This window comes from Miniopterus schreibersii (genome assembly GCF_964146895.1).
Source record: "Miniopterus schreibersii genome assembly, chromosome: 10".
NCBI classification, from domain to species: domain Eukaryota; kingdom Metazoa; phylum Chordata; class Mammalia; order Chiroptera; family Miniopteridae; genus Miniopterus; species Miniopterus schreibersii.
The window spans coordinates 17,444,483-17,578,485 of record NC_138110.1 but is presented as its reverse complement, the minus strand read 5'-3'; the positions used below and the strand labels follow the sequence as shown (position 1 = coordinate 17,578,485).

General features: G+C 38.5%; 4 protein-coding genes across 11 annotated transcripts in view; 3 read left to right on the top strand and 1 right to left on the bottom strand.

Annotated features, from left to right (window-relative positions):
* Positions 1-30,710: 30,710 nt before the first annotated feature.
* POLI (DNA polymerase iota) lies at positions 30,711-51,555 on the top strand. 6 transcript variants are annotated; one of them, XR_013999602.1, is made up of 11 exons: positions 30,711-30,836; positions 32,267-32,389; positions 34,564-34,728; positions 37,136-37,288; positions 39,460-39,696; positions 41,287-41,465; positions 42,245-42,336; positions 44,861-44,991; positions 47,159-47,364; positions 49,343-49,469; positions 49,669-50,758. XR_013999602.1 is itself a non-coding variant. In XM_081148260.1 (10 exons), exons 1-10 carry the CDS (start codon positions 30,797-30,799, stop codon positions 50,485-50,487), a joined length of 2,145 nt encoding a protein of 714 aa, XP_081004386.1. In that variant the 5' UTR covers positions 30,747-30,796; the 3' UTR covers positions 50,488-51,555. The 6 variants fall into 6 exon arrangements, 5 of the variants coding, with proteins under 5 accessions (XP_081004386.1, XP_081004385.1, XP_081004384.1 ...); XM_081148260.1 differs by lacking the exon at positions 49,343-49,469 and having other exon boundaries at positions 30,747-30,836; positions 49,669-51,555; XM_081148259.1 differs by lacking the exons at positions 30,711-30,836; positions 49,343-49,469 and adding an exon at positions 31,541-31,747 and having other exon boundaries at positions 49,669-51,555.
* Positions 51,556-60,883: 9,328 nt separating this feature from the next.
* STARD6 (StAR related lipid transfer domain containing 6) lies at positions 60,884-74,566 on the bottom strand. Its single transcript, XM_081148136.1, is given in 9 exon segments — positions 60,884-61,414; positions 65,089-65,182; positions 67,425-67,542; positions 70,815-70,941; positions 71,790-71,869; positions 71,871-71,873; positions 72,029-72,122; positions 72,772-72,871; positions 74,355-74,566. Coding segments are annotated over 7 exon segments (711 nt in total). The 5' UTR covers positions 72,119-72,122; positions 72,772-72,871; positions 74,355-74,566; the 3' UTR covers positions 60,884-61,215.
* A 460-nt stretch (positions 74,567-75,026) lies between these two features.
* Positions 75,027-96,950, top strand: LOC308563120 (lung adenoma susceptibility protein 2). Of its 3 annotated transcripts, none has more exons than XM_081149868.1 (9): positions 75,027-75,085; positions 75,883-75,973; positions 78,207-78,532; positions 79,578-80,357; positions 80,789-80,939; positions 83,825-83,927; positions 88,841-88,972; positions 90,508-90,578; positions 93,802-96,950. In XM_081149868.1, exons 3-9 carry the CDS (start codon positions 78,253-78,255, stop codon positions 93,872-93,874), a joined length of 1,590 nt encoding a protein of 529 aa, XP_081005994.1. In that variant the 5' UTR covers positions 75,027-75,085; positions 75,883-75,973; positions 78,207-78,252; the 3' UTR covers positions 93,875-96,950. The 3 variants fall into 3 exon arrangements, with proteins under 3 accessions (XP_081005994.1, XP_081005993.1, XP_081005995.1); XM_081149867.1 differs by having other exon boundaries at positions 75,059-75,245; XM_081149869.1 differs by lacking the exons at positions 75,027-75,085; positions 78,207-78,532 and having other exon boundaries at positions 75,773-75,973.
* Positions 96,951-126,311: 29,361 nt separating this feature from the next.
* LOC308562934 (oxalate decarboxylase OxdC-like) overlaps positions 126,312-134,003 on the top strand; it is a gene marked incomplete at both ends in the record, with an annotated part of 11,281 nt that continues 3,589 nt past the window's right edge. The window contains 5 exons of the mRNA XM_081149451.1: positions 126,312-126,395; positions 127,571-127,780; positions 128,267-128,473; positions 131,562-131,792; positions 132,674-132,827. Of these exons, the coding sequence (XP_081005577.1) occupies positions 126,312-126,395; positions 127,571-127,780; positions 128,267-128,473; positions 131,562-131,792; positions 132,674-132,827 (886 nt within the window). The remainder of the gene's footprint in view (positions 126,396-127,570; positions 127,781-128,266; positions 128,474-131,561; positions 131,793-132,673; positions 132,828-134,003) is intronic.

The following is a 134,003-nucleotide window of genomic DNA, read 5'->3' as shown; positions in this document are numbered from 1 at the left end:
GGTCTGCCCACTCGTCCTTCAGACGTGATTTTAAAGAACAAATGCCAAGTTGATTACGAAAACTGACCTAAGTTTTTAGAGAAGCACACTTTCTATTTGTTGTTTAGCATTTATAGAAGTGTGCTTATCGAGATCCAAGGTGATATATTAGGAATTGTTTGGAAGACTGAAACGTGTAAAATACATTTTGTCAGACTGATAATAGATTATCTTCAGTGTTTGGACACATACAACCTAAAAGTTGAGGGCCAAGTTAAATGTGTAGAAAAAAATGGATTAATATAAAATAATAAAAGAATTATTTGATTTGCTTTTGCAATTCGCGCATGCCCCAGCGCACCCACGCAGACTGGCCTGTCTCTGAGCCTGACCTTAGCTTCTTCTATGTCTGTGACCTGAAATACACTTCGGGAAATCTATCTAGAAATGTATCCAGCAAAGAGTCGAAAAGTCAAGTTATTCTCAGTCGTGGAGATGTGCACTTAGAAGTCACCCTGTGAAAGTGACAATTGAAGGAGAGAGAAAAAGACAGGAATAGGGAACCAATGACTGAATCTTAAAAAACGTCTACGTTTAAGGCTCAGGTGAAGTGTGAGAAATACAAGATCAAAGTCTGGATGACAAACACTCTGTAAGAGAAAGAGCTTCAATGATCACACCTAATTTGAACTAAAGGGTAAACATGAGTAAAAATCTCAGTAGAAATGGTAATTGAGACAAAAGATGGGAGAGAGACACTTTTGGAAATTTTTACCTTTCCATGCTATGTCTACCAAGGCCACATAGATCAAATGATACAGTGGATATAAAAGCATGTTTAAATAAATCGCTATCAATTTAAGGTAATTGCTTTGACTCCTACTACCAGATGCCATTTGCTAAGTCTCAGTAGAGCTGGTTCAACGTTCCCTCTGTTAAGAAAAATCTCATTTAGACATTTCAAAAGCTTTTTTTTTTGGTCACAGTTGAATTTTTCTGCTGTGATATCATAAAGCAACGTACCAAAAGGAAAAAACAACCACACTTATTTATTCTCCCGCTAAAGAAGAAAACAGATTAAATTCTTGCAGGTACTAGACAGACCCTGAAGGTACTGAATGAGAACAGATGCTAAATACAGGAGATAGATCCCTTTGTCTTCCTTAAAATACTGGACAGATAATAAACTTCTGTAATTCTGGACAGCTGCATTTTATATCAGTCCTCCAATAAGAATAGCAACACTGCTTGTCTCAGGCAGTAAAGTTGTGATGAGATTTTTCAGTTTTCTCTCTTTTACAATGAAAAAGTTCTTGCTGGCCTCACCTTATGGAAAAAGTGAAAGACAACAAGAGAAAATTATGTTTGAAATCTGGTCCATTAAACAAACAATAGAGATTTAACCACCTCTGATCTCTGCCTCCCAGGTGTAAAAGCAGGTGCTGAAACGCCAACTGTCACCAGTGGAAGACTATTGTTTGTAAAAAATATTGCTCTTTTTATTGTTTACCAAGTAAAGCTGAGGTTAAGCCATTGAAGAAAAAGTAGTTTTCAGAAATAATAAGTGTTAGTTTGAATTTTTATTGAGAAAAAATAGAACAAATTCAAGAACTGTTGGGAGATAATGGCTGGTTTTGAGATCTGTATATTTTGACAAATATATAACCTGCATTTGAGTTTTTGAGTGTGATAAGATACTAAATAAAGGAAGGATTTAAATGTTGGAAAAACTTACTTTTTCCAAACAGTATGGTCAGAATTTATCAAGACGTTACGTAAGAACGAAGGCATAGCCAAAACACTTCTCCAGCTCCAATTAGCAGATTTTATGACTCACTGAGTTGGCCCAACTACTGTTCACCTAATTCCCAACTGAAACGAAATGCTGCTGGTGTGGCATGTCAGGAGGCTGAATGACACTTTCAAGTACTTGCAGTATAAATAAAGATTGTTTTTAATTACCTTTCACTTGGAGTGACTACAGAGAATCTTACACTGCATAGTTCAAACTAAGAAGAGAAGAGTTAATTACGTGAAAGGCAAGAGAAAACAAGGAGAGTTACATTTTGAACCAAAGGAAATTGTTTCAGAAGATAGCGCCTGATATTTTTTGAATTTTCTGCAGGTTGTTTCAGTAGCCATAGACAAGTAGCTAGTACTAAGTGTTTAGGATTAAAGGATGGGAAGATGCTTACCTAACTTCCTAAAATAGGAAACACAGTACTACCAGTAGAAAGAAAATGATCTTTAGGTTTCAAAGCCCTAAGATACCATTTAACAGGATAAACAGTGGTTTTTAACCTTAATTGTGTCTGCAAAACACCAGAATTCTAGGACACATGATCCATGAGACATAAGGGCTGACTATGGCTGCTGTTCATAGAGGAGGAGGGGTAACTGAGTAAATTAGAAAAGAACCTTGTCTGGACACCTCGTGCTGTGACTTTCCCAGTGTCTCACATGCATCTCAGTTTAGAACTTGTCTGCGTAACTGCATTCAAACCGCCCTATTGTCTCAGGTTCCTTCACCCCTGTGTTTGCTGCTCTCTCTAAAAGGAAAAAGCTCCTTTGTTCCCACCTCCACCCCCACCCCAACACCTTTCTTTGGCTAATTCCTACTTATCCGTTAGGTCTCCCTTATGCTTTTTCCAAGGAGCCTTACCTGACCTCTCCCAGCCCCTCACTGCTGCACCCTCCTGGGCAGTGTCCCCTTGCACCATACTATCATTAGATATTTTCCCCATTCATCAATTATACTTTATTGTAATTAGTTGTTTAATCGTCTTTCTCTCCCTACCAGCCTAGAAGGTTATTCTTCATGATCACCATTCCATCCCCAGTGCCTATTACTGGGCTTGCCTGGAGCATGGGAGGGGTTATTAGATACTTGATGGATAAATTGAATTAATTCATTTTGTAAAAATTGTGTACTCTCAAAATGATGAGAAGCATATTTTCTTCTCAGTGGAAGTATATAATCACATGGATTATATAAAATCATAGCATTAACAGGTCCTCTAGTCTTAGAAAAAGTAGAAAGGTTTCTATGCCCCAAGAAATATTTAAAAATAAATTTGAGTTCATTAAAAATGAGGCTTAAACTCATTTTACAAATATGTTTGATTACAAGACAGTTATAATGTTTTCTTTAGAGTAGTCTCTTCTATATGAATTGAAAGTAACTTTAAGTTATGCTAAAAATTACCACAGATTAGGGGTAAATTAGAAATTATCAGAGCCAAAAAGAAAACACTATGAGAAAAACCTTGAAGATTCCAAAAGAAACAAAAAGACATTGAAATATATGTGTGTGTATACAATTTCATAGAATATCAGGAAGAGTCAAATTATCTGAAGTCAAAGAGCAGATACATAAATGCAGATAAATATACAAATTCAGAAATAATTGTCTAGAAATAGTCTCATTTTGTGATTAAGTTTTTCATGATATATATTCCACAAAATTTTTGAGGAACTGATGAATAGTTAAACTATCTGATTAGTGGCAATTTGTACCATAATCACTTTGGGATCAGCGATTTGGCTTCTGTGGGAGGGAGGAAATCATTCATAATAGTAAATTGATTCAATTTTATGACTTTTTATTTGATAATTTATTTGTTTTTAACTTATAAATTTGTTCAATTATTTAATTACATAAAAACCATAAGCATAATAAGGTTAAAACAAGTTTCGTATTTTCACGGTTAAGTAACATCAGAACAATAATTTAACTCAACATGGAGGGATGATGGGCCTTAATGATTTTTTCCCTTGTAAAAGGAGTATTTTCTCAAGTTTAAGAAAAAGTACCCTAATTTGCACTGTCATAATCATATTCTTTATTCCTATGCAATGAAATTAATATTCATCCCTGGCTACACCCCCCCCCCCCATACACACACTTCTTGAACTTCTTTCTTCCTTGGCTTAGAAGACATCAAACGCTTCTGATTCTCCTTCTATCTATTACTTTCCAATTCCTTTCATGTATATTCTTCCTTGGATAGTTCCTCAAATGATGGTGTTCGTCAAGGTTCTATCTTTTTTAAAAAAATATATCTTTTTTGACTTCAGAGAGAGGAAGGGAGAGGGAGAGAGAGAGAGAAACATCAATGATGAGAGAGTCATTGATCGGCTGCCTCCTGCACGCCCCCGACTGGGGATCGAGCCCGAAACCCAGGCATGTGCCCTGACCGGGAATCGAACCGCAATCTCCTGGACCCTAGGTCAATGCTCAACCCCCGAGCCACGCCTGGCAGGGCTTGAGTTTCTATTTTGAGGTGCCTTGTCTTCCATTCTACATACCTGCCTTTGGCGATGTCACCTACTTGCAAGATTTAGTGGCAGGAGCTAACTCCTGCCCTCCAATGCCAGCACAGCTTAGGCAGCATTGGCAAGATCAGCCTGCTGTAGACAGCCCAGAGCAATTCTCCAGACGAAAAAGAAAATCACATTCATTGGCTCCTTTTGAAGTCTTGAGGGGCCCAAAGCCTGGCACCCCTCTACCATTCTTGAGTCATGAATCCAGTTGAGAAACAAGAAAAGGAATAAGAAAGGTAATGTCTGCAGTAACTCCTTTATCAAAGAGAAAGTCTGGGCCAGAGGATATAATATAGTGTAAGAGTTTAATGGGCTTGTACTGAAGCCCAGAAGTGAATCGACTAACCTGCCTGATTAGGGTTTGATTACACAGAGTCTCTCCCTCAACACCGCCCCCCCCCCAGGCCTGGTTTCTACTCTTATCTTTATAATGTGGCCACGAATAATCAAGAATATATAGACTAGGTAGGCAGCAAACTGCCAAACAGGAAGAGAAGAGAGGAAGCTGCTACAACAGACAAACAAACAAAAAAAAACCCCTCTCTGTGTAAAAACAAGAGTAGAAAAGACACATTATCTTCTAACAGTAGTATCATGTAAGTGCTGAAAATTGTCCTATTACATGTTTCAAAATCATGTTAATGTTTGTGGGGGGGGTTTGCTGAGAAGTTGGAAACTATTCAAATGAGTTAATTCCAAACTTAAAATAATAACTAGATTATAAGAACTGAATGGCCTAATAAAATAGACGGATAAATTACTGATATTATTTTTCTATAAAGTAAACCAAGTTTTGGTTCACTGGGGTGTATATTACAGGGGTAGGGGGAACACAAGGAAAGTCAGTAATTTGATTGGAAAGAAATGTAATTTTATTCAGGTCTCATTTTTGCCTGACCTTTATCATGGCACAGATGAGATAAGGGAATAATCTACGAACATACTTTGAAATGTAAACCTCTTGTTATCATCATGGGAATGTGAATTTTCTTTGCCAGAGAAATATCATTTTAGAGCATGTGCTATTTAATCATTCAAGATTCACATGCTTGGGGAGGGGTTGTTGGTGCAGGTGGAATTTTTGCATGTCCCTGCTGAAATTATTGTTTTGTAGTAATAAGAGAGATGATCACACTGTCCAATTTTAATATTTCTTTTACTCACTGGTACTTCAGTATTGAACTTGTCTTCATAACCAGAGGCAGATCAAGCCCTATGTCATTTTCACCCCCACAGAAGCAGCACAGTACCCAGACTACTGGCTTCTCTTCATTGAACCACCATGATACAATCATCACTAGATTCTTCAGCACACAGCCTGTTCTTCACTCACTTCCAGGTGCTTTCGCTTGCTCACTATCATTTTGATCAGACAATCTCATCCTTGGGTTCTTATGGTGCCTTCTCACTGTATCTTACTCAGACAAAGCCCTTTGATTGGTTACAGGTCAAATGCTTCACCAAGTTGGCCTCACCATTTGGAAGCAAATTGCTAACCTGATGTCCTATAACCTCAAATGCTTTAATGTGTAATTGTTACAAACAAGGACATTCTCCCCCTTAACATCACAAACGACCATCAGGATCAAGAAATTGACATTGATACATAACCACAATCCTCAGACCCCCCTTCAAGTTCTGCCACTTCTCCCAACAACGTCCTTTATCACAAAAGGAGCTAGTCCAAAATCGTACGGTGCATTTGCCTATCATGTCTTCTTGGTCTCCTTCAGCGGTGGAACAGTTCTTCAGTGTTTTGTTGGCTTTCATGATCTTGAAGCTTCTGGAGACTATAGGTCGGTTTTATTTTGTAAAATGTCCTTCAGTTTGGATTTGTCTGATGTTTCCTCATAATTAAATTCAGGATGCTGTGTTCTTCTCATTACATCCTATTCCTTGATACAGGGTTTCAATTTGTCCCATTACTGGTGATGTTAGCTTTGGTCGCGTGATTAAGGTAGTGTCTGGCATGCTCCTCCAGTGTAAAGTTATACTTTTGCCTCGTAATTTATATATATTTAAGTAAATAGGCTAAAAGATTTTTAACAATAATAAAACACAGTCAAATACATTATAAATCAACTTTTAATTCATTGGAGGCCATTTTACTTTTTTCTGTGTTTTTTTAAATCTTTTTAAAAAATATTTTTATTGATTTCAGAGAGAAGAAGGGAGAGGGGGAGAGAGAGATAGAAACATCAATGATGAGAGGGTCATTGATCGGCTCCCTCCTGCACACCCCCTACTGGAGATCCAGCCCATAACCGGAGCATGTGCCCTGACCAGGAATCAAACCAAGATCTCCTGGATCATATAGGTCAATGCCCAACCGCTGAGCCACTCCTGTCAGGTCTCATGGAGGACATTTTAAGTTGGTGGCTTACCTCATATTTGCATGGAGCTTAGGATGTTACTACCTTCCTCCGATTCTTATAATTTTGAATGACTCTCGTATTTTTTTTCCTTTAGCTGACTTGAGTTTTCTGACCTGAGACTATTTTCAGCTATACCCCTGAGCTTAAAGAATTTTTAACACTAAATGCTAGCCCTGGGAATAAAACATATGCACTCATTTTTTATTGCTGGATAACAAATTATCACAAATTTACCATCTAAAGACAACACACATTTATTATCACCCAATTGCCATGGGACACAGCTTAGCTGGATCCTCTGCTCTTGGAGAATTCAAGGCATTGACTGGGGCCAGGGTCTCAGTCTGACCCTCAGGTCTTCTTCCAAGCTCACGTGGTTCTTAGCAGTACTCAGTCCCTGTAGCTGTAGAACTCACCATGGCTTATTTATTTAAGACCCACAGAAGAGTCTCTGGCTCTTGCTTCTGATCTCTAGACCTTCTTTTAAAGTGCTCACCTGTTTTAGTCAGGCCCACCAAGAAAAATCTCCATTTTGATGAACTCGAAGTCAACTAATCAGGGACATTAATTCCACTTACAAAACCCCTTCACCTTCATCCAGGTTCGATACCTGAACTTCTTGTCTTGCTTCACTGGCTATTGAGTTCGTTACTTGGTTCTGACTCAGCTTTTTCTCTATTCAGTTTTCATTTAGAGTTTCACATGTCTGAACACATAAAATCGTACAAGTAACGACAGTTACAACATGTGTTCACCATTGTGAAATATCAGGAGAGGCTCAGGTATGTCTGCTTTCTGTGTGCTTACCATGGAGTAAAAGTTGTGCAATAACAAGTGAATGCACAGCAGACTGAGTTGTGATACATTCATATGAAAACATTTTAACACTTACTGAATATTTTTGGTGCTTCTCGCCTGCCTTTTTTGGTAAGAAATGAAATCGTTATTTGATATCGTTAATGATTCCTCTTAAAGGCAAACATTTATTAACATTCTCTCAAGCTTCTGGGTCAGTTTAATTGAAGCGTATATTCAGTTTACAATGGATACTGATTTTTAAAAATATGCGAATTGAAGTTGCTTATCTGTATGAATGTGGAATTTCTGAAGACTCTGCAAACTAAACAAAGTACGGAAATGGATGCTGAAGTTGATGTATCAGCAAGCGTCATCCACACAACCTACATTCTCTAGTTACATTGCACTTATCAATAAGAATTAAAAACATAACCTTATAAAATACATATGTGGTCCCAAGCTTCATTTTTTATCTACATAAGGGGCAGTGACTAGGGTGAAGCTGTGAGTGGAATTTTGTTTGATTAAAGTGTCTATGACTTTTAAAGAGTTTGAAAGTCACAAAAGAGTTTGAACAAGATAGTATTGGGAAGGCTGGATCTACAACTAGTGAATGAATCTAGGAAATTCAGGAGCCTAATCAAGTAATAATCTAATTCACCTCTTTCTTTAACAGGACTTACGGAGCTGATATGTACTTTGACCATTTGTATATCCATCCAGTCTGACATCACCTCCTCCAGCTAAGGGTTTGTTGCACTTTATCAAGACCCTGTTCATGCTCTCCTTCAGAGATACACAATAGTACATCTTGTGTCACTGAGTAAGACTTATATCTGAATAATTAAGTCTCCTACCACCAAGATCTGATTATATGCATTTTACCAGACAAGGTCATTCTTTCAACTGTCAACTACAGTTTTCATTAACTGTAGGCTGCATAAAATCTATGGTACAATTTTTCAGACTCAGTACATTCCTTGGTATATGCTTCCTAAGTGACAAAAATTTCCTCTCCTGGAACGAGGCCAGGAAAGAACCTAAATCTAAATATCCTAAAGTGTTAGGTTTCTCAAGGTGTTCTCCTCCCATCTTGTTGAGGTATAATTAAAATGTACCAAACCACATACACCTAGCAAGTATAATTTGATCCATCTAAACACATGCACATACCACAATCAAAAGTTTTCTTTGCCTCTTTGTAATCCCTCTCTGCTTACACCCCCTTCCTCAGAGAACCAATGCTTTACTTTCTGTCATTATAGATTAATTAACATTTTCTGGAACTTTATGTAGGTGGTATCATCTAGTATGTGCCCTTTTTTTTTTTTTTTGCCTGGCTTCTTTCATCCATGTAGTGGTGAACATCAGTCATTCATTTCTTTTTATTGCTGAGTAGTATTCCACTATGTGGATGTATCACAATTTATTTATCCAGTCATTATTAATGGACATTTGTGTTGTTTCCAATTTTTTACTATTACAAATAAAACTGATAGGAGCTTTCACATACAAGTCTTTATGCTGTTGTGTTTTCATTTCTGTAGGATAAATATCTAGAAAGGAAACGACATATGGGTGTTATGTTTAACTTTTTAACAAACTGCCGAAGTCATCGCACAATTTTATATTCCCATAAACAATATAGGAGAGTTCCAGTCGCTCTTCATCTTCATCTACTCTTGATATAGTCAATTTTTAGGAGTTAAGTGTTTCTAATGGATATGTAGTGGTTTTAGGTTACATTTTCCCAGTGACCAATGATGTGAAGTGTCTTTTTTTGGTTAAGTATCTGTTCAAATTTTTTGCCCATCTTCTTCCCAGGTTGTCAATGTATTTTTAATGAATGTCTCTGGGAAAGATTTGACATTCAGATAACCCATGTCATCATGTTGAAAGTTTTGCCTCAGGAAATAAGTCTATCACCTTGATCCCCACCTAATTCTAGGGGACTGCTACTTTCCTCTCCATATAACAAGAATATCTTCTGGGTTAATCTGATTACCTAGGATATTATATGCCCTTTACTTCTGCATTTATATCTTTCTAGCCAGGGCATGCACTGCCTGTTAAAGTGTTCAGCTACATTTGGTGGCCTCTTTATTTTACATATCCTGTGACAGATATTATTGGAGATGTGAGCACAAAAATTGATGCATGGGGCTATTGTCAGCCTCCTTGCAACCAGTGTAGAATGGGAGCAGGTTTCTTGTGTTTTGTTTTATGGTTATCCTTCTAGGGAGAGCATGCCAACTTAAACAGAAAACTTTCCTCTAACTACATCAATACATAATAAGATATTGCCAATAGAAATCTAATGGAACCTTATATTCATCCCTAGACTTAGCATTATCATTTTAAAACCAGAGGTTAATTGAAAACAATTAAGCTTTCTTGGCTCACTACCATCGTCAGGGTAGATATTTTGGAATTTAATAGACAGCAAGGGTTATCTCTTTAAACTTGGCTAGCTGTCTGTCTCCAAGCTAAGTTGTGTGCAGCATTGGACTTCGAAATAAATACTGCCTGATAAAACAAAATACAGATAAAAATATAGACTCACATCAAAAACAATAGCAATTATCTACAGCATGTCCCCAAAAAATGTATACACACTTTAACAGCTGATAGCTCAGTTTTGAAAATGAATGTATTTTAATAAACACTGCCTTAATAATTACTCAAAGTGTGTGTATACAAGGTGTGTGTATACATTTTTTGGGACACCCTATATTTTTCCAATTATTGCAGGTTGGGGGGGAGAGGTGTTGAACATTTGTTCTTAATATTTTAATAATGAGGAGGTCTTCTGCTCTGCTGTCCCAGAGGCAATGTATTTATTTTCTTTCTCTCTTTCTTTCTTCATGCTCTCTTTGCTTTTCCCCAAGGCAAGAACATATATGTATTTAATTAGTGAGGAGAAGAGCCTAACAATCATCAGCCAGGTTGGGTTAGTGGTGCTGTGGCTCAGCCCTTAGAGTGCTCCCTGGACCCCTCCCCCGGGGCCTTGCGGGCTCCCTGGGCTCCCAGGTTCCAGCGGGGAAACCGGCGGGTGTGTTAGGCCTCCTGCAGGCCCCTGCAGGCCTCCGCTGGCCTCCGATCTTTCACAGCCAGCTTCTCACCCTGCTACTGGGTGCAAAAATCAGGTCGACTGTTTACATCGGGCTGTTTATCTTCTATCCAGGAAGGGTAGAGCAAAGCAGGGGGTAGGGGAGAGGCCTCGGGATAAAAGCTTTTCCTTCAACCCTAGTATAATCACTAATAACGCTGAGAATCAAAACATCTTCTGTCTCCTGGGTCTATTTGCGAGGTATAGAATCTGGGGGGAATTTGACCTATGGGCTTTGAGATTCAAAACAATTGAAAAGCTCCGTTGAGTTACGTGAATGTGTGTCTCCCTTCTGTTCCCCTCCAGGCAGCATCACCCAGTTCGGAGGGCATGCACGAAATGTGAATCCTGGGGAGCTCTGTGTTTTGCCCCACCCTCTCTGTTCATGCCTCCTCTCCCCTAATACTTGACTATTGAGATAGCAAAAGGCTGGCTGTTACACAAGCATTTGCAAAAAAAAAAAAAGGAAATCCTAAGTAAAAGAAACAGTCAATGTCAAGGTAGAAAGGCTGATTTGAAAGCATTAAATTGTTGCATTTACAGTCTGATAACATGATGTTACTACGAGAATCTATCTCAGCAGTTTTTTCTCAGCGATGAGTAAAGGTGACTCAGGAAAAGGGTGGCCTACCGGCCCAGGTGTTTAATGTCAGCAAATCCAGTTTGTTTCTAAAGCAGATGCCTTCTACTCTTGTTCACTGAGTTAAAAACACAATATTTTTTTCTGGCCTGCATTTTTCTCCTCGCACTGTTTATTGTTTGTGATAGGGATAGTAGCAATAGCGCTTTTACCAACCAGTGATTTTTAAGAATTTTACCTTTGTGACTGATAAAGGATTACCATGTTGCTTTTATATTGGGGGGAAATTTTTTATCAAATTAAAGAGAGGAAAATTAAATGACCTGGTTGAAAACCATGGGCATTCGAATTCTTTTATTTCTTAAAATTTACCTCAGATAGCGAAAGGCAGGTCAATAACAACCTAAAACTGATTTTATTCTTCTCATGTTTAAACTTGCAGGATTAGTGAGCTGGAGACACAAACTCAGATGAGGCTCCCTGAGAACTCAGGAATTTTCAGTTTTATTATAAACTTATTACCCGTAAATATGTGTGTAAAATCCTGGATCTGGCTGGTCACATCTCCACTGAGGAGAGTGGAATATCTCTGTTGTATGAGGTAACAGAAGCCCCAGCCCGGACAGAAATTTTGGTGGCTTTCTTGGCTCTAGTATCCTAGAACAACTGCCCTGGACTTTGTAATTAGTTTTTTTTTCTAACTAAAACCTAGTAATACTTCCTTGTATAATTCTCTTGAGAAAACAGTTTGAATTAAATAAACAGTGAAGACTTTTGCTATCAGAACAGTTTGAAAATCATCTTAGATATGTGAGCTTCCAGCTTTTGCCATCCTCTTACCTTTCTTAAATTCTACCAATGAGATTTTGTTTGAATGAACATAGAGTCGATTCAGCCCAATGTCCAAGAGGATATTCTTCCAAACCTCAACACTACAAGCCAATTAATTTGTTGCCTAGTTCATCTAAAAATTATGCTTTAATAATTGCAAGTCTAAATTCTTAGATAAATATTGAATTGAGCTTTAGGCAGGACTATTCCACTATGGACCTGTTACACTGTGTTAGTGTCTTTATAATGAAATCCATTGAAATATGATTATTGTTGACAGTTTATATTGGCTACTTATTGACCTTGAACTAAGGACCAATCTGTTCAAACTTAACATAGATACTAGTTGTTGACATGTTTACAAAACCTGTACCTCAGTGAGCAAGAATGGTTTTAAATAGATATTTCCAACAACGTCAAACAAATTCTAAGTCACCTATAATCCTTGTGTATTTTCTTTAAATTGTCTCAGCATTTCTAAGCTTGTCTATCTATTTATACTCTACACAATTGGCACTTCAAAAATATTTGACTCCTGGGATTGTGTTTTCACAACATCAAACCATGCTGTAGGGTGGATGAGTGAGAGCATCCTAAGAGATAGACTCTGTCTAGGAAGACAGTTTGCTGAGATTTAAAAAACACTGGTTTAGGAACCAGGAAGCCTGGTTCTGCCAAACAGCTCAAAAACAGTGGGCAAGTTTTTTAATCTTTCTGGTGTTTAGTTTCCTTATCTGTAAAATGATCCAGTTGGACTAGATAATCTCTATAACCCCTTCCAACTCTGAATACTTGAATATACACTGTTTTAAAATACTCTGATGTCTCTTATAAAGCCCTTTCACATATATATATGTATAAAATCATTTCATCTTCAAAAGAATCCCTGAAGTATACAAGGCAAGTCCTTACAGGATGGAGAAGCTAGGTATCATTTTAGATGTGGTTGCAGGAAATTAGGTAATTGGCAAAGATAACCTATCAGATACATAGCAGAACTGGAACATGAACTCAGGTCTTCTGACCTCAGCAAATTCCTGTGTAAACCACACAAAGACAGAAAAGAAAGCAAAACTGTTTGGAATCACTAAGCATATGCATGAATTACATCTACTACTGATATTTCCTTTACTCAAAGTGCTCTAAACTCAAACTAAAAGTAAATAACAGAAATAAAGTAACCAAGTGACCAGTGCTCTATTGTGTTATGAAAATAGGGGTAATTACGAGGGATTGAAAGATTACAACTGAGCTCTGAGTGGGTGAGTTTGAGACTGTAGTGAGTGTCGAGCAAAGTTATGATTCACATATGGCCACTCCTTACCAGAAATGTAGAGATAAGGTCAAAGGACAATAGCGGGAAAAGCCATGAGGACAAGGAATTGGGAAACTCTCACTACGTAAGTAGATAAAATGAGAGACTCATAGACTAAAAATATTTGAAAATCAATAGCATATAAAAGATACATAAATAATGTACTATGTTGGAAAGAATTAAGACTAGGAAAGTTTATAAATTTGATGGTTGGATTGCAATAAAAAAATGTTTGTAACTGAAAAATTATATGCCAAAAGGAATGATAAAATTTAGGAAATACACACTGAAATATTAAAGAGTAAAGGGCATGATTTATGGAACTTACTCCTAAATAGTTCAGAAAAAATGTGTGTGTGTGTATATGTATGTGGCAAAACGTTAAAAGTCAATGAATCCGGGTAAAGGATATATGAGAGTACTTTCTACGATACTCATGAGACTACTAGCTACTACTATTCTTACAACTTTTCTGTAGGCCTAACATTATTTCGCAATTAAAAGTTAATTAAAAGGGGGTAATAGGAGCATAGTCACTTAGCAATTAAGCGGGGTAGCAGGATTCTTAGTGGAGTTGAGAAAGACTTCATATTATATTTCATAAACAGATCAATCTACCTAAATTATATTCTCCGTTTGTCCTCTAAGTGGCTATGATATCTTGTACTACTCTTTGAAAAACTGTGCTTTTTGACTAAATTAGTGATTATAAGACTGTTGTGTGGATTCTGGAAAAGTATTTCAGACCCAAAAGAGCAAAGCAAGAGTTGCTCTCAGAATGCCTTCCATCCTGTTCCAATTCAACCAGAGTAGCTTCCCTGTTTTTGGATGTACCGCATAGTTTTATTTGAAGAAAGGTCCCCACTGCTTCAAAATAATTTTCCCCCAAAGCCATCAAACTAGATGACCTTTAAGGATGATTTAAAATATGAATTTATGGCCTGGCCAGTGTGGCTTAGTGGTTGAGCGTAGACCTGTGAACTAGGAGGTCACAGTTCAATTCCTGGTGGCGCACATGCCTGGGTTGAGGGCTCAGTCCCCAGAAGGGGGCATGCAGGAGGCAGCCGATTGATGATTCTCATCATTGATGTTTTTATCTCTCTTTTCTTCTCTGTGAAATTAATAAAAAAAAAAATTTTAAGTGAATTCATGAGCTTCGGTTGTTTAGTGGAAAACTACATTATATCAGAGGTTGGCAGAGAAGGACCCACTGGCCAAATTCACCCTACAGGTTGTTTTATAGCACCCACAAGCTTAGAATGATTTTTACATTTTTAAATGGTTGAGGGGGGGGATAATATTTTTTGGCCCATAAAAGTTACATGAAATTTAAATTTCAGTATCTATTATAAAGTTTGACTGGAACACAGCCACAGCCATGTTTATGTCATGTCTATAACTGCTTTCACTTACAACAGCAAACCCGAATAGTTGTGACAGACACCAAGAGACTTTCTGTCCGGAAACCTCAATGTTTATCATCTGGCCCTTAGAGAAAATGTTTGCCAGCTCCTGTGTTATATAAAAGCAAGTATAAATTATACATTTCAGAAAACTCAGTGCCTTCTGTGTAAATATGCAGTTGAAAAAGAAAATGGCCTTTTAAGAAAGGTCATATTAACTGGGATAAACCTTGATTCCAATCCTGAGCTGCATTTACTAATTCTAGCATTATAGGTTTCATTTCTGAAATTGGTGGTGATCAGCTAGCTCATCTGTGCTCCTTCCCAGATCTTTGCCTCTTCCCGTAGAGTGTCAAAAGGAACTTCTATTGTCAACTCTGTAACTCCCCCCAGGGATATTTGCACTGTAGAAGGGCTCTAAAAGAATCTTTTTCCAGGGGTAGGAATTTCAGGCATTTGGGCAGGACTATGAGACTCGGAAGGAGGTGACATCCGTGGTGTGCTCCTCAGATTTCACCTTTTCCATGTCTAATTGGCCTTAGTTCCAACTCTTCTTTGATTGGCCAGATAGCCAATTTCTGCACACACCAGAATAGATACTTTCTGCTTTCTGTTGCTGTCTGACACAACTACTCCTGACTGCGAATAAAACCCCACCCAGTTCCATAAGGATGTGGGAGATCAGCAGAGGGGAGAGGAGGAAGGTGACAGTGGCGTTTCTGTCCTGGTACCTGGCCCCATTCTTGAGGGTGATATGATAAGCTCCTGTCTGGCTCAAGGTTTCTTTGAAGATCAGCAGAGTTAATGAATGAGGAAGTACTTCATACTGACAATGAAATTATACGGCTGAAAGCATTCCTGAACTGTGGCAATATAACTATAATGTATGCACAGTTATTAAGCTAAAAGCAAGCCAAGGTTAAAATTGAAAGAAAATCATTAAATTGGTAGTCTTGTATTTTTTTAACACTCTAAGCATATAATAGACAGCTTAGCTGCCCTAATCCTGATGATACAACATCCACTGCTGTTTTCCTTTCCCAGTGACTCATGAAGAGGATTTGTTCATTAGGCCTGCCGTAACTGAATATCACCAACTGTGTGGCTTAAATAGAAATGTATTGTCTCAGTTTTTGAGGCTAGAAGCCCAAAATCAATGTCAACGGGGTTTAGTTCCTTCTGTGAGAGAAGGACCTGTTCCAGGCCCCTTTCCTTGGGGTATAGTTGGTTGTCTTCTCCCTGTGTCTCTTCACATTGTCTTCCCTCTATGAGTGTCTGTGCTAAAATTCCCTTTTCTTATAAGGACACTAGTCATATTGGATTAAGACATACCTTAGTGACCTTTTATTATTATTTTTTATTTTCTTAAAATATCTTTTTTATTTCAGAGAGAGGAATAGAGTGGGAGAGAGAGAGAAACATCAATGATGAGAGAGTGTCATTTATCGGCTGCCTCCTGCATCCCCCTCCCACTGGGTGCGGATCGAGCCCATAACTCAGGCATGTGCCCTGACCGGGAATCCAACAGCAATCTCCTGGCTCATAGGTCAATGCTCAGCCACTGAACCACACCAGCCAGGCTTAGTGACCTCTTTTTAACTTGATTTTTATGTAAAGAGGGTATCTCCAAATAAGGTTACATTCTGATATACTGGGGGTTAGGATTTCAACTTGAATTTAGGACCCACCAATTCAACCGATAACATGAAGGATGGTTTATATTGTGAGTTTAGGTACAAAGCCCTTTTTCTTGAAGGCCTAATTCTTCAAAGACCCATTGATTTTAGTGAAAGAAGCATCTTCCTTTTTTACTTTCTCGATTTCAAGCAAAGCATGTCTCATTTCCTTTGTCAAATCTCTCTCATTGAACTGGAGATGAAGAATGAGCTTTCCCTCCGCAATATTGCAAAGAATGGTCGGTAAATGCAGCAGTCTACTGTGTGGAATTCCAGGGATACCCAACTTGCTGTTCAACTGTTTCAAGACACAGATCTTTCCCCAAGAAGTTAGGAACAATAGGAGAAAACACACTTTACCACTTTCTCCAAGAGCACAGGAAATGGGAGAGGTGTGGTTGTAGTGGAAGCCGGGCTGATGGCTTAGCTACAGAATACAGTGTACTCAGAAGCCTCGGAGAATGGGTGTTCACCAGTTTAGAGGGAAAATCAAAACAAATATTTGTATAAGGAACATATCAGGGTAGAGTTCTTGAGATGTCACGAGGAAAAGAATTACCTGAGACTGGCCCAGGAGGATGGCTAATATTTATTCAGGAGGAAATAAACCCCTGGGTTTCCAATGTTCCATTCCCCACCCCTCCATGGAAGAAGCTCAATCTTGTCTTCAGCAGGGCCAGAATAAAGGCCACTGCCATAGTTTCTGCTCCATATTAAAGTCCAGTCCAGTCTAGTATCCTGTGTATAGAGTCCCCACTGTCATGGGCCATGTGGCTGCTAAGGCCACATGGCTATGGAGAGAGAACTTCGAGAATACACAGGTGAGTGCAGGTCATGCGGGCTTCTGACGGGGTTTGCCCCCTGGCCAATCCATCGTTCCCCAGGCTAGGCTGATAGGCAAGGGCCTCCCCAGTGCCACCCTGACTTCTACTGTGCATGTGCCTCTCTCCCCTTTCTTCCCCCCAGCAATCCTGTACTGGATGGGGGAAGGGAGGGGTGTAAATTCCCCGGGAGGAACAATGCTGTGTGAAGCTGTAGCTTCCTGATGAAGCTTCCCAGGTGACCATGCTTACTTTGTCTGACTTCCCTTTGCTCTCTTCCCTTTATTAATATTGACTAGCTAATTACGATGATAACAGTAGAACACTTCAAATACTAGATTTCAATAAGTTCTTGCAGGGAGCACACATTTTAAAAAACACAAGACATTGAAGAAGTTTCTCTTTTTGTGGCTGGAATATCTGTAAATGTGAGATTTCAATAATAAAGTATAAGGGCAATAAAATCTTCAAATTAGATTAAAATTATAAAGTTCAAATTAGAATTATAAATTCTATTTCTAAGAATAAATATTTTTAAACATTAAACCTAATATATTTGCTGTTTTAACAAAAGCATTCCAGCTAAAATATTATTGCAGCAACCAGCCTTTCCCATGGTTCCCTGAGTGCACCCCCAACGTTTAAAATAGTCTTCGCTTTCATTTGTCATGTACCAACATGTAGTGTACATCTCAATGCAGGCAATTACTGAAAATGCCTTTGATGCAGTAAGACAGGTTCTACCTAATTCTACTCTTCTGACTCTGCAGGGTTCAATAATAAACTCTTGAAGTGAAAATAAAACAAAACAAAACCAAAAAACCCCTCAAAACCTTTTTATGAAAACCTTTCTCAAATTTTTGTTCAAGCAGTGACCAATTTAGTTGTTAGATGTAGGCTTCCCCTGCTAGCAACAATTGCTAAATGGTATGAAAGCTGTGTAGGAAACTATCAGTGAGGCACACACCAGCTCAGAAAGAATCGTTAGAGAAGATTGAAAGATGCACGGTGTCATCTGCACACCTGTGGCACTGGACAGGAGCAAAGGCCTGAACATGAAATCCTGTTACCTTCTGCAGGGGCTCGATTTCCAGCTCATGCATTTGTTGGTTCGTGAATGCCTTTTCACTGTGCAGAGGCTGAAAGTGTACCTGATGGGTTTAAACCAACAGTGTGAAGTGGTGGTGACAGTTACTAAGTCCCAGCTGAGTAGAAATTATTAGTACAGTGAATATAATGAAAAGGAAGAATCTAGCATTTCCTGAACACTTATTCATTGACCCGGTCAGCACTTGGCCACTTTAATGTGCATATGAATCACCCAGAGCATCTTCTTTTTGGGGAAGAGATTTAATTTGCTTTTCCCCCTTTATTGAGGTATAATTGACATATTACCTTAGTTTCAAGTGTACAATAAAATGATTCCATATTTGTATACATTGTGGAATGAGCACTACAGTAAGTCTAGTTAACATTCATCACCATACATAGTTACATTTTTTTTTCTTCTTAACAAGTCTATTCAGATTCGGCAGGTCTGGAGCAGGACCTGAGATTATGCAGGGGTGTTTTGTGTGTGTGTGTGTGTTTACATATTGTTCTCTTTTATTATTTTATTTTATTTTTTCCAACATCGTTTATCCCCTCTATGCCCTCTCCCACCTGCACCCCCCCACCCCCACCCCCACCACACCACACTGTTGTCCACGTCCACGAGTTGTCTTTCTCTCTCTTTTGTTTTCTTTTTTGCTCAATCCCTCCACCCCAGAGAGTCTGCATTTTTAGCAAGTTCTCGATGACTGCTAGCTGCTGGTCCCCAGACCACACTTTTTGTAGCAAGAGTGTAGCTTCCTCATATTTAATACTTACAATAAATTCGAGAGGTAGATATTGTTATTACCTTTAAAACAGACATTGAGAGGTTAAAAAATTTGTAAGTGAGGAAGCCTGAAAATCGTCTCATAGCATAGTTCCTACTCTTTTCAGTACTCATTAATAACACCCCATAGGAGTAACAAATGCTTTATTTAAAAAAAAAAAAAAAAAAAGTGTGCCTCAAATATGCCTGCTCACCCCTGATATTTGTCTAAAATTCAGACCCTCAAGCTCCACCCCAATCTATTAAATAAGAATTTATAGATGTCATGCCTAGGAAAAGGTATTTTAAACTGGTACCTGGATGATTCCTATGATTAGGAAAGTTTAGGAAACAATGATCATCTAGGCTAGATCATGCTGTAGTTTTGAAAATTTAAATGAGAATTGTTGCTGTGCTCTTTTTATCAGAGAGCTTGAGAGAACATTGTCTGCTCAGGCAAAGAAGGTCTCAGAACCCCTTTAATGCATTTCAGCTTCACTGAAAAGAGCTGCTGGGGCACACGGAATGAAACTTGCTGGTTTCATGATGTAAGGGATAGGTTTAAACCTGTATCTTATAACAGGGTGCTAAAGTACAGTATCTAATTATGTCACTTTTAATTGTAAGGGGAAAGCAACAACAGCCACAAGTTTTCTTTTTCTCTTTATCAAGTGAATGATCTTTGTATACCAATCCAATTACAGAGCATCTGTATTCTGGAATAAAAGCTCATCTGAATGATATTTTCCATACCTGAAGTCCATAATTAAATTTCTTAGTAAGACCTCTCAATGAGATCAGAATAGGGTTGATTATTTATCTCTGTTTTGAAAGGGTAACTTTGTGCCAAGGAGATTATCATAAGATTTTCACTATAGTTCTGAATGGTAAATAAAGGGCCCAAGAAGTAGACATTTTAAAGTAAATTTTGAGTTCTCCTTTAGATTACTGATTTTTTTCTGGCTTTTAAAAATCACATTTAATGTACTACATTATTATACATTATTAAAAGGAGCTCTAGGGTCTTGATATAGTTAAGTTAATGTACTTACAAAATATATAATTTATTAGCCAAATACATTCTGTTACTAACAAAACCTAATAACTTAATAACTAGAAGACCTTGGAGTTTCTTATATATTTCTATATTTTGAAGAAAATATAATTATAGATGACGATTTTCAAATGAAATACCACATTTCCTCTTAAAATTAACAGGCTTTTTCAAATATGTCAAAAGACATATACTGAAATCATACTATAACATAATTCACAAAGCATAGAATTTGTTGCAGGGTAGGTCAACCAATATAAATAGACATTTGGAAGCAGCCCACTCTGAGTCTGAAGCCTAGTTCCAGCCAGTTACTGAACTTTTATGAGCCTCCATTCCCTCAACTGTAAAATAGGGACATGTCCTTGCTGAGTTATGCATTAGGCTAGAGACAGACAAATGGGCAAGCATGTGGTAGATGACTACTAAATGGTAATTATAAAACAGGGTATAATTGCTGAACTGATGAAAGGCCCTCCTTTGAATAATTATCAATTACAAGGTAATCTCAAAGAATGAATTCCCCTGTCACCTATTTAGCAAAGTTCCTACTATTTACTCCCTCCATTGGCTTACAGTGAAGTCACATGATATCTACATTTTACTCATTCAAATTTAACTATATGCACTTAACAAAAAGGAAAAATAATGGAAAGAGAGAAAAAAAAATCCCCCATTTTAAATTATCGAGGCAACTTAGCTCAATATTCCACTCAATGAGCAAATATTCTAGCACAAATATAAGATGAGAAATGTAAATCTTTTTCTCAATTAGCCTCACTTCCAATGGACCTCTCACAGTATGAACATTTTGCTGTACAAAGTTTAATTCTTGTATCTTAAAATATATATTTCTGTACAAAACATTCCTGAAGCACAAGCCAACAGCTGCACTTTATCTGCTGCTCAACTGGAGAAACAGTGCTTTGTTTCAAAGCTGGAGAGAAAACTGGCTCTATTGGAGTTATTGAGAAACATTATATCTCTCTCTGAGGTAACAACTTCCTGAGGAATTTTCCAATGCAATTTTTAAAAATCTTTTGAAATAATTTTAGACTTGCAGAAGTTGCAAAAATAGTTCAGAAAATTGTTGTTTACTCTTTACCCAGTTTCTCTCATGTTAACAATTTACATAACTATAATTATCCAAAGCAAGAGACAACATGGTTCAAAATTATTAACTAAACTACAAAGCTTATTCAAATTTTGCCCGTTTTTTCCCACTGTCCTTTCCTGCCAGTGTCTAGGATCTGATCCAGGATCCTACCTTTCATTTCTTTTATTTGTTACATTTTCTTAGCCTCCTGCAATCTGTGACAGCTGCTTGTCTTTCTTTGTCTCTCATGACTTTGGTCTGCGATTCCATGAAGGCAGAGAAAAGTATATCAAGTCAAGATTTTTTTAAAAAGTCTTAAGTAGGTATTGATTTCTTAGGAAATTCTGTGTAAATCCAAAACCAGAATATTTTCTCCAGCAGGTTACTTATTAATTTGTCAGTTTGTCATTACACAAGTGAAGGTAACAGATGCCATTATCTGAGTGAATGTAACTGCGCAAGTGATACCAAAACGAACAACGTGCTCTTGCTCTCGTTACTGCCATCCGGTAGGAGCCTTGTCCGACACTGGTGGGAGAGCCTGTGGGTGGTGCTCCACTTCTAACACGTCACGTGGATTGGAGATTCAGCAATTCTGACTTCAAGTATCATTACCATTGATTTCTTAATATTTTTTCTGGCTTTTAGTCAAAAGAAAATAAGCTAAATCTTACAGACAAGTAAGAATCATCTCACATAGAAACTCTTTTTTAAGGAGTGATGATTTTAACAGCAGTAATTATCTCTTTGGTAGCAGTCTGTTAAAAAATATATCCTTCAGTTATAAACATTAAATGGGCATTAACTGCAAAGACAGCATCTTTTAAGGATTTTAAAGTATGGAAAATAATAGTTGTGATCTAGGAGGTTTAAAAATTTTGTAAACATAATTCAAAGGTTAATAGTTACCTATCTACCTATCAATCATGTTCATTAATAAAAAGAATTTTTATTGCACTTTTGAATATCAGTAGCAACATTTAAGTTTTTCCCCAGCTTTAAATAAGACTCATATATATATATACTGTCTAGAAGGGACCCACTTTAGATTGAAAGACACACACAGACTGAAAGTAAAGAGATGGAAAAAGATATTTCATGCACATGGACATTTTAGAAAGCTGGGGTAGCAATACTTATATCAGACAAAATAGACTTTAAAACAAAGGCTATAATAAGAGACAAAGAAAGACATTACATAATGCTAAAGGGGTCAACCCAACAAGAAGATATAACCCTTGCAAACATTTACCCACCTAACGTAGGAGCACCTAAATATATAAAGCAAATATTGATGGACATAAGGGAAGAGACTGACAGTAGTTCAGTCATAGTAGGGGATTTTAACACCCTATTGACGTCAATGGTAGGTCTTCTCAACAGAAAATCAACAAGGAAACAGGGGCCTTAAATGATACACTACACCAAATGGATTTAATTGATATTTTTGAAGCATTTCAGCCCAAAGGAGCAGAATATACATTCTTTTCAAGTGCACATGGAACATTTTCCAGGATAGACCACAAAACAAATCTCAATAAATTGAAGACTGAAATTATATCAAGCATCTTCTCCAACCACAATGGTATGAAACTATAAATTAATTACAAGAAAAAAACCTGAAAAACACAAAAGCACATGGAGGCTAAATAACATGTTACTAGATAATGAATGGGTTAACAATGAGGTCAAGGAAGAAATCAAAAGCTACCTGAAAACAAATGAAAATGAACAAACAACAACCCCAAATCTATGGGACATAGTGAAAGCAGTCCTAAGAGGGAAATTCATAGCAATAGAGGCTTACCTCAACAACAACAAAAAGTCTCAAGTAAACAATATAAAAAAAAGTGTTTTCCCAGATTTATTAAGGTATAATTGCAAATAAAAATTATATACAATTAGGTATACACTGAGGTAATTTACTATACATAAACATTGTGAAATAATTACCACAATCAAGTTAACTAACACATTCATTACCTCACATAGTTAGTAACCTTCTTTATGAGTGTGGGTGAATGTAAAGGACTATTTTCATATTTTGGGGGGTTTTTATTTATAAAGATTAGAAAAAAATATTGCAACTTACTTAGTTTCTGGTTCCTGATTACCTATTTTTAAAATAGACTTTGTATTTTGGAATAAATTTATGTTTACAAAAAGTTGCAAAGATAACAAAAGTTCTCACATACCCCTCCCCAGTTTTTCCTGTTGTTGTTCATTTTACATTAGCATGGTACTTTAGTCAAAACAAGAAATCAACTTTGATACATTTCTATAAACTTGAGAGTTTATTTGGATTTCACCAATGTTTTTCATTTCTATTGTTTCTGCTCTGGAATCCAATCCAGGGTGCCACATTGTATTTAGTTGTCATGTCTTCTTAGTCTCTTTTAACCTGTGACAGTTGCTTTTATCTTGTCTTTCATGACTTTGACACTTTTGATCAATACTTGTTAACTGTTTTGTAAAACACCTCTCAATTGGGTGGATTTGTCTGAGGTTTTTTTTTAGGATTACACTCAGGTTATGCATTTTTGGCAAGAATCCCACAGAAGTGACAATGTGCCCATCTGAATGCATCCTATCGGGGAGACATGATGTCCACATAACTCGGTTAAGACAGTCACTGCCGGGTGTCTCCATAGTAAGCTTAATACTTCTCTCTTTCCACCCTCTATTCTTTGAAAACAAGTCACTGTCTAGTCCACATGCAAGAGCGTGAAGAATAAGCTCCACTTCCTGGAGGAGATCTTATCTACTTACTTGTATATTATTTGGAATACTTCATCAGGAAGATGTGTCTATAGAGGACTTTAAAAATCTAACCTTATTAAGTTAACCAGTATATTTTGAAATAATGCTATTTATTTATTGCATATATGTTTTTGGTAGATACCAATAAAATACAAGGGATATGAGGTCCCTGCCCTAATACAGTTTATATTCTAGTGGGTAAGAGATATTAAAAACAAGTAAACAGCAAATATAACATTACTTATTGAAATATGTTTTGTGATCCTCAGTATGTCGTGAGAGAATGTGGTGATTCTGGGGGACGCCATCTGGGAGAGTGCGGTTTGGAAAGGTCAGTTAGAGGTGTTGGCATTTGAATTGAGAACTAGAGAAAGACAGCAAGCCAGTCCTGTGAAGGACCTTTTGAACAACAGAGTGGTCTGAAGTCAGGAAACTGTCCTCTGGTAGTTAATTTCATGTGTCAACTTGATTGGGCCACAGGGAGTCCAGATATTTGTTTAAATATTATTCTGGGTATGTCTATGAGGACATTTCTGGATGAATTCAAATAGACTAAGGCAGATTGTCCTCTCCAATGTGGCTGGGACTCATCAAATCTGCTCATGGCCTGAATAGATTCAAAAGGCTGAATAAGGGAGAATTTACTCTCTCTGCCTGTCTTCTGCTTTCAGACTCGGACTTGAACTAGAATTTACACCATCAGCTCTCCCGGTTCCCAGGTCTTAGGCTCAGACTGGAACTATATCATCAGCTCTCCTGGGTCTCCAGCTTGCTGCCTGCAGACTAAATATATATCAGCAGAACAGAAAGGGGGCTGGCGTCTGGTGTGGCCCAGTGCAAGGAACGATAATAAACTGCTATGAGAAGAAGTAGGGAAGAAAGGTGAGGCCTGCCCCGGTGAGGCCTTGAGGATCTTAGCAAGAGGGGGAGGTTGAATTTCACTCCAAAGGTTGTTTGTTGAAAGCCTTTGAAAGATTCTTAGCAGGAAAATTACACTATGTCATACCTTATTAAAAGATCACTCTAGGGCCCACAGATGGTAAGGGCTGATTTTAGGAAGCCACTGCTGTAGGCTAAGCCAGAGATGACTGTTTGTGTGGCCTGGCTGAGGAATGCATCTACACAGATGCAGAGAAGTGGAGGTGTTTGAGAGAACGATTGGAAGAAGAGCCGCAGGACTCCTGTAACGTGGTGTGTTTGCCTGTGGTTTTCATTAATTGAAAAAGCTACAAATAATATTCTTATAGAATTTTAGGAGATTAGCTTTGTCCTAGGGAAGGGTGGGGTCAAACTCCCGAAGAAGGGCAGGAAGATATACAAAGTGTACAAGGATGTTCACTGCAGCAGCAGATCAGGGATAAGTGTCATCAGTGTGGAACTGGTAAAACAGTGCCTCCGTTAAAAAGAATGCAACAGATTTTCCTGCAGGGAAAAGAAATGATGTTCAGGATAAAGTAAATGAAAAAACCTGATGAAGGAGAGTCTGCGAGAAGAGTCTGCATGGTATGATCCCACTCTTGTGAATTAGAAATGACTATCACTATGTCCACCTGTGTTAAGTATTATAAGTGCAGTGGGGAATTATGATGGATTTTCACTTTATACCTGATGCCTTTTTGTCTCACTACAATGTCTTAAACAATGGATGACAAAATTGTTTTGTTTTATCAGAGGCATAAGCAAGTACTTTTAGGGTTAACTTTAAGAAATAAATCCTATAAATATATTATTTTCCTTTATAGGGAGTTTATATTAATTTAAACCAAGAAAATGGAGATTATTGGTTAAATTGAAATTAACATTTCCAAGATGATGTTGAGACCATATTAATTCATGTCCTTCAAATAACATAAAAAACAAGTATATAAAGTTTTATCTTCTATGTCATTTATTCAGGCAATGCATCTCAGTGGTTTTGTGGTTTGGTAAAGAAATAGATACAGAAATTTGAAATGAAACAAAAACTTTCTTGTAAGTTGTGCTTTATGAAAAGACAAAGTATGCTTATCTCTGAGCACCAAGATTATGGATTATCGTGATTATTTCCACTGCTTCTTACCTCCTTTCTATCTTTTCCAAATTCTTCATAATAACCACAATTACTTTTGCAATCAGAAGACGTTCTTTAAGTTGCTACATTAAAGTTAGGTGTCTATAATTTAACACCCTATACCTGACCTATGTTAATCTGCTTGCACTTTCTTCTTTTTTCTCAATCCTCACCTGAGGATATTTTTTCCATTGCTTTTCAAAGAGAGTAGAAGCGGGGGGGGGGGGGGGTGAGAGAAACATTGATGGGAATTGACCAACATTGAACTCAAGACCCTTCAGTCTGTGGGTTGACGCTCTAATCACTGAGCTAAACGGGCCAGGGCTGCCTGCACTTTCTATATGACATCAAGTAGTTCTCTTTTTCTCAATGACTGAAGTTTGCAGACTGAGATTAAATGATTTGTATTGTGATCACATTGGTTCCCACCTCTCTCTATCCAAAATGATGAGGCAAATTCTACTGAGTACACCTTGACAAGCAACATTTTAAATGTCAATACTAAAGTGACTAGGCAGGCTTTTCATCAAAACTACAGAACCACAAAAAGGTCAAAGCAAAGAGGAGCTGACTGTTAGAAAAACTCCAGCTTCCTACACCTTCTGTTAGCCACAATCACACGGTGTGCAGCAAATATTTTTAGGTTGCACCGAGAAGCTTAAAACTGCAGCTTTGGTGAGAAAGAGAGGAGAGCAAGCGTGAGAGCGAGAGCGGGAGTGGGAGAGGGAGGGGGGAGAGAGGGGGAAAGAGGGGGGCTTAGGGAGGGAGGGAGGGAGGGAGGTTCTTCAGGACAATTGAAGTTTTTATGCAAAGGGTTTCATATCCTTGGATGAAAGTTATTAAATACTGCATGACATGCACATTGTACAACAGCGTATCGTAATTATAGTTTGCTTTCCACCATCCGAAGCCTTCCTGTGCTTTCTGGGTTTTGCGTCTAAGCCTTATAAATTACTTCTGACTCATTAGCCTTTCACCCCTACGGGCAACTCACACGCTCCATAAACATGTGCATATATTTCTTAAATCTCTTCTCGCAAATGCATTCGTTTGCTTTTTAGTCTCAGAATGTAGATTCCCACAGTGAAAAGCAATTAAATAACACTTGTCTCCCTCTCTTATATACTTCTTTCTCTAAAAAATGTCATTTATAATTAAAAACACATATCTGAAGACCAATTCTTTATTACAACTGGGGACCTTAAGCTGAGGAGGAATTTAGGGAATGGGGAGCAGGGTGGCATAAACACTACTAGGCCAGAGCACCCCAACCTTGGCCCCATTGACACTTTGGGTTCAATAATTTTTTACGGTGAAGGAAGGGCTGTCCTGTGCATTGTAGCCTATTCAACATCTCTGGCCTCCACCCACTGGGTGCCAGCAGTGCAGAGCTCAATTCCCCAATGTGATCACCAAAGGTATGTTCAAGATACTGCCAAATGTCTCCTAAGGAACAAAACTGACCCCGATTGAGAACCACTGCAACTAGGCCAAAGACCTTACAAAACCAAGCTCTGTCTGGCTGGGCGTGGCTCAGTGGCTTAGCATAGACCTAGGATCTGGGAGATCGGAGTTCGAGTCCCGGTCAGGGCACAGGCCTGGGTTGTGGGCTCGATCCCGTCGGGGGCATGCAGGAGGCAGCCGATCAATGACTCTCTCATCATTGATGTTTCAACTCTCCCTCTCGCTCTCCCTTCCTCTCTCTGAAATCAATAATGATATATATTTAAAAAATAAAACAAAATGAAAAAAACCCCACCAAGCTCTTTGTGCCTTTACCAAATCAAATTGTTCCTTTGATCCCATGGACAACCTCTAGCTACCTAGCAACCTACCAACATGAAATACAGACGCCCTCAATACCCTCACAGTCTTCGTGTGGAAGCCCTTAAACATTGTCTAGAGCTCCTCCTCTGAACCCTATGTGGCCAATTCAGGAAGGAGGAGAGAAGCAGGCACTGGTAACTTCCCCACCCTTCACTGATGTGAGTGTTCATGCTTTTCACACTTACTGCTCGTAAGTTCACAGTGTCTTGACTTCTGAAGCTCTAAAATACCCTGTTTCTTTGTCCATTAGCAATACTCTGCCACTCCATGCTCCCCCAGGAAAACTGTTTGAAGCATAATTTTATTTGTTTATTCTGCCTTGCAATTGTTTTTGCACTTATACAATTATGATCCAGCTTTAAAATATTTCCTAAAATTATCTTAGATTAGAGCCTATTAATTAAACTGGAGGAAGGTTATAGAATTTAAAAAAATAAATGAACCAAAAAGCCCCCTACTTTCCCTAATTCATCCCACAACAAAACAACACATATTAGCTTCTACGAGTTTTATTTCTATGCTTTTTAATATGTTTGAGGGGTGTTAATTCTCCCTACTCCAGGTTGTCTCGTGTTTCAAGCACCAATGGAAATGGGCAGAGGGGATGATTCCCTTCATGAAAGAAACCTTATTAATGAATTCTCTTCTATGGAAAACTGAAAAGTGGATCTATCATTACTAGAGTCATAACCTTGAGTTAAGCAGCTTAGGCTCTGCTGGCCTACTTTTTCTTTGGTAAAATGAGAATGATGATATCTATCGTCTGTGGCATATTGAATAAAAGGATCTGTTTTAAGCTCTGAGCCCTGTGCCTGACATGCAGGTCTTCTGTAATTGTCATTTTCTATGCCACTTCTCTTCCTGGCGCTGGCTAAATAATTTGCAAGGTCCAGTGCAAAATGGAAACGCAGCCTCCCTTGTTCAACTATTAAGAATTTCAAGATGACTAAAGCAGAACATTAAACCAAACGTGGGGCCCTCCTCAGCATGGGGCTCTGTGTTCCTGCCTAGGTCGAACACTCATAAAGCCAGCCCTGCTCCCTTCCCTAGGGTTGTCAAGGTTCTACGTGCCTATTCTTCTACTAAATTAAAAGCCGCTCTTCACTCTTCGGTTTGACACTTAACAGGTAAATAAATGAAACTAAGGAGGGCTTTATTATGTGTGTTGCTTTTTCATGCTGACTCATTTTTCCTGAGGCTGTTGAGTGTTGTGAGCGTAAGGATCTCACAAAGGACCAGTTTTAATCTGCCATGGTATTTCCATGGTTTGGATAATTTGCAACATGGAGGAATTAAAAAAAAACACACACCACTGTTTTCTACAAGTAATTGGACCCTTGAATATAGCCCAAGAAGCACTTAGTGGCCAAGAAGGCACTTAATTCAAAAGCTCTTTATCTAGACGTATCAAACAGCATTCACAGGGAAAGCAGCAGGGCTTTAATGAGTCTCTTAGGTCCTAGACTGGAGGCTTTTAGGGAACTGGTCCAGAGGTCTAAGAGGAAGACCTGGTCTCCAAACCACGGAGTCCCGGCTCTGCCTGCTTTCTTCTCCTTTATGGATCTATCGACACGGCCTTTAAAGGTGTTCTGGAGGTTCTCACATCCTATTTGTAAGAGCAGGATCCTGTGAAAAGGACAACATATGTGTTTGAATATATGTATATATGTATGCACACACAGAGAAATTTCCAAATTGCCTCTGTTGGAGGAAACACACGCGCGCGCGTGCACACACACGCACACACACAGGCACACAAGACATCTAGGAGAAGGCAGGTGTGTTACAGACATTGCAATTTTAAAGTATATGCTAATTTTCATTTCGTTACTCCTTTATTCTAAGGATTTTTTAAAAAAATATATCTTTAATGATTTCAGAGAGAGGAAGGGAGAGGCAGAGAGAGAAACATCCATGAGGAGTCCTTGACCGGCTGCCTCCCGCACGCCCCCTGCTGGGCATCGAGCCCGCAGCCCGGGCCTGTGCCCTGACGGGAATCGAACCCGGATCCTAGGTCGATGCTCAACCGCTGAGCCACCCCCCGGCGGACAGGCTTTCATTTTTATTATTTTAAAAAATTCCTACCCAAGGATATGTTTCTTGATTTTAGAGAGAGAAGGAGAGAGAGAGAGAAACATGACCGGGTGCCTCCTGAATGGGCCCCACCAGGGACGGAACCTGAACCCAGGTTCGTGCCCTAAACCCTCTGGTGGGCACGCTTGACCAACCGAGCCACTGGGCCAGGGCAGGGCTTTATTTTTTTTACAGTGGAGAAACCGAGGCTCAGAGTAGTTACACAGGGTGCCCAAAGTCACACAGCAAGTTGATGGGTCTCTATTAGAGATTTTATCTGACTCCAAAACTCACGTATTAAAATTCTATTCAGTTTAGATGATTAAAAATTCAGGGGCCCAGTTTGGCACAGTTTCGTTGACTCATACAACGAACAAAATGCAATGCACTTTAACATACTTTCTAATCATATTAGTTTATACGCCTGCCTTGCTCTTACCGTAATTTTCACCCTTTCCCCACCCCCCCCATCACCATAAATCGCTTGGTGTCTAACGGTTATTGATTTTCCTAGCAATCGATGGGGCGAACAGGCCGTTCTCTGGGTAACGACAACGGGGACTAGCAGCGCAGAGCTCGAGAAAAAAATGCGCGCTTTGGGGCGGCAACCCCTCACTTCCGGCCTCGACCGGGGGCAGGAAGCCTCCGCACGTGGACCCACACGATTCCCTGCCCGCGCTTCCATCCGGGCCACTGGCGAGTCGGCCGAGGCTGCGCAGGCGCGAGCCGCTCGGCCCACGGTTTCCCTGGAGACCGGGCGGAAGCCGCCGGAAGCTGCGCTGCGGTTGGCCGCCGCGGGATGGCGGAGCTGGGGGTGGAGCCGGAGGAGGAAGGCGGCTGCGCCGAGGCGGAGGACGCGGCTCGGGCCATGGAACGCGCGGAGGCGGGGGTGTCAGGCGGCTGGCGGGGTGCGCCGGGGCCGGAGGAGCCTGGCGGCCTCTCCTGGTGTACACGAGAAGGGCGGGGCGGGCGGACGCCCCGGGCGGTGGCGGCGGCCGTTGGGGTGCGACCGTCCCCGCCCCGCTGGGTTACTTTCGTCTTCCTGGCTCTGCGGGGAGGGCGGCCGCGCTGCCTGGTGTTTTCTGGCTGAGACTAGGACAGGGGGCGCCTCGCCCAGGGGGAGTCGGGTGGCGCGTCAGTGCGTTAGTCGAGGGTGTAAGTGTAGCAGCCCCTCGAAGGGCCCAGTGGGAGCCCAAGAGGCGCCCGGCGGTTTGACGCTCAGAAGCGGGGAGCCGTGTGGCCCAGGCAGGGGGTGCGGCCCGGCCTTAGGCCTGGAAGGCGCGGCCGGGCTCGAACGGAGGCCGAGGCCCGTGTGCGGGGATCGCCTCTGCGGGGAACCCCTTCCAGCCTCCGCTTTACCTTGTATCGCCCGAGCCCTGGGCTCTCCTCCCCCCCCCCCCTTTTTTTTTAAACTTTTAAATTTTGGAATAATTTTAGATTTACAGAGGTGGGAGAGATAGTTTCCCCTAATGTTATTTCCATCACCATGGTGTATTTGTCAACACTAATAAATTAACATTGGCATATACTGTTAACTAAAGGACAAGCTTTATTCACATTTTACTAGTTTTTTCCCACTATATAAATTTTTTTTTTTTTTTTCCTGTTCCAGGATCCAAACCAGAATATCGTATTGCATTTCACTGGCCTTATTTTTAAACTGGTGTTAACAGCTGGAATCTCATCTTTCTCGTGTCTCCATCCCCACCTCCCCATTCCCCAAGACATGAGCTACTTTTTAAAAATCCAAGAAATATTGACTCATTCTTGCAACTTAGCATTTATTGGTAGTCGATTGTATGCCCGGGCACTGTTACAGGTACTGGTGATTCAGCGCTGAATCATAATCCTTTCATATGGGAGCTAAATATAGTCAGTCCCCTGAAACCCATAGTTCTGTCTTCTGCAGTTTCCTATTTCTGATTTTTTAAAATGTAAGCACATGCCAACTTAGAATAGTTTTTAAGTTGTTTGGAATCAGTGTTTAAACTTTTCTGCCCCTTCCTGTTTACCTAAATTTTACTATCAACTTCCAAGTGAGAGGATTGCCTCTTGCATCTTTCATTATTGATCAAGATTCCCCCCCCACCCCCGAAATTTATTACTTTATGAGACAAATGCTAAGTGAACAGGACTGATGACCCTGCTGTAGGAGGAGTTGCTCTTATGCCTGTAATTTTTAGGTGCTTTGACAGATACAATAAATCCAGGGAAAAGCTTTAAAAATCACTCTGCATTCTCTTTTTCTCAGTTACCATGTTTTAAGGAACTGGCCGTTGCTCAGAGATGATAAGCAGCCTGAATATATTTTTGTATTTCTTTGCATATTGTGCACCAGTTCATGATCAGGTGGTGCCAGCAGGAAGCTCTTCATCCAGAGTCATAGTACACGTGGATCTGGATTGCTTTTATGCACAAGTAGAAATGATCTCAAATCCGGAACTGAAGGGCAAACCTTTAGGTAATTTTGAACGTTGATGGTGTTTTTGTTGTATGGTAGGATTAGCACTCGTTTATTATGTTTATTGTGTTTTGATGTGTTAACCATTAAGAAAGGTTTTGGAAGCAGTTTCTTAAGGTGCTTTATAGACAGAATATTTGCTTCACTACCAGGTGTAAACTTTATAAGCCTCATTTAATAAATGATGAATTTGACACAAGTAGTGTAAACAACTGAATAGATGAACAGAAAGCCCATAATAAACTTTTCGTTTTTTCTCCATGTTTGAAATTTTACAATCCTCTTATCTCAAAACATCCTCTTTTTATTACATTTTAATAGAAGTTTTCATCTGTCCTCCCCTTTTTGAAATCAACTCTTGATTTGTGTAACGTCTGACAAAATAGTTTGAACAGAATCGTAAATACTAAGGCATATATAGCATACTTTCCATAAAAACACAAATATCTTTTTAAATACAAGGTGAAAAGAAGTTTTACTTTGAGGATTCTCTTTTAACATGTTAGCTCATTTTAACATTTTTGTTATATCTTAAATCGGAAAAAGTAAATTCACCCAAATTTCTTTTATAAATGTAGTAAGGATTTACCTTTTAGTATAAGCATAAAGAGCAGTTTTGGTTCACTTGCTGCTACCCTCTTGTGCTTAGTTTGGTTTTGATAAATCCTAATTCAACCCAGCCTAGTTGATTTACTGAAGAACTAAGTTTTTGGTCTGCCAAGGTTGGTGTAGAATCTTTAAACTTTCCTGAGGGTGTCAAGGAGTTAGGATTAGGGGACCTAAGTTTTCTCCTGAAGGCATTTCAATTGGTAGCATTGTAACACAAGGTGCTCTGTAGATAATGCTTAATAAAAAGACATTGAGTATTTAAGACAGGAATAAATGATAGTTGGGAAGTGAGAAGTGTGTTGCTGAAAGTTTCTAGGAGAAAGCAAAATAGTTTTTTATTTATACTCAAATATATGACTACATAACTCGGGCTGGTGACATAGTAGTGATTCCATATTATTTAATTCTGCATTTAAAAATTTGCCAATCTAAATTTGTCAATCTAAATTTGTATGTAGTTCACTAATGAATCTTACTATTTTTGACCCAGTGATTCTATTTTGGGGCATAATCTGATATGTCAAAAATCTTTATGTGAAATAATCTTTCTTTGCCTTATTTATATTAAAGTTTTAGAAACATGTCTTACATTATGGGAATGAATATAACCTTTTTTTCTTCTACATGTTTGTGTTTACATGTTTTAGGTGAACATTACTTTTATAGTGGTAAACTAGTCAACTTGCTTAAAGAGAATAGCAAATTTTAGCTATCTTAAGCCACCAGTCAACTAGAATTTTTATACATTCTGTAGATCATAATTTAATCATTTGACAAGGAGGGTGCTCAGTATGCCTCCTCACTGTTTAATCTTTTCTGCAGATTTCTAGAAATAGTAGTTTAATAATTAGAACATTTATTGGGAGAGATCCCTGAAAATTGCTATAGGTTGGCACTTGTAACAGAGCATTGCTTTATATTCATTGGAGAGTTACTCAGAAGATCCGTGAGTTTTTCTAGCAGTAACCAGTAATTGTACTCAATTACTTTTTATCTGCTTTATTTTTTGGTAAAACATGGTCTGGAGTTATATATAGAATTGTATAGAGTTAATTCAGTATAGATTATTCTGGTTTTGTATTGTCTGAAAAGGAATTCCAGAACAATTTTATATGTGTCTTTTTGGTGAAGACTTCATAGAATATATTGATTTGTGGTAATTTCTGTTAAATTTTACTTATGGAACTTTGATGAATGGATGTTATATTTTTTAACTGAGATAAAGCTTTTTATTTTTATTATTTTTTAAAAATATTTGTTTTTACTGATTTTTTAGAGAGGGAGAGGAATAAAGTGATAGAAACATCTATCAGCTGCCTCCTGCATGCCTCCTACTGGGGATTGAGCCTACAACCTGGACATGTGTCCTAACCAGAAATCAAACCAGTACCTCCTGGTACATGGGTCGACACTCAACCACTGAGCTACACCAGTCGGGCTAGCGTTTTATTTTTATCAAAACAGATTGAATTACAACTTACAGTTATAAGATGGAATTAGTAAGTTATATTTTTAAGATGCTTCTTTAATTCTCAGTTTTCTCATAAAATATTTATTTCTTATAGGCGTTCAACAGAAATATTTGGTGGTTACCTGCAACTATGAAGCTAGGGAATTTGGAGTAAAGAAACTTATGAATGTTAGAGATGCAAAAGAAAAGTGTCCACAGCTGGTGTTAGTTAATGGAGAAGACTTGACTCGTTACAGAGAGATGTCATATAAGGTTACAGGTACAGATTATAGGCAACGTTATTTTAGCATTACTTTTTACATAGGATGCCTATTCATTACATGAATTTTTAAGTAAATGTAAAATGCCACAAGTCAGTTCCTTTTTGCTAATAACTTTATTTTGGGTCTTACCCACTTTTTAAAATATTTATGAGGATGACTATATAAGTAATATTGACAAAAATGTAAAGTTAGAAGGAGTTTGAAGTCTGTCATGACCGGTGTCATGTAAATATAGGAAAAAATGTAAAACAAAATTTAACAGTGAGAAAATGGGAAGATATACTAAAGAAAGCCAAATATTTTTAATTTTTAATTTAAATGAATTATGAAGAAATATACTATAGGCTAATGCATTGGTGTTAGTTGGGTTATTTGTAGCAGTTTTCAGGTGAAAGGGTTAAGTATAATAACCAAAAGTGGTAACAAATTAACAGGAAAAAAATACTCAAGAAAAATGGACAAAGAATATTAATAGGCACTTGACAAAAAGGGCAAACACAAGGTCCAATAATTATCTTGAAAAAAAGAAACTTAAATTCATTATTGGCTAAGGAAATTTGAATTAGTAAGATACTATTTTATATCCATCAGACTTGCAAAAAATAATGTGAGAAAAAGTAGAAACAAAGTATTACAGCCTTTTTGAAAAAGCAATGTAGAAACTTTTTTTGAAGTTAAAGTTACATATTATATTCTTTAACCCAGGGATACAGCCTCTGGGAATTTAAGAAATTGTATGGACATGCTTACAAAAATGTATATTGCATCATGATTCGTGATTGGTAAGCATGGAATGAAAACAAATGGTCATCAGGATGAGAACTCAAATATATACATTGTTAGTTGTTGAGTGAGCAAGAGCTAAGATACAAAAAAGTGTAACACATTTTTCCATTTGTATAAAACAATAGCACAAACCCTCCCTCATATATATGTATATGTGTGTACATGGACAAGAATAGACACATGAGAGGATATATACTAAGTTTTTAATACTAGTTACCTTCTGTAGGGGAAGAGGCGGTACAAGACTACACTCTCAAAATAGCACTTGTGCATCTATGCAAAATTGTGTGTGTCTGATATTAAGTTGATTTTTAGTGTACACAGAAGAAATTACATGATACATAGAATTGTGCATCTTGCCTTTGTTCTTGTCATTCATATAGCTCCTCATTGTTTTTAATGCCTGCAGTATTCCATTGCGTTTTGTTTCATACTTATTTAACCAGTCCTCTAGAGTGGTATGAATACAGTATGTCCCACTTTATGCCTAATGCCCCTGCATATTTTTAAATAGCAGCTCGTTTTATTTAAAAAAAAGGTCTTGTTTTGAATGATAAATTTTATGGTTTCCCTGATAGTAATGGATTATTAGGCCGTTAGCAACTTTTTGCTCTTACTAATATATGCTTCAGTAGACATTTTCATATGGAAATGTTGGCATACTTTTTGGGGGATATCCATAAGGTAAGAAAGAGGTTAATTGCTAGATCAGAGGTAATTTGCATTTAAAATTTTGAATACTGCTATATGTTGCACTTGATTTGTCCCAACATATTGCTAGTATGTATGAGAGTGTTAGCTATTCTCAAATGGTAAAGATTTACCTCGTGTGAAAAAAATAGTAAATGTTTTCTGCCATCCATCTGGTATCAATAGGTAATTCAGAGAGAAATGAAATTTTTCAGTGATTTCAAAGTTATTAGTATTAATCCTAAAAATGAGAGTTGATAGTCCTGTTGAATTGATATCAAATCTTGGTTCAGTTAAATTTAGTGAACATTTTACTTAAGGACTAGGTTTTGTGCTAGATGCCGGACATTGAAATTCATGTAAATTATGGTCCATCCCTGCCCTTGAGGAATAAGCTGGGGAAATGACTAATTAAAACATTGAATTGTATATTTTGAAAATTAAGTAAGTTTTCTTTTTGGCTCAGTAACAATTGGAAATTATAAATTTTGTTTTGTTTTGCCTTTAAAAACTCCTGTGGAAAATATAGCTAGAATACATTATTACTTGTTTTTACTTTTCTAGGCAGACTATAATTTATTCTTTGACCTACTGCTTCAAGATCATAATTAACTATAAGCATTGATATTTAATGTACTACAAATACAGAAATTGTAAGTATAGGAGATTGAGCTAAATCTACTGCTATGAGTATCTGCCCAGGGAATATCATTTTTGGATTTATTTTGTTGGAAAAATGTTGTCTTCACTCAAAATGTGATGCAGGGGAAAAAAATCCCAGTTAACTGAGGACTTTATTAAATGTATTGTGGAACTGTGAATATATGTAAAACCTTTAACAACATATTTGAGGTAAGCATAAAATAGTTCAATTTATTCTAGTTATAACCTCAGTTACATCTGTGCTCCAATATTATTTAAATTTAGAGTTATTGGAGGAATTTAGTCCAGTTGTCGAGAGACTTGGATTTGATGAAAATTTTGTGGATCTAACAGAAGTGGTTGAGAAGAGACTACAGCAGCTTCAGAGTGATGAACTTTCAGCACTGACTGTGTTTGGTCATGTGTACAATAATCAGTGTAAGTGGTTTCTTATCTATTCTATTAAGTATTTTAAAGTACATACATTTCTTTTTTCTTATTTCTTTTCTGGAATACCTTCTGTTTTTTTACTTTTTATCTATTTTTTATTGTTGATACTGTTACAGATGTCCCCATTCCCCCCCCCCTTGCCTTCCTGCACCTAAGCCCCCCCTTCGCCCATCACCACTGTACTGTCGTCTGTGTCTATGGATTATGCCTATACATTCTTTAGCTTAATATTCTGTGAGTTCAGTGAATTAATTGACTTTCTAAAAATGTTATGGCTTTTGTAGGAGGTATAGCCAAATTTAATAATCTAAGATGACTAAAATTAGGTGTTGCTTATGTAGCTCAATGCTCTGTGCACTTTTCATTTCTCTGACACAGTCTGTCCAATATTATTTAAGTGTCATACCTCTCTTAAGTCATCCTTAATTTAGAGGAGTTGGCTTGATAATATGCTTTTTAGAGTAATTTTTGATTCTCTTAAAACTATCTTTAAGCAACCTTTTGAGGTAGACTAAATTTAACTTTGTTGCCTCTTGCTTCTATTCCCCCAAGGCACCAAGACCCTCCTGTTGCCCCCTGACTTCCCCAGTTAACCCTTGTGGAAGCTTGCCCAGGCCCACCTTCCATCTTTTGTAAGCTCCTAGTTAATTAGTTCAGATAATCTTTGCCATCTCTTAGCATGAAAGCAGAATGGTTCATCTCCTCCTCATATTAAAGTTTAAATGACTGGTGGTATTTCCAGGGATATTTGCATTTGAAAATAAGCTGCAATAAGCTCTAGTGACTTTGCAATTAGACTTTGAAACATCTTGTGACTGCTGGTGACTTCCACATCATACCACATAGAGAACAGGCTACTCTGCTTTTGTGTAAGACTTGGCCCTGCCCGGCCGGGCGTGGCTTCAACCTAGGATCCAGGTGATCGGGGTTCGATTCCCGGTCAGGGCACATGGCCAGGTTGCGGGCTCGATCAATGACTCTCTCGTCATTGATGTTTCTATCTCTCTCTCTTCCTCTCCTGTCCTCTCTCTGAAATCAATAAAAATATATTAAAAAAAGAAAAAGAAAAAAGACTTGGCCCTGACCATCCTGCTCCTGGGTCTCAGCACGTGCTTCCTCTTATCCCTCTTTTTTGAGAGCTGATGATCACTCTCCCATCTAGTTCTCCATCTCCCTTATTAAAGAAAAGGGAGGGGGGACCTAAAATTCTCTTCTAGAAGAAGACATGAAGCTTTCCCTGTCTTTTGTATCTGTGGTCTCTTGTCACAAAGACTAAGTAGCAAGAAGATTGCAGATATATTTCTATGTAATTTTTAAAGCAAACTCAGACTTTGGATAGAACATAGTACAGAGAGCTAGGTTTTATATCTTAAAAAGAAAATGTCTAATTCTTCATGAATTCTTCCTCCTCCCCACAAGATTATGTTAAGAAATTTTTAAACATACAGAAAAATTGACAAAATATAATACAGTGAGAACACTCATTATACTCTCCTTGTCGATATATCTGTTGCTACCATTTTTCCACATTTGCTTTACCTTGCTCTTTAATGATTGGTTGACATGATTGATGAGCCATTTGAAAGTAAATTGCAGATATGATACTTCATTTTTAAATACTCCTGAGGATAAGGATTGTCTCATATAACTGTAATACCATTTTCACACCTAAGGAAATTTGTTTCTAGATAATTTCCCTACACTTTTCATAAAGGATCTCTTAAATATGGACAGATCTAAAATTTTTGTATAGCTAGTGTGTTAAGTTTAGATTCAGATATTTAAAACTGTAATGTTTGCTTTCTTATTAATGTAATAAGATACTTTTATGCTTACAGGTAAACATGAATAAAAATTTTACCAATGTCAGTAGGAATTTTTTATGAGAGGTCAATTTTCATAATCTATTCATCATTAAGCACTCCTGTGCATTCTCTCTCACAGTCCCTTGGAGTTCACTCCCCTTGGTTATTTACTTTACAAAATTCCGGTGAAGAACGAAACAGATTAGTTAAGTGGGTTGGCAGTATGACGGTGGTGGTGGGGGCGTTGAATATAGGTTAAATAAATAAACTCGGTTACCCTTTTAAAACTTATTTGTAAAAAAGGAAATTAAGTTTTTTTGTGGTGACTTTTAATGACATTGGCTGTTTTTATAGCTATAAACCTGCATGATGTCTTGCACATCAGACTGCTTGTGGGATCTCAGATTGCAGCAGAGATGCGGGAAGCCATGTACAATCAGCTGGGTCTCACTGGCTGTGCTGGAGTGGCTTCCAATAAACTACTGGCAAAATTAGTTTCTGGCATCTTTAAACCAAATCAACAAACAGTCTTATTACCTGAAAGTTCTCAAGATCTCATTCATAGTTTGAAACACATAAAGGAAATGCCTGGTAAGACAAATATATTTGAAAAGTATATATTGTATTTCTTTAATTTAAAAAATTATATAGATACATGTAATTGTTCTTAGAGCCTATGTACTTGGCATTTGGAGAAAACTAAACAACCTAATGTTTTCTGGAGGTAAATCTGTATGAGGAAATATATAAAAGTACTTTTCTCTAGTTTCATCTACTTTTGTGTAGTTTGAATATGATGATGAAAGTTATAACCTGGAAGCATATAGTCCTTTATTTCCAATCTCTGGTTCATACTCTTATACTGTATATTGAATCTAAAGAGGTGAGTTGGTCTTTTACTAACTCTATTTTGGGGATTATATATAAAATGTTAGGGCTACACAGGACCTTTCAAAGCATTTAGGCTTAGTTTTTATTTTAAAGATGAGGAAACTGATTTTCTTGAAGGGTTCAGTGTGCTGTTCAGGTGATGAGGCATGTTTGTATCATTGAAGATCAAATACTTATGCTTTTATAGACCATCAATAATGGATATGTTAAACTTCATTTCTATGGCATTGTTGGGGATAAAGATGTTATAATAGAATTCTATGGAAGTGAATTTCTAAGACAACTGAAACTTAACCTTTAGATGTCATAACTTCACATTTTTAACCCATGTTATGTGATGCCCAAATGTGTTACACACTGCCTTGCCTTCCTTAAGTAATACAGTTGTAACCTTTTGAATGACCTGAGTCTGTGTTCTGAGGAACAATTACTGTGTCAGGTTGTAATACGTTGAGGACTGTATACTGATATTTAACACCATTACTTGGCATTACTTTTTGAATTACTGTATTTGTTGTTGTGGTTTTTTTTTACAGGCTTTCTCTTTCCTTCCTTATTGCCAGCTTGCCAGCCCTCTTATTACAGCTGTGAAAATATCTGTCATTCTACTTTAATAATTTCCCCTACACACCCATCGCCTTTGATTTATTTCTTTTACTCTTCAAGGAAACCAGATAACTGTAGAATTAATTTTTTAAAAGTGAGAGGAGTAAAGAGGCCCTAAATTGAGCATTTTTCCTGTGATAAAATATGACTGAGTTTTCCTGCACAAAACTTTATGATATGAGTTTTGCTAATGAGAATACTTTATTTTTGGTTTGTTTTCTGGCTCTTAGTTGTATTCAGATGGTAAATATTGCCAGATATGTGTCATGTTGTGTATAGAAATCAGTTATGTTAGCTAATAAGTGCATGCTAATTAATTTTAATTGCCTAGTGACAGTTGTTCTTTACATGGATTATCACCGTGATTCTTAAGTACTTCCACAGTGGTGTATAACAGGTAAACATTTCGTTTTATCAAGACCGAATTTATCGGTTGTCTTTGTATTCATTATATTTTATTAGGTACATTAGGGCTGTTAGGTTTTCAAAGTGGTTCATGTAACTCACAGGCTTTGAGCAGAACAATCTGCGAAGAAAAATCTAATTTTTAATAAAGTTTGATCTTAGCAAAATATTAATTATGAAATTTAAAGATATGGTTGATATAGTAGTTATAATATTTTAATTAGCTTTATTTTAAGGAGAAAAGCTATTGTAACACATTATGCCTTTCTTTTTGTTTAGGTATTGGCTATAAAACTACCAAACGCCTTGAAGCTCTGGGTATCAGTAGTGTGCATGATCTTCAAACCTTTTCATCCAAAATATTAGAAAAGGAATTAGGACTTTCAGTTGCTCAGCGTATCCAGCAGCTCAGTTTTGGAGAGGATAACTCTCCTGTAACACCCTCAGGACCACCTCAGGTGCATGATAATGATTTTACTTGAATAGTGGTTGTCACAGTAATTGAGATAAAGATTTCTAGTTTATTGCTGTTTTTATTATTCTAGTTTGCTTGTTAGGTTAGTATATGATCCCTTTCCTATGAGGAGGCTAATTTATTATAATAGATTAAAAGTATTCTTAAATTGAATCTAAGAATTAGTATTTAAATCTCAAGTTAGCCATAGCCTATATTACATATATGAGTCAAAATATTTTAATTTTTTAAAAAGTCTTAGTTTTAGAGTAGTTTAATGATTTAGGAAATGGAGAAGAGTATAATTGCCCAGTTCACATCGATTATTTTTTTATGTGACAAGCACTTTACTAAGTACTTTATATACATTAGCCCCTTTAATTTTCACAAACCTTTGAGGTAGGTTCTATTGTTTGTACGTTTTCCTCTGTCCCCTTCCCTCATTGTTTTTTTAAGGTGAGGATACTGTACTTTTAAAAGTTTAAATAACTTACCCAAGATCAAATTCAAGTCTTAGGAGATTAAGAGCCTAGCTGTAATTATACAGTAAAGCTTGGAGTTGCTGCTAGAGCTTTATAATTTTCTTGACATCTAGTGCACTTTCTAGTGGAGTCCAGTAACTTGTAGATAAAAAGAGTTAGTATAAAAGTGAACTAAATGACTCATATACTAAGCACAAGAGGTAAGTTAGTCAAGAATGTGTTGATTTACTTGACATATACACTGATAATTGGATATGCTTATTTGGGTTTACAGTAATTCTTATTTGTGCTTCTTTGGTAGTCCTTCAGTGAAGAAGAGTCACTTAGAAAATGTTCATCAGAAGTTGAAGCTAAAAGTAAGATCGAAGAATTACTTTCTAGTCTTTTGAACAGGTGATTTTCTGTTTGCCATATCCTATATATTCTGTACATAGTATATGGAAAGAATACTAAATGTTTTGTCTTGGAACCTACAGATTAACTGGAGTCTAAACAGTGTAATTGTAGATCATTTATTACTAAATTTCTTTATAAACTATTGCAAAGGTAGTAACAGATGCTCTTACCTAAATTTAATCCATCTAGTTCCATTGGTTTTTAGTAACATTGTGGTTATATTATGGATGTTAAGTTGCTGATAGTTACCTAAGGGGGTTTTATGAATATCTCTAGAATCCTTACACCTATAAATTTATAATGGTTGAGGATAGGTAGTTACTAAGAGCAACAAAGATGGAGAAAGCAGAAGAACCATTAAATCTCCTTTGCCATAGACTATGTTCAAGAAAATTGAGTCAGACAAAAGAATAGCTAAATGGGGCTATTTGTGAACAGTGAGAGTGATTATGGGTATGTGCAGGCTAACTGGTCTGTAAGTACATGAGCAGTGTCTGTTGGGATTATGACTATACAAATAGCATGGCATAAATGGAACAAGACATGTTTCTGATGCTCCTTTGCCATCATATATTTATTCTCAATGCTCCGTAAGAGTATTATCTCTTTTCTTCTCATTTCTTTGATTTCTCAAAATGATGTCAGGGATCTAACAGTTTTGGATAGGTGTGTTTGTGTAATGATGCCTGAGTGGCTAGCTGACTAGAGAAAAAGGTTTTTGGATGACTTGAAGTATCAGAAACTGATGAAGTGAAATTTCCTACAACTTTATTGTTACATGCAGTGTGATTCTCCTGTCCTGAGCAAAGCCATGCAGCTCTTCATTTGCTGCATGCAACTGAGGCCAACTGTATGACCCAGCTCCAGTGATATGACTCAGGCTGGGCTGTGAAAGTGCTTGTGAAACAGAGACATCTGCTTTGTAGCAACTAAATATAAGTCTAATATGAAAAGCCTTGTCATTGGTAATAGTTCCGCCCATAGGAAAATGACAAGAATTATAAACTTTATAGGTTTTCTTCTTTAAGAATCAACCCAGAAGTGAGAATAGGTGCTCTAAACCTGTGGAGTACCAACTATTAACCACTGTCCTCATCTCTGCTTGCCATTGCCTTTCCTGTGCCACGGTCTTTTATTTCAGTGGTTGAGGTGTAATACTGTTTAAGCGACCAGCAAAAAATAATCGTGTGTGAATGTATTTTCATTCTAGAGAATATGACGACACTCTAGGTATGTAAGAAGTATAAAATCATCTAACTTTTAATCCAATATCTGGGCAATAGTTTAAGATTGCTTAGAATATAAACTTTTTCTAGTATGTTTTAATTAATTATAGGAGCCACATCATTGTCTTTGAATTGCATAATGACTTAAATAAGTTTAACTGGAAGATACTTAATCTAGTAACAGGTTTACAGGAACTATTTAAGATATTTATTACTTTAGTGAAGCAGCAATCAAGAAATTTTGTGATAAAGCAGTAAAAGAAAAAATTATTTACTATAAAAATCTAAATTTTCTAATTCAAAATTTTCAATTTGAGTATGTTTAAGTGTACAGTATTTGTATTTTGTATTTGTGATTTTAAATGCATTGCCATACATATAAAAAGGAAAATGCTATTCTTTAATGACCTGTTTTTTTCCTAATTAGATTTTCTGCTTTTTAAGTGAATTTTCTATATCATTAAAACTTTGTTTTTAACCCCAAAACCAAGACCATTTGAATGGAACACTTTTTAAAAAAAATTTTTTACTTGTTGATTTGAGAGAGAGAAAGGGAAAAAGAAACATTGAAATGTCGTTCCACTTATTTATGTACTCATTGGTTGATTATTGTATGTGCCCTGACCAGGGATTAAACCTGCAACCTTGGCACTGTAACCAGCTGAGCTACCCAGCCAGGGTTCTTGGAACACTTTTTAAAATACATGTAAATATACTTATCTTCCTAAGTATAGTATATAATTGGTCTTTCAAGTTATTGCTGTAATACGCCACATAGTGGTGGTATTACTCCTGGCTCCCTTGGGTCTGTTTGGGGAGGAGTGCTCTTTGACAAAAATAATCATATTAATTTTTTTTCTTTTGTAATCTTGTATTTTTAAAATATGTGTAAAAAATTTGTCACTCTTCATATATTTGCTTCTGTCAGTGAATGATTCTCTGTTTCTTTAATTTTCTGCTGATTTTAATATTTTGCTTTTATTTTTTGGACTTGGATTATAAAATGGCTTGTTATAATTATGTCTTATTTCTGTTCTTTTTCTGATAGCACTCAATTTTGAGTGAGGCCTGAGAGCCTTGCACTTAAAATTTTAGAGCTTTCTTATGTAGACTACAAAATTTATTTGGGCTCTTCAGGGACCTTTATTGCTTACTGCCTAGTTATCAACTGTGTTTATAATTGTTATAGTTACTAAATCTGACACCCTTAGATAAATTGTGGATTAGACACTTTTTAAAAATCTTTAGGTAATATTTTTTCAAATTGCTTGTTTCCCTTTTCTCATTATTTTTAGAGTATGCCAAGATGGAAGGAAGCCACATACAATAAGATTAATAATCCGTCGGTATTCATCTGGGAAGCACTGTAGCCGTGAGAGTCGTCAGTGCCCTATTCCATCCCACATAATTCAGAAGTTAGGGACAGGTATGGACTAATTTCCTAATAATTTAATTGGCAGGTTGGACTCTTAAAAAAGCAAACTTTGAATTAGAAATACAATCCATAGGTAGAGGGTCTTCACAGGGAGTTAGTGAGCTATTAAATCCCTTTATCAGAAATTTTCACAAGAAAAACTTTGTTGTTTTTTAATAGATTATAAAAGTAAAGACTCAGTTAAGAATGTTTCCCAAGTTCAGAGAAAACAAAACTATCATTATATGGCATGAGATAACTTCTTTATGAGCATTTAGATTGTTTCCAATTTTTTCGCTATTATGAAAAATGACACTGGCAAGTCATTGGGTGGATGTATGCTTTTGTTTATCCTGAGTGTGGGTTACAAGAAGTGAAACTGCTGGATTGTATGGTAAGTTGAACTCCAAGACACTGCCAACTTTTTCCAAAGTGAGCATAACAGTTTACATCCTCAGCAACAGTGTATGAGCATTCCAGTTTTTTCATATTCTTACTGATATTTAGTACTGTAAGTTTCTTATATGATAGTCGTTCATGTGGCTGTATAGTGGTATTTCATTGTGTTTGTATTTTCTTTTATGGATAGTGCTTGTAGTGTTATATCTAAAAATTCTTTGCCAAAATCAAAGGTCACAGATCTTACTTCTTATGTTTTCTTTTAAAAATATTAAGTTTTCAGCTTTAAATTTAGATCCACTTTGAGTAATTTTTATGTGTGGTGTAAGGTAAGGGCCTTAATTTACTATTTTGTATGTAGGTATCCATTTGTTCTAGCAGAATTTGTTGAAAAGACTATTCTTTCCCCATTGAGCTGTCATTGTACCTTTGCCAAAACCTAATTAACCATAAATGTAAAAGTGTGTTTTGAGGACATTCTTACTGCATTGACCTATACATTTATCCTTATATCAGTTCTACCATCTTACTACTTCGTTGTAAGTTGTGAAATGAGGTGGTGTAAGGTCTCCAGCGTTAATTTTTCCAAATTGTTTTGGCTCTTCATTGTCCTGGGCTTTTGTTTGTAGAAAGATTTTAAAGTAGGAATTTGATTTCTCTGTCTGTTATATGTTTATCCAGAGTTTCTGTTTATTTTGAGTCTGCTTCAGTATGTTGTATCTTTTAGAAATATGTGCATTTCATCCAAATTGTCTAATCTGTTGTCACGAAGTTGTTAATATTTCCTTATAATTCTTCTGAGGGAAGAAATGAGGTGTAGTGATGTTCCTCATTCATTCCTGATTTTGGTAACTTGTGTATTCTCTTTTTTCCTTTGTCATTCTAGCAAAGGTTTGCCAATTTTGTTGATCTTTTTTAAGATTCAACTTTTGTTGTCATTGTTCTCTCTGCTTTTATACTTTCTATTTTTTTTTTTTTTTTTTGCTCTGATTCATCGTTGTTTTCTTCTTTCTGCTTGCATTAGGTTTATTTTTATTTAAAAAAAAATTTTTTTTTAAAAAATATATCTTTATTGATTCCAGAGAGAGGAAAGGAGAGAGAGAGAGAGAGAGAGAGAAACATCAATGATGAGAGAATCATTGATCGAGCCCACAACCCGGGCATGTGCCCTGACTGGGAATCGAACCCTGATCGCCTGGATCCTAGGTCAACGCTCAACCGCTGAGCCACGCTAAACTATTCTTAAAATAAACCTAATGCGCCCAGCCGGGCGTGGCTCAGCGGTTGAGCGTCGACCTAGGATCCAGGCGATCGGGGTTCGATTCCCAGTCAGGGCACATGCCCGGGTTGTGGGCTCGATCCCCAGTTGGGGGCGTGCAGGAGGCAGCGGATCAGTGACTCTCTCATCATTGATGTTTCTATCTCTCCCTCTCCCTCTCCTTTCCTCTCTCTGAAACCAATGAAGATATATTAAAAAAAAAAATAGTTTATTGAATTTTAGAGAGAGGAAGGGTTAAAAGAGAGAAACATCGACATGAGAGCATAGCACAGGGGGAGATTTTTTGATGTCATCACTCTACCATGACCAATATCTCATATTTCAAATCTTTTCAAAACTTTTACTCATTTGCATTTAGTATTAGCAGTGAGATGTCCTAGTTTTATATATACTGTCAAGAAGTCCTAATGATATCTGTTTAGGATTTTAATTTAAATTAGATTAAGCTCTTAATTATTATATAATGTGTTTAGATGCTGTCTTCTTAAACATTTTATTTAGGAAGTTATGATGCGATGACACCAATGGTTGATATACTTATGAAACTTTTTCGCAACATGGTGAATGTGAAGATGCCATTTCACCTAACCCTTTTAAGTGTGTGCTTCTGCAACCTTAAGTCACTAAATACTGCTAAGAAAGGGACTATTGATTATTATTTAACACCATCACTATCAACAACTTCACGCTCTGGCAAGCGCAGTTTTGTAAGTACAGTGTTATTGGATTTGTGTAGTTAAATTACAAATCTCAGTTTGTGTTTAACTGATACAATTTAGAGTTTGGGTTATATTTTTTGAATGACTTACATGTATTTAATACTTATCATATTATAGTTGCCAGCCTTAAGTATACTGTATTGTGATCAAGAAGAAAGCATAAGCATCACTGGGTAAAAGAGAAAATCATTATAGAGATTCCCTGTTTTGGAAGTATTGAAACATTTATAACCATATACAGGAATATGATGATTAGCTCATAAATATGAAAGTATTTTCAGATACTGGAAATCAAATTATTTTGTCTGTTAATTTATACATAACCTACCAGCACTTCCTCAGTGTTTTGTTAAAGTATTTAAATTTTCTTGGTTTTTAAATTAAATTGAATTTGGATAGCAGTATTGATAGAATATGACTGCTCGTTTTACAATTGTAGAAATAAGAGTGTGGCAGTAGAGGCAAAGGTCAGGCATATTTTCAGATGACTAAAACAAAGCCCTGTATATGATCATTTGGCAAACCTGTATTTACTAAATGTGGGATTCTTTTTTAAAAATATCATCTTCTAGTAAATTGTGCATACCTACAATTAACTCAAAAGTGTTTTTATTATTTTCTTTCTTTTTTATTATTTAATCAGTATACTTTTAGTAATATTTTATTTACATTTAAGATTAAAATGAGAACAGAATAGTATTATAGAAATAATGAATTAGTGTCCTCTTCAAATTACTTTTTTTCTCTGACCAATTTTATTCCATTTATTAACTGAAATTTTAAAAAAGTGTTGACTTTTTACTTTTTAATCTGTAGAATGAGAATTAAAGGTCTTTAATTTACAGTGGTATTAGAGAGGTAAATATAAGTGAAAGTGCCTTGTGTGTGTCTGGCACACAAAAGGTGCTCAATAAATACAATGACACGAATCACTTCTTCTTTAACTTTTTTGAAGTTATTGTGTTGTTGTTTCCTGAGTTATATTTGACTGTGTGTACATTTTTATGCTGCTTAAAAATTTAAGTGAAAAGTTTTACATAAAAATATATCTGTAATACTTTCAACAATAAAGATAAGTTTAAAAAAGAAAAGGAGATCCCTTATGTAAAATTGCCCCCCCAAAAGAGTATCGAGTTTCAGTTATGCTAATAAAAAAGTTCTAGAGCTCTAACGTACAACATGGTGATTATAATTAATAATAATGTATTGAATACTTGAAATTTTCTATAAGAATAGATATTGTGTTCTTACCCCCCCAAACACACACAGTGGTAAATAATGTGAGGTGATGGATATGTGGATTAACCTGATTAAAGTAATCAACATCACATTGTATACCTTAAATATGTAGAATTTTTATCTGTCAATTACATTTCAATAAAATTAGAGAAATTTTTTAAGAGCAAAAAAAATACAACTTAGAATTGAAGGTGCTTTTAAATTTTTATTTCATGTATATATAAAAGGGGTAGTAAAAGGGGTCAAATATATAGTGATGGAAGAAGATGTGCCTTTGGGTAGTGAGCACACAATTCAGTATATAGATGATGTATCATAGAATTTACACTTGAAACCTATATAATCTTACCAACCAATGTCACTCCAGTAAATTTAATTTTTAAAAAAGTGTTATATCTTAATAATGTTGTTGGATTTTTACCGAAGAAGTTTTTTTTTTCCTTTCTGTTAAATGTTACAATTTAGAATAAGGATTTTCAGAAAACTAGTCCTTGATGTTCTATGCACACATACAGATAAGCCTGTCTATATATATTTATACAAGTAGGGTGTTCTGAAAAATGTATACACACACTTAGAATAATTATAAAGTCAGTGTTTATTAAAATACATTTCATTTTCAAAATTGAGCTATCAGCTGTTAAAGTGTATATACATTTTTTTGGGACACCTTGTATAATATATCTAAGTATTTAGGTACCGCTCAGTGAATCATTTCCTTTTCTAGGCCATCATTCTTTTATCCACAGAATTGGAAGTTTGCGTACATGATTGTTAAGATCCTTTCCAGGTCTCTAAATGAATACTTATCTTCTGGCTCAGAGCTGTCTAGGAAGGAATCTCTGCCTGAAATAGTGAGTAAAGATCCACACAATAGTGTGACTAATTGTGGTGGATTAGTCATCTCTAGCTGTTGGGAATTGGCCAGAAGGATTGAAGTTATTGAGTAGGATAGAAAAACATTGGTCAGATAATAGGTATATTCACACTTTAGCAGCATGAATATTTAAAGATGTTAGATATCTAAATTATTATGTTATCCTTGTGTTCTAGAAAATGAAAGATACTCATATGGAGGATTTTTCCAAAGACAAAGAAACAAATTGTGATTTCCTACCAACTGGAAGAATTGAAAGTACAAGAACTGGGGAGTCTCCACTAGATACTCTAAATTTTTCTAAAGATAAAAACAGTGATGAATTTCTACCCTGCTCACTTCCTGAGGGTATTGACCAAGAAGTCTTTAAGCAGCTTCCAGTAGATATTCAAGAAGAAATCCTGTCTGGAAAATCTAGAGAAAAAGTTCAAGGGAAAGGAAGTTTGAGTTGTCCATTACATGCCTCTAGAGGAGTATTATCTTTCTTTTCTACAAAACAAATGCAAAATAGTCCCTTAAATTCTAGAGATCATTTATCTAATAGCAAACAGATACCGTCGTTATCTCCATGTGAACCTGGAACCTCAGGCTTAAATAGCAATAGTTCCTCTTACCTGTCTAGCCAAAAGGATTATTCACATTATCTAGACAATAGTTTAAAAGATGAACGAATGAGTCAAGGACCTACAGAATCTCAAGGATTCCACTTTTCAAATACAAACCCCACTGTGTCTGTTTTCCATTCATTTCCAAATTTGCAGAGTGAGCAGCTTTTCTCCAAAAACCTCACATCAGATAGCCATAAGCAACCACCAGCAACAGTGTCTCATCCTGAAGGACTTGCAGAAAATATAGAGCAAGATTCTGCTGAGAAAATTACCTTTCCTTCTGATGTTGATCCTGAAGTTTTCTATGAACTACCAGAAGAGGTACAAAAAGAGCTGTTGGCTGATTGGAAGAGAACAGGATCAGATTTCCACATTGTACATAAATAAGCATATTCAGAAGAAAGGTCTAAAAAGCAAGGGAAAGACCATTGTTCTCAGATTAGCAGTTTATTAAGCTCATCTAAATTAAACACTAATATTCAATAATGTCACAATCCAATATAAAATATTCCAAATAAAGCAAGAATAGTTATGGGAAGTAAATTCTGGCACAAAGTATAAAAAATTCATAATAGAAGAAATAATGTAAAACATTACCTTCCTCTTATTTCTAAAACTATTTTATAATGCTTTTCAATAAAAATATATCTTGGTCAGCATTAGTTCGTTTTCCATAAATTGAGGGGAAAGGTATACTGTATATGCCTACATATAAAAAAATAGACTGACCAAATCATTACTATGCTATAGCAAAGAATTTTTTTTTCTGAAATATGAAATGGCTTATGAAATTCAGCCCATTGAGAAGCAGCCAAATAAATTCTGCCAACTCACCTATTAAAAATGTAGATATCTTTGAAGTGCTATATCATTTATTAAGTTAATTTTTTAAAAATAGCAAAGTGATGCAAATTCAGTTAATGCCTCTTATTACACCTAGAACTTACCACAATGCGTGACACACAGAGGGCACTCAATAACTGTTGAATAAGTGAATTGTGTGGCAGGGGCCAGATGGGGAGCTGGGCAGGGGAGTGTATATACATGTAGAAAACTAGAAGGAACTCTAAGCAGAAAGATTAAGGGAAGGATGGACACCAGAAGTGCAAGGTGGTGTGGGTCTCTAAGAATGCAAGATAGTTGGAAGAACATTTCTTTCTGTCCAGTCTGTAGGGTCTAAAAGCAGTGCATTATATGTTTTTGCATCTTCTCTACATTTTGGAGGTGAGATTAAGAATTTCACACCCACAGCTAATATGCACAGTTACTAAACTGATGGATGTCCTCTTTCTTACATGTTACTGCCTTCATCTTTTGCCTGCTAGATTAAAAATTGGATATAAGATTGTAGACACCTTTAATTTGTAAGAGGTAGAGGATGTTTCTAGAACACGTCGCGGTATCCCTTAGTACTGTTTGGAGGAGTCCTGTTTATAACCTTTGCAGATATAACTTAAAGAAAAGACAATAAAAATAAAGTATACAAACATAAAGAGTAGCTTAAAATTACTTTCTTCTAGGTAAGAAGTGTGAACTTAGTTTCAGATTCCTTGAAATTTGAAAATTCCCTAACCACCAAGGATTTTTAACAGGGAATTTGGGGTTATCAAAAACAACTTGTAGCAAGAACATCAGAAGTTATTCACCATGCAAATAACTATAGAAGTTTTTATATGTAGTATTCTGATAAGGTTGTTAAACTCAAATGGAGTTTATTATTTTTTTAGATAATTTATTTTTTAAAAAGTTCTAATAATCCTTATAATTATCTCAGCCAGAAATCAGTATCTGACTTTTTAAGTTATCTTTTATCTTTGTCTGCTTTTAATAAGATAATCTTTTTTTCTTTAGTGTTCTACAAATGTATAATGTTTGGAATTGTGAATGTTTTTTTTTTATTCTTGATATATGCTCATATCCTGTATATTTCATGTTAATTTCTAAAGGAAAAAAAAATTGTTAGCCACTGGCCCTTGGAGTATTGTTTCCCTATTCTAGGACTCTCGATTGCACACACGGACTTTCTTACTCTATCCTTCATGTCCCTTAATCTCTGCTGCTTTTCATTATCTTGTTTATCTGCTACATTTAGACTAATTTCATCAGTTCTGTCTCTTCACTGATTTGTTTTTCAGCTGTGATACACTATTTGAAACACTAATGATGGTTTTAATTTTAGTAAGTATATTTTTCACTTGATTCTTTTTCTAATCTTCCTGTTTATTCATTATGGTCTCTTATAAAAAAACCTCATAAATATTTTATATTTTATTTCTGATTATTTCAGTACTAGTGTAAGTTTTCATAAGTCTAAATTTTCTGATATTGGTGTGTACCATTTTGGCTTGTGTCCTTGAGCGTGTGGCCCAGCTTAATCTGTGGGAGGACAGAGGACTAAACTGTGGTGCTTCCCTTCAGGTATGATTTGCATTTGCTGCAGTGAGGCAACAACAATCCACAGGCACCACTTGAACCCCTTCTAGGTCCTGGCAGTGGAGTCATCTTTGAGCTGCCTGACCTTGCTACTGCCCTAAGGTTTTCTCTCCAGAGGTCAGTTGCAGGCCACTTGCCTTTAGAATAAACTCTACCTTCCAAGCTTCTTGCCTCATGCTTCCTGCTCCTTTCCTGGTTAGAGATTTATATAGTAAAACCAATCAATGAATTATGAGATCTATTTTGTATTAAGCATATCTCTTCCACCATAGTGTGGAAGTACAAGTCTATTTGAATTTAGTTTTTCCATGTAATCTTTTACTACCAATTGTTCCCTGTTCTGTGCTGCTTTCCCACCCTCATCCCCTTTCCTTCTTTTCAGATTGGTTGGGTTTTCTACTCATCATGTTTTACCTCTACTGATGTGAAATTTAAACAGTCTAAGCACTTTGGATTACCTTTAAAAATTTAACATGTTTAACATCTAAAAATGGCAAATACCTGTACCCTCTCTGCAAATACGAGGATGTTCAAATATATTAATTCTAATCAGATTCCTCTAGTTCTTTATGTAGCCCTCAAATTGGATAGTATTCGTATGTTATATAGTCATTAAGTTTGCTCACGTTATTTATTTATTTAGGCTCACCTTTTTTCTTACATCTCAGACATTTCAAAGTAGAATTGTTTTTACTTTCTGAAATGTCTTTAGAACTGTGGACTTCTCTTTGGCTGTTTTAAAATACTTTTATCTTTGGAGCTATGCAGTTTTTACTCTGCTACAGATTTCTTTTTATCATGTTTTTAACACATAGCTCATTGATGCTCTCTTCATTTCTTTTTCAGTCTTCTCTTTCTCTTTGGATAGTTTTTATTGCTCTGTCTTCAGGTTCACTAATTTTTCTTCCATAGTGTATCATCTGTTATTTCTTTTCACTAGTTTTCGTTACAGACATTTTATTTCTCTGGATACCTGAATTGGGTTATTTTTGTATCTTTTATATCTCTACTTAATATGCTCAGTTTTTCTTTATCCTCTTGAACATATGAAATATTAGTAATTGTTTTAAGGTCTTTTTCTATAGCTCATTTCTGCATGTATTTCTATTGATTTGTTTTTATTATGGGTCATATTTTTCTGCTCTATGCATGCTTCGTAATTTTTAAAATTGTATTGCAGACATTGTGAATTTTAACTTGTTAGATAATCGTTTCTGTTTTGTAAGTATTTGTGAGTTGTGCTTTAAAAGGTTACTTTATTACATGTGACCAAAGCAGCATTTAGTCTAGGAACAATATTACCCTACTACTGAGACAAAATCCTGAAGACACATGCCCTGTGATTTGTGAGTTGTTTTTTTTTTTACTCTGGTTGGTCATAGCATGAAATATTTCTGGTCCTGTGTGGTCTCAGGAGATTTTTTTCCCTTTGCACCTATCAAGTGGTTCCTTCCCACACTTGGGTAATTTCTTGTACTAATCAGTACTCCGCTGAAGACTCGAGGGTTATTCTTTGCAGCTCTCTGGGCAGCCTCTCTCCTCCGGTATTCTGCCCTATGAACTCTGGCCACTTTGGTGTCTCCAGACTCTCAGCTCTTGTCTGCTCAATTCACAGACTGCTAGGTTCTCTCTGGCTCTCGCCACCCAGTACTGCACCCTGGAAACTCTTCAAATGAGTGAACTAAGGAATTGTAGGGCCTCATCGTAGACTTTTCTATCCTCACCTGAGGATATTTTTTTCCATTGCTTTTCAGAGAGAGTGGAAGGGGGAGAGAGAGAGAAACATCAATGTGAGAGAGACCGGGGCCGGGATCGAGCCTGCAACCAAGGTACATGTCCTTGACAGGAATCGAACCCGAGACCCTTCAGTCCGCGGGCTGACGCTCTAACCACTGAGCAAAACCAGATAGGGCTCATTCATGGACTGTGTGTGTGCGTATCTTTTTCATTCATTGACTTTTACAGGTAATTTCTTGTTTTCTAAATGTTCCTTTCCATAGCATCCTGTTTCTTGGATACAATATTTTATTATCTCTCTAAAGATGTTAGTCATAGAACTTCCAAAGATTTCTCATATTTGAATTTGCTGTTGTTTGATTAAGAGTGTGTGACTAAAAATCTGATTGGACGCTCTGGTAGCTTGAAAAGGACTTGTCAACTTTAAATTTCATGCAGGATGATCTGCCTGGGCCATTTGGGGGGAAACTCCTGATGTCAGTATCATTAGGTCTTTCCTCTTGGACTGTTTGTATTTCTCAATGATGATGCTTGAGATAACCTATGTGAATTATGGATGTTCTTGTGTTGTGGGACCAGAGTGGGGGAAGGGGATTGGAAGTTTCACCATTCAGTATACATATAGTCATTCAATCCTCCTTTTAGTACACTTCCTACGTTCTCAACTGTACTTGGCATTGTCCAGTTCAAAGACCATCTTGTTTTATTCTTCTCTGGAGAATAAATCTCTAGTCTTCTGTTGGAGTTGGGTAGAGAATCTAGGAATATATTTTTCAATTAGTTTCACCCATTCCTCATGTTGCCTCACGTCATTAGTGTAGCATGGGTCCTGTGGGGGGAAATTAGGTTTTGCCAGTTAGATGTACTCCCATGATTATTGAAAGGTGAAAGTGCATTAAATTTTACATAGTGAAGGTGAGATGAAGTCTATCTTCCTGACACTTCTGACTTTTTTGGGGTGACAAGGTTGTGCAAATGAGTCGTTTTTATAACATTTTTTAGTCTATTCTCTGGGAGGGAGAATTGTTAGGGTGATGGTGCCTGGTCACTAGCTCATGGATGTCAAGAAGTATTTATGGAAGTAAAAGTAATGATTTCCTGATAATAGGATTACAGCTGTAATATATGTTCTTGCATATAACAGTTCCAGTGTAGACTTAGAGGTAGTATCTCTCCTGGCCAGTCGCCTCCACAGTATTCTGGTAGACATCCCTGATGGCCTAGATCCCACCCTTCCTACTCTTCCAACAAAGCTCTACGTGTCTAATTAGCTGTATTAAATCTGTCCCCTTCTGCTTAAAACACTTAGGTTGTGTCTGTTCTGCCCTGTTCCTAGAATGACACAAAGTTCTATTTCATTTTTTTAAAAATCTACTGGGACTTTTTCTTATGCTATCTGTATTAAACACAGTTTATTAGTCATGTTTTTGTTTTACTTATTATTTTAAACATTTTTATTCTGTATTAGGTAATAAGTTTAAATTTTTGGGTGGAAGACTAATTTTTTGTCTTTATTATTTCTCCTGGCAACTAATTCATGCTGGCTGTTTCCTTCATGTGTTCTGTGGTTTTGGAGTGTGGGCTCATATTTGCTGGGCTTTATTTGTGGGACTCTCATAAGGTCTGCATACCATGTGTCCCTCCAGAAAATATCTGCACTTGCTTCTGCCAGCACTTTGGGAACCACAGCTTGGACCATTTTAATTTCTCATCTTGAAAACTAAACCCTAGATCTGGGCAGACTGTGGGATGAGATTCCCAGGGGATACTCCTGTCCCCTCCACTGACCCCGTTAATTTTGTCTTTTATTTTGTGGTTGGATTATTTTTTCTAGTTCACCATTTTACTGAGAGACTAGTTCATTGAGTTTCCTGGTCAATCTCATCCAAGTTACCTTGTGGGAGGCCATGGTTTTGTCTTCTGCCTACAAACTTAGATTTAATTATTTTGTTTTCTTATTTATCACATTCCTCTGTTTTGCATACTACCACCACTTGTAAATAAATTATTGAGCTGTGTGAAATTCACTTTCATCCTGTTACCTCACAGTATTATTTGCACTATTTTTTTCCTGTAATCTTTATAACTTTGTTCTATAAAGTTGACTCATGTAAACGATGATGTGTCATTTTTGTTCACAAAGAGAGTCCTGCTTTTGATATATAGAGGTGGGGCTCTCATATTTGGTGATCCTTGGGGTATCCTTCCTTTCCTAAATTATATTTATTACACATTAGATATACCAAAGTTTAAGATACTACTAATAAAGTATTTTTAAAATATGTTAAGATCTTTTGAGAAAACTGTAAACTTTCAAATGTTTTGGTCAGGAAAGTGGAACTTCTATAGATATTTTAAGCAAGGAGAAGTTTAATATAGTGAATTAAGTGCCTACAAAATCATGGGGAAGCTGAAGGTGTCGGTTCTAGGCTGGGACTCCAGAAACAAATCTGAAGACTAGACAACCAGTGTACCAGGTGAGCTGTCTCTTGAGACCATCAGTGGAACTATGAACTCCAGAAGCTGGAGTCCATACGCTGTCACCATTGCCACTGCTGCTCTACATGTGGAAGGCTGGAGGACAGTCACCCAGCACTGTGACCCAGGAATCAGGAACTAGGGATTAGGAAGCTACTGCTCCCTCTGTCGTTACGCACCCACCCCTTGGCATACGAGAATCTGGCAGGTGGACACGAACACGGGAAAAAGCCTCACTTTTCCTTGTCCTTGATAGCCAGCAGAAACAAGAAATACAAGAAAAATGGTCTCTGCCTCCTGACACAAGACTTTCCCAATAGGTATAACCTAATTTACAACCAGAAGACGAGGTACAATCCACCCCTGGGATGCATGTTTTCTCAGGCTTCCATCCCCTCTAACTAGAAGCAAGGTAGAATGGAGATAAGCGGCCGATACACAAGCTGTCAACTATATGTGTGTGTGTGAGTCTGCATAAAATTACTGCGGAATTCTTAAAAGTGGTTATTACAGTATATTTGTGTCATAGTGGCAATTTCTTTTTGTCCTATATTACAAATTTGTAATACAATTGAGCCTGCATTTATGTAAACTAATGTGGATACAGATATGCTGATAGAAAAATTTGAGATATTAATAGAATATTCCATCTATAGACTTAGCCAGACTGTCATATTCTAGTTCATTGTAAACAACTTTTTTGATGTAACATCCTAACAGTGAGAAGAATTGGGAGGTACACACTCCTAATACCTGCATATTAACTAGGGATACACCGAGGTTTAGCTTTACTCTTGGTACTCAGCCAGATTCAGTTATTTGCCTTTTGGGTAGCTGAATAATCAGCTAGTTCAGGATCGTTTGTGGCATCGCTGAAGTCATGTGATTATATAGGCCACCATCGTATCTAATCAGTGTTAATGATCCCAGTCATTAAAATAAGGCACTGTCCGTGTCCTTGGGTTTTGCATATATGCGTATCAATGCTTTGGTTACTCTCTCTCCCTCCACGCAGCCACCCTCCTCCATCCCTCTGACATTTGTCAGTCTGATCCATGCTTGCATGTCATTGAATCTATTCTGTTCATCAGTTTATTGAGTTCTTTAAATTCCACGTATAAGTGAGATCATGTGATGTTTGTCTTTCTCTGCCTGGCTTACTTCACGAACAGTGGTGGGGAGAGGCACTGGGGAGGGGGATGGGACGGGGTGGAATGGGTCATTGGGGAGAAAAAGGGACATCTGTAATATTTTAAACAAAAATAAAATTTAAAAATTAAAAAAACAGATTATAACCTCAAAAAAAAAAAAAAGGCCAATGCTCTAACTGCTGGGGAAACCAGCCAGGGCAGTATTGGCTTTTGAGCAGTAGGGAGTTGAGAAAACTGTTAGCAGAAAATGTAATTATGGTAAGGAAACTGCTTTATTAAGAAGCTGCCCGGCCGGGCGTGGCTCAGCAGTTAAGCATCGACCTAGGATCCAGGCGATCAGGGTTCGATTCCCCGTCAGGGCACATGCCCAGGTTGCGGGCTGGATCCCCAGTCAGGGGCGTGCAGGAGGCAGCCGATCAATGACGACTCTCCCATCATTGATGTTTCTATCTCTCTCTCTCCCTCTCCTTCCTCTCTCTGAAATCAATAAAGATATATATATATTAAAAAAAAGAAGCTGTTATGAAACATTTGATAAAACAGTTGCCTGTGCCCTTGGGGAACAGAAAATAGACCTAAGAACTTTGGCCTTGGGCAAAGGTATCTACTTTAAAGTGTAGAACGCGCCCCCTGGTGGCTGCATAGGCTGAAGTACTGCACGAAAGAGCTGAGCTTTAAAAAAACCTTGGTTCAGTCGCAAGCAGAAGTTGAATAGAGAAAGCCAGAGCTACTCAATTGGAAAATAAAACCGCTGTCTTACCTCTAGCCTCCCAGATAGCAGCGTCTCAAAGTAAGACATGAGCACATGCCCAGCATGAAATCAAGATTGTGACTATCAGACACTTCGATGAGACTTCTGAGAGTTAAGGTGGTGAGCAGACCTGTCAAGTGGACAAAGCCTAAGGCCATGGTCCCACAGAAGCCTGATCAAAGGGGCAGTCAGAAAATCTAGAAAGGCGTATGTTGATCCCGCTTATAGGTGTGGCTTTGGGGTGCGTCACGGACCCTAATCGGATACAGAGAGCTGAAGTTTGAAAGAGAGGTACTAGCCTAAGAGATGGATGAAGCTATAGAGCTGCCTCTTGGTCCTTGACTGTTTTGGGTAGGAAGCAGCCTGAAAACGTTCATCAGCTGCAAACAGGGATCATTTCAAAAGGAACCGAGGCAGAGGAGGGAGGAGGAGGAGGTCTGCGTGTCACGGAAAGCTGTGGGGACGGAGTCGGGGGCAGCTCCCAGGGAGCAGGAGCCCTGTCTCATTTGGGAGCATTTCCCCGTTTCCAGGATCTGGGCGGCCCAGTGGGATGTCGGAATTGTTACAAACCAGTGACCGTAGGCTTCCCATCCTTCACCCCTTCCAGTGGGTGTTTACTGTGATTATCCCATTCCTTTTTTATAATTGTATAGCGTGTGTGTATGTGTGTGTGTGTGCGCGCGCGCAGAAGGGCAGATCATTTGCCTTTTTATTTCATAGGTCTCTGGATCAAAAGGAGCTGCATTTGCACCCGACATATATCACAGGATCCTAGACTGAAGTCTGCTACAGGGTCCCAAGGACACCTGGGCGGGGGTGGGGGCTGAGGGGTGGGTAGAGTGCTGACTAGCCATGCCCCACTACCTCGTTTCACCTTGTTGATGCCAGGTGGGAGTGGAGGTCTAGATGCCACTGAACTCTGCTCAGACACCAAAAGGGGTGTATTAGTTTCCTACAACTGCTATAACTACCACAAATTTGGTAGCTTAAAGAACAAATTTATTCTCTCTCAGTTCTGGGGGGCAGATGTCTGAAATCAAAGTGTCATCAGGGCCTCTAAAGGTTCTAGGGGAGAATCTTTGTCTCTTCCAGCTTCTGGTGGCACTAGGTGTTTCTTGGTTTGTAGCTGTAGAACTCCAGTGTCTGCCACATGGTGTTCTCCACCCATCTCTCCACTGTGCATCTCATAAGCATGTGATTAGATTTCGGGCCCACCCAGGTAACCCAGGATGATCTCATTTTGAGGTCCTTAACTTGCATCTGCAAAGATCCTTTTTCCAAATAAGGCCACATTCAGGGTTCCAGGGATTTGACACGGACATATCTTTGGGGGGAGGGGGCACCATTCAACATACTACAGATGGGAAAACACTGATGCTGGTTGGGATGGAGGCTCAGCATCCTGCTTGGCCTGGGTGACACTGGGGATCAGGAGGGCAGTGAAGCTGGATGGTGAGTGGCCCTGCTTTGCACTAGCTGGTTAAGTTTTGTCGCTGCTAGGTGAGGCGGAAGCTCACTTTGCCATGGGACTCCACTGACACTACCCCAGCAGGGGTATCAAAGCACTGCTGACTGCTTCTGCTGGGTGGAAAGTAGAAAATCAGCTCCCTGTTTGGTCAGCCTGCACCACCTGGAAGGGTGATCAGAGTGCTGTCTGCTTCTGGCAGGTAGGAGAGGGAAGATTAGCTCCTTGCTCAACCTTGCCAACACCTCCTGCTTTTCTGCTTGGCCCCACTGAAACCATAGGATGAGGTGGGTGCAGTTTTTAGGCTGCTGTTTGGCTGGTGTAGGGTATTATCAAAAAGATTTTTGTTCTGGTAGGCCGCCCTTTCATTCATAGCCACTGCTATGACTAGGAGGAACAGGCTTTTTCTAGAAACTTCTGTTCCTATTGGTGGTTCCAGGTTGGAGCCTCCTGTAGCGCCCTGCCCAGAATATACGGGAGGCAATAAGGAAACTCAGAGAGCTCACTGCCATGTCATGCCTCAAGTCCCAAAGGTCCCTAGGAAGCTTGCCTTCTTTCCAACTATGCTTGTCTTCCTATGCGTGTTTGTTGTGTTATGTGCAGGGTCTTTTACTTGTAAGAGGAAGGACTTGGGAGGAACTAGAACTGGGAATTTATTCATGATTCATTCAGTTTTAAATTCTAGATATCACTGGTCATAATTCTAGTGGAATTCTTTTCAATTTTTATATTCATGCTTCCTACAATTATCAATTTTAAACAGTAAGTGAAGGAAAACCAACATAAAATATATTTTAATCTTTAATTAATGCTGACCTCTGGCTGTATACACTTTCTTATTGATTCTTTTGCAGAACATTTTCCAGGGGAAAAAAGCAAAAGATCAAAGTGCATTAAGAACACTTGTCTTTGAGCATCATTCTTATGCACGATTCAAAACTATATTTAATACTGTTCTCTTGTACAGCTCTGAGTTCTTACTTCCCCGGTGTACCTTCAGTAATGTGTACAAGAATACTGTCTAGAAGAGTTTAACAGTATTTATGCATATTGACTTAGAAGTAAACCGCAGTAACTGCTACCCATGATTTTAGATGGCCTCATTTCTTCTTGCGGAGTGACTGGCTTCCCTTCTGATACCCACATCCCGATGCCGCTTTGTAGGCCTTTATTCCGTCTCTCGCGTTGAGGATGAGGCTTACTAAGTTGGAAGGCATGGTTGCTTCAACGATTGATGGGGACAACTTCCCTCGCATTTCGGTCTGGATGAACATCACTAGTTTGGAATGTGCTGGATTACTGTAAACAAAGGAAGAATTAGAACCATAAATAACCTTTAGATTTATCTGTTGAGTTTACAGGCTTATAGAGAGCAGGAGCCTTGTCTTAAGCACGGGGTCCCCCCCCAGTGCTATCGATCGGATACACAGCTATGGGAGGGAGGAGAGAAAAGGTACAGTGATCTTCACATGTAACTATTTTGCATAAACATATTAACTAGTCAGGCTATGTCTTAAAGTCTTCAGTTTTAGTTTTTTCTTTTTGTTGTACTGACTTCTTTAAATTACAAAGGAAATGTATGCTTATGAAAATGTAAATACAGAATTTTCATGATTGTTCCCTTCATTCTGTTCCTCAGAGATGATCACGATGTATAGTTTTGATTGTATCTTTTTGGACTGTTGTCTGTGTACATACAAAGACAGCACACGTATGGGCAAGGTGTACCCCACACATACACACATACATTTTTGTTTATACAAAAATGAGATATGTTTATTTTTCTGCAACCAGTTTTATTTTCCTCTTAGCATCATGCATGTCTTTCTGAGTCAATACATACAGACCAGCTTGCGTGTTTTTCATGACTGTGCACAGTATTTCATACTGTTTAACCTGTTTTCTGCTATCATTTGGATTGTTTCTCACTTTTTGTGGCTATGAACAAAGATGCAGTAAACATCTTTGTAATATATCTATTTGCACTTCTATAAATACTTACACAAAATTTCTAAGTCAGAGGTTTTGTACATTGAACATTTTGAAGTTTTATTTCCAAATTTCCTTCCAAGGCTAGTTTTTTGTATTCTGACCCAGTGATGTTCAACCTGGGGTATGTGAAGCCTTTCCATACGAGAAGATAAATAACTTTTAAGGGACTACATTTTCAAATCTCTAACTGCCCTATGTATCTTTTCCTTACACTATCTGAAAATATGTCTCTGATGGAGATGTGGGCTTTCCTTTCCCATCAGCCTGTTCACATCACACTTCTCTTGTTTTTCAAAACAAAGGCATACCTGTCACCCCCAACCCCAAACAGTCCTGAGTAGTATTGTAGTGCTTTACCCTGGTGTATAAAAATCTTCGAGATGACAAGGGAAACCCTGATCTATTGGAAGTGAGTTGAAAAAGTGAATGACTGATGACTGGGTGAAAAATCCTTACCAAGTCAGGTGGTCAATTCTTGGCTTAAATAAAATTTAAGGATCCAATTTAGTTGTCAGTTGATAGGTCATTAAATAGTTTTTACTTATAGATCACTGTAATTTATGGTACATAACTCAGATGAATTTCAAGAGATTAAAGGACAGTGCTAGACTTACACTCTTTCCATTTTAACCCACTTATCTATGTGAACAAAATATCTCAGTGCTTATGTTTATAAAATGCAAAGTAGAAGTAGACTTGATAATAGTGTGTCATTTTATTAGTAGTATCAATCCACAGTTAAATGAGTGTGATTGGTTAGCACACACTCTGGAACCAGTCTGTGTTGACTTAAAGCTGAGCATTGCTTTTACCTATATGTAACCTTGAGAAAGTTACTTAATTTCTCTGAGCTTTCATTTTCTTTTCTGCAAAATGAGGAATGTAATACTACCTACTTCATGGAGTTATTGTGAAGACCAAATGAGTCAATATATGTAAATTGTTTATAACAGTTCCCTGCACATAGTAAGTGCTAAGCTTTGCTAATAATAAAAAAAGTGTTTCCAATAACAGTTTTAATATTTAATAATTATATAACATATTTGGTACTATATGTTTTATTTTGGTAAGTATGTAATAACAATTTAATCCCGTACACATATATTTTTAACATAGATATAGTCAGAGAAAATAAAATGAATTTTGAAAATTAAATCCTCATTTTTGCAGAGACGTATGATAGAATGATTAATAATTCAAAGCATAAAGTATATTTTATTAGGATAAAATTATGTGAGGGGGAAAAAGAGTAAAAATATGGGTTGAAGGAGAGAAAAGGAATGATGTAAAATTTCTAACTTAAAGGTTGTACATATTTTTAAATTGATAATGTAATGGTGGGCTTCCAGATGTTAAGGAATTTATATTCTATCAGATACATTTATAAGGGGCTATAACAAAATTTTAAAAAGTCAATATTTAGAGTATGCTGGAAATTGCACTCTTAGTTTAAACCTATGAAAAATTTTAATAACAATTTTAAAATATGCAAGGCAGAATATAGTTTTACAAGATTTTTTAGGGGTATGAAGACCACTACTCCAACAAACCATGTGAGGGACCATTTTCTTATACCCCTCTCTAGGCAGAGTTCAGACTATTTTTACGGTGCTTCAGATGCTGGATTGAGACTACTCAATAGCAGTTTGTATGGTCTTAAAATCTCTGTGACTTTACTAGGGCTCTACACTCAAGAAAGCCTTTCCAGTATTTACTGGAGTACCTTTACTATTGATAATGTTTGTAAGTTTACTGCATGACTTGTTTACAAATGTTGGCTGTCCAAAATGTTGGGCTGCAAGGAAAGAGAAGGCACAAAAGAATCACTTGTCAGTACCTTTCTCTGAGACTGAAGGAGACGACATCTTTTCTCCAGCGGATGCTGGGCAGGGTTCCCGCCCTCTGTGGAATGTCTAGATCAGAGCTCTGTCCCATGGTTTTTGCAGTGGAAAGGCAAAGTTGACAAGGTACAAGAAGGGGACTTTGCCTGTGAAGCACACGTTAGGCTGTGTGGCTTCCCAACTCAAGTCCCTGCCAGCAGCTGATTTGCTGTGCTGACTGGGAGTGACAACTCTTCCCTTGTTTTGTTCTCTCCTGCTATGGCGAACAAAGTGCTGGCCATAGGTTCATCGTCAGCATCACCCACACTAATCATCTGTCCACTAATGCAAATAATTGTGGATTTCTTTTAGTTTTATAATTCAGTAGAGAAAACATAAGGAATACAGGTCTAAAATTAATTTTATTTTGACTTCCTTCACATAAATATTTTTCTCATACTGAGAAGTTTATATCTGACCAATATAAAGTTGTTACATCTGTCTTTGTGTGCCAGTATCTTTTACTTAAAATCATTTAGCAAAAATTAAAACTTAAGGATTTTGTGAAGTGATACACACTGGATTGCTGTACATGCATTTACAGAGTGTGTGTTTTTTATGTTGCCATTTCTATTATCCCTGGGCTGGCCACCTGTAGGCTGTGACTCATCTCTGATTCCTCGAACTCTTATCTGGATCTACCTACTGGAAGTCTCATTCTGCAGGTATCTGTTCTTAGTAGGCAGTCTGTTAGAAAGAATGCATACAAGATAAAGCATGCATTGTTGATAAATGTAAGGGCATTATAATTCTAGGAAAATTTATTTTTAACTCACAAAAATTCCTTAATAATTTAAACAATTATAATCTAATGGAGAAATATAAAATATCAGGTTAAGGTTAACCAGGGAGGGGGGAATTCTGTGTATGTGCGACCAGTCCCAGAAACCTCAAATCATACTTTATAGCAAATTATCTTTTCTGACTATACTTCATATGAAAATACTTATAAAAATTATTTTAAAGATCACATTTGGGGGCAACTTTTTCCCAATAGAGTGTGTTGGTACATATTTCTACTGCAGAGTTAGGAATCCTTTTAGTTAAATCACAAAATGAACTAAAAAACTGTTATAATAAATAAATGTAAATCACACTTACTCTTGCAGAGGTGAACAGATAAAGCCACAAGCATGGTTATAACCACGGATATAATTTGAAGTTTGAGGATATCCTGGAAAATCCACACTTTTAGCTAAGTGATTAAAAAACAACAACTTATTCCACAAAGGTAAAAAATTCTATTTCAAGTAGCATATTAAAAAAATATATATGACACAGCTTTTAATTTAACTTAGATCATCAGCATTGACATTAGTTTTATAAATACACATGTATGCTTGTACATATGAATGTGTGCACAGGCCCAAACTGAGAAAATACAGTATAAGCACTATTGTCCTCTCAAACACTTTTTTCCCTAGTCGTTACAGTTTCTTTATTATTGAATTTATTGGCATCAAAGATTTTTATGCTAGTATTTCTAAAGATGCTGTTACCTTTTATATACAGGAAAAACTTAAATGTATCATTTTATTATTTTCTGGGATTTGGAGCAGCAAAAAAAGTCACAGGCTATTCTATTAGGAGCATGGGCTTATAGATTTTTTTGTTAATCATTTTTTAAATAAAATGTGTTCGATGTGTTTATTTGGTCTGTCAATAAAGATAGTTTAAATGCCCTTTTCTACATTTTAGGGAGCTTCAAAGTATAATTAAAAATCAATTGAGTTTGTTTTAGGAATTATGCAGCATAACTATTGCATATGAATATAGAAGGGAGGTGATTTGGTTATGATTGTTTATGATAATTATATATACTCTTTCTAAAAATATTTAAAATATATATTTGTTTATTCTGTGCAACTGAATCCTACTCCTATCAGAGAAGATGGATCTTCCTATATGATTTTAACATAAGCCATCAATTCTGTGGGAAGTACAATGTTAAACACCAGCTTAGGACTAGCTTAGGAGACAAATGTGGTTCAATGACTTTTCCATTTTTATGACCTGTTTCATCACCTTAACAGAGACTATTATGTTGGCATAATGGTACTACTGGAAGTGATATTAACATTTTTCTGTTTAAAATATGGAGATTATGCTTGTCCTTAAAAGATAATTTGTTATATCCACGAAGAAATATGGATCTTCTGTGATTTTGGAAAATCAGGAAGACTTGGATTTTAATTCTGGTTCAGCAGCTTAATGCTATCTTATTTTCTCCGAACTTCGGTTTCCTTACAGGTGAGATAAAGCATGCAAAATATTTAGCTCAAAGCATAGTAAGCTAAATAACAGCAAAAGAAATGTGAAGAAGAAAACTATCAGTGTTCATTGATAATTCATTCAAAGAAATTGCTTAAAACAAATTCAGTACTGATCACGGAATGACTGATTATAATCATTTGTTGATTTTAACTTCCATACTTCTTTTTTACCCCTAAAAATGAGATAGAAATGGTCTGCTTTCAAAACACGGAAAATAACAGATCTATGGTTCAGACACTATTTTGTGTTGTAGGCAGTGAGCAAATTTTTATCTGCTCTCATTTAAGAAATAACTAAATGACAACTACATGAAAGGGATGAGCATCAGTCCTTAGTGGCATGTTGCACCAGAGCTAACAGTTTGGTGATGCTGTTAGCACAGCTATGATTCAGTCTGGACTCTGAAACTTAGTCTATAGACAGAAACCTTGTTGGAAAATAATAATTAACAACACTTAACTGTCCCTATCCCCAAGTAGTTTATAGTAGGGAAAGCTATCCAGATAGTAGTGGTCAGATTAAATTGAAATTATGGGGAGAAACAGGGCTCTAGGCCACTGTCCTGCCAAAGTCCCTTCACCATGACTTATCTTGACTTGTCTGACTCCAGAGATCTTCATGGTATGAGCTGGTATGTTTCAAGTGAGTAACAAAAGTTAGGAAATGGTTACACATTGTGGTTTTACTGAGTGACATATTTTGGGAGGCTAAGGATATATCAAAACCACCATGTTCTAAAAGAAATATAAGCACATTTCTGTAAAGACCCACCTAGTGAAAGTATATTCAGGAATTTTGTCAGTTACTGGATATGCCCATCCTATGCAATTCAAATATAAAACAATGTATCTAAAGATTACTTTTGTTTCTTAGTTTTAAAATGCATGCTGTGAAGTTTCAGCCTACAGGTATCTACCTGTACCCAGTGCTGCAGGTTATATGCTGCAGAAAGGGCAGGAGATGCCACAGTCATTGACTATGATGTAAATGGCACCTCCAGATTTGGGTAAAAACAGCAGGCTTGTCTATATTATACATGTATTTATTAGTCTCACCAAGTAAATAAAGAATTGAAAATATTACTTCCAAAATGTGAGTTAAAGGAAAAAATTATTAATAATTCATAATAACTCTAAAAATGTGGGCAAAATGTTTCAACTTACAACTGATAACATTCACATTCCCTTCATAGCGCTTGAAGTACACTACGTCGATAAAGTCTCGGGGGGAAATTGAGCCCATGGCAAAACTTTGGGTAATGGCATGACATATGCATGTTTCCTGAAACAAATCATAAAGATTGCAACAATTATTTAATACCTATTCTTTGTATTGCGCCCCAAAGAATTTCACTGCAGAAGATTGGCCTCTATTTGAAAAAAGCAGGGCTTTGAAGTTTTAAGAACTTATCACCAAATCAGCCTGCATTTTCTGTGCTAAAGGAACATTAGATATTATAAATGCAGGGCAACAGAAGCAAAAACAAACAAGTGGGACTACATCAAACTAAAAAGCTTCTGCACAACAAAGGCCACCATCAACAAAATGAAAAGGCAACCTACAGAATGGGAGAATATATTTGCCATCATATATCTATTAATTATTAATGCATAACATTCAGAAAGTAATCTTTGTATCATCTACTCTGAAATTTTAAAAGAATTGAAGCCTAACAGATTAGGTCACATGCACAACTAGAGATAAGTACAGAACTAGAACCCAGACTTCCTGATTTCCAGTACAGTACTATTTCTACTATTCCACATATGAAAAATATATTGATTTAGAATCTATGGTATAAGGCCTAAAATTAAATGACCAATATTATGTGCTGACAAGACGTCTGGTGAAAATAGAGAGGGTCTTGAATGGCCTAACTGCAAGTTTTTCTGACTGTTCCCATGGATAAGGACCCCTTAGCCAAATGGCCCCCCTTATCAACTGGGTCAGGCACAGTTCCTACTTGTCCTGAGTATTGCATTTCAGCTTCCTGCTAGCCTGGAGAGTTATTCCAACAATCAGTTGCATCCTCCTGCAGGACTCGGGTCACCTCAACTTCTTGGTAGGACAAAGCCTGTCCCCTTGGTTATTCTCTGTCCCCAAAGGCAAATCCCATTTCACACTGCATGGCATGATGTGTCCTTGAGAGTGTAGCAGAGCTCATGCATGATATTGCCTCAGCATCCATTTTATTTGGCCAGGCAGCCTGCAGGGGCCTTAAACTGGCACCAGCCCCCTCATGCAAGTGCATGCCCTAGCTAACAGCCCATACTCATAAGCAAATGTAAATTCCTGGTTTGACTTTCCCCATAGCCCTGTGTTCAGCAGTCTCCCCAGCCTCTCAGGGCCTTCCCCTTATGAACCCCTCATGTAAAACCCCCATGGAGTTTACCAAAACCCTGCTCTTTTTGGTTTGAGTTGACCAATCAGGCCTTACCCTGGAAACCCCTCTAATGCACTCCACTCACAGACCCTAATAAAGACATGTGCCTCAGGTCCTGCCTCTGTTTCCTCCTGTACCCTGCCTGGACCTCCCTGGGTGGCCCCTTGAGGCTTGCTGTGTACTTCCTCCAGGACCTGTGAGTAATAAACTTCTCTATTTCATTTTCCCTTATGATCTTTTATTGAAACAGGGCTCAACAGCCGGCACCCTATGCTCCACTTAACAAATGTTAACAAAATGATAACAGTTCTCCCTGGGCTGTAATTAATTATTAATAAACAACTGTTGCTCTCATTTGCCTAGTGGCAGGTACCAGGTGTTTTACTACCCCTACAACCCTAGAGCTGGAATCCCTCCCTTACCAATGGGATGAATGAGTCAATTAAAACGTACCCCTGAAGATGACACTCTAAATATTCACAGAAGATAAAACAGTTCTTACAGGGTAAAGCTATTCAGATACTGTGGTATATAGGAAAGGGTCTGCGATTTGGAGGAGATCAGGAATAAACCCTGGTTCTACCATGTATTGTTGGCTGTGCTGACCTTGAGCAAGTCACATAATTTCTCTGACTCTGTTTTCTTTTCTTTTTTCTTTTTTTAAATATATCTTTATTGATTTCAGAGAGAGGAAGGGAGAGGGAAAGACAGATAGAAACATCAATGATGAGAGAGTCATTGATCGAGCCCGCAACCCGGGCATGTGCCCTGACCGGGAATCGAACCCCGATTGCCTGGATCCTAGGTCAACGCTCAACCGCTGAGCCATGCCCGGCCGGGCTCTGACTCTGTTTTCAAGTTTCTTGATGCCAAGTCTAGTATTCTTTCCATTATTACAGCTGAGTTGCAGCAACAGCAGAAAGACCTGAAGTGCTAATGGAACTATATAATTAGTCTAATACAGTTATGAATGAAACAATCCAATGTTTGTATTTTCATTTGTGATGAACCATGTTTCCCAAGCTGAATGTCCAAATCCCAAGAGGGTCATGGGCATGTGATTCTTGTTACTTGACTTACCTTCCTGGGCTTCTCTATAACCCTTCCCCACTCCCAGACTTTAAAATCAGTTTAATAAAAGCAGGTAAAGTTAACTTAGAGAGTTCTAAATAAATGATAAGATGGTGACAGATTTGTGGGACATGCTTGTTTTGAAGAGTAGAATGTGGTTTGGAGACTCAAAGAGCCAAAGGCCCAGTGATATGGACTTTTACAGATGCAATTGTTTGTGAAAATCATAAAAGTTTGCTTTACTCCAACATTCACATTTACCACCTCTTTCTAATAAAGTTAATATTAGCCCAAAATGTATGACTCGATTTTTAAAAACATCTTACTGAGCTATAATTTACATACCATGAAGTACAGCAGCCTTGGTAAGAGACTTACAGTGTGCTGCTCCACAGTTCAGAATTCCTTACCCTGTCTTGTTTCTACCTTTTTTCACGTCTCATTATTCCTCTCATTTAATTCCTTTGTTTATACTTAATTTTCACTCCACCCTCACCTCACACTGACGTTTTCTTCTCCCTGCTTCTAAGCCCGACTGGCCTCTCTGGCTCTTTCTACAGTTACCTGCATTTCCTCTCCTCTTTGCTCTATTCTCCTTCGCTTCCCTTTAGCTGAGACGACATGTTTAGGACTGTTTCTAAAAGCACAACCGCGTGCCTGTTGACTCACCCTTTGTCCTCTTAAAAAGTCCCAGGCTCCTTGTTCTTACATCCCTGCGGGTGTCTGCATGCTCCTGTCAGCTAGCACATTGTGACTACCATGAACCTACTGACCTCCCTTCCCCAAGGCCTGCTTAATCTCTGTTCCCACCTCATGTCACAGAACCCATGAGTTGTCTCCTCATAACCAAAGGTGCGCATCTTGGAGAGAGCTCGCCAGATTCGGGACGTGCTGGGCATTTAAAACAGGGTGAAGCTCACTGGGATTGAACTCTTGAGTGATAAAGAGGGAAGCTTTAAGGCTTTTATAAAGATTTCAACTCAGTGTGACTTTATAACATATTAAGTGTGTACATAATATAGGTTTAATACACTTAAATCACTAAGATATAAAACTAAAATTATATTAACACAGGAAAAGTCTAATATGAACAAATTACCGAATCAATCTTGTGTATCATATTGTACACTTTCAATGATTTATCCCATGTAATTCTAATTTCAGGCTTGTAGAGGAAATCAGATAGTTTAGGTGTTGATTCTTGAATTATTCCTTCAACACGGTATCTATAACAAAATAAAGAAAATTCAAAATTTAACATGTTTAAGCTGAAAAGAAATGTTTATCATAGTATAACATAGACTAACTTAGCAATCAACAGTAAAGAAAACTTGAAGGTCATATCAGCAATTCAAAGCACTAATATTCAATTAGAAGTAGCAAGGTTTATTTAAATATATATTACAATTATTAATGTAAATTATTTCAAAATTCATTTTTCTACAAACTTTGTTTATAATGTTTCTATAGCTGTTGTTTTAAAGGGGCTACTTTCACTTAGGATTTTTCTAAAATCTTCCTTATAAACATTAACCTGCTGTATTTATAATAAATCAACAGTAATTGATGAGAAGTTTGTGTGGCTATGCAGTATCTTGTGGCTCCAATTCTTAATTTAAGGATGTAATGAGGTCTAAGTCAGAGGTCATTAAACTTTTTACTAGTTTGACAAAGTGCATACTATTACATCTCAAAATGTACAATGGTTACACTCAGTTGCCCATTCTGTATTCATATGCATTGTTTCTTGCTTTGATTATTTATAACTCTTTAAATAAAACTAAAGCTTTTAAGTACTGGGAAAAATTTAAGCTTCCCTAGTTTTTTCCATTTGTTTGACCACAGTCTCACTAAAAGGATGTTGTTTTTTTTTGATTGTCTTCAGGTCTGAAAATTATTAGATGGTACATAATTGCTCTACTTTATTAATACCACATTTCAACCTTGTTACTATTCTTAATTTCTATTTCCTCATTATCAAATAATTGTATCACTAATGAAGCACCATTAAATTCTAGATACATCAATGCCACTGAATTCAAAACAATGATTGTAAATAGGAAATTGTACTTACAGATTTCCATGAAATTTTTTAGAAGGCTTGCTATAAACAGTTATTTTTTTCTCAAAGGGGAATAAAAATCCACAAATAAGTTAGCTGTCAAGTAAAGAAAAAAATGAAAAACAAAAAACAAAGTAAAACAAAGCAAAAGTACATTTTTTTGTTCGTAAAAAATATTTAAAAAATGTCTTTACTATCAATCGTTTTTCATTTAAAAACAAACTCGAAACATATTTAATTCATTTTCTTACTGAAGATTTAACCACTTTCCAGCCTGATGTATCTTGATTGTAACCTAAAATATCTTGAGCAGCTTGTTGGGCAATTCCCTTATAGTCCATCTACCTGCAAAGTTTTAAAAACAAATGATTGGTAAGAATGTGCTCACGCAAAAAGTTTTAAAATGCTGTATTACATTTTAATACTATTTCTACAGTGACTGTCACATAGCAAGAACAGTAATGGACAATAATTACTCGTTGAATGGCTGCATGCACAGATTCCTGCCTCCTTATTCACAATGAGAAAGAGTGGGTGTGGTATATGGTACCAAGACCAGGCTTTGAAGTCCGAGACCTAGGTCAAATCTTGCCTCTGCTATTGACTAATTGTGAACCACATTATTTAGCATTTGTTTCCCCATTTTCTCAAGTTTTAAAACTGGGGTAGTACCTAACCCCGTAGAATTAATGTAAGGATTAAATGAAACAATGCACTTTAGTGTCCTACCCCATTGCTTGGCACTTAATAGCTATTCAATAATTCATTATTATTTCTAAAAGCTCAATCATGCTTTCTTTCTCCTGTAAAGCACCATAACCTGTTGATCAGGTGTTCTTGGGAATTACTCTTTTTAAAGTGAGTAGAGTGGCACTAAATGATCTGACCCTTGGCTTCCTCTCCAAAGGCAACTCCTGTCTTCAACTCTCTTCACTTAGCTGCAATCATATTGACCTCCAGGCTGTTCCTCAGATACAACCAAGCATCTTCCTACCTCACGGTCTTTGTTCTTGCTGTTCCCTCTGTGTGTAACATTCTTCCTCAATATGAATGAATGACTCCTCTTCATTGGTGTCTTTGTTTAAACGTCACATCTTTGGACAGAATAATCAAGTGTGAATCAAATCAGCAGGGGTTAGGTACCATGGTAGGTATACCAAACACAGTTGAGTAAGATATTGTTTCTGCTGTGAATGAGTTCAGGAAGCTGGAGTCTCATTGGTCCTTTCGCCCATCATCTAGCTTTCAGCTAGGAGAAGCTGGCTGGTATGGTGGAAAGAGCATGACAACACAGAGCTGGATTCAAATCCTGCCTTTGCCACTCACACCAGTTATATTATTTTGGATGAATCGCTTAACTTTTGAAGTTCAATTTTCAAGTCTATAGATTAGGAATAATAATACCGATCTCATGGGGTCATTGTAAGGATTGAGTTAATATATGCAAAAGTGACTGAAACAGTGTGGGGCCCCTTCTTGGTGATCAAAAAGGTTAGTTCTGTTCTTTAATTGGACATATTAAAGCTCTCTCTTTAAAAATTCTCCAAAGAGTTGCCTCAATAAACCTTCTTAAAGTTTAACGATCAGAACGTGTCTTCCTTAGCTCTCACCTAATGCTCTTCACGTTGGAACATAAATCAATTTTCTCTTGTTCAGTTCTCCAGCAAGGCATGCCACCTAGTTGACATCTCTATTTGAAAAGCTTTCATGAGCCATAACTCCTTTTTTCTTACTAGATTCTTTCCTAATAGATCTAGTCCAGAATTCTAATAACTATTGAGACTGTTCTCCAAATCCTCCTGGAGATCTCCATACCTCTTAAACGGTGAAGGAACAAAGTGGAAGTAGAATTATTTGGAGCCATGCATTCCATCAACTTATTGGGCAAGCTCCTTTATATTTTCTCAGCGTCCTTTACTTACACTTTATGTCATCAGGAAACATCTGCACGTTATATATGTGCCAAGGTGGAAGGAAAAGGTAGTAAGAGAAACGTTAAAGATATTACGAAAAAAAACTGTTAAAGGAGGGCAGGTTAAAAAGATATTTAGATGGAATGTGGATTTTAAAAGTGGATTTTAAAATGTGGATTTTAAGGCCGTGCCCTTGGCAGTCCTGGGCTGGGCCCTGCCCTGGCCTGTGCCAGCCTATGTGACAGCCCTTCGCTCCCTTCCGGCCACGTGACCCACGCGGACCGACCCAGGAGTCTCACAGGCTGTCGGGACGCGCCGGGGAGCGTGACCTCCCGCATACGCTTCGTCTCACTCCCCCCCAAGTCGCCTAGCGCTTAACTACCACGATAAACATACTAAATTTTATAGTTTCTGGATTTTTTTTTCATTTGCTAAGAGAAAAGATTAAGCTCAGCGAGCTAGAGGGACTGAAAACGGGAAGGAGCAAACATGGAGGCTACGGCTGTATCGCTGGTGACGTTAACACCAGCTGAGCTGGACTATATTGGGGCGAAGTAACCGAGGGCATCTTCGCCGACAGGGTCGGTGGGCAAGGAACCTACACCAGCACTAAGATGGCGTCTTCTTCCGAGACACCACTTGGTGGAAACCGGACTCTTCGCACCTGTCTCCTGAGCCAGACTTGTAGACAGGTTCGCACTTGTCGCGAGGCGGGTCTTTACATCTCTTGGTATAATCTCCCTCTTTCCGGGCTGCCTGACCGGGTCCCCAAGCCGTGCGGGGTCACTGCCATTCTTCCCGGGAATCAAGGTCCCCGAGGAATGTGCCAAATCCCCTTCCCGGCCAAACTCCCTCCTCCAGTCCCGCACCTGCTCTGAGCGTGAGGGGCGGGCTGGAAGCCGAGGAGGGCCCGGCTCGGATCCACCCGGGAAGGCCCGAGGCAGGGAGGGAGGGGCGCTGCCCCCGGCCCAGGGGGCACCTTATCCTGGGAAGGGGTGCTCTGAAAGCGGGGAGACCGAGCTCACTTGGAAGAACTGGGGAGGTGCAGCTGGCTCTCGGAGATCGAAACATCAGCCGCAAGCGCCCCAAATCTCCCCTACCGAGTCCCCTCACTCAGCCCCAGGAGCCGGCAAACCGAGGCTCAGCCAGTCCTCCGCGCAGACGGTCAGCGAAGAGCGGTGACGGTGGGGAGGGCATGCGCGGCAGCGACGTGGACGTACGTAGTCCAGAACTCCCACCCCAGGCAGATAAGGAAGGAAAAACTACACTTCCCAGCAGGCAGTGCGACCAAATGCCCCGCGGCCCCTCTTCCCCTCCGGCGCCCCCGCCCCTCGCCCAGCTCGCCCCGGGCTCCCGAGCACCACGCGTGCGCACCGCAAGCCGGAGCCATGTTGGGTCAGTTTGAAAGCCGGCGCGGGTGTCGCGTTCCGCTGCGAGGGCGGAGGAGGCTCCGAGTGAGCGGAGTCTGAGGCTCGGCGGTGCCAGGGTCGGGGGTGCTTTGTTGCGTCTCCCGCCGGGTGACAGGCCAGGGTTTTCGGCGGGGAGATGTGGAAGTGTGCGTTTTCTTTGTTTTTGGACCTTCGTCGGCCGGTTCGGCCCTAGAAGGGGCCGTTTTCTCGAGGGGCGTCCCATCCCTTGACAGCCTGAGGGAAAGGCTAACGGAAAGGTGGAGGGGAGGGGAGGGGAAGGGAAGACGTCTCTAGCGGGAGAGTCCCTGGGGAAAGAGAACCGCTTTAGGGGGAGGGTCGCGGGACTGGACGGAGGGGACCTGACGTGGGCCTCAGGAGACTAGAGGCGTCCATTGAAGCGGGGGTGGGGGGTGGGGGCTTGGGCTTTTGGGCCGTCCCCCCGAGGATCTCCATCCGCTCCCCGAGACGCTAACTGTCTTAGCCTGGAGGGTGGTTTCTGAGAACCTGTGTCTGTGATTTGCTGGGATCCCGCGGGGAGGGCGTTTCCTGGAAGCGGGAGGCCGGAGTGAACCCAGCGCCGCGGAGGGGACGGGATGCTCTGGCGGGGCGGGGCGCCCGCAGCCCCGGCTCTCCCGCCTTGTCAGTTCTTTGTCCAGCAGGCTGTAGACAGATGTTCGGGTTCATCACATAAATCACAGAGCTGTTGTTTCTAAGAGTTGTGAATTTATTGTGAGCTATTCCCATTGCTTACTGAACATGGAACGTTGTGTTTTTGAATTAAAGGTAGTTGAAATTTCTTGCCATCCGTCTAACATTCTGTTCGGAACGATGGATTTCCTACTGCAGATACGAACGGGTGTTTACGGAAGAAATGGTAAGACATTTGGGATTGGCTTCCAAATAATCCTGTGGGAGAAGTGGGTAGATAAAAAGTTGGGGTATGCTGGTAATTGTTTGAAGCAGGGCGATGGCTGCATAGGAGTTTATTAAACTTTTTTTCTACTTTTGTATACTTCTGGAAACTTTCCACAATGGAAGTTCAATTGTGGATTTTTTAAATTTTATTTTTTGCCTCCTGTGAATTAGGAGGAATGTTACTACCCACTTACTGAGAACTATAATCCATCAACTGTGCCTTTGAGGGTTTTGTTTTTTGAGGTTTTGTAAAATTAAAACCGGTAACCTATACTGTGTTTGAATGAGGGAGAAAACGTTTGGTCAAGCTTAATATTCAAACAGTATTCATTTGAAAAAATTTAAACATCACTAGTGAGTAGGGTAGAGAAAGGGCAAGCTGACTTCGCGTAGCCATTCACGGACACACACACACACACACACACACACACACACACACACACACACACTCTCTCTCTCTCTCTCTCTCTCTCTCTCTCTCTCTCTTGAATTTATTAGGGTGACATTGGTTCATAACAAGTTTCAGGTGTAGGATTCTGTAATACATTATCTGTATATTGCATTGTGTGCTCTCACCTAGAGCCTAGCCTCTTTCTATCACCGTGTATTTGACCCCCTTTACCCTTTACTACCCTCCCTCCCACTTCCTCTCGGGGTAACCACCATACTGTTGTGTGTCTGTGAGTTTGTTTTGTTTGTTTGTTTTGTGCTTTATAGTTCACATGAGTGAAATCATATGGCTCTTGTCCTTTTCTGTCTGACTCATTTCCTTTAGCATGATACTCTGGAGATCCATCCGTGCTGTTGCAGACGTCAGTATCTCATCCTTTTTTGTGGCTGAGTAGTATTCCCCATTGTGTAAATGTACCGCATCTTCTTTATCCAGTCATCCACTGAAGGACACTTAGGTTGTTTCCATGCCTTGGCTACCGTGAATAATTGTCTAGTAGTGTTACACCAATGTTACAGCATTCAGGAAAGTCAAAGAGGCCAAACCTCTGATGTTCTGCTGCTTCTACTCACTGCTGTCAGCCCTTTTCCAAAGGCAGTTGCATACTTTAAGGCTGAGAGGCAGGATGACGTTTTACTGTCTTTACTTTCTTGAGTGGAAAACTTTTCAGTATTTTAAAGTAAAATTTGACGGTTAAGATTATATTGAAAGTTGTTATAACTTAAACATTCCCAAAATGTAGCCAAAAGTTTAAACATAGGAACTTTATAATATCATAGCATGTATTAAGATCTAGACATTAATATTTTATTTTTCAGTACAGAAAATCCATTGGTTTAATTTTAAAATAATGTCATATCATGTACTGAAGTAGTGCCTGTTTATTCTGTTATTTCTTAGAATTTCAAATATAGATCCTATTATTCCTATACTAGGGTGGACAGGAATTCTGCTGATTTTAATGATGCACAAACAGTAAGATGAATATATTGTCAGTCTTCTAATTATTTAAGTCTCCTTTAAATGGCCTGATTATTCTGTGTTTAATATACGACTTGAATATAGTGAGGGTAGTATCAAAAATGAAGGTCAGGAAATATTAACAGTGTTGTTTTAGGAAAAAAGCATTTTGCACATTCATTTTATGGTATGACTTGTAGTTCATTTCTTTATATTTTAGTCTCTCAAGTTTTTTGGCGTGAAGGGTTGTTTACACTTACATATTGGCATTTATAGCATTCTTCTCCACTGTTCCTTCTTGTTTCTAATGCCTCATTTGATGTATTTAAAAATTTATTGAGGACCTATCTGCAGTGCATGGTGGTAGGCTTATGAATTGAAAAATACTATGTATAGGGAGGGGAATGTCAGGTATTGTGATGTCATAGAATATATCACCGTAAGAAAAGACTGTATCTACATCTGTAGTTTTTAGGACTTTTTTAAAAAAGTGAGTACTCTTTCCTTGGTACTTTCCATGCATGTTCTCTCATAATTTTTGTATACATAATTCTAGGCACATAGTAGGTACTCAATAAATGTTTTCTAAATAAATGATGAAGGAATTCACAATAATTAAAATAATAGAAAATCTATAATGTGTATAGCCTAAAAAGGACTTACAGATGGTGGATTTTATTCTTTAAAGAAAATTATAAAAAGTTTATATATTTAGTAATTTCTCTGCGTATGCCTATTATTTCTTTTACTTGGAACCTTAACTTTTTGTTTTTTATTGCAGTGATTTCTAGGAGAAATGAACAGAAATAACCCATTGTGAGAAAGGCATGGCAAAACCAAATACAAAACTCAGAGCTTGTTCTCGGGAATCATCAGTCTCTTCTCTGTTAGCAAGCTGTAGCCTGAGTGGTAGTAATTCCTCTAACCCTGATGGCTCGGTTCAGTATAAGGATAAACTGTACCGTTCTGCATCTCAGGCTCTACAGGCCTATATTGATGATTTTGATCTAAGCCGGATGTATCCTGGTGTAAGCACTGGAAAGATTAACATTGATAAACGTCCTGCTAATATGCCAGAATTCAACTATATTTATAAACCACACAATGGTATGCTTGTATTCTGTTTTCTTTTTGTCCACTGATTTAAAGCATTTGAGAGATGCCTTGTAGCCTTTGAAAACTAGGTGCTTTTTTTTGGTTTTGGGGGTAAAAATTACTTTTTTAATGTTGAGATCTGGATATATTTCTTAAAAGGTTCTGTAATTATCTGGTTCTCAGGAATTTTCAGCTAAGATCCCCTTGTGACATTGGAGTGGAATCTGATGAATTATAGCAGGTGGCTGATCCTAAATTCTTAAGCCATTTTATTATGGCATAATGGAGAAAGCATTGACTTGGTGGTTCTAGCTTTCATTTACTAGCTTAATGACTTTAAATGAATCTCAGCCTTTCTTAGTTGATACTTCATCAGTTCCAAGTGATAGCATAGGATTCTATTAGTCTTCCTAATCTGTATTCTATGGGACAATAATATTCACAATACATTAAGAGTTTTTCCCTTGGTAAGGCTTTTATGAAGACAGGTGTGGAACATGAATTTGTTGATAACCCAGTTATTGAGCACTTACGGATTAGTCCTAGTGTGGAAAAAGTTTGCATTCGACTCTTAGAAGGATGTGGGCAGTATTCCAGACGAGGAGAATTAGAACAGCTGTTCGCTGTGCGTTAATGCTATTGCAGAGTTAGTAGTCAAGAAAGCAAATTTTTTTCCACGTAACTTAATCACCTATTTTTTCCCCTGTGTTGCAGCCAGTATGTAGTGAGCAATATTAATGGGAGTGCATTAGTGCATTGGGTATGTCTAGATGAAAAAAGTTGCAGAAACAGTAAATTAAAGAACATGGGAAAATTCAGGAGGTTGTAGAAAAAAGGGTAGAAATTAGCTACAACAAATTGAGATGTGAGGGAAAAAAGCACATCTGTTTCATCAACCTTTTATACTTTTAATCAAAACTTTAGTGAAGATAATGGGAAAGTGGCAAAAATGGTTCTTAAATTCTTAATTCTCATTTACTGTTGAATATTTTGAGTAGTTTGAAGTATTTTTATATTTGATATAGGAAGATAAACAGAACTATGCTTTGTTTTTCAGGCTTTGAAAATTTTGATCACAAAAAAAGCTCCTTGTCCTTATCTTCTAGAAGACGGACTATTAATGACATAGATTCTATTAGCCTAACAACTGATGATCTATTAAAACTTCCAGCAGATGGATCATTTTCTTTTACTTGTGTTGGACCAAGACACCGAATTAGCAAGAAAACCAAGAAATGCATTGGAAGACTGAGTTCATTGGGCAATGAAAACAATCAAAATTTTCAAGAACCCTTGTCTGCCATGAGCAAGGATAACTTAGTTACTCCTGTTGTATACACAGATATAAATGGAAAGCAGTGTCAAAGGCTAAAAAACCTAAAACTTGTGAATAAGACCAATAAATGCATTTCTGAACCATCTTTTTTTAAGAAATCTTTCAAGAACAGTTCAGAACACAATCTTGAAAAGAATTACCCAAGATGGCTCACTGGCCAGAAATCTGACCTTAATGTTTCAGGGATAACTAGTATACCTGATTTCAAATACCCAGTCTGGCTCCACAATCAAGACTTGCTACCTGACACAAATAGTCAAAGAATTTCTAAATTTTTTAAAGAAGAGCAGTGGTCCCCAAGACATAGTTATCAGGCACAAAGAACTTCTCGACTTATGAATAAATTAGATTGTTTTGAATATTCTTTTGACCCCTCAAACATTTCAGATTTCTTGAGTGGTGATAAAGGATTAGTTAATGAATATAAATGTGATTCTGAACATAGCCAATGTCAATGTGAGAATCCACTTCTCCCAGGACAATCCAAAAAGCCATTCAATGGTAATTGTTTTTTGTTTGATTTTAAGAACCAAAGAAAATGCTGTAAATTTGACCTAATATCTAGGAGCTTTATGTTACATTCTTGTGTCTTTTATGAACTTAATGGTTTTCATTTAAGTTGCATTTTGTAACTAGAAAATGTCTTTTCTCCGTTTTATTTGTTTAAAATGTCACATTTTGACATAATTTGCTTTATAGATATTTACAGGGTGTCCCAAAAAATGTATGCACACTTTAACAGCTGATAGCTCAATTTTGAAAATGAAATGTATTTTAATAAACACTGCCTTTGTAATTATTCAAAGTGTGTATGTACATTTTTTTGGGACACCCTATATATATTCCAAGTTATCAGAATAGTTGCTTTTGTGAGATTTTTGTCATGCTTTGCATTTATTTTTTTTCTGAATTAATGTAGTCTTTTAAAATAGGTGACAAAATTGAATTGCTTATCCTGAAGGCCAAGAAAAATCTAGAGCATTGTACTGAAGAATTACAGAAGTCTGTGAAGCAGGATGACAGTCCCTGTTCATTAGATAAACTTGAAGCAGAAAGATCATGGGAAAATGTTCCTGTTACTTTGTAAGTACATTGTAATGGAAAAAGCATATAAGGTCATTAGTTTTATAAATGAAAAATATGTGAACATCTAATTTATTTTTAAAATAACTTAATGATAATTAGTAATGGTAATAACTTGGTAATTTTGTAGAACATAGTGTTCAGTGTTGCTTTGCTTTATATTGCATTTTTCATTTGTTACCACAAGATGGTGTAATGTTTCATAACTTAGGTACATTATGTAACTTTTGTCTTTGTTATATGTTCCTTTTGTTGCACTATAAAATATTGATATATGTTTATTATGAGGAATTAGAACCAAAAGCAACTACTTTGTAGAAGGAGGAGGGCTATGAAATTCTTGTTACTTTCTACTCTAAGTTTTTTTTCTCCCTCTATATTTTCTTCATATATTCAAGTTATCCATTTCTTTTCACTTACATTTTACTCTCTCTTTTGTTCATTATTTTCCTTAAATGATGGTCCATTTTTTTTTTAGATTGTCTATTGTATAAATTTTTACAATTTCTAAGATTATTTTCATTTTTGTATATAACCTTTCAATGACATAGTTTCTCAGAATAATTTAAAAAGTGTTCACCTAGATAACTGTGAATGTGAGCTTAGAGTAAGGATTAGGAGCTTAGATTGGAGAGCTTTTTCTTAGTGATAGTATATTTAGACTTACCAGAAATGCACTCTTGGTAACTATATCCTTCCTTAGGTTTTGGTATTTATTATACTCAGTTGTCTAAACTTTTAGTTTCTCATAGATGGAGTTTGTTAATTTCTGGATCCTTTTCTTGATTACTTCTCAGTTGAATGTCTTTTTAATTTTTTAAAATTTATTTTAAATATGCACACTGACTATGATTCTGGTTTGGAATCCCAGCTCTGTCATTTCTTCACTGAGATCTTGTACAAGTTATGTCTATTTTGTATAACTCTACTTTGTATAAGGTCTTGTACAAGTTCTTCTATGATGTTTTTGTGAAGATTCAGTTGATTAGAAAGTAAATGCAAAGTACTTAAGTCAGGACATGATGATCTTGTAAATTGTAATTGTGGTGGTGATCAGAATACATTTCTTTCTTTGTTTAGCTTTATTTCTCAATTGTTGGTTCAAGAATATCTTTTTTAAAAATGGGTTAATAATTACCTCATTTAATATTTAAATTTATCTTTCTTATTTCTTAATTTCTCTTTATCAGTTGTTCTGTGTATTTGTAAAATACCATAGCGCAATACTTTGCTTTCAGTTGGAATCCAAGTGAGTGAGCAAATAAAATCAGAGATGTTTAAGAGTAAAAATTTTATTGTATTTTGTAATTAGATAATATAACTTCTGACTAGTATAATTGATATTATCAGTGGTTTGGCCCTTGCATACAGTAGTTGATGTTTAGAAGATTAGATTCATATAGTGATGGGTATGTTTGTATATAAAATTAATGATGGATTGTGAGAAGAAGGAATAGACCTGGCCTCAGTATGACATTGACAAATTATTATCAATCTGTCATAAAAACAAAAATTGACCTGGACGTATTCAAAGTAATACACTAAAAGATTGAGTACAACTACAACCAAATAATTGCTTTTTTTGCTTAAGTTTTATAATGGAAAATTTCAAACAAATACAAAGTACAAGAGTAGTATAATGAATCCTTATGTACCCAGCACCCATTTTCAGTAATCACGGAACATGCTTATGATAATGGTGGGTGGATGTACAAAATCTTTTTGATAAAGAATGGGAGAAAAGACTACTTGAGAGCGATAAAAAACTCAGAGTGAATTACAAATCAAATGAGGCAATAATGAAATGTTGCTAATTAAGAAAAATTGTGACATTTACATGTTATAAAAAGACACTTAGATATCTGAGTACTTGAGTTAGAAACTCACCTCATATTGATATATAAATGAAAGAAAGGTAGAATGAGTTTATTTTCTGTGACTAATAGAATTTGGCTTTGGGAAAATTCTTTCTTTTGCTGGGGATGCCCCTTTTTCTGTTACTCCTTATATCAAGAAAAAAAATTATTGAGTATCTATTAAATGTACCAGGTACATGGAGTTAATTTATGCAATACTTCTGTGAGATAAGTGGGACTACAAATGTAGAAATTGAAGTTCAGATAAGTAAGTTATGTAGGGTCATATAGTTAGTGGGATTGGGATTTGAACTCAGTAATTATAATTTCAAAATTGGTTATTTTTCCACTCTAATCTGTCTTCTGTTAATGCCAGTTCTGTATTGGGATGTCTGTCCTATTGCTTTGACATGGCAGAGTGTATAACTGCCATCCCAGTAGAAAATCTTATAAATTTGTGGGAGTTTTGGGTAACTAACAGTGTGTTTTGTTTTTTTAAAAATATATCTTTATTGAATTCAGAGAGAGGAAAGCAGAGGGAGAGAGATAGAAACATCAATGATGAGAGAGTCATTGATCGGCTGCCTAGCCTGCAATCTGGGCATGTGTCCTGACCAGGAATCGAACCCCGATCGCCTGGATCCTAGGTTGACACTCAACTGCTGAGCCATGCCCGGCCCGCCTAACAGTGTTTAATTGAAAAATGCACTGCTTATTTCAAACAAGTGAGCTTTGAGAGCATAGCCTATAGTTGAAGGCTTATTTGTTTAGTTGAAGACTAATGTCTTCAATTTTTTTTAAGTTTTTTTCTTGAAGCTTTAAAGGAGAAGCAAGGAGATGGGGAGGGTTAGATTCTGGTGTCAGTTCAGGAAGAAGATGAGAGAATTACCAAGCAACATCAATATGAATCATATCTGTAATGGTTATTTCTTTGTGACCATTTGTATTTAAACGATAACCAGTTATATACTGTCTAATTTTTATAAATTGGGAACTTAATTGCTAACTTGTATCTTAAATCCTATTTAGCAAATCTCCTGTTCCTGTTAACTCTGATGACAGTCCTCAACAAGCTTCAAGAGCAAAGTGTGCTAAAGGATTCCTTGAAGACTTCTTAAATGATGATAATCAGGTAGGTGAAGTAAATCTTTTTAACTTATTAAAAGATTAATATATAGATATGAATTTCTAAGTTATTTAGGTATTATAAAACAAAAAATGACCCATATCCCCTCTTCCCTAACACTCATCCATTAAACCATCACTTCTAGAATTATTGATAATTTTACTTTAGTATTCTAAAGTAGAGGGACCTGGGATTGAACTCTTACAGAGAACCTAAATTGTCATTACAGTGTTTTGTTTTTCTTGTTTTTTCTGGAAAACATAAAACAAACCATTATAGAGTAAATTATATTTTCCTATAGGGCAGCTGATTATTGAGAGTTGTGTTTCTAAAATACAATTATAAATCTATAATTTTTAAGATAGGAAAGTTATTATCCAATTTTACTAACTCAGCATATGTGCATCTTGCACGTAAGCCCCCAAATAAAGTATAAATGTATATATGTGCACATAAGAAATGATACACAATTTGACTTAGAAATATAAGTAAGCCATGGTGTTAAGTACTGAAATAATGCTTTTGGGGTCTTAACACCTGGAAGATTTGAGAGGCTGAACACTAAAAAATTAGCTTAAAATTTTAATAAAATGTGTTTTTTTTCTCCAGTGAAATTTACTATAGAAAGTAGAGGCTGTCAGAATATGTCTCACCTCAAAGCTCTATATAAGACACTATAGCAGGTGCTGAGTAAGTGAAGCTTAATTATCAAATATTTATTTGACAAATGTTTGAGCACCAAGCACTTTTTTTTTTTTTTTTTTTTTTTAAATATATCTTTATTGATTTCAGAGAGAGGAAAGGAGAGGGAGAAAGAGAGATAGAAACATCAATGGTGAGAGAGCCATTGATCGAGCCCACAACCTGGGCATGTGCCCTGACCAGGAATCAAACCCCGATCGCCTGGATCCCAGGTCGACGCTCAACCGCTGAGCCACGCCCGGCTGGGCACCAAGCACTTTTTTAGGAACTGTATTCCTAGCAGTGAATAAGAGGGGAAACCCTCACCTCTTGGCTTTTTTATTCTAGCTGGAGAGACGAACTAAAGAAAAGTACAATGTGTACTGTATAAGGGAGTATTGTATGCGTTATGAAGAAAAGTTAATTGGAAAAGAGAAATGAGGGTACAACTTTAAATTGGGTAGTCAGGAATGGCCTCTCTAATGAGGTGATGTTTGAGCGAAAACCTAAAATGAGTGAATCAGTCAGATACCCTTGCAGAAATGACTGTTTACACAAATGTGTGTGGCATATTCAAGGAATGTCAGAGTCCAGTCATTGTAGCTTCATCAGCAGGAACAAGGAAAGGATGCTAAAAGGTAACATGGAGAAGTAAGGTGGGGCCAGATCATGTAGGGACTTTTGAGCTGTGGAATGAAAATTTTACATTTTATTTGAGTGAGAAGTCACTGGAGAGTTTTGAGTGGAGGAATAAAGTTGTCAGGTCTACATTTTAAAATATGAAACGGCAGCTGTATGAGCATAGACGTAAGAGGAGCTGGAGGAGGAGCAGAAATGTTTGGAGGTTTTTCCAGTCTTTCAGGATGGGATTATAGAGGCTTGAATAGGGCGGGTACATGGGAGGTGGTTGGAAGTGGTTAGACTTGGGATGTACTTTGAAGGTAGGTCTGATAGGATGGATATAGTGAGCATTTAAACAATGAATCCAACATGTTTGAGCCAAGCAATTAAAGGTTTGAATGGTGTCATTTACTTAGATAAGGAGCACTGGTAGAGGAACACATTTGCAGAAGTATTTTTTTTTTTTTCCAATGTATCTTTATTGATTTCAGAGAGAGGAAAGGAGAGGGAGAGAGAGAGATAGAAACATCAATGATGAAAGAGTCATTGATCGAGCCCACAGCCCGGGCATGTGCCCTGACCGGGAATTGAACCCTGATCGCCTGGATTCTAGGTCGACGCTCAACCACTGAGCCACTCTGCAGAAGTATTTTTAAGTTTGAGGTGGATGAGTGTTAAATACTAACCAACTGGTCCTTTTTCTCCTGACCATACCTCATTACCAGGGTGGTTTTGTTTGTTTGTTTTTAATAATTTTATATGTGCAGAAAGTTGCAAAAATAATACATATAGTTCCTGTCATACTTCTTCCAGCTTACCTAATGTTAACATCTCACCATAGTATAAAGATCAGAAACAGGGAAATAATATAGGTACAGTACTGTTACTTGAACTACAGACCTTATTCTAATTTTGCCAGTTTTTCTACCAATGTCTTGTTTCAGGACCCAAAGCCAGGATTCAGTGTTGCATTTATTGGTCATGTCTCCTTAATCTACTTCAGTTTGTTCCAATTTCTCAGTTTTTCCTTGTCTGTCATGATCTTGACACTTGAAAAGTATACTGGGTCAGTTGGCTATTTTGTAGATAATTCCTCAGTTTGGGTTATTCTAAAGTTTTCTCGCCCGGCCGGGCGTGGCTCAGCGGTTGAGTGTCGACCTGGGATCCAGGCGATTGGGGTTCGATTTCCGGTTAGGGCACATGCCCGGGTTGTGGGCTCCATCAATGACTCTCTCATCATTGATGTTTCTGTCTCTCTCTCTCCCTCTCCTTTCCTCTCTCTGAAATCAATAAAGATATATTTAAAAAAATAATAAAATAAAGTTTTCTCATGATTAGAATGTGGTTATGTATTTTTGGCAAGAATGCAACAGATACCACACTGTGTGTCCTTTTCAGTGCATCATATCAGAGGGCTCATGATATATTGATACCATTGATATATAGATAGGTGTCTTAGTCTGCACTGCTGTAATATGCCACAGACTGGGTGGCTTAAATAGCAAACATTTATTTCTCACAGTTCTGGAGGCTACGAAGTCTAAGATTAAAGTGTCTGATGAGGTCCTGATTCTTAGTTTGCAGGTGGCCATCTTCTCCAGGTCTTCACAGGGCAGAGAGAAGAGAGGAAAAGCAAGCTCTCTTGTGTCTCTTATAAGGACACAAATTCCATTCATGTGGGCTCCACACATGCCCCTCCTCCAGATACTATCACATTGGGACCAGGCTTTAACGTATGACTTCTAGGGGGAGACAGACATTCAGTTCATAATAATATGTTAATACAATAATATACAAAGTTATGGAAATACATTAAAATTTGTACTGTTAATTTTGAACACTTGGTGTCTCTACTGGCTTACTCTTTAGTAAAATTATGGTTCTCCTTGTAATGAGTAAATATCTTAGGGGAGATACTTTGAGACTATGTAAGCAGTCACAAACTTTCATCTACTAATTTTTTTTTTTTTTTAATTCTCATCCGAGGATATTTTTTCCATTGCTTTTCAGAGAGAATGGTAGGGAGGGAGGAAGGGAAGGGGGGGAGAGGGAGAGAAAGAAAGAGAGAAAGAGAGAAAGAAACATCGATATGAGAGAGACACATCAATTGGTTGCCTCCCGCACAAGCTCCAGCTGGGACCAAGGATCGAGCCTGCAACCTAGGTACATGCCCTTGGCTGGAATCGAACCTGGGACCCTTCAGTCCTTAGGCTGATGCTCTGACCACTGAGCAAACCCAGCTAGAACCATCCACAAATTTTATTACCCATGGGGGATCTTGTCTGTTCTTTGACGTTATTTATTGAAATTCTTGTGTAATGAAGGGATATTCCTTCTCCCCCATTTATTTGTTTATTATATCAGGAACTCATAGATATTTATTTTATTCTAGGTTTATAATACAATATTTTTATTTATTTTGCTGCTCAAATTGTTCCAGTTTAGGCCATAAGGAATTCTTCAGGTTGGCTCCTGTATCTTTTTGACAGGTCCCCATTTTTGTTTGAACCGTCGTTCTTTTTATTGGAAAGTGGTGTTTAGCCGTTATGCTTAATTTTGAATCTCTTCACCAATGAGAGACCGTTTCTAATATTCTTATGCTAGTCTGCAGTTTCCTCTAACTTGAAGTTGTACTATGTATTATACATGTATTATACTATTTTGAAATCAGTTACATCAAAGACATCTTAAGAGGCCTGTTTGCCACTTTGTGGATAGTTTTCAGGAGACAGCAACTCATGTGAATAATGTAAAAATAATAGGTTGGGCCTGGCTGGCGTGGCTCAGTGGTTGAGCGTTGACCCATGAACCAAGGAGTCCCCAGTTCGATTCTCGTTCAGGGCACATGCCCAGGTTGCGGGCTCAATCCCCAATAGGGGTTGTGCAGGAGGCAGCTGATCGATGTGATGTCTCTCTCTCATTGATGTTTCTATCTCTCCCTCTCCCTTCCTCTCTCTCTCAAATCAATTAAAAAATAATAATAGTAATAGGTTGGTAAGATTTTTTAAAAGAAGTTCAAAAATATCCCTTACAGATTCTCTTAAAAGAATCCTGACCACCTTATGTGGCTAAGTGCTGTTGCATCCTTGGGATGCAGGTAAGATCAATGCTAATTGAGTTATGAATGTTTTTTAGGTAGCAAGGAATATGTGACCCATGAAGAGGTGGAAAACCAGTATTCTATGTGTTAAACATATTTAAAAGTATCTAGAGAATACTGTATTTAAAATTCTAGTTCTTGCTCACCTGATAACCAGCTCCATTTACACACCTGAAAAGAGTAGGTTGGTTTACCTGCTGTCTGAGCCGTTTTAGTTCTAAAAATCTATGATTTTAAATGTACTAAATAAATGCATTGCAAACATAAATAAGTACTATTCATTTTCAAAGAGCAAAGACTGGAAAGGATATGCCAAACTGATGATAATGATTGTCACTATGTAACTTGATCTGGGAACTGGGTAAGGGGAGGTCATAAATTATGCACAATTTGTAAAAACACTTTGTTGATATGTATTTGGATTTTTGTATTAAGTTTGTATCGGGGGAGAATGACACAAAATATAACTTTTTGCCCCCAAATTCGGATGGTTAATTGATCATTGTTTTAACCTTAGAGCTGTACCCTGTCTGGAGGGAAACATCATGGTCCTGTTGAAGCCCTGAAACAAATGTTATTTAATCTTCAAGCCGTACAAGAAAGTTTTAATCAGAATAAAACTACAGAGCCAAAAGAAGAAATTAAGCAAGTAAGCACAAACTTGATTTATAAATTGGGATCTTTGAAGAGATAAGATTTCTTTCCAGATTCTCTTTAGTTTGACCTCTAGTTTTATGTTAATAAACATGCCACAAAGCACATGTTGTAGAGTTGTATTATTCTTTTTTTCAGAAAGTAACTTATTCACATTGAATACTGTTAGATTTCTGCAGTTGTATTTCCATGAATGGATTGTTTTACTTAGTTTATGGTTATAAATACACTATCAATGATACCACAACTATAGTATGAACAGACTATAAGAGTTGTTGTTTTAATTCCCTACAAAATTGTTCTATATATTCCAACTTGTGTTTATAAATTGGGGAGATCTGGAAAACCTTTTGTTTCATTGATTTTTAGAGAGAGGGAGAAGGAGAGAGAAAGAGAGCGGAGAGAGTGAGCGAGAGAGAAACATCGATGTGAGAGAAAAACATAGATTGGTTGCCTCCTGCATGTGCTCTGACCGGGTTGGGGATGAACCTGCAACCCAGACATGTGTCCTAACCGGGAGTTGAATCCAAAACCTGAACCACACCGGCCAGGGTGAAAACCTTTCAACATTAGACTTCTCCACAGACCTTTGTCATTTGAAATTTAATATTGGTACTAAGTGTTTATTGACTTTGGAATACAGTTACATAAAGTTTTGTTTTAAAACCATTGAATTTTTGTGTGTTTCCTAGGAATTCGGAAATCTGTTTCTGTTTTTGGCTACTATTCTATAGTGGTTGAATGTTTTTTCACAGTAGAACAGAGTTTATGAATATATTCTTATTCATAACTTGAGAGAATAACCTCTTTAGTTTCAATTTTTACTTCTGTAAAATAGGTTGTTGAGAAATTGAGACATTATATAAAGTACTTATTACAGTGCTTGGAACCTGATAAAAGCTTAATAAATACCTTATTAATAAAATGCCCTAATAATAAAAACTTTTAAAAACTTAAATAATAATACTTAAATTATTTAAAGATAATAATACTTTAAAATACTTAATAAATGTTCTTATTGTCATTGTTTGTTTTGATGTTGATATTTAGTCGAGCTTTCTCAAATTCAGTTTTCATTACAAATGAGTAGCTTAACTCTTGGGAACGAACTATCACAGCCTGTTCTTTGGAGTTCTTAATTTTTCTCTTTCCATTCTAATGATCATAACATTAACATACAGAATGTAATCCATCTTTCTTTTCCTTCCCCTTCTAAACATTATTGAGACATAACCCAGTTTATTAAAGTCATAATTTCAAGCCAAGATATGATTTTTATTGGACATACATTTAGAAGCACACTTTAGGCAATTGAAAGATGAATCTAAGTAATAGTTACAGTATTTTCTCTTTATGCTATAAAGAGAAAAATATTTAACGTTTTACTGAAAATTATTTGCTAGAATTATTTCTTTGGAAAAGTAGACAATATTTCTTACTGTTCTTTTAAATCACATATTAAATAGCATTTAAGTTTATAATTGTACAATATTTTCAGTATTTTGTTGTATTTGGTGTTTTTAATAATAGGTTTCAGAAGATGATTTCTCTAAATTACAATGGAAGGAAAGTATGGTTCCCATTTCTAGGTCACTTCAAAAGTAAGTATATTCTAGTAATTTCTGAATATGTTATGGATGCAAATCCATTTTGGCCATCTCTTGGATTGAAATCAGAAGGTTACAAAATGGAATTAAGTAGTTCTAAGGGTATGGTAGGTATAGTTAGCTTCTTGGAACATGTTGTTTAATCCTGAAGTTTACTTTTAAACCTGTGTTATTTCCTATTTAAAATGTTCTTAGTACCTAATGAGATAACCCTTCGACACCTAAAATATAATGCGAATGGTCTTAATTGATGCTCTTTTATTTTTGAACAATAGCAACAATTTGAGATAGTATTGGTGTGGATATCTTGGAAGAACAACTTGTTCGTGACATGTATTTTCATATATTCCCTCTGGAATAAATGTAATAATCATAAATAATTCGTTATTTGACCTTATCCACAGAAAACTAAAGTAGATATAATGCCTGGATATAAAGGTAGGTCTGAATGCCCTAAGGGTGTTAATCCACCTATTTTCTTGGCTACATTATACTTAAAAAATGGGGACGAATACATGTCTTTCCTAATTGGCAAGGGGAAGGGCATTTATTGTGGGTTTGGTTATGTGAATATGAAGTGCCCTCAGAAGATGGTGTACTGGGTTTAGGAAAAGCTAAGATTAATTTTTACTTTCATAACACCATTTCACTTGGCTGTAGTCAGTGTCACATCATAACCCTTAAATCGATATTTTCCCCATTGGCCTGTTTTTTCACATTTTTAGAAAAATAATAATTCCCTCCTGCAGCTTCAGCCTCTGCTTCTCCCCGTGCACTCCTCTAAGTAGATTGTTATATGCTCAGCTGGGCAGGTGGAGGGTAAGGGAAGGGAGGTTTCATTTCTACTTAGCTTCTTTGTTCCTTCCCATCATGCCGCGCCCCTCTCCTCTACTTCCCTCCCTTCCTTTCTCCCAGACGTTGTTTTGTAAAGGAATAAAATAAACTGCTTAGGATTAGAAAGGAAACCAGTTATATTGAATTATAGTTATGAAAATATTAAAATAAATTCCTAATTAGTAATATGTGATTATTAATGCATTTAAAATAAGACAATACATTTAAAATATAGGTAAGTTAAAATTCATTTTGTAAGAACATAAATATGAAGGCCTTTTGCATCACTTGAGTAAAAGCATTAAGTCATGGCATGGTCTTTTACTTATTTCACATGTTGGTCAGCAAACAATCAGAGAAAGGGAATACAGTGGTACCTTGGTTTTCAAACATCTCCGTTGTTGAGCATTTCGGTTTACGAACCCATAAACCTGGAAGTAAATGCTTCGGTTTTTGAACATGCCTCGGAAGTGGAACATGCCATATGGCTTCTGCCGGAGGCCTAGCTGTCGCCTGTGGATCCCTCAGTTTTCTAACATTTTAGAACTCGAATGGCCTTCTGGAACAGGTTACATTTGAAAACCGAGGGACGACTGTATTTATAAAGTATTAATTTCTGGGTCACCAGTGAGACCTCACTATTCAGTGGATAAACAAACTAGGCTTAAAGTTGTCTAGTAGTTGGCCAGTTATGTCATATGAACTATAGACAGAAAGGCTTAGATAACATGTGTTCTAGCAGTGGGTTTGATACTTATTGTAATTCTGTGACTATCATGTAACTATTATAATTTTGAAGTAGTGATGAATTTAAAAGATTTTAAGATTCCTGCATGACTAATGAAAATATCTTCAATTTCTGTGGCATATGACATCACAGATTTTGGTCCATTGCTTATATGCATAATGGAAAGAATTCTAATTTACAGATGGTATTTAGTGAAAATAAAGATGGGGATTCCCCCCCTCCCCCCACTCAGTTTCATAGACCCTTTAAATCCAAGGAATCTGGCCATTGGGGTCATAAACAGTAAAATTAAGACTCTAGTCACTTGCCTTTTTCTTTCTCTTGAATCACAGGTAGTTAAATAACACACCTGAAAAGAAAAAGGAATATAATTCCCAAGTATATTTACAAATTATCTTTTTTCTCGTAGCTATATGTCTCTAGGAAGAAAATAATTCTTTAGGTAGAGAGATATTACTATAGGATGTAGAAATGATAGGGTCTAGTTAATCTGATTGCTTAATAACTGGGTGAGTTATTGTCATTTAGTTAAAGAAGATGAGAATCTCAGAAATTAAAGTTGCCGAGAAGGTAGTAGAATCCAGATTCTTCTCATTAATTATATTTGTAAGTGTCCAAGAAAGAGAAATGGGCAATAGACAAAATACAGTTATTAATACTACTAGTTTCCTCCACCTCTTTATCCTGGGTAAAGTAGAGGATATATTTTATTTAATATTCATTTATTAAGCCTGTGTTAGAGACTGTAGAGTAGGTTGTTGTAGTTACCACCTTTAGCTCACCTTAAAATTAACCATAGAGATTACTGCACACATTGTTGTATTATATGTTTTTCGTGATTTCTTATCAGAGATGTGAAGTGTGGTTGATTAATACGGTTGACACTTTCTGAGTGGCCTTCAGATCTGAAGGATAGAGAGGAAAAACTGGAACAGTGTTTTCAGAGGAAGATTAGAAAGTTAAGGGCCTCTCTTCCTGGTTTGTTTGAGAGATGACTGAGTTTTCTCCACTGATACCCAACCTATAATCTTAGCTTTATTTTGACGAAAACCTGGTTGTTGGTATAATGCTACATTATTCAACATAATTGTCATTTGTTTCCTCCGTGCTCAATAAAAATGAGTTTTCCTCAGAAGTGTAACTGTTCCTTTAGTGTTATTTTATTTTTAATTTTAGCTATCTTGAATGTACATGTTAAAAATAAACTATACACATTGTTTCTGAAATGATATACACCGTATACCAAAAAAGTATTATTTCACAGACCTGTTGTGAAAATTACATGAAAAAAAATGTTTTGTTAAGTGTGATGATAAATAATACCTGTTATTGTTTCTTACTAAGCTTCCTTGTCAAACTTTCAAAAGAACAAGCAAAAATGAATGCCAAAAATATAATTTTTTAAAAGTAAATGCTTTTATAGAATTTTAGATAAATTATTTTGACCCTCAGTTATTCAGGTATCAAAGTTTTCTAAAGAGAAACCCTCAGAGTATGATACTTGTTATCCTATGAGTTCATTCCTTCCACTAGCTTGGAAGTTAATAAACAAGGTAGTCACCATTTCTTGCTGTCTGTGTCGCCTGTTCAGTCCGTAATACTGGTTTACAATGTGTTTTATACTTTTTAATGAAGGGCTTTGCACCATTTATCTCGCCTGAGAGACCTGGTTGATGATACCAGTGGGAAACAGACACCGAAAATGTGAAGAGGAAAATAAAAGTCTAATCAATAAATAGTCACCACAAAACAAAAATGTATTTTTTTTCCTATTGCTTAAACTGGCAAAGTAATTATAAGCCATACACTATTCTGATTGCTTCAATTATTATATATTTAAAAACAAACTTGAAAATGTCTGTAGGTTTTGTGACCTATCTTCATTTTGTGCCAAAATACCAGAATGTGAACTGAAAGGACCTACACTATGTCCTATAGTCTGACTTTGGTCTTCAGGCCAGCAAATGTCTAATATTCTAAGATGGATGATTTCTGTTCTTGAAGCTCACATGGACTTAACCTTCTTCAGCATCCTCATCATCTTATTGTCTGGTTCTGGATTATTAAGAAACTTCCTTGTTTCTGTTTAAAATCTCTTTAAGCGGAATAGACTTTTTGATACAGTTAGCATCCACTTTTAAGGAGCTTAAAGGAATATCAAAATTGTTGTGGTGTATCTGTTCCACATGGAAGTATGTTGCTTTTAAGTTTTGTTAATCAAATATTTAAGATACATTGTATTTGCCAATAACATTAATAATGAGGTGGTTCAGTGCTAAAAGGAATATTATTTTATGTTGTGAAATCCAAGAGAAGCATTTAATTAATGCTTTGATGTGATTCTCTGTAATATAATTTTTTTTTTTTTTTTTTTTTTTGAGAGAGAGAGGAAGGGAGGGGGAGAGAGAGAGAAGAGAGACATCAATTTGTTGTTCTACTTATTTATACATTGTATGTACCCTGACTGGGATCGAACCCACAACCTTGGTGTACTGGCATGACACTAACCAAATGAACTACCTGGCCAGGGCTTAAGATAATCTTGATAATACTTGACAGTTTACAAAACATTTTGGGGGATACTTGAGAATTTAATATTTTGATATTAGATTATTTCCTAGATTTTAGTTTTGGGGTTAGCTCAAATTAGTAAAAACTGAGATCAGTGACCAATTTATGAAATTTTATAGCTAAACTTAAAGAAAAAATGAATATGGAAAATAGAAAGCAATACTCTATTTTAAAGCTATTTTGTAAGAACTGAATTTTCTCTAAAGCAGTCTGTAGTCTTTAAAGTTTGTCTCTACCTGGAAGTGGGTGGAGCTGTCTTCTTTACCACAAAACTAAGAATTGTTATAAAGTGTGACAGATGAAGCATATTAAAAAGCCTGTCTGTGTACACAAATACTACAAATTAACACTTTATCCAGTGGCAGCATCTTTGCTAAGTAGCTTTATTATCAGACAGGAATTTCTAAGTACATTAGGTCAGAGAATTTGCTTTTCACTTTCTCCAAATTTAAAGCTCTCTATAAAACCTTTGGTATAGAACTTACTGTCAAAAATGTAGAGCTGACCCTCTCTTTTTTCCCTGGCCAGTGAGTCAGAGTCATCATACTGTTTTCCTGCCGAGTTTGAGTCTCTTGCCTCAGTAAGTTTGTTTTGATGACTCTGTGGAAGTATCTGCCAGTGACATTCCATTTTCTGATTATCTCATGGTCTTCTGCTTCTCAGCTAATAGTTTGCATCCAATCAAACAAGGCATTACTTTGATGATTAAAAATGTGGCTCAGCTGTTGCAGATTTTAAGCAGGTGAACATCAAGTAGATCTGGGTTGATCATGCTCCAGGCTTAGTGAAATCCACTATCAGGCAAATTCTGAAGAAGGCAAAGAAGATAAAGATATCATGTAATAAACTTCTAATTACATAATATATCTTGATCAGACAGAATATATACTTAGAAAGCATCTCCAGAGGGATTATGTATAATGACTCTGAATAGCACTGGTTTGCTTAGTAGTCCCATTTGCAAGGACACACCTCCAATACTAAATAAGATAAGCCTGTTCTAAAATTTTGTTATAACTAATATTTTAAGAAACTTGATTATATTTACCAGTATTTTTATTTTGTTAAATATGGAAGTTTAGTCTTTTACCTAAAAAGGGAATATACTTATCAAAATGATTAATTCCAGCTTAAAAAAAATATAAACTAAGAAAAACTAAATGACAAGCATTGAAGAAATTAAAGAATTTATTTAATTTATTACATGTTAAATATTCCAGTATTTTTTTAAAATTTTCTTTTATTCTCACCCAAGGATATGCTCATTGATTTTTTTTTTTAGTGAGAGGAAGGGAGAGAGATAGAAACATTGATGTGAGAGAGAAACATCGATTGATTGCCTCCCAACCAGGAATCGAACCCACAACCTAGGTATGAACCCTGACCGGGCATCGAACCTACAACCTTTTGTACAGGATTACGTTCCCATCAACTGAGCCACCCGGCCAAGGCTCAGTATCTTTTATTTTTCAATTTCCTGGGAAAAAAGGGAGACTCTAGTGTTAAGACTGCTGAATTGGGAATTTAAAGCAGATAGTGAGAACAATTAGATTTTTTAAAACTGTATTGTGAATATAAAATTTTATCAATCTTTTTCTCTTAGGTATGTTGAAAAATGTTAAGTAGAAAACAATTTTAATAAGACATAATTTTTAATTGAATATGAAAATAATTTAATCTAATTCCAAAAGTTATTTGAGATCAAGGGATAGAAGTGTCGTGCATATGTAACAACAAAACTCAACTGTATTTTCTTTATTATCAATAAGAACCCTACGGCTAATTATTTTCTCTGATAATTCATTTCAGCTTCATGGAGATTTCTGACCAAATTGGCGAACTCTGTCTTGGGTTTGTCTGAGTTACATGTATTCTCTTTTGATGTTATTTCCTGTTGAAATTTCTGTATATCGATATTTGGGGTATTTTGTATCTAATGCTTGTGATACTGTCTTGTTAAATTACATATATACCAGTATGTTGCCTGAAGGTGCATCAGGACAAGATTTCCTTCCCACACCTGTATTTTGAATATATGCAATTACTCGTAGATTTGGAGTTTTGTCTCATTTTTCCTGTCATACCCGTTAGTGTCCCAAAACCTATTTGGTGGAAGTGCTATCACAAAGAAGTGAACTTGCCAAAAGGCACGTGGTATGAAAGGAGACAAAAGAAGTAATAGGCCAATAAAATTGATAATTTCTCAGCAACCGAAGTTTCTTCAAATGTGAGTCTGTGTGTCATTCCATTCCCTCCATCAGTTGGAAGTTTCATCCATGGGTAGATGTTGGCTTGGGTTGCAGTGCCTATCACGATCGGGACAAACGTATGCCTAACCTGAACACATTGCGGAGTCATCTGTGGTTAAGAGCATTTTCCTGTTTTGAACAAAAAAAACTTAGCTTTTTACCTTCCCAGTTTATTCTACATTGCTTTACCCTAGACCAGACTTACTTGTGTCACGACCTTTCTCACAGTGTATCAGAGTTAACGTTTATCCATCCTTCAGCACCTTAGCAGACTAGTCCCTTCGCCTCCTAATACCCGTTTTAGCCTTAAGCCTGCCTCGCCTCACTTTCAGCCCTCACACAGCCCCGACTGGCCTGCAAGGCCCGGCTGCGCACCACCACTGTAGCCTTGTATTTAGTCCAGCAAACGTGCTGCGACTGAAGTGCTTCACTCGGTTTCCCAAGCTTCCTGTGGAGATGTTCTCACCTTCGTGCATATGACTTCTGTACTTGAAACACTGTGTTTTCTTTCATGTAGGTTATCTAAAAGCTTACTTGGCTATTTCTTTAAAGCCCTGACCAAGTCTTGTATTTCCTTTTCCAAACTTTCCAACCTTCCAAACTCTGGTAGGTTGGCTTTCTCTTTTCCCTCCCCCATCACTCATTTAGCTATTATATTTCTTGTTTTATTTTGGAAGAGTTACTTCTTTTGATTGTTGCTACTGCTGTTTATGAAATAAGATAAACATTTATGTATTTTGGATGACTTAGCTATAAGCTTTCTAACCCCCTTGAGCCCTCAAAACTTTAAGATTTTTCAGTTTGCATATGTTTTGCATTTCATCAGATACAAACTTTTATAATCTGGAACAGTCTAGGAAAACTTTCAGTGGCTCGTTTTCATTATGATGCTTCCTTGAGCCTGGCTTGATGGGAAACTATCAGTCTGGGTCTAATCCAAAATCAAAACCACACAATTTTAAGCAAAGGAAATTTAACATAAAAATGTTTACAGTTGTGACCAAGATAAGATGGAACTCAGTGTGGTACCCCAGAGCTGAGGGGGAGTACCTAAGGAAGGACAGACTTGGACAAGGGGTCCTGAGATTTGGGTTTGGGCCTTGTTGAAGACGGGGTAACTGCAGCCCACTGGGTGACAGAGAAGTTGACTGGTCTGTCCAGACCAGAGTTAGTCTTCAGTCACTAGACAAGCAGGAAGCCACCCTCCAAGGTTCAGGGAAGCTGTGGCTGGGGGCACGCAGAGGGAGAGAGCGGTCCCAGTGCTGGCAGGACACTGGCCTTGAGGTGTTAGTCTTGGAAGGGCTGAAGGAAGGTGATCGCCAGCCCGGGCCAGGTCTGGGACGTCGCCAAGGGGAGTCATACATTCTGGGATTCTGCGCAGGATGGCTTCATACCCACCTTGTTTACTGATGGTGCAGCTACCAGAAAGCAGGAGAGCCCTTTCAGGGTGAATTTGGAGCTGAGAGACTATGAATTGACAACTGGCACAGAAACCGACCAGGTTCTAGAAAGGTTCTGGTGGGAGGGAACATGGGAAACACAGAGTGCCTCACCTGCCTGCTCTGCCCTCTTGTGCAGCGTTCCATAGCCTGTCTGAACCAACAGGTGGGCAGAGGGTTAGCAAAATGCCAAGTCATTTGGAAAACAGGCACAGTGAGAAACCTGAGCCACTATTTCACAGCCTAAGGAATTTGATAACTTTGTAAAAATGTTCTGGACTCGGAATCAGACTCTTAAGCGTCCTGGAATTATATGCCTGATCACCAGAGTGTCAGGAAGCGCATTCCTTCCCATGGCTCCATCAGGGTGGCCATTTGCTTTTGCAGGAGCGGTCCCTGCCGTTGGAGTGCTTTGTATGCTTAACCTTTCCTGCAAATAAGCCACGGTTTGCTTTGCTGAGTCTTCATGTATTGCTCTTAGTTTTGCCTTTTAAGACATTCTCACATGCACATTTCACTTCCTAATATTAAAACCAACAAAAGGGACGTGCCTTCCAGCTTTCAGGTTAAGTGTTTCTGGTTCCTAAATTATTTGGACAAAGTTTTATGTTCCTTTATTGTTTCACATTTTTGGATTCTCTCTAGCTTTCAGTGTTTTGCTTAAATGTCTATTTACAAATGATTCGGAGCCCTACCTGACAGCAAAACTAGAGTATACACTCTTTTATTCTTTTGTAAAAGTTGAAATATAATTAACCTATTTGAAGCGTACACATAATGATTTGATGTTAGTATATATTGTGAAATGATCAGCAAATAAGTCTAGGTAACATTCATCCACTTTATTTTTTTCCATAGTGCCACCTGTAAATTTTTTTAGCTTTGTTGAGGTATAGTGGACAAAATTGTAAGATATTTAAGGTTTACATTGTGATCATTTGATACACATGCACATTGTGAAAATATTCCCCTCATTAACAATCCATTCATCACCTCATATTTATCTTTTCTCTGTTTTTCATTTTTTTAAAATATATTTTTTATTGATTTCCGAGAGAGGAAGGAAGAGGGAGAGAAACATCAGTGATGAGAGAGAATCCTTGATCAGCTGTCCCCTGCACGCCCCCGGGTGGGGATGGAGCCCGAAACCCGGCTATGTGCCCTGACCGGGAATAGAACCATGACCCTCTGGTCCATGGGTTGACGGTCCACCGCTGAGCCATGCCAGACGGGGCGGTTTTCATTTTTTTTTTAAAAAGTGGCAGCAGATGTCCAAGATGCATAGAGTAGACCGGGACTCTACGCTTGATTATGAATTCATTACTGTATTCAGCTGGCATTTATGTGGCTCCTGGCACCGCGCTAGATGTGTGCGTGGAGGAGAGGGCAGTGCAGGGCAGGAAGGCATGACTCCCGTGAGCTCGGTGGTGGAAAGGCATAAATGGATAGTTGCTCTGCAAGCAGGTAAGTGGTTTCAGAGACATGAAGACGGAGAACTGCTAAAAGGCGCAGAAGATGGGGCAGCTAAGTGGCCTGGGAAAAATCAGGGATGCTGTCACTCAGGAGGGAAGCCTCGAGTTCACCTAGAGAAAGGAAGAAGTTTGCCAGCAGCGAAACGGGGCGTTTCCGGCAGAGGGCGCTGTGTGCACAGGCGTGCGCGGTAAAAAGGCCTGACGCAGTTTATTGCCCAGCAAAGGTGTGCCCTGTGTTGTGGAAGAAACCTGCCCTCTAGTGTCTGGCAGATTGCGAAACGATCATCACTTTATCCAGCTGGCAGCGTCTTTGCTGAGGAGCTGTATTATCAAATAGGAATTTCTAAGTACATTAGGTCAGAGGCTTAGTAGCCCTTTTATTGTGAACAAGCTACTTGACCTTGCCTGAGTCTTTTTGTTCTTCCTCCCATCTGGAGTAGTCGCTTCGTGGTTTTTTCTGAGGGTTAAACGATAGGTTAAGCGTGGCACATATGACCTCAGTAAATACTAGCTACCAAGACGGTAATGCACCTTGTTGGGGGAGGCACCGGCAAGAGAAGGCTGCTTCTACCCTTGCGACTCCCCATTCAAATGCACACGGTAGCAAGAATTACCCTTTCAAAACCTGTCCCCTGAGGTTGCATCTCTTCCCAAAATCTCCAGTGGCTGCCAGTCTCAGAGTGAATGTGCATTTCCTACCATAGCCTAAAAAGCCCTAGGTGGCGTGCCCACCCGTCTCCCTGCCCCCACAAAACCATGTCGTTTCCTCAAAATCCATTTGCGCTCTGACTTAGCCACATTAATCTTGCTGCCTCAGGAGCTACAAGCATGCTTCTGCCTCCAGGCCTTTGCAGCTCCCTCTGTCCGGATGGCCTTTTCTCAAATACCCTAAGATTCACTCCTTCGCTTTTTCAGGAAGCCTACCCTGACCCCCACCAATCCCCATGCCGAAATTCTTTGCCCCTTCATGCCAACTTTTCTTAATGTTCAATGTAGGAATTTGGTTTGTTTCACTGTTTTCTACCCCTAAAACCAGAATAGTGCCTGGCAGTCGTTTAAAGTGCTACATAAATATTTGTTCTCTACTAAGTGAGGCTGAGAAAGTAGCTTGGAGGTGGCCGCACTTAATACGCCCAGCTAAGAATTTTGGATTTTATCCTGTAGGCAAAAGGGGGCCCATCTTTTTGATGCAGCATAAATGAATGTTACCTTTTTTGGGTTACGTACTTATATTGATTTGTGGTTGCAGTCAAGTTGAACTTTTTTTTTTAATACTAAAACCATTTTCCTCTTTCCAGTAGTTTGTCCTTATAAACGGATACCATGGCATAAGTGTATTATTAAGTCATTTCTTTGGGGAGTGAAGAAAGCTAGAAGGCAGGCCTTATTTTGTTTTCAGAGGCCTAGAGCTACTTTTACTGGAGTTGCTGTAACGTTTTAGTGTAAAGCAAGTTCCCAGAATAGAGGTTTTATTTTTTATAATGATTAGAGGGCCATTGATTTGTCTTAAGTTGCAGTGGTAGATACTATTTGATATACTGAATGATCAGCTTGAGTTTTTGGAAAAGAATATATGAAGACAACAGACAAGCACAAAAGTCTCTTGGAGGGGGGTTCAGAAGCTCTGGTGAGAGTGGAATAGCATCCATACCTGGGCTCAGCCAGGGCTGAAGCATGATCATACCCCTGACAAACGCAATTCAGCACCCCTTGAAGTCACTGAAGTCCTCAATTTCTTTAGAGAGACCCAGGGAAAATGGGAAAATTTTAGTTCAGAAACATTTATTTCATTATTGTAAGTTACAGCAGAATCAATATTCTGAAAATGAGAAAAATGTAGCCAATGTTTTCCAAATTTCTGCTGTAGTTCGTGTGTGTGTGTGTGTGTGTGTGTGTGTGTGGTTTTGAATCAGATTTCTTAGGAGGGTTTAAAATTTAAATGTAACGTTTCCCCCCCTATTAACTGGGTGCCTTGGGTGAGTTGCAGCTTTAAGTACCTACCCCACACAGTTGTAAGGATTAAATGGGGAGATGCTTATCAAGTGCTTGCTTAGCACAGGGCCTCACGCACAGTAGGCGCCCAGGTGGTAAATGCTCTGATGGGTAAATGCAATTGTGTAGACTTGTTTTCCGAATTTCAGCTGATTATAATTGTTGCCATTTAGCTGCCTGTGTCTGGATCTTTTGTAGAAATAGGTCAAGGTTCAGCGTGAAGGACTGGCTACAATTTTCCCACTAGAGGGCACTGTCTACGTTGGCTGCAACGAGATCAGACCTGCCTGATGGGCTCACTTCCCCTTCATCTGGCTTTGAGCTCGGCGTGGCATTCATTCTCCAGTGACAGCTCCAAAGGCTGTGCTGGAGGATGTTCAATGTTCTTACTGTCCCTCCCTTCCCACACCAAGGCATAACCATTTTGTTTGAGGAGGTAGAAGCAGCTCTCTCCATTCTGTAAGACAGGTATATTTTTTAGACGCAAGGCATGGTATGGACCCCGATCTATTCTCTTTAGTATGGCTTCAGCTCAGGGCCCTGAGAGGCCATCAGAGACTTGCATCGCGCCAGCTCTCTCCCCGTTCCCCTCCCCAGACTCACAATAATAAAAGGATGTTTGAGTCTGGCACACGCCATTGTAAAGGGATGGCCCTGGAAAGAATGACAATTAGCTTTGGGCCTTCAGCAGGGTCGTGAGCTGGGAGTGGAGATTAAAGGGAAGTACCCTTGTTATTTCTCACCCCGGAGGCCTCTCTCCCGTACATCTGATTAAAGCGGTGGCTGTAGCCTTCCCAGCATCTCTCGTTTTCAGTCAGGGAGAAGAGAGACCTGTGAAGTAGCGACAGAAAAAAGGCAACAAAAGGTGAAATAAAAACTGGTAACATCACTATTTTGAACCAATAGCTCCTGCTTAGGTTAGTCTTTTCATGGATTCGTAGAAGCTTTGAGTTCCTGCCTTTGGCGACCTGCCTACAAAGGAAATTTGTGGGGGATGTTATTCACAGCCTGGTGTGCGTGTGACTTTTGTTTTCTGCTTTGTTTCCGTCTGTGTACAGTGGAATGTCAATGTGAGGGGCCTACTTACTGTCAGGCCTCCACTTAGCCATGGCCAGAAATGGGAGCCCCCAAACACGAAAGCTGTGAGTCGGATAAAGAGAGGGGTGAAGAGTAGAGTGGAGAATCTGCCGGGATGACTGGAAGGCTGGGGACTCTCTAATGATGCCCAGTGGGGACAGTTGGGGGGCTCCCCTTTGAGTCATTTCTATAGAGTCTGGAATTGTAAAATCTAGGATCTGGATCCCTAGCAGCCCTCAGAGTTTTCAAAGTATTCTCTGTGACCCACAGTCTCAGATTCAAATCAAGTCCAAACTCTTAGCATTAACTGTGCATCAGTGGCCTCTTGATATTGGAAGACCTCACTTGTCAAGAAGGACCCAAACCAGGGCTTTGGTTCAATAATTTGTACAGTATCTTGCCCGTAACCAAATGTGCTGACTTCCAATAAGACTGGGGAAGGGTATAAATGCTTTTAATGTTGGCAGAGTTTAAATAAAGGGTGAAATTAGAGATAATGAAAGGGTTTCCCAGACCTAATTAAAAGTGAGCAACAGTGGGTTCTAGGGGAACTAGATGATAAACAATCCTAAAAATAATCACACTTTTAGTAAAGCAGCATCCACCCTACCTGGAAGAAAAGCAATAAATGGTGATTAACTGATTCTTATCACATATCTTTTCTGATGATTCTAGTTCCTGAATCTGGGAGTGGAGAGAACTGTGTTCTAGACCAGGCTGTACAAACAATGACCCATAGGTTGAACCTAGCGGCTGCTTGTTCTGGACAGTCCTCAAGCAAAGAATGATTTTACATTTTTAAATAGCTGTATAAAATTTAAAAGATGAATAGCCCTGGCTAGGTGCTGTACACCAAAAGTTTGTGGGTTCAGTTTCCAGTCAGGGCACATACCTAGCTTGTGGGTTTGATCTCCATTTGGGGCACGTGCAAGAGGCAACCGATTGATGTTTCTCTCTCACAGCAATTTTTTTTCCTTTCTCTCTCTCCCTCTCTCTCTAAAAAAAGCATTAAACATATCCTTGGGTGAAGATTTAAAAAATAGTAATATGCACTCATCACAATATTTCCAAGTCACTGCAAAGAAAAAAAAATTTAAATCATCCCAGCAGAATTTCAAACCAAAAATTAACAATGAAAATAAGGTTGAAGCCACAGTAAGTTTGAGCGGCTTATATGTTAGCCAAATAAGGAAATCTGTTGCTAGGGGTTAATTAAAGAGCAACTGATCACAGCAACTGAAGGAATGTGTCCAGAGAAAATAAACTTGTTCAAGACTATTAGCCTTTTAGGGAGAATAGTGGACTGGAGAGTAGACGACATGGGGAACAACATGAGCAGTCAATTAAAAACCAGGGTGAATGATTTCAATGCTTTTCCTTGACTCTTGATGGATCCCAAAGATGTTACTGATACTACGTAGCTGCCTTTTATTCCAAAAGTAAATGCTGGCTTTGAAATGAAAAAAGAATTAGTCTGTACGAGTAGTCTGTATGTTACAGCCAGAGGGGAAATACTACAACGACGTTAAGAAAAAGTAATCAACAAACATGCATCTGCTAAGATGTATTACAACTTGTGTTATAAAAACGTGTGTGAAGCAGAAAGAAAGCTTTAGTTCACAGGTTTACAAATCTTGTGAAAATGTAAGATGTTTAAGGCTTATTCATGGTATTAATTAGCAGGTGCTTTGCAGGAAATATTCCACTGTACCATGTGTTTCTGAAAGAGCAGTGTGAACGGTAAACTTCATTTGCTCTTTTGGATTGGTTATCAGTTCTGTGAGTTTTTGTCAGGAATTTTTGCCCTACCACACATCAATTTGATGGCTCAGCAGTAGCAGAGTTTCACTGTGGGTTTTTAAATCTTATCGAAAATGGAAATTTTCCTTAATGAGAAGAACCAGCCTCAACTATAATGGAACAGTGAATGGTTTGGGAAATTAGCTTTTGAGGCAGACATAATGTTTCCTGATGAATTTAACCTAAAATTGCAAGGCAAAATATCAATTATATGCAAATCTTAAACTGTAGTAGTCATTTTGATGACAACCAATGTTGCTTGAATATTTTTTTACATTTATTTTTATTGTTAAGGGTATTTACTACAGATGTCCCCCATTTTCTCCCCCTTGAACCCCCTCCCGCCAGCTCCCATCCACTCCAGGCCTTTACTGCACTATTGTCTGTGTCCGTGGGTTATGCATATATGCGTATACATTCTTTGGTTAATCTCTGCCCCCCCTTCTCTCTGAGATCTGTTAGTCTGTTTCATGCTTCCATGTCTCTGGATCTATTTGTTCGTTAGTTTATTTTGTTCATTCGATTTCACATATAAGTGAGATCATGTGGTACTTGTCTTTCCCTGTCTGGCTTATTTTGCTTAGCATAATACTCTCCAGGTCCCTCCATGTTGTCTCAAAGGGTAAGAGACCCTTCTTTTTTATAGCTGCATAGCATTCCATGGTGTAAATGTGCCACAGATTGTTTATCCGCTCATGTACTGATGGGCGCTTGGGCTGTTTCCAGATCTTAGCTATTGTAAACTGTGCTGCTATGAACATAGGGGTGCACATATTCTTTCTGATTGGTGTTTCAGGATTCTTAGGATCTATTCCTAGAACTGGGATCACTGGGTCATCAGTTTGCATTCCCACCAGCAGTGTACTAGTGTTCCCTTTCTCTACACCCTCGCCAGCACTTGCTATTTTAATTTGCATCTCTCTGATGATTAGTGACTTTGAGCATTTTTTCATGTCTACGGGGCCACCTGTATGTCCTCTTTATAGAAGTGTCTGTTCAGTTCCTTTGCCCATTTTTTAATTGGATTGTCTTCCTTTTGTTGAGTTCTTTATATATTTTGGAAATTAACCCCATATGAGATGTATCCTTGGTAAATATGTTTTCCCATACAGTGGGCTCCCTTTTCATTTTTCTTAAAAATATGTTTTTATTAATTTCAGAGAGAGGAAGGAAGAGGGTGAGAGATAGAAACATCAATGAGAGAGAATCACTGATTGGCTGCCTCCTGCACAACCCCACTGGGGTTCGAGCCCGCAACCTGGGCATGTGCCCTGACCGGGAATTGAACCGTGACCTCCAGGTTGATGCTCAACCACGGAGCCACACCGGCCTGGCTCCCTTTTCATTTTAAGGATGGTTTCTTTTGCTGTGCAGAAGTTTTTTAGATTGATATAGTCCCATTTGTTTATTTTTCTTTTGTTTCTCTTGCCCTGGGAGATGTATTGGTGAAAATTCTGCTACATGAGGTGTCTGAGATGTTACTACCTACGCTTTTCTTCTAGGATTTTTATGGTTCATCAATCTTGTTTATCTTTTCCAAGAACCAGCTCTTGATTTCATTGATCTTTTGTATTGTTTTTCTTTTTAGTCTGTATGTCATTTATTTCTGCTCTGGTCTTTATTATTTTCTTCCTTCTACTTCCTATGGACTTTTCTTGTTCTCTTTCTAACTATTTTAGTTGTAGAGTTAGGTTGTTTATTTGAGCTTTTTCTTGTTTCTTGAGGTATGCCTGTAAAGCTCTAAACTTCCCTCTCAGGACTGCCTTCACGGTGTTCCATAGATTTTGCGTTGTTGTGTGCTCATTTTTGTTTCCAGGAAGTTTTTTATTTCTTCCATGATCTCATTGGTAACTGACTCATTGTTTAATAATATACTATTTAGCCTCTATGTGTTTGGATGTTTTTTCATATTTTTATTGTAGTCAATTTCTATCTTCATGCCATTGTGATCTGAGAAGATGCTTGATATGATTCCAATCTTCTTGAACCTGTAGAGACTTGTTTTGTGTCCTAACATGTGGTCTATCTTTGAGAATGACCTGTGTGCACCTGAGAAGAATGTATATTGTGCAGCTTTCGGGTGGAATGTTCTGTAAATATCAATTAAATGCGTCTGATCTAGTGTGTCATTTAAGGTCACTGTTTCCTTGTTGACTTTTTGTCTGGAAGATCTATCCAGTGATGTCAGTGGGGTGTTAAAGTCCCCACTGTACTATGACTGTATTGCTGCCTCTCTCTCACAGTCCTCCAGGAGTTTTAAAATATATTTAGGTGCTCCTTTATTGGTTGCATATATGTTTACCAGGGTTATATCCCCTTGTTGAAATGGTCCCTTTAGTGTTAATTAGGGTCCTTCTTTATCTCTTGTTATGGGCTTTGTTTTGAAGTCTATTTTGCCAGATATAAGTATTGCCTTGCTTTTTTCCATTTCCATTTGCTTGGGATTTTTTTTCACCCCTTCACTTTTCATCCCTTCACATGAGTCTTTTGTTCTGAGGTGGGTCTCTTGTAGACAGCATATAAATGGGTCATGTTTTCTTATCCATTCAGCTACTCTGTGTCTTTTGATTGAATTATTTAATCCATTTACATTTAAGGTTATTTTTGATAGGTACTTATTTATTGCCCTTTTTTTCTTTATGTCTGTGTTCCTTTCTCTCTCTATTTATTCTTCTTGCAACAGTCTCTTTAGCATTTCTTGCAATGCTGGTTTGGTGGTAATAAACTCCTTTAGGCTTTTTCTTTTCTGGGAAACTCTTTACTTCACCTTCAGTTTTGAATGATAGCCTTGCTGGACAGAGTAGTCTTAGTTTCAGATTCTTGATTTTCATTATTTTGAATACTTCATGCCATTCCCTTCTGGCCTGTAGTGTTTCTGTTGAGAAAGCAGCTGACAGCCTTATGGGAGCTCCCTTGTAGGAAACTGAGTGTCTCTGTCTTGCTGCCTTTAAGATTCTCTCTTTATCTTTAATGTTTGCCATTTTAATTATGATGTGTCTTTGTGTGGGCCTCTTTGTGTTCTTCTTGACTGGTACTCTCTGTGCTTCCTGAACTTGTATGACTATTTTATTCACTAGGTTAGGGAAGTTTTCTGTCATTATTTCTTCAAACAGGTTCTCTAACCCTTGCTCACTTTCTTCTATCTCTGATACACCTATGATGCCGATGTTGTTCAGTTTCATGTTGTCCCACAGCTCCCTTAAACTGTCTTTGTGCTTTTAAAGTATTTTTTCTTTTTGCTCATCTGATTGTTTTTTTCTACCTTGTCTTCCAAATAACTTATTCCATCCTCTCCTTCATGAAGTCTGCTTTAAATTCATTCCAGTGTATTCTTTTTTTTTTTAAATTCTCACCTGAGGATATTTTTTCCCATTGCTTTTCAGAGAGAATGGAAGAGAGAGCGGGGGGGGGGGGGGAGAGAAAGAGAAAGAGAAAGAGAGAGAGACACATCGATTGGTTGCCTCCCACATCCACCTCCCACATCCACCCTGACAAGGACTGGGGATAGAGCCTGCAACCAAGGTATGTGCTCTTGGCCAGATTCCAACCTAGGACCCTTCAGTCCAGAACTGAAGCTCTAACCACTGAGTAACCTGGCTAGGGCTCCTGTGTGTTTTTGATGCCAGACATGGTATTCTTCATTTCCACCTGGTCCTTTTTCATGCTGATGTGATTCCCATTAAGTTTCTTGTAGTTTCCATTACATTCCTTGTATTTCTCACTAAGATCCTTGAGCATCTTTATAACTACTACTCTGAACTCCATCTTGTTTAGGTCTTTTTCAGTATATTCCTTCTTTTCCATAATTTGGGGATTGTTTCTTTGTCTCCCCATTTTAGTTGTCTCTCTGTTTTTGTTTCTATGTGTTCGATATACCTACTATGACTCCCAGGCTTCATGGGTGGCCTTTTGTAGTAAATGTCCTGTGGGACTCAGTGGTGTGGTATCCTTGAACTCCTGATCCGGATGATTTATGAGTGACCCTTTTTGTGGGTTATCTGGGCTCTCCTATTGTCATCGGTTCTTTTTTTCTTCTTTTTTTTCTTTTTAAATTTATCTTTATTGTTGAGAGTACTACAGGTATCCCATTCCCCCCCCCAATTGATCCCCTCCACTTCCCTCCCACCCCATTCCCAGGCCTTTTCCCCATTATTAACTGTGTCCATGGGTTATGCATATAACTTCTTTGGTTAATCTCTTCCCATCCTCCACCCCCCTTCCCTTTTTCCTCTGAAATATGATCGTCTGTTGCATGCGTCAATGTCTCTGGATCTATTTAGTTCATCAGATTCTTTTGTTCATTAGCTTCTTCTTAAAGAAGACCCTTCAACATTTCCTGTAGTGCTGGTCTGGTGGTGATAAACTCCTTTAGCTTTTCCTTGTCTGAGAAGCTCTTTATCTGACCTTCAATTCTAAATGACAGCTTTGCTGGGTAGAGCAATCTTGGTTGTAGTTCCATGTTTTTCATCACTTTGAATATTTCTTGCCATTCCCTTCTGGCCTGCCAAGTTTCTGTTGAGAAATCAGCTGACAGTCGTATGGGTGCTCCCTTGTAGGTAACTAACTGTTTTCTCTTGCTGCTTTTAAGATTCTCTCTTTGTCTTTAATCTTTGGCATTTTAATTATGATGTGTCTTGCTGTGGGCCTCGTTGGGTTCCTCCTGTTTAGGACCCTCTGTGCTTCTTGGACTTGTAAGTCGATTTTTTCCCCAGGTAGGGGAAGTTTTCTGTAATTATTTTTTCAAATAGGTTTTCAATTCCTTGGTCTCTTTCTTTCCCTTCTGGCACCCCAATAATACAAATGTTGGGCCTCTTGAAGTTGTCCCAGAGGCTCCTTATACTATTTTCATATTTCTGGATTCTTTTTGCTCTTCTGGTTGGGTATTTTTTGTTTCCTCATGTTCCAAATGGCTGATTTGATTCTCAGTGTCCTCTGCTCTACTGTTGATTCCATGTAAATTATTCTTCATTTCAGTTCGTGTAGCCTTCATTTCAAAGTGGTAGTTTATTATGTTATCGATTTTCTCAGTTATATCCCTAACAGTCTGCTTAAACATCCTTATAAACAAAATTCTGAACTCTGTATCTGTTAGCTTGCTTGGATCTATCCTCTTCTAGAGATTTCTTCTGTTCTTTCCTTTGTGACATGTTTCTTTGCCTCCACATTTTGGCTGCTTCCAGGTGTTTGTTTCTATGTATTAGATGGAGCTGTTATGTCTTCTGGAATTTGTAGAGTGGCTTTGTGTAGTAGGTGTCCTGTAGGGCCCAGTGGCTCAGCCTCCCCAGTCACCTGAGCTGGGCCTTCTAGGTGCTCCCCTGTGCGGGCTGTGTGCACTGTCCTGTTGTAGTTGGGCCTTGGTTGCTGTTGGCGTCCCTGGGAGGAACTGACCCCCCAACCAATCAGCTGTGAGGACCAGCTGCAACTACAGCCAAAGAGCTGCTGTGCTGGAGATACCCCTGTGGAGCAGGATTTACTTCAGTGGGACTTTGGTGTTCACCAAGTGCACCCCTTGAGTGTCACTCGTGGATGTGGTAGGGTTGTAAGTCAGTGTGGTCGAGTCTGACCACCAGGTGCACTGTCTCTGGGGCCTCCCGGGAGGTGCAAAGTCAGCCTCTGCCAGTGCCTTGCCCAGGGCGACCCAGCATGAGCTACACAGCAAACCGTAGTTGGCTGCTACTTGTGCTGGGCTTGGAGGTGTCAGGAGAGGCCAAGCTATGAGCCAATGCAGCTGCCGCTAGTGCCAGGCCTGGGGCCGCTTATCAAGCTGTATGGAGCTCACTGCTGCTTGTTTGAGAGATTTTAGGAAAGTCCTAAGCATGAGGCTCAAGAGGCCACTTGCACAGAAAAGCCCCTGGAAATGGCCTGGATGAGCTGCAGGTGGGGAGGGGCGGGGCCTCCGGGAATCACGGGGCGGGGCCAAAGGTGGGAGTCAGGTGCTGGCGACTCAAACATGGCACCTGCCTGTCGGCTGAGTGCGGGGAGGACTCGCCACAGGAGCCATGGCCTCCGCCAGCCCTTCTGCCTGGGAGGAAGCCGCCCTCCGCCTCTCACCTGGATCTCAGGCAGGTTAGTTCCCCCCCGAGTGTCCCGGGTCCTTTCAGGCTGCTGCCCGGGCTGGGCTCAGAGGGAGCGTCCGAGTGAGTCCGTGCCGGGCCCTTAAGAGGAGCTGCTGGGGCTCCCGCAGCCTCCGCGACCCTCAGGGACGGTCCCTGCTGGTTCCACAGCCCGGAGTTGTGGGGACGTCTCTTCCCGGCCCTGGAGCCCTGGGCTGGGGCCTGCTGTGGGGCTGGGACCCCTCCCTCCTCCGGGAAACCCCCACTGCCCAGATTCCCTCCCGGGTTTAACCGGCGGCACCGGGTGTGGGCCCGCGGCCGCGTCTCCGGAATCCAGCCCCGATCCACCCGCATCTCCGCCCCTCCTACTGGTCTTGTTGCTCCTTCAGCTCCCTGGTTGTGGGGCTTCTGTTCAGCCAGATCTCAGGAGGCTCTGAGTGGTGGTGGTTCTGTATTTTAGTTGTAATTATGATGTGGTTGCGGAAGCGGTGGGTGCAGCTATTACCTATGTCCCATCTTGTTTCTCCTACCTGTCACTGGGTCTTCATTGTCACTGTCCCATTTGTGGGTGGGGTCTCCTCCCAGGCTGGCTAACTGAGGCTCAGCCCAACCACATCATAGGAGCTGCTGTGCAGGTGCCGTCAGGGCAAAACCAAACCAAACAAACAGGAAGGAAATGAAAACATACAAAAGATCTTGACGACAGCAGCAGCCACCACCACCAAAGAAAAGAGACTATTGAGTGATAAATAAGAACAAGAATAATAAACAGAAAAGAAAGAAACAAAAATATAATACTACAACTAATAAAAAAAAATAGTAGAGAAAAGCAGAAAAAAGATTCTGAAAGGAAAGAAGGGAGAGAAATAAAAGAGTACAGAGTAGGAAAAGGGAAAATTATGGAAAGATAAGGAGAGAAAGAGGTAAAGTGAAAGAAAGAATAAAATAGAGAAAAAAATAAAAAACTGAAGGAATGAGGCAAATAAGAGATATGAAAGAAATAGGCGAGGGAAGAGGAAAATAATATCAATAATAATAATACCAGAGCAATAAAATAGAGAAGATAAAGGAAATATTGAAAAGAAAACAACAACAAAAACCCAAACAAATGATGTTCTCAGCAGATGTTAGTGCCTGCTAGGGTTTCCCCTCGGATTCTGCTCTTATGCCATCCGAGGCTGTTTTGTATGCTGATTTCGGGCCTCCTGGGAAATACTTTTGTGCCACCCAATGGCAGAAGCTGCCCGGGTTTGGTTCTCGGCATCCCTTTTGAAGCGCTAAGCAATCCACAGCTTGTGGCTGCTTTCCCTGGGCTTGTCTGCCCACAGGAGGGGCCAAGCTGAGCGCCCAGGTTGGTTCTTTAGCAGCAGGGGACCCTAAGGCAGGTGGAGGGTGTGTACCCGGACTGCTTCCCTGTCCTCAGCCAGGCAGAGTCCCCCTTAGGCAGGCTGGTTGGGTCTGCTGGAAGCCAGGAGTTTCTATCAGCTCCCCCAGGAGAGGGAAGCACCAGCCAGTTTCCTGCGATCGTGGGCTGCTTGAATCTTTAGTACTTCAAACACTTCCCATGCTTTCAAATGTGAAAGCAAGAATCCAGATCTCCACTCCTGCACAGACTTGGAGTGGATATATTTTCTAAGCTCAAACTGGTTCCAGCACAAGTACAAAGAAAAGTCACAAATTTAGAAATCTATTGGATCGTGCAATACAAGAGCTTTCCCCTTACCTTCAACTGGAGGAGATTAACGTAATGATGTGTTTATAAAGGCAAATATCAAGGAAAGAATCTAATAGAATTCTAGAAATGCTTTCTAAATGATGAATATGTTCAACTAAAATAATATGCTTGTGGAATGGCATCCGTATTTGTCAGTAACTGTCTGTGGGAAAAGACCTTTTCAAAGTTGACATGTATAAATTCCCACGTGGGTGAGCATTAACAGTTGAACACTTGCAATCAGTTTTGATGCAGAGGAGCACTAACTTTGAATCCCAATTAAGCAAAATGTTACCTGGTCCAAAATAATTTAATTCATTTTTCTATGTAGACTTGCATTACAAAACCAAAAAAATTTTACTCATTATTGTTCTGAATTTTACGAAAACATTTCTGGAAATTTATTTCTGTATTAGATCCTATACTTTCCAAGGTTATTGTTATATTTCTTTTGATAGCTTCCTAGGGTTTCAATATTTTGATTCTTACCCAGGTTTTGTCAATGTCATGTGATGTTGCAGGAACTGAGTATCAACAGTTAATTATTGGTTGAGATATTGGGCCTACTTGTAGGAGTATTAGATGGAGCGCTTTTTTCTTTCTTTCTTTTTTTTTTTTTTTTACCATTACATCATGAGTTTTACCTTTTATATCATGAGACCTCAAGTACTTCATACAGATTTCAACTTTGGAAAGTTGGCATTTTTTCCCAGAAACAATTTAACCTTTAAATTTACCATGACTGGCAGTGCCTGAGTAATTGTTCTGTTACATTTTATTGACCTGGTGTGTTGGTGTTTTTAGAACACATGCATTCCTTAAAGAATTTGATCAGAATTAGTAGGACCATCTAGAAGTTTTTTTCCCTAGGAGATAAGGAATTGGCTCAGTAATGATCCTTTCTCTTTAGAAATTTAGACAAGCCAACCTTTGGGGACACACAGCTAAGTCCCCTTTTAGTTGGTGATTGTGTCAACACAGGTGCTGATTCACTGCTGTGCTCATCTCCCTCGCAGTGCCTATGTGATCCTTGGCGCTCCTCGGCCCTTCCCTGCGTGGGCACAGTATCTGCTTCCCCAGGATTACTCAGGTCACTCACAGTTCCTTCCCTGTGTTTACTGTGGTGTCTACATAGAAATCAGTACATATCTATAATTAACAAGCATGTATATCATTAATAGAAGAAATGAAGTCCCTATATATTAATACTCTTCTACTTATTAAAACATAGAATATGTGTTATTATGTTTATCCTTTTATATTACAAATACCTTTATCAACACTCTGTATTACCTTTTATCCTTCGAGTATCATTATGAACTTAGAGCCTCTCACAGGTTCAATATATTCCAATTAACCACAATAAAACTATTCTTTGAAGCTCAAATGATCACAGTCTGGCTTGTAGGGACCTTTGAAAGCCTTATGAGTGTTGACATTCTTGAGAGTGCCATTGCTTCCTGGAAACAACAGGATGTTCCGAACCCTCCTGGGTTTTTCCTGCCATAAAACAGAGTCATAACCTCCTTTCGGGCAACCAGGAAATCTTGTTATTCACAGCAGAGTGTTGTGTTAGAGACCAAAGTCTAGACACTAGAAAGCACGTGAGAGTGGATGGAGGCCAAGAGTACAGCTACTACAGGTGGTGTTTTTAGTAATGACAGAGCTAGAAATGGCGACATAAATTCACAGATATTTCTTATTTATTTATTTTTAAAATTTCTACAAAGTGGGATTTTGGCAAAGTTTTAGGCAAACATTAAAATTAATAAATGAGAAACTATATATGAATGTTCGAACATGCTCCCCCAGTAAATGCCGTCATGTTAAAATACTTCGTAGAAGATATGAGCATTCTCTCATATCTTCACCTGTACATTACTTCAAAAATTGGAACACATTCCAGAGTTGTAATGCATGTGTTAGTTTATGAAATAACCTAAAATCAATACATTTGTACATGCTACTTGCAAAGTCTATTGAGAAAAGTCTAGTGACAGTTCCTAAGTAGCTCATACTGCTATACCATAACTTTTAAAACACATTTCTGTGTATGGTCTCATCAACCACTTAGATTTTCTCCTATTTAACAGCATCTAGAAAGGGTAAGATCAAGGGAAACTGATGGAGGCTGGATGCATAGATCACTAGTTGTAATGGTTAAGGGGGAGGGATGTGGTTGTACTGAATGTAAAGATTATGTAATGATCAGTCATTTATTCATTTCAGCCTGTTAAGTGCCAGGCCTTAGGCTAAGCTTTAATGATAAAGTCTGCTCCATGTGGTCTATAACCTGGTAGTGGAGGCATTCATGTGACAATTAACTGAAATGAGGACTTCAAATGAAACATGCATGATGTCTTGAGAATGTATTATAGGATAACTTAACCTGATCTGGGAGTATTAGAGCATTTACATAGATAGGAACAAGGAAGTAGGAAATGGCAAGTGGATGGGAAAGACCATTGAACCATGTTCAGAAGGAAGTTGCTCTATTTGGAGACATCAAAGGGCCCATACACACAGGAGGTAAAATTGTAGCTATTGAAGGCTTGTTGTTCTTAAAGAAATAATTTATTATTTTTTCTCCCAAAGCTTTATGAATGGGGAAAAAAACACACAACCCTTGCTCAAAGGCCCCAAATTTATGAACTGTTAGTTTAGATTGAGAATGCAAAAGAGCCCTAGCCGGTTTTGCTCAGTGGTTATAGCATTGGCCCGCAGACTGAAGGGTCCCGGGTTCGATTTGATTCTGGCCAAAGGCACGTACCTCAATTGTAGGCTTGATCCCTGACCCCAGTCGGGGAGCGTGCAGGAGGCGACCAATCGATGTGCCTCTCTCGTGTTGATGTTTCTCTCTCACTCTCTCTCCCTCCCACTTTCTCTGAAAAAGCAGTGGAAAAAATGTCCTCAAGTGAGGATTAAGAGAAAAAAGAAGAGGACTGGAAAAGAGGTGAGACTGCGCCACCCTGGTGACTGGCAGTCATAATGCCACTGTTTGTCAGCAAATATGCAGTGATGTTGTTTATAACAAGTTCCCCCAAATGCGTATGACTCAGTCATTAGTCAGCAAGGCACTGGAATGGTACACAGTTTTTTGGGTATGTTTATTTTTTCTTCACATCAGCTGCTATGAAAATGGAAAAATACAGTTTTTTTTACTGAGGGTAGAAATTGTGCTTTATGTGTTCTGGTATTCTCAGCAAACTCTCTCAGTTTTGTTCAAAGGATAGATCTTAAACGCATCCTTGGAGTGGAGCAACAGTAGGTAGAATGTGTGAAAACTTGAAGGTGGAATGATGTGGAAGTCTTGTTAGGAGTGTGAGAAATCTGGATTCATATTTATTTCTCTCTGCAGGGGGAAGGCCAGATGACTAAGCCCTTCAATTTTATGATGACTTTAAAACTTTTCTAAAGCATTTTTTCTATATCTTTAAAATTTTTTTACAACAACTTTCTGAGGTGGGAAAGGCCTTATGACTTTACCCATTTATCTGAAGAGTATGTAAAACATGAAGAATTTATATTCCTCGCTTATGGGCACATAGCTAGTCCTCAATAAAGCTGAAACTAGCATAAAACTCCCCTTTTTTTTGAAATTTTGCCAAACTCCAGACAAAGCCTATCTGGATCACCTTATTAAAATTGCTTCCTTCCATACCACACACACCTGCCTCCCTCTGCTTATTTTTTCCCAGAGCACATCACTTTCTAAGTTAGTATTTAAGTAACCACTTTTTATTTGTTCTGACTTTTCTGCCAACGTGTAAGCTGCACATGGGCAGGGAATTTTTGTCTATTGCGTTTACAAGTGCCTAGAACAGTGCCTGGCATATAAAGGGCATTCAATCAATGTTTGCTGAATGAACACATTTGAGAGATAGCAGAAATTTTCTGCAGTTTTCCTCAGCTGATTTTGTTGTTCATATAATCATTCAGCGGACTTGTCTTCTGATATACTATATATTACATACGAAGTATTTATTTGGGGGAACCAATAGCTGGAACATTGAACATCTTGAATTATGTCAATGGACTCTTGAAAAAATGAGAATGTTGGGAAGCTAGCAGTTGAATGTCATTTCTCAAAATAATTATATCCCCAAATCAAGTGGGTCGTTTAATCCAGCTTTAATTTTATACACACTAGGAAACCAACTTAGCAAGTTGAGGAACTAGTCCAAGATGAGATTGCTATATAGAGCTGGATGAACAGACTGCTTTAATTTCCTTAACTTCACAAGGTCAGAGCTCCTTTCCAGTGTTTTCTGATGGTTATTGGAGGAGCCCACACCCCCCTATCACTTGCAGCATCTGAGTTCTTCCTGAGAATATTCTGGAACATGTCATGGTGGGCTGTGAGAGTGGTGGGAATATTTATTGAGCCTTTGCCCACAAAGATCTGGAGTTTAAATGTATGGCATCGATTCTGAGGTAATACATATTTAAAAATAATTGTTTAAGTTTCATCTGTGGGCCCGATAAGGTGATTTCCTCATCTTGTTATCCAGCTGCCATAAAACAGTGTTTTTCCTGTTTAATTTTCCTTGTGCATTTGTTCACTGGAATGAATTGCTGCATGGTAAAGTCTTTGAGGTAAGGGTGTATGTCTTCCATGGTTTCTCTTACTCTCCCCAGTGCCTGGTCTACAGTGCATTCTCATATTTCTGTGATGTCCACTGGTTGTCTGAAAGTTGAGCAATAGATAAGAAAGATTTGTGTAATGAGAACATTGATCAGTCTTGTTACTGGTAGAGATGTAAGAGGAAGTAATCAGAAAGAATTGCCCAACATTATCTTAGCAGCCTTTCCACCTGAAGGATTATAGGAGACAGACAACTTAGAGATGTGGGAGGCAGGGAAACGTTCTTACCGGAACGAAGAAGCCCCGCCTTTTCTCCCCTACCAACGTGGCATAGAGAAAGGACCTAGTAGGCTCAGTTTTTCTAAGGAAAATAATATCCTTTTCTGATTGGCTGTGCTCCAGGAAAATAAACTCAAGTCATTTAATGAAGAGTTATGTCTTAATATATATTCAATTTATCCCTTTGATAGATATTGCCACCAGCAGCTCTTAGCACTTGCCAAATTTATTATTAGTATACTCCTAGCCCTTGTGTTTGGATAAACATTTCAAAACACAAACCTGGCATCATACCTCAGTGGAAATAAAAACTAGAAAGAGTATAAATATGTTCGTTTTAGTTTGTCGTAAAAATAGCCCAAATGTAAAATGGTGCAATACAACAGAACTTTGTTACTTGTTTATGCAAGAGTTTGAGATGGGTGTTCTTGGTTGGCAGGTGGGTTTCCTCTAGACAGTGAATTGGGAACCTAGGTTCCTTCCCTCTGGTGCTCTGCCCCCCCTTCACCCCCCCCCCCCCGGCATCACTGCATCCAGCTGATTAAGGGAGCAGGGCATGGCGGGGCTTACCCTCTTTTCTTTAAACTCTTAACTTGGAAATGGCACATAGCATTTCTGCTCATATTTTATTGTTTAAAACTCAGCCACATGGCCACATCTAACTGTTAGGGATGTTGGAAAATATAAACTAGTTGTGGCAGGAAAAAGAGGTAATAGATATTTTTCAGGATTTTTCCTCTCTCCTTTTCCCCTTCCCTCCCCTCCCGTTATTTCCTTCCTTTTTTCCTTCCTTTTTAAAAAAATATGTTTTTATTGATTTCAGAGAAGAAGGGAGAGGGAGAGAGAGATAGAAACATCGATGAGAGAGAGTCATTGATCGGCTGCCTCCTGCACGCTCCCTACTGGGGATTTTGCCCGCAACCCGGGCATGTGCCCTGATGGGGAATCAAACTGTGACCACCCGGTCCATAGGTTGACACTCAACCACTGAGCCACACCTGCTGGCTCCCTCCCTCTTTCTTTCTTTCTTTCTTTCTTTCTTTCTTTCTTTCTTTCTTTCTTTCTTTCTTTCTTTCTTTCTTTCTTTCTTTCTTTCTTTCTTTCTTTCTGCCTTTTATTTTGAGATAATTTTAGACTTTAGACCATAGAGTTGCAGAGGTATTTTCTGAAACGGGCTCATGTAAAAGAGGAGTGTGAGCAGCTATGAGGTCTACTTGGTGACCATATTCTTGTAAGGCTTGTTGAAATTTGGCTAGTGATATGAAATAATTGGCAGCATTAGCTATCTCTTCATCAAACAGTAGGTCAGAATAAAGGAAGGATCTCCTATATAGGACCTCAAAGGGGCTTAATTGGAGTTGAGTAGTTGGGCTGGCTCGAGTCCTTAAAAGAGCAATAGGGAGGACTTGTAGCCAATTTTGTTTGATTTCTTGGCAGAGATTGTTAATGTTTCTCTTAATAGTTGGATTAGCTCTTTCTACCTTTCCTGAGGATTAAGGTCACTAGGCCAAGTGTAGGTGCCAGTTGACCCCAAGAGCCTTACAGACTCCCTGTGTAATATGGGAAGTAGAGGAAGGCCCATTGTCATTTTGTAGTGACCTGTGTCATCCAAATGGAGGAGCGATCTCTTTTAAGGGATTTCTGACTACCTCCTGGGCTCTTTCTGTCCTGGGCAGAAAGGCTTCTATCCAACCAGTAAAGGTGTCAATAAAGATGAGTAGATATTTGTGGCCTTGACATGAGGGCATTGCGTGGAGTCAATATGCCAATCTTGTCCTGTGTTGGTTCCTCTCCACTGAGCCAGGCCCCTGGAGTTATTTAAGGCACATAGGGCACAATTCTGACACACCTGTTGATGTCTTCATTAGGTCCTTCCCAGTTAAAAGGCGTTGACAGATGTCTCTAATTTATCCCGTGTAAAATGGCAGGAGTCATGTAGTCCTTTAATAGGGTTTGCAGAAGGTGAGTGAGATCTTCCTGCTGGTACCAGCTCTCAGTGTTCTTGGTATATCCATGCTATTTGGCCCAGCTAACCTCCTCCTGGGTGTACTGAGGAGGTAGGGCCTCCCCCAGGCCCATTGGAACTTAAGGTCCTAGGAGGAAACTTTAGCAGAAGCCACTCTTCTAGTAGAGCTAGGGGCAAACATATTTACCTGTGTTATTTCATCTGTTACTTTTTGGTGTCCTTTGCGGCTTATAACTGCTATTTCCTTGGGTAAGTTTATAACTTGAAATAATTTAAGGATTTGAGGCCCATGTTTGGTAGGGGTATCCTTGGTGGTGAGGTACCCCCTCTCTCTTCAAATAGCGGCATGAGCATGAAGTACTAGAAATGCATATTTAGAGTCAGTGCAAATATTGGTTCTTTTCCCTTCTTCTAATTCAGGGGCTCTTGTTAAGGCATCAGTTCAGCTAGCTGGGCAGAAGTCCTGAGAGGCAAGGCCTGGGCTTCAGTGACCTACCTGTTGAGGTGTGACAATTGCATACCCAGCAAAGTGTATCCCATTCCTGATTAAACTACTTCCATCGGTGAACCAGACCTGTTCACATTGTCTGGTGGCTTGTCCTTCAAGTCTCCCCTGCTGGCATAGGTTTGATCAATAATTTCACTGCAGGAGTGGGGGGCTCATTGTCTCCTGGAAGGGGCATTAAGGTGGCTGGATTTAGAGTGGAGCAGGTCTATCTTGACCTGGGGGTTCTCCAGTATTAAAACTTGGTATTTTAGTATCCTGCTGTCAGTTAGCCAGTGGGGTCCCTTATGTTCTAGAAGGGAGTTTAGTTGGTGGGAAGTATAAAGGGTGATTCTTGTTCAAGAGTAATCTTGGAGGCCTCCATCCGCTAGCAGGGAAATTGCTGCAATTACCCTAAGGCAGCGAGGCCACCCCTGGGCCACAGGGTCTACATTGATGGAGAGGAGCCCAAGAGGTTGGTTTGTGGGCCCTAGATTTTGGGTTAGAACCCCTAAGGCTACCCCATGTTTCTCAGTTACCCATCATTGGAAAGGTTTCTCTGGGTTTGGTAGCCTGAGAGCGGGCGCCTCCATTAAAGCTGCCTGTGATTGGGTAAGTGCCTGTTCCTGTTTGTCATTCCAGGGCAGAGGAACTTGCTCAGGCTCTGATCTGAGAGCCTGATATAGAGGCTTTGCTATTTCTCATACCCTTGGATCCGCAGTCTGCAGTGTCCCGCCAGCCTCAGAAAGGCTCGGAGCTGTTTTCAGGTAGTGGGAGCTGGGATCTGTTGTATGGCCTGTGCTCTTTCTGGGGATAATTTTCATTCTCAGGGGGTGAGTTTACTCGTGTTATAGTATTTGTGCCTTTTCTCTGGTTACCTTTTCATCTGGTAGCTGTTAAATAAAACTGAAGTGTGTTTTATGAACACTGCCTTTATAATTGTTCAAAGCGTATGTATGCATTTTTTGGGGACACCCAATATGTTGAAGGTCTTGCTCCTTGGTTGGGGAGCAGATGAGTAAATCATCAACACATCGAATGACCTGGCCACCCCCCTTGAGAGATAGGTCCTTTCTGTCTGTTGCCCAAACAGGTGGGGACCATCCAGGTGAGCTCTTGTTTTATTCTTTGTTCACCTGTCCCTTCAAATAAAAATTGGCAAGATGGGTCTAATGGAATGCAAAAGAAGGCACCCTTAAGCTCTAAGATCAAAAACCACTTGGCCTCTGGGGAAATTTCCCCGAGGATCCAATATGGATTGGGGACAAAGGGATGAATGGGTATTACGGCCTTGTATGGCTCGAAAGTCTTGAATTAACCTATATTCCTCGTTTTTCTTTTTGGCAAATTTGGTGTGTTACAGGATGAGTCTCAGGGGGTTAATAACCCATGCTGAAGGAATTTCATAATTAAGGGGTGTAGTTCTTCTCTTGCTTCTGGTCTGATGGGATATTGTTTGCAGTTGGGGAAGCTGGTGGTCTTTAAGTTCAATAATTATAGGATGTGCTGTTGGGGCTCACCCAGGTGTCCCAGAGGCCCAAGCCTGGGTGTTTACTCTAAGGTCTATATCATCTTTGAAGGTGCTGGGGTCTTTCCTATGGCATAATGTTAATAGGGGAAACATTAATCCCAGAGCCAAGGAGAAAGTTATTTGGGTGCGCAATTTGCTTAACATATCCCTCCCAAGGAGGGGAGTGGGGCATTCCGCCATTACTAGGAATTGATGTCAGAATATAGCCTGGTCCCAGAGACAACATAAAGGGGTCTAGTTTTGCATGCAAAAATTAATTGAGGTGTCAAAGGAGCTACATTTTCAACATCTTAAGTTGCTATTACTTCTGGTTAATTCTTCCCATTTCTGTAAGTACTTGCAAGTACAGGCTTTCTGTTAATTTTAAGAAGTATTAATGAGGCTGGGATCTGGGGTTTTCCAGCCTTAGAGGCATAATGTCCCATGTTGATTTTGGTTCTATTTTGAGATCTTTAGGGTCTGCACAAATTTCTAGGGATGCTGTGGGGTGGGTTGAAAGTCTTTTTTGCGGGTTGAGCTCCAAGGGGCTTTTATCTCCCAAGTCATCTCAAACCCTTTTATGTGCCTTGGTTTCTCTCCCTGGATGTCTAACTCTCAATTTGGGTCTGCTTGATGTTTTCTCATGGTTAGATTGAGGTGATGTGCTACTGAGAAGGCTCGCAGAGGCTGAGGTGATCTGCCCATCTTGGTGCATCACGTTGGAGGACAGATACGTGGAGTCAGCATGGATCACAGGTGATGCTAACCTGGACCACTTGGTTGAGGTGGCGTTTGCCAGCATTCCTTGCTATAAAATCACCACTTTTCCCTTTGTAATTATCAAGTATGTGGGATGCTTTAAGAATATGCAAATATTCTGTTATTTTGGCTTAACCATTTAACCAGTAATTTTAGCACATCACCTGTTTTAGGGATGAAAGTTACCGTGCTTTAAATGATGTTAAATGGCAAGAGGCTAGATTAGAAGACGATAAAGGGCTTGAAAGATAAGGGAGGTACTGTCTCAGCTTAGTAGCACCTAGATGTGGTCCAGAGAAGAAGCTCCCTGAAATAGCCATAATAAAACCTGGGTTTTAAGACTCATAGACACAGAGAACATTTTGACGGTTGCCAGATGGGAGGGGAGTTGAAGGGATGGGTGACAAAGGTGAAGGGATGGAGAAGTACAAATTGGCAGTTGACAGAATAGTCACAGGGATGTGAAGTACAGCACAGGGACTATGGTCAATAATATTGTAATAACTATGTGTGGTGCCAGGTGGGTACTGGGACTATCAGTGTGATCGCTTTGCAAAGTATATAATGTCCAATCACTGGGCTATACACCTGAGACTAATGTCCTATTGTATGTCAACTGTAATTGAAAAATAAAAAAGTTATTTAAAAAAACAAAAAAGAAAAAAGAGGAAATCTGGGTTTTAGTTATAATTCTACTAGCTTTATATATGCAGGTCTTTTTAGTCTAATTTTCTAAGTTGTAAAATAAGGACAAATCTATAAATCATTCAAAGTAATTGGTGAAGATGTAGTACTTTGAATTATTAGGGGGGTTATAGATGGCTTATGAATTCAGGGTGTCCTTATACCATATTAAAATCTAGGTATTATTAAAGTCCAAGTCTACTTGTGCTTATTGAAAAGGAACAACGCTAACATTAATCAGGCATTTACTATGTGCAGGCATGGTGCTAAGTGCTTGACATATATTAAACGAATTTAATGCCCTCACACCTCTGTGTGGGCAACATCATTAGCCCTGTTGTATAGATGAAGAACCTGAGGCACAGGGAGGTTAAATAACTTGCCCCAGGTCACACAGCTACTAAGTGGCAGAGTTAGGACTCAAACCCTGGTGATCTGGCTCCAGAGCTGGCGCTCTTCTCGCTCCACCATAAACTTGTGTACACACTGGTGTGTTCACACCAACTACCTACTTCTGTTCTGCCTGCTCGGTGCCTGTGCCCTATGGGTGGTTAAATATTTTGGGTATAAACGTGGCCAATGAGGAATAAAAATGTTTATATTTCCTAATTATGTTAGAATTGAGCAAGTAGTGTATTTGACAGCACAAGGGAACCTCAGGAAATATTTTAAGGTATTTATGATCGGAGGCGCAATAGCTTAAACATTGTGAATTAAAGTATTTGGCATGTATTTGTTAATTGTTCTTGCCAATGTTGAGGCATTAACCCATGTTTATCTTTGGCAACAACATATAAGTAGAATGGTTCTTGTTTAAAGAGAATGTGGGGTCATCCGTGTTCTAGTCTTTCTGTATGTCAGGCACCTGCTGGCTGATTTGGCTGTTATTTGTAGAATCTGGTTTAGTTCACGATTCTCCCTGTATCCATCCCAGCCTGCCAAGCGTTTCTGGTCTGTTAGGAACCACTCCATTTCTGAGGGTTTTGTGAATGGCTGGCATACCCACTACTTGGGAGTCTCTGGGCTGCACCATGGAGTTATATTCACATGCCCTAAAATAATTTTGATAATATTCCTTCTTTTAGCTGTCCTGCTTCAATTCACTTTGATCTGTTTCAGTGATTTTCAAATGGTGTTTCCCAAGAATTTTTAAAACATGCAATACCTGCCTATTTAGCCAGGGGCACTGACCTCTTTCCCTGAGACTGTCAAACAAAATAAATGACAACAGCCAGCACAGCAAGGACCATCTGGTGTGAGTAAATCAAAATGATACTATTTTTTTGTCAGATCAGCAAAACATGTTTTTTGGTATGCCACAGAATTTTAGTAATTAGTTTATGTGTGCCAGGAGATGAAAAAGGCTGAACATCGCTGAACTATTTGCATGTAATGTATCGAAGGCATGAGGTTCTCCTGCAGCAAATAGTTGTAGGAAAAGCTCTAGCTGAAAGTGGGAGAGCGTGACTTCTGTGTTGGCTCTGCAGGTGACTTCGGGGAAAACAGGCTCTTTGGCCCTCCGTTTTCCTATTGGCAAAGATCGAAAGGACCTTACCCAGCGGCAGCATTCTTTAATTCAGTGCTAAAGTGAGGTTCAGTACAGTTTGGTTGATGCTTTGCTCCTCTTGTCATTTAAATAAATGCTAAACATAGCTCCCAGATAATGCTGTTGACAGAGGGCCATGTTTCCATACTTCCAAGAAAAGAAGAGCAAAACATGAAATTGTGTAAAACTTGTTTTGACAATTCAAATAGTGCCATTTGCTGATAAGACCGGAGAAAAGTGGCAAACTCTATTTCATTGAGTCTCAGGGACAACTCGTTGTAAAACTGCACTAGAAAAATTAAACAGGAAACTGATGTTTGATGGCACCCTGATAACACGGTGACAAAATCAGCACACTGGCCCCACAGGCCCCACAGGTAAACAGTTATTTTACGCATTTCATTATCTCAAAATCAATGCCATGTATTTACATTCCAGGTCTTTGTGGGAAAAGATTAAAAAGATCTAATGCACGGATGCATCTTTGATCTGATGAGATATGGTAGGAAAGCCACCAAGTTAAACCCCTGTCAGGTAACCCGGGGCTTCGTGGGTGCCTGAGCTGCTGGGCTCAGATCGGGTCTACATTTTCCCCACACGGGGTCTGTTCCAGAGCTGCTTATAGACAAGACAGAAATATGGAATAAAATGTAGTCCACTGAGCATGCCCAGCTAGTGAAGCTGAGTTAGAACTCGAAGGCTCTGCTCAAAATGAGGACGTCAGAGAAGCCGTGCCTTTCCTTCCCGCCTGAGACACACGACTGTCCCCTACCCTCTTGGGACCTTGCGCACCTATCAGAACACAGCACATTTTGGGTAATGAGTTGCTTTCTGCTTTTCCTACTAGATTATAAGCGACTCCAAGGCCTCTTCATGTTGTACAGGAGTGGTGTGCAGCCTGGATTACAGTAGGCATTCAACCATGTTTCCTGAATGAATGAAGAGAGGAAGACGGAAAGGAAAGGATGGGTGACTGCTGTGTGGATTCATAGCAGCAGTTTTTGTTTTTAAATATATCTTAATTGATTTCAGAAAGAGGAAGGGAGAGGGAGAGAGAGAGGCAGAAACATCAAGGATGAGAGTCATTGATGGGCTGCCTCCTGCACGCCCCCTGCTGGGGATCGAGCCCACAGCCCCGGCCTGTGCCCTGACCGGGAATCGAACTGTGACCTCCTGGATCATAGGTCGATGCTCAACCGCTGAGCAACGGCCGGCTGGACCATAGCAGCAATTTTTAGATTACTCAGGCCACTAATCATCACCAGGCAATATAACACAAATAAATTTTAAATAAATATTTAACTTTCAGGTAACAAAGTTTTTCAATAAACCACATAGGAAAATCAGTCACCTTATTTACAGGCAGGACTGATTTGGGTAAAAAAGATTATGCTGGTCTAAGCACCCACCAGGAAATCTGCAGAGAACCAGTGTCACGGAGGAATCTTTTGGGTAAGGGTGCTTTGCTCCCACACAAAAACTAGCTGTGGGATTTGGGGGCAGTTACCATACCTCTGCCTACCTCAGTTTCCTAATCTACAAAATGGGACTAATGGTAGTACCTGCTAGGATCACCATGAGGATTAAATTATGTAATGTATGGAAAGCACTTAGCCCAGTGCCTGGCACACAGTGAGAGGAGGAAATAAATGCTAGTTTTGCTATTATTATCTTTGTATGCGTCATCAATGGGCAGAGTTGGGGACCGTAGAGAGTGTTTTATTGGCCTCTAATTTGGCAATTATTTCCAGGGTGTTTTTTTTAAAACCAGGACTGTAGTTTAAGAGGCAGTTTCCTTATTTCATTTCCTTAACTTTCAGCTCTATATAAGTACTCGCTCACTCAAGGATTATCATTCTTCTCTGAGGGATCTCAGGGATCTCCAGGATCTCCCCATTTGCTAAAGCAACATTTCTCTTTTTCTCTTTTTCTCTTTTTTGGTGTATTGCTTGCTGCTTTCTGCCAATGGACAACGCAGCATTTGAAATGCATGAAGATAAAACACCAAATGTTTCCTATACGGGGAAGATGAATACCATCTCCAGAATGGTGAGTTGGGGACTTACATCTTGAGATTAGTTCCTCTCAAAACCTTTATGCAGAGCTCAGGAAAGAATCTCTCTTAGACCAGCTTTCCTCAAGTGACTCTCTTCACCGAGGCAGCATCTCCTGCTCTCAATATTTCCTGATTTGCCTTCTTGCTCATAAACTCTGCATTCACACCTCCTAAAGGTAGCTCTTTAATGGCCCAACTCTCTATGAATCGTGGCTCATAGTATTAATGAGTTATTTATTGTTCTGTATAATAGCCTTATGCAATGTTAAACTGAGTATGTTGATAAATGATTATGCTATACGACATGTGCCATTTAAGAAGGTTAAAGTACTAAGAACATCTGTGTTGGAGTTATCCATGATCAAAGACAGGCCTACTCAGAGAGAACTGCCAGGGACTCAGAGGGCAGCAGAACAGGAGACCTTGGCATCCGTGCCTGTGAATATCACTTTAGTGGTCAGAGAAATGAGGGCAAATTGGTCCAAAGACTAGGGCGTGTTTTCTCGTGGCGGCTTTCAGCCATGTGCCTGGTAACTCACCAAAATAATACTGTTGTTTTCAGCATATATTTGTGACTTGAAGCCAGGAAATAGAAACATAGGAATACATGAAAAGATTGTGCTCGGATTTGATAGATGGGATAGTAACTCATGTAGGTAACACACACAAGAGGGGAAGATTCATGAAGCTGTTTAAACAAAGGAGGGAGGGGGAGAGAAACTGAGACCCATCAGACCAGCTCTTTACCGGGTATGCTACTTATATCTGTGTAGCACCTGTACATTCTGGAATGAAAAAAGCTCTTAGAAAATGCTCTTTATAGCCTATTTAATTTTCAGGTGAAGAAACTGGTAAGTGGGGCTAACTGACTGAATTGGAATTCATTTTACATACAAACTTAAATGGCTAATTGATTTTCTAATAACTTATTATGTGTCCCAGCTCTCCTCATATGTTTTTCATTCTTGTTTATTTGGATGTCAGCAAGGTGTATATGTGTGTGTGTGTTTATAATAATACTTGCACATATATTATTTTACTGAGTATATTTATTCCACAAGTGCGTGTTTTAAATACAAGAGAAAATAAACTAAATTGAGAAAGGAGGCAGTATTTTAATGCATCAAGAGTAGAGAATGGTGGCTTCATCTTTCCTAATTCCTCCTAGGAAAAGAAGCAGTGGTCATTGATGAGTGTTTTCCTGGTATGTCTCTTGGCCTGCACTGTCACCACAGCCGTGGGAGTCCTGATTCTGTCCTTGGTGTACATCAACAACGTTCAGCCCCATTCAGAACCCAAACCGCAGACAACAATTCCGATACAGCAAACAGCTGTGGATCCCAAATTCCAGTTTCTTAATCATTTACCTAAATCCAAGGTATGAATCACGCAGATTAGGAAAAGCATCATGTACTCGCAATGGCTGTTTCAAAACAAAGTTTCCATTGTGTCTTTACTAAGCTTTGTTCTCTCTTCACGGGAAGGAACCGGGTGCAGGCAGCCTGGATGCGGGAGGTGAGGGAGAGAGAAGAGGGAAAGTTGTGTTGATATTGGTCCCAGGCAGAGATTTTCTCTAGTAGATAGATAGTTCTCTGGCTGGCTGGAGGGGAGAATTACAGATGGGCAAATGGAAAGCCCTCTATTCTCTTGTCAAGATAGGTGTTCCTTTTATGTCTAACAGGGACTAGACAAAGAGCACAGCCTGTACCACCACGGTCGTTCCTGGATCTTACAGACCTGTTGTTCCTGTTCCCTTTTGGAACTCCGTTATTTACCTCACCACTGCCTTTTCTCTTTGCCTACCTCTGTCTCGGCAGGCCGTGGTGGCCTCTGTGCTGATGATTCCTTGCTTTTGACTTTTCAGGTGTTTGATTTCCCTGGTGGTGCAATCCAGTGGGCCCGGTACAGGAACAATATCAAAGACTATCTCAGCGTCGAGGAAGAGGCCTTTGGCAGCAGCTTGAACAGCCAGAGATCGCAGATGACTCTGGGGACACTGAGAATAAAAAGCAATGGCCTCCGTGCCCCTCATTGGCACTTTAATGCAAATGAACACGGCTATCTCGCACAGGTATAACCAGTTTACCCCATTCTGCACTTCGACATGTATGCTGGTGTGTCCTCAGGCTATCATTTTAGTTGTAAAACCTACTTAAGTGACAGACAACATCCAGGCTTTGGCTATGTGTTCAGTTAGATTAGTTAGCAGTGCCTTGAAGCACTAACCTGTTTATTTTCATTATTCTTGGGATCACTTTGAACTTTCTTCAGTATGAAATCATTTTTTTAGACACTATTGTTAAAATAAGACTACTGTCCCATTCTTTGAGCCAAAGCTAAAATTGGTGGCTCAGATCTAATGATCAAAGGGAGGGCAGCTTTCCTCTAAGGAAAAAAGCAGCAACTGGGATAACAAACCAGTTTGCAGATATTCAACCCGGAGTCCCTAAGATCAGGCCAATTGTGGTCAGACCTTTCAGAATTTTCTGGAAATCAAGTGAAATAGAGAGAGCTAGAGATGAAATGAGTTCATTTACTTGAATTTCAAATATTTCTATATTTCAGACAATGGGGGCCCAGTAGTGACTAAAGTCCTCATAGAACTTACAGAATTTAGTCTTACCCTGGCAATCTTGTTAATAGATCAGCTAATTTTATGTGACGTATTTATGTTGTTAATAAAACTCTTTTTAAAAAAAAATATATATATTTTTATTGATTTCAGAGAGAGGAAAGGAGAGGGTGAGAGAGAGATAGAAACATCAATGATGAGAGTCATTGACCAGCTGCCTCCTGCATGCCCCCGACTAGGGATTGGGCCTGCAACTCAGGCATGTGCCCTGACCGGGAATCGAACTCCGATCGCCTGGATCCTAGGTCAATGCTCAACCGCTGAGCCACGCCCGGCTGGGCTCTGTTTTTATTTTTGACAATTCATTCAATGTTATAGTTTACAACAGGAAGAGAGATTAGAGTTTCACCCATGTGAAACCAAATCCTTTTTACTTCTCATGAAAGAATAGAGGCTCAGAAAGATTCATGAAGATAAACTGTAGCTGTTGGCTAGACTGGGACAAAGTCCATATTTTGTGATTCCGTGTCTTTCCCACGTGTATAAAATATGTAAATGAGCATAATCTTCAAAAGATTACCTGGCTGAGTATTGGCAGAGTGGTAGGCAGAAGGAAAAGCAGTTAAGTGAGCTTTCCTGGGCCCCCTACATAACAAAGGCCAAGCCAGAGAAACTAGTCTGGAGAGTGTTTGGGCAGATCACAGGCTTGGGATCCAGCTCAGCTTGGGGCAGGCTGTTCTGCAAGTCCAGAGAGAGTTTATAATCTGAGCTTTTAAATGTGAGCGAGAAGGTGGTCCAAAGTTACAGACTTCCAGTTACAAAGCAAGTCAGTCGCGGGGATGTAATGTACAGCATGGTGGCTATAGGTAACAATACTGTATTGTTTATTTGAAAGTTACTAAGAGAGTAAATCTTAAAAGTTCTCATCACAGGAAAAATATTTATTGCTAAATGTGGTGATGGATGTTGAGCAGGCTCATTGTGGTGATCATTTCACAGTATATACAAATATTGAATCTTTGTTGTCCACCTGAAACTAATATAATGTTATATCTCAATAATATCTTAATTAAAAACATATCAAATGAAATAATTCAACTATAAAAAATAATGTGGGCCAGGATATTCTCTAGTTCCAAGAAAAATTGTAGGGCCACTCACTCTCACGGTCAGGGTAGGGAACCAAGCAAGGGGACATGAAGGAAGTCCTCCTCTGCACACTCACCCGTGGAGAGTGCTTTTGCTCCTGCATATGAAAGCTTTGGAATGAGTGTCCCTGAGAGGAGCAGGGCAGCTGGTGTAACTAGTGGGAAGCCAGTGGCCCTGCTGTGGGTGTCCCATTGGCCACTGCGCTGTCTCTGCCCTGTCTCTGGAGTGATGCCCCAATAGGAAGAGATGCATATTTCTGCTGTTCACAGAAATATGGGCTTGGAGAGAGCTCTTCAGGGGTTCACCTTTCCCCTGCATCTTTAATAACCGTCTGGATCCGAGTCGTACACGTCTGAATAGATAGGACAAAGGCTCCCTTTTCATCCACCCTTGTAGATGCTCCACTATGTGACCATGAGCCTGTGGCAAAACAGAAATAATGGTACCTTCTCTACCTACCTCACAAGGTAATACTAAAGATCAGATTAGAGAGAGAGAAAGGATACAGTTCTGAATGAGCAGAATAAAAGTATGGTGCAGTATGGATTAAAGTATAGCCTTCCCCCCAGTCCTTGGCAATCACCATTCTACTGACTGTTTCTAGACAATTTAATTAAATAATTTTAACTAGGTGGTTTGACTAGATAGTTAAGTTTTAGAGATTTGCTATACAACATTGTGTCTATAATTAATAATACTGTATTGTACAAGCAAACATTTGTTGAGAGGGTCGATCTCATTTTAAGTGTTCTTACCACACTTAAAAAAAAAAAGTGTAGATTTTAGAGCTGGACTGCTTAGGTTCAAATCCCAGCTTTGCCATTAACAAGCTGAGTAACTTTGGGAAAATGATATGTTCTCTCTGGACTTAGTTTTCTCATCTGTAAAGTGATGGTAATAATAGTACTTGCTTCACAGGGCTGATGTAAGGAATACTTGAGTTACATCAGGTAAAGTGCTAAGAAGACTACCTGGACCGGACACAGTAAAAGCACTAAGTGCTATTATTGTTAATTTATTATTATTAACATTGTATGCAGACTTTTTCTTATTTGGAAAATATATACACATCTGTAGGCACACACACAAACATGCATGTCTATGCAATCACATATGAACACACCTGTGCCTGCAGTCTTTTTAAACTCTAAATTATGTATTTTCAATGGGGGTAATATTGAACCTCAAGGGGGTATAAACTGGTTCTTGGGGGCAAAAATACTGACTCTTGTTATGTACTAAAGCATAGATATATGTAGAGTACCTAAGCAGTAGGTGTATGTAGTGTACGGATCTACAGTACACCTGTAGCGTTAAAATTTCATAGGGTGGTGATTAGAAAAAAAGTTTAAAATGGTACCTCAGGAAGGAGGTAATGGGAAAAGGTCATGGATTACCCTAAGGTGGTGTTGGATGTGCTTCTCTGTTTATGTTTCAGGGGAAGGCATGGATCGGGGTGGTTGACGATGGCCATGTCGTCACCACGTACAACGTCACAGCTGGCCAAGTGATCTTCTTTCCTAAAAACACACTGCACTGGATAAAGAATGTGGGGAGTGAAGACTGCTTTTTCTTGCTCTTCTTTTCCACACATGATGAACTTCAGACCCTGGATGTTGACGACGTCTTTTTTTCTACACCTGAGGACATTGCTTCCAGGTCACTTAAGGTCTGTACTGAAACCTGCATCCCATCATGAGGGCACACATTGCATAGGCACAAAGAGAGCACGAGTATTCGTGTTTCTAGGGCGGCAATCAGCAGCATAACAGTTGGAGAATGGACTCAAAAACATACCTGTGTTCCCACTAAGGATATAAAACTTGTTGAAATTGAGTGCTCTATACTTTATGAAGGACTTCCATAGGAAACTAGAATAAATTTGGATGAAAGGTTGTTATATAGTTAATACAAATTGCTATAATCTACACCTCTGAAAAGTCATAAGCTAATACAGGGAGAAGTTGGCTACAGATAGTGTCGTGTTTTCTTCATCTAATGAAGAGGATCCCACAGTTTTCCTGAAGAACAGATACTTTTGGTCTCTTCGAATATTTATATTATCATTGGAGGAATTTGCTCATAATGCTGGGTGCAGAGGGTCAAGTGTAGGCTGACAACGCAAATGGGTGATCAGAAGAATTGGCGATGGCTCATGACTGGCCATTAGAAGGGGTTCCATGCAAAATTTAGAAATCTATCTAGTAAGGTTTTGAGATCTATTTTGCAGCACATCCTGGTCTAATGTTATAGGGAGAAGTAGAAGATGAGTCATTAGGGAGAGTGTTGGTAAACATGGAAACCAGTGTATGTTTTTGTAGGATTTTTATTGATCATGAAACACCAACATATTTAAAATAAAAATACATTGAAAACTTGGAGGATGTTCATAAATATCACAAGTCTTAGGCTAACCACAGTCAGCGCTTTTGAGTGGACTACTGAAAACCACACTGGTGCAAATACTAGCTTATCCTCAGCTACCTACCCTTCTGCTAGCATTTGTAGAATGTTTCACAGATCCCTTATGTGATTTCTTATGTGTTTCAGCCTGAAGGTGGAGTTAATTTTATTAGGACATTCCACAAGCAAACAGAGGATCAGGGTGTCAACCTTCCCCCGAACCTGCCGGAACTGGTTATGAATGCTAGTTACGCACAGTCTCCAGACAGCCTTGTGTGGAAGTACTTTTATGACCTTAAAGGTATAGTATGTTATTTTGTGAAGCCTTTTTATTTAAATATTTATATAGGTGATGATACAGGTGTATTGGACTGAGATGCAACGTGCCTTTTTTTATTTTTATTTTTTACGGTGGGTCAAGAGAAGTTTGAAAAGAGACATTTCTCAGCAGATTAAGAAATATGAGAAAAGGCCTGAAAGCAAAGGAGAATTTGGCAAAAGATTTCAAAGTGTGAGGGTGTGTGTTGGGGCTTGGGGAGGGGATTATAGGAGAAGAGGCTGATGAGAGAGGAGGGGTCCAATTATGTAGGTTTTTATTTGGATGGAAAAAGGAGCAATTAGGGTTTTTTTAAAATAGAAGAGTGACACAATTATGGTTTTATTTATGTATTTGAGATATAATTGACATACATGATATGGGTTTCAGGTGTATGACATAATAATTTGATATTTTTATATATTGCAAAATGATCACCATAAGTCAGTTAAGATGGTCACCATACATATAGAACTTTTTTCTTGTGATGAGAACTTTTAAGCAACTTTCAAATATGCAATACAGTATTATTAACTATAGTTGCCATGTTGTACAGCACATCCCCATGATTTATGTATTTTATAACTGGAAGTTTGTACCTTTGACTCCCTTCGCCCATTCTCCCACCCCTAGTGCCCCCCTCCCGTCTCTGGCAACCATTAATCTGTTCTATATATATCAGAGCTTTGTTTTTTTTAGAGTTCACATTTAAATGAGATCATGTGGTGTTTCTTTCTCTGTCTGATTTATTTCACTTAGCATAATATCCTCAAAGTCCATCCAGTCACAACTGGCAACATTTTATTCTTTATTTTTTAAATTCTCACCCGAAGATGTTTTTCCATTACTTTTAGATAGAGTGGAAGGGAGGAAGGGAGGGGGGGGAGAGAGAGAGAGAGAAAGAGAGAGAAACATCGATGTGAGAGAGACATGTGGACCAGGAATTGAACTTGCCACCCTTTGGTGCGCAGGCTGATGCTCTAACCACTGAGCAACACCAGCCAGGGCAAGGTTTTATTCCTTTTTATAACTAAATAATATTCCATTGTATATCTGTACAACATCTTCTTTATCCATTCATCTGTCAATGGACACTTAGGTCGTTTTCATATCTTGGCTACTGTAAACATTGCTGCAATGAACATGGGGGTGTAGATATCT

Bases quoted from the DNA above. Each gene is read 5' to 3' on its own strand.
- POLI (XM_081148257.1), top strand. From the start codon at position 32,215: ATGATAAGCAGCCTGAATATATTTTTGTATTTCTTTGCATATTGTGCA. The intron at 37,289-39,459 runs GTAAGTGGTTTC...CTGTTTTTATAG, and splicing joins TCATGTGTACAATAATCAGT to CTATAAACCTGCATGATGTC. The intron at 42,337-44,860 runs GTGATTTTCTGT...CATTATTTTTAG, and splicing joins CTTTCTAGTCTTTTGAACAG to AGTATGCCAAGATGGAAGGA.
- LOC308563120 (XM_081149868.1), top strand. From the start codon at position 78,253: ATGGCAAAACCAAATACAAAACTCAGAGCTTGTTCTCGGGAATCATCA. The intron at 78,533-79,577 runs GTATGCTTGTAT...TTTGTTTTTCAG, and splicing joins TATTTATAAACCACACAATG to GCTTTGAAAATTTTGATCAC. The intron at 83,928-88,840 runs GTAGGTGAAGTA...TTTTAACCTTAG, and splicing joins TCTTAAATGATGATAATCAG to AGCTGTACCCTGTCTGGAGG.